This window comes from Archocentrus centrarchus, chromosome 3 (genome assembly GCF_007364275.1).
Source record: "Archocentrus centrarchus isolate MPI-CPG fArcCen1 chromosome 3, fArcCen1, whole genome shotgun sequence".
NCBI classification, from domain to species: Eukaryota; Metazoa; Chordata; class Actinopteri; order Cichliformes; family Cichlidae; genus Archocentrus; species Archocentrus centrarchus.
In genome coordinates, this window is record NC_044348.1 from 19110818 (window position 1) to 19254996 (window position 144179).

A 144179-nucleotide genomic window follows, 5' to 3' on the forward strand; every position below is an offset into this window, starting at 1 on the left:
TTTTTGTCTATGCAAAAATATGCACACATGCATTCACATGCACCTATATGCATGCATACATACTGCAAATACAAGCACACACATACACAAATCTTGGGGTTTGTGCTTCCAGGAAAGCAAAAAATGTAAAAAGGATCTTTGTATACCTCTGCACGCTCCTGCTGTGCCAGTGAATAGGTGGGGAAGTACCTGTTTACACACTCAGTAACCCAATCACTGTGTCACACAGGCACAGAAGGGCCAAAAGGGCTGCATGTCCCTCACTGGGCATTAAAATAACTAGAGAGAGTTCCCTTTGTGATTACAGAGCAGACAAATTGCACTCTCTGAGTAAGAAGGTCAGCATGCAAACCAGACAAAAGCAACTTCCCACATTCACTATATTGAATTACTTTTGGAGTGAGAGTGAGAACTTGCAGTGCACATCTAACTACACCAGCAAGTAAAGATAAGTTGCAGACAGAGTTTAAGAGAGTTTGCCTCTGTTAGCTCACTCACAGAGCAGTTCAGAGTGGGAATAAAGGTCTGTTCACTGACTCGTTCCACATGGGTGCCTGTGGTTTGGGCCTGTCGTGACCACAGTGCCTCGGTGCATGCGTGTGTGTGTGTGTGGGTGTAGGTGTTTGTGTGTGTATGTTGTCTAACCCTTCCTCAAACCATCACTCAACATAGCGAGCCAAAGATCATGGAAACCAAAAGCTGAATGATATCATTTTACAAGACCCGACAGCACTTCAGTGAGTGAAGTCGTGGCGCTGAGAAAGACAGTGGTGACTAATTTCTTTACATTCCTTTCGTGGGTGTACCTTGACCACCTGAACTCTGAACCTGCCATGTTGAGTTGATTTTGTGTGATTTTCATTTAAGTAAGAGGCGAATGCGTAAACGTATACATACTCAATCCTCTGTGCATGAATAGTGTAAAACAGCATCATAAAGGGGTTATGTTAAGTACCATAACATACAACAATTTCTCAGCTGAGCAGCTCAATTTTAAATCACAATTTACAGGCTGTTAATGACTAATGAGCATGCTCCTAACTGAAGCAAGGTTTTAGCTTCCTGTCTTTTTTATAATCTACAGGCTGCTCTTTGTGAAAAAATAAAGTACAGAACCTTCGGGCACAATTTGTGTGCAGAAACCAAAGCTTTTGAGATGTTTTAGAGAAGCGGTGCCTGTTGGATTTGCTGACTGACAAGTGAAATCAACATTATTTGAAACATCCGAGTATTACTAGATTCCAGTGGCCAGTACTGGTCTGGGTTTCATTTATACACTATTTCTAAATCCAAGTAAAACAACCATTTGCGTGAAAGTCTGTAAAATAAAAGACTTAAAGATCTTAACCCTTTCATGCATAGTGGTCACTAGAGTGGACAGCTATTCAAAAGCTCTTCCCTTGTATATGCATGTGTTTCATTGATATAGTTGCATATCAGCCAACACAATGGATGCTTGTGCATCATTTTTTTGGAGATCAGTTCACAGTATTTCTCTAGGTGATAAAAGTAAAATTAATTGATATGTGATAATTTTCAGGAAATCTCCTCTGTTCCCTCAATTTAACTTTGACAACACAAAATTATTTAATAAACAGAACATTCAGCTTGCTATTTACACATAAGGCCTAATCTTTATGTTCTCCCAATAGCTTAAGAGATGTTAACGATGGTCATGCATAATTAATCTCCCTTATTCACCCCCAGTGAAAACATCTCCACACTCCCACACACACACACACACACACACACACACACACACACACACACACACACACACACACACACACACACACACACACACACACACACACCACTGCCTGGTCGTTGTCTAGCACATTATTCATCCTCCCCTCACAGTTTGTGTCTCTGTCAGGTTGGCTGATCTGTTGCTGGCCTGCAGATTGGCAGTTCTATTGTTTTAATTTCCCTTCCATTAAGCACAGCCCTGGGAGAAAATAGAGGGAAAGTAGGAGACGACAGTGGAGAGGAGGGGGTAGGGAACCATCTTGGGAGGATCTGTTGCTACTAGACAGCGTGTTTATCATAACAGCTGCTGTCCACAGGGGAAACTTGGCAGGCAACATCAAAGGCTCATTCATAGCCCACCTCTACCATCTGACACACAAACACAACCATGCGTGCAGGCATACACGCACTCGCATGCTATCCTGCCATCCACTGTACACAATACACTGAAAGAAAAGAAAAGAAAAAAAAAACACTAATGAAAAGTTTAATTCTCAGGTTAAAGGAAGTTATGTTCCAGCGTTGATTACCTAAGCTGTTAGCTCTCGGCAGTGAGGTCTGTTTTTACGATTGTTCTGGTTTTCGTGTAAATGAATTAAAGTTCCATTTGAGTGGCGCCCCTTGTATATGCCAACACATTCTTCAGATTGAGAGCTGAGCTGGCCTCGCTTCAACACATCTCTCTCACAGACTCCCTTTAATAGGCAGCAGCCTCTAGAATCCCTCCGCAAAACACAGAGAGCGCGGGGAGGGGGGGTGCGGGTGGTGGTGGTGGTGGTGGGGAGTGGTGGAGCCAATAAGAGCATTTTTATGCATCACTTTTACCAGACTCCTCAAAGGCTCTCACAGACTGAGGTTACAATTTATTTCCTTGTTAAGTCCCCCGCCCCCAGCCCCACTCCCCCCCATCCCCCGTTCACCGGTCTGTAAGAACCCAATCATGCCACTCTGCTGCCATCGTGAGGATAAAAGCACTAACTGCAAAATTACAGTCAGACAAACTCTTGGTCAAACAAGTACGTTGCCCCCCCCCCCAACCCATATTTCCATTTCCTCTTTTAAATTCGTGTGTTACGGTGAAAACTGGAAAGGTGGGTAAATTAATAAAAAGACATATGTTGATATACACATACCACTACCTTGGACTCCCTTTTATTGTCCAGAATGATGGAACCCTGCATCTCTTTATGACACAGTACTTAATCAGTAGTGCTAAAATTAACGAAGACAAGCTGATTGCTGATTGAGTTGTCTGTCTGTAACAGTCGTCATTTTAAGATTGGAGAGCTATTAAAGACAATTATTCACATAACTCACACAACTGAACATGCTTATAGACACTATTTATGAACACAAGTCATTCAAAGAACAACAACCTCCTTATTAAATTTTGTGATTGCAGATGTAATATAGCAGGCATTTTGACTTGTCATAGAAGAGAATGGCATAGGCGTTACTTATATATTGACTCTTACTGTTCACTGAATCCACAGAGATCTGAATAATCAAGATGCCTATTCATGTATAAATGGTACCACTGACAGAAAAGCGCACAACCACGCAGTTTCCATCAATTTTGAGGCCATTATACTGACAGTCATTTCCTAGAGATCTATGCTACCCATAACCATAACCACCGCCATATCATGCTTCCACTGACACTGTTAAAGAAAATATTGTATGTCATTACAACATAAATAACGAAACCACAGTCACACATATTGTGCTGTTCTTATCTAAATGTTAATTATTATTATTATTATGCAGTTACCATATCAACAGTGTTGTTTCCAGTGTGTTGTAATATTTTATGTCTGGAGAGAAAAAAATACACAATATCAATTTACCCTAATAGTTGTATCACTGTACAGTTGTCTGTCTGCCTGTCTATGTTTATGGTGTCCAAACAAATTCTACAACTTATTTTGCTTCCACTTAACAAATTTGTGATTAACTTAAAGTTGAGGTGGTTTTGGCATCTGACTAGGATGGCTCCTAGGCAAGGTGTTTTGGGCACGTTGAAACATCTTACCTAAGAGGCCTTCCAGCTGGTAGGAGGCCTTGTGGTAGACCTAGGATACCCTGGAGATATTATGTCTTTAACTGGCTTGGGAATGCCTCGCTGACTCATCGGAAGAGCTGGAAGAGGTGGCTGGGTAGAGGGAGGTCTGGACAACTCTGCTTAGACTGGTGCCCCTGCAATCCAGAACCAGATATGTGGCAGAAAATAGATGGATGGATGGATGTGCCCGTACCATAAACTGTATAAAAGACAGATGCAGCTTCTGGGTCTGAAATACAATAGGAAAGTGCCTTAAACCTGCAGTCATGATGGCCACCAGGGGTGATAGACTTCCTATCCTACAGACGTCTGTGGGAAAACTGCCCTCAGACTTGACCTTGTTAAACACTTTCCTGATTAGTTCATATGCTCAGTCACTCATTTCAGTTCATATTAAGTCCATAAAACATTAAGTCCACTTTGTAAATTTTGTTAAGTCCATTATTAACCATAAGCGTGCGGTTTCACAGTCAGCTCCACCTCTGCACATCCGATTTCAAAACACCAAGTGGGTGATGACTCATCTTGAGGCTTTAAAAACAGGATTTCACCAAATAATGAGTGATGTCACTGTAGCTACAGCCATCTCTTATGTCTCTCTCTATGGCCAATACTAAGTCAGAGCTTCCGGGGTTTTTACTTGTAGGTGTGTATGTGCAAATTTACCTGTTATCATATGCTGAGATGTCAACCTATATATCACCCTCATAAAGACACACAAACACATACATACACAGAGCAATAAAAGAATAGCTGCTATTGTTTTTACCTTGTGTGTCTGTGTCTTGTGAGTCTATGGAGAAACCTACTGCAGTGGGAGCTACCACAAATGAATCTTGTAATGGGATCACACAATGAATACTACATAGCTGTGGCGTGCTCCCATCACAGGCTGTTTCACCTCTGTTTTACAGTGAAACGTCCACACTGCCTTTTGTGTTTGTGTTTGTGTCTCTTAATGAGTGCTTCAAAGGAAGGACATGCATTTTTATTTAAAGCCTACAGCAATTAATGGTTTACTCTGTGGGATTTTCTTGAAGAGCCTGTGTCATTAGGGATGTAGGATTGTTCATCTGTCTGTCTGACTGTCTGTCTTTCTACCTGTCTGCAGTGTGTTTTGCTGTTATCCTCCCTTCTGGATCCCTCCCTTCTTTCCCTGAGGTTATCCAGCTAAAACAACACAGAGCAGAGGACACTTAAGAGCCCTGCTCTATCCTCTCTCACACTGGGCTGCCAAAAACCTGAGCCCTCCACTCATCTCCTGCCAAAACCTTTTTCCTCATGGCACAAAATGTCAGCTGCATTTGACAGCTGCTGCTGTGAATTAGCCGAGAACGTCATTGTTTAAATTAGTATTTGCACTCTACAGAGAAAAGAGATAGCAACACACCTGTTGACACATGTATGAATGACTATCCACCTCATCAGAATGGCATCTCACCTTTGATGCAGTAGCGAGTCACCATGGCAACCATGGAGTCTTTGAAGGGGGTGAAAGCAAAAGAGAGAGGTGGGAGGATGTGAAGTGACAGATAAGTAAATAACAGAGCATCACTGCGCCGTTGGGCCTGTGGACATGTCGGAATGAAAATGTTAATTAGAAAATTACAGCATGCTTCTGTAGAGAAGAGATCCATTAGTTTAAATGTAGCTCTCACGGACTGAATGCGCTCAGGCTTCACACTTTGTGGTGATAATGGACAGGCAACACACATACACACAAACAGTCACACTAACATGAAAATAGTACAGAAACAAACAAGCAAAAAAAAGCAGATGATGTGGAGTGGGGTGTGAGATACAGTCATTCAGACAGATGGAGGCAGTGATGCTGTTTCTGATGACTGGGCCCACAGAGACCCACAGACAGGGGCAGTCACCTGGGCTGCCAGCAGCCTCATATTCTGGGCTTTGTTCTCTTTAATCTTCTAACCTGCAGCTCATCTGGACAGATGAGACACATTCAGTGGTTGTAAGCAAGAACAGAAGCCTTTGGATGTCCCACCAACAAAGCCTTGCTCATTAACCTGACTTGCAGTGAGGATTTACATCATTTTAAAAGGATTTGGCAGTGTGCATGACTGGCAGGTTTTGCTGTGCAGCAAATGTGGCTTTTGCAATATGGATTAAAGACACAAATTAACCATGAGGCTTTAAGTCGTCAATACTGAAAGCTTTGAATGGGAGCAGATTATGATTTGCTTGGGTAAGTGTCATGTATTCTTAGCCTGAATGATCCTGGAGCAATTGAAATAACACTAATTAGAGACAAACACATTTGTTTTTAACACATTTGCACAACAGAGGGCAGCAGAGTGTGTGTGTGTGTGTCAGTCCTCAGAAAAAGTCACCATATGCAGGATCAGTGCACACATGCAGAAGAGATTGTTTTGGTTCATCACACGGAAGAACTTTCTTCTACACGTGTGCACATGCTTATCAAAATTCATCTTTAGCATATGTATGCAGCCTTCTTTTATGATAATTCTATTTTTTATCAAATGTATTAAATCTACAAAGTTTACATGATACATTAAAATGAACTTCACTGTCAAATCCAGTACATGCAAGAAGTATATTTAAAGGTGCAGAAACAGGTGGAAGTGACACAGTGCACAAAATAAACTGATTATGTATCGGATGGAACTAGTTTGCACTGCAATGGCACATAACTTACCCACACTTCACATATGAGTGAGTACAGTGTGCAGTTTGTATCAGCAGTAAATCCTAAAGATGGGGAGCGAAAGAAGACTACAGCACATCCAGTCACACATTTGCACCATGTGACCTGTCAGTGTCTGTAGACTCAAAGAGACATAAAAGAGTGCTTTGGGATAGAAGCCAGACACACAGAGAGGTGTGTGAGAGTGCACCAACATAATTATTTCATGAGACCTGTTGTGAGTGTGCTGCACCCAAAGGCAACAGGGCTTACAGGGATCTAGCCACTAGGGTGAAAATGATATGATTCAGGTTACCATAGGGTGGACATACAGAGAAAGGGCAACCTAAATATAAACACAGTAATGAGCTATGTATGCATGCGCAGACCCACTGTATTTTCATGTTCATGCATGGCTGCTGCTTCATTCTTAATAAGTCTCTACTCTGCAGGACCCATCTGTAGAAAGAGATGCACGCAAACACGCTAACAAATACTTCTACAGACATCAGTCACGTTTTGCTGAATCACGCGCGCACACACGCCCAGTCCAGCCCCTAAACAGCAGACAGTGTTTCTATTTGGAAATAAGGGTGGGGGTGGCAGTCAGTGACATCATTCCCTGTGACAAAGTGCCCATGGCATCTCTACAAGGTTGACATTGGTGTGGAGAGAGAGATGAGCTGAAGTCACCCTGCTGGGCATATACAGCAACACACAAATGTACACAGACTGACATCTTTGGCTCCTGTTCCAAACACACTGAAGGGACACAATAGGCATCCTTTTTTTTTTATTATTTTTTTTTTTAGTCCTATTGAGTATTGTTAAGGGTGACCTTCTCCATATGCTGCTAAATATATTCTCTCTTTCTTTCTACCCAGTTCACAAAGACTCACACAATTTATGCTTTTAAGCCAATTAAATGGTTATACACACAAAACTGCAGGGGACCAAAGTCGGTCTCAGCATGTACTGAATGCCAGCCAAACCAGCTTGACCGCCTGGCTCATTCAAGACTATCTCACTCAAGATTTATTCCTACATTCACGACACATCTCAGTCACCCCTCTTGGCTCCTCTCCATTTATTCTTCAGATCTGTTCCATCACCCTTTAATCAATATATCCTCCCCACATTCCCTTTACTCAATCAAGTATGCCAAACCTATACTGGTCTCTTGATATATCAACCACCATGTGCCCAATTGTGTTTGTGGGCTGTGGTCTAGTCTTGTATAATATTTTAGCCCATTAATTACAGTGGAAAGCTACAGAACAGAACAATCTTTTAGATGACACAGTGAGTTGCAAGATCGCTAGACCTTTTGGTGTGGCAGGATGTAGTGGCCATCACCCAGCCCTGACCTCAACACCTTTGGGATCTGACAGTGATGGACCTTGACCTTGGAGTTCACCTCTAATCTCTTTGGTTACCATTTGTATTATCCATCTCTTCAGTCTGTCATCAGTGTTCTTCTTGAGGCCATGGTCCAGGGAGGTTAGCTACAGTCCTGTGGACCTTAAACTTCTGAATAATATGTGAAACTGTAGTCACAGAAACATCAAGCTGCTTGGAGATGTCTTGTAGACTTTATCTTTAACATGCGTGTCAACACTTGGCAGCTCTCTCCTTAGCTTTCTATGGTACATGCTCAGTGCTGTACACACCATGATACCAAACAGCACAGCAAAGTGATTACTTTTCACCCTATAAATAGGCAGACTGACTGATTAGAAGTCAGAAGACACCTGTGATGCTAATTACAGGACACACCTTAGTTTAAGAAGTCCCTATGGACAACTTATTTTCAATCATTTCTAGAGGTAGCATCATTTTTATCCAGGCCAGTTTCATTGGTTTGTTTTTAAAACCATAATTCAAAAGCAACATCTTTCATTATTTAATTTTCAGTAAATTTGTATTTATTATTACTTATGTCAGTTTCAAGTTTTATCAGTGATCTTTGTATTACTTCTTTCTTTAACAGAAGGGTACCAACAATTATGTCCACGTTTGTATGTGGCTGCATGCACAAACAGCTACTATGGTAATTATTATAGACACAATGACTCAGTGTCAAACAGATCACTTGTGAACTTGCATTTGTTGCCACTAACGTCTGAAGAGAAAATCCTTCACGTGTCTTTAGTAAGTGATGATAGGAAGACATTTTAAAAGTGGCTGCGGCAGACCTGTCAGCTGAAAATTGATGGTGTTCTCTTGATTATCTCCTCCCAGCACATGGTCCTTCAATGCAGATGCACAGGCACCTCAAAGTATGCTTTCATTTAAGCACCTCGCAAGTTATTCTTTTTACTTTGTCGGTGTGGTGCTTTCTGTTTGCTTGTCTAAGGTCAGAAGTGCTACAAAGAAGGAGGAAGCAGTTTGGATCTGTGGATTATTTATGTGTTCTCCTTTGGCCCATAGTTCTCCTCTGGTGCCAGTGCAAGAAATTTACTGTGTCTGCAGTAGTCTAAACACTCGTTGCACTATTTGAATACAGAGCCCAGAAGGACAGCGCAGAGGGTAAAACTGAAGAAGCACAGTAAAAAAGGAGGAAAGAGTGAAAACAAAAGGCCAATCTGAGCATTTACATTACATAGCATAGTAACACATAAATAACTAAACTGCACATATAATAAAATTACATTAGTATAGTGATAAAAAAAATATATATCTATAAAAAAATTAATAACAGTATGGGGTGAAAGAAAAACAAAGGAAAATGTTTTATTGATGAAGGGAATAAAGCTCTACCTTTTGTTTTATTCAGAGTAATATCCTCTGGTGCAATAACTCCAGCTGCACTCATAAGAAAAAGAACTTACAGCCAAGTCCACCCATTCTATAGCATGCTATCGCCATTTGGAGAGGCAATACCAAAATAGTAACATTTAATCTTAACATTTGAATCCACAATAGCTTCATTTAGCAGGGAAAGCTAACTAACTACAGCTACTAGCTACTTGTTATTGTCCAACTTTTTTAGATGAATTGCAAGCTCGGAGAAACTATTTATCCTGTGAAGCCAGCTAATAATTTTCATTTCAAAATGTTATGTAATCATACAATGAGGGCCTTTGTCCTGCACCATCACATTATACTCCTCCAGTCACAACCACACTAAATAGATCAGAACAGATTAAACAATCCTGCATCCACAGAAAGAATGGTTGTTATCCTTTGCTAGATAACGCAACACACTTCTCACACCTGAACTGTACCAGCCATGGGGAGGGTGGAAAATGTTGCTTTTGCCTCCCCCATAGATAGATAGACAGACAGACAGACAGACAGACAGATAGATAGATAGATAGACAGATAGATAGATCAAAATGTATAAGGTATAGAGGAAAATAAAGTAGGTAAGACATTTCAAAACAACATGATGAATTTTCCACAGATTTTCAAAAGCTCATTTATCCAATTAATTATTCAGGTCCAGGGTTCACTGAGACAAGGTTATGGCTGCATTGTAGCCTTGGCTGGTGCTGACTCATCAGTGCATTTCTCTGAATTCTTCACATAAATTATTAAACTGGACTTGTGAAACCTCTTTGTGAGCATCGGTGGACCCCATTATGAGAGCCAAAGGACACACTTTAGTGTAGGTGAAAGAAGCTTCACAGGTGGAATAAAAGTGTAACTGGACCTGTGGTTAGACCTCTGGGTCTAATAATCCCAGAGGCCTTAGGGAGACAACAATCAGAGCATTATCACATGACACAGCAGTTATGCAAAACAGCTGTTTTTACACAGCACGACAATGAGATCTGATTACCACTACTTGCTAATTACGCAGATCCACGCATGCTGTTATTGTTTTTTTTTGGGTTTTTTTTCCTGCAATTGACTGGATATAAATTCATGCCAAAAAAGAACTTTGTCATGAAATGATTGATGCCATATGACATATCTAATGTATCTTTGAAGTAGTTAAATAAAATCCAGAGAAGACAAATGTGCGGCACTGCAATCAAATCAAACGGTGCATGTGTTAATTTCCCGGTTCACCACTTGCTGCTACTGAATATTTGAATCTCCTTTCATCTGCACCCTTATTCTCCCACTTGGAGCAAACTGCTGAGTATGCCTATTAACAGAATTAAATTGGAATCTCACAGGAGGTTTTCACTGACTGGCCATATGGATTCCCACTGATTGGTTGCTGAAAGTATTAATCTGGTAAGCAGAACAGCTCCAAGCTGTCAGGAAGCCTTCAGCACTTCTAAAAGTAAGCAAAGTATGACTCAACTTCCTTTGACTGTGGGTCAGTGCTGATCAGTTATCACTATGAGGTCACAATGAAGAATAAGTATGTTCTTAATCTGACACAATCTCCCAAAACACAACCCATGCAGCATTCACTTGTAGCCTATATATAATCACACACAAAGGTTTAACTTAGTACACTGACCTTTAGCATTAGTGTTCATATAAAATGCATCCACTCTTGGGCTTTACTGTCCTATAATAAAAGATACTTTACAAAATAAATAATACAGCAAGTGTCTGATTGAAACAGGACTCAGGTGTGGTGATGTTTTTGTAGTGATCATAAAATTTTAAAGACATTTTTCCTCTTCATACCAGTCTTCTAACTAGCTTTGGAACAGCAGAAACCTAAATAATCACACTGGTGTTTTTAATGCTGTAACTAATTAAAAAAAAAAAGAAAAGACAAAATCAAAAATCAAACATACATTTTATTAGCTTTTTGTCATGAGTTTTTTAGGCATTTCTCCAGGTCTTGCTGCACCTTTTCCTGCTTCATGCTGCAACCCCCTGCCTTTCATAAAGGGCGAGGGTAAGGTGTCAGCAGCAATCGATTCAGAGGACATGTCCTCAGCTTTGTCTACAATGGCGATGGCCGCAGCCCACTGCAGTGTGCTCCTTTATGAATGGGGAGCAACAGCAGCTCCTTGAAAATGAGATGCTCAGTCAACCAACAAAACAGGTATCTTGGGAATGCACACATGCACAGCTCTGCAGCCACACACTGCACAAATGACACAGTGTTATTAATCCCAGTTATTAGAGATTATGTTGAATATGAGCTACAGGAACTCACAGAATGGTTGTTTTCCATCATTTTTTTTATTAACCATTGTTTTCGAAACAAAACATGAGTTACATTAAAACCTGAACATGAAATTAAGGTACGTTTCAGTTGTACATGCGAACATGGTTACGTTCCACGGCAGAAAATAGCTCAGGGTGTAGATGTTACAACAAAAACTGGCTGCACAGGAATTACAGAAAACAAAAATATCACTGACAAAGACAGCAAACCGAGGAAAACGCTTTTTGTAAAATGGTTACAGACAGAAGTGAGTTAGGCTTTCGGTGGTGACAGAAACAAGCGAAACACGACAAACAATGGCAAACATTTTTGTTTAGTAACTATTCACAAGAAAAGCTTTAAAACATCCCATTTCCTTCCTCTTACTGCATTAGCCTGCTTAAACGAAATCTGCTACAATCATAAGTCGCTCATGCCAAAAGCTATCAAACACTAAAGTGTATCTCGTGTTGCCTTAATAGATCTTTCCTCACTATTAGAGTTCACAAGTTCTATAGTCACTTACACTCACCATCTTCCACTTCTCTTACACATCTCCAAGTGAGCTCACAGCTTAGTAAGGCAAAGTACACCTGTAGTTGTGCACATAGCATATCCAATATATTCATTATTTTTATATTTTCTGTATTTTGATACATATATTGGGTAAAATCTGTCATATCTTATTGTTAAAACATTCTAATTCTAGGAATAGACTTAATTTAAATGGTCCTAGAGACGAATTTGATTAGAATTTGCTTTAAGGCGTTTTTTTTTTTGCTTTTTTAACATATTACTTTCATAAAACTTTACGGTACCACAGGATAACAAGCTTGTTCTAATTTCTCAATTCTGCTTTAAAATGATTCAAAATACACACAAGATAGAACATTAGGAAGACATTCAATATGGAACATTAACACATTTATGTACATACTTATATATCAGTGAGTTATGACTTGATTGAGGTGAAAATGTAAGACCAGAGACCTATCACCTTTGCAGTAGAGATGCACCAATAGCAATAGCAGTGTGGGAGATACCAGAATAAAAATGGTATCCAGAGTTGTCTCTTGCAAATGACATTTATATATTGAAAAACTACTATAACAATTACAGGGCTGTTTCATATTACATAGGAAAACTGTTGGTCATATGTAATAGAAAACAGCCATAAAACCCAACACTTTATTGTCATCCAGTGAGCATATTTGACCACTTATCAGCCAAAAGTTAAATCCAAAAATCACAGTATGTATTCACAGTGATCAGTAGGTTATTGATGCATCTCTCTAAACCCACACCAGTCACCTCAGCCGGGATCATTAATGCTTTCTGGTATTGCACAGCATGAACAAAGTTTACACAGACCAAAGCAGACAATATGCAAATACCCACTAGTGTAACAGTATAATACAATAAGTTCTGCTATGACAAGACATTTTATATTCACAATGTTTTTAAATAAATAATGAGAAATGCAGCTCCGTACATGATAAAGCTAAGTTGCATGATAGGAAATATTGTCTAAAATGTCACTCATCTCATTAAGACTAATCTAATATCATCAGGTACAGCACTGTAGCCCCGACACAAATTATGTCATATTTGGAGACAAATGGTACTGATGGATTCACAGTGGAACTGCTCCAAAAACTAAGTGGTTACAGGAATAGTCTCTGTCCACATACCAGCGCAATGGCCTCATTAAATGGAGAGCTTTCCTTTGAGGCCATGATGATGTAAACAAAGGCCAAAGTGATGTTCAGATTACAGTCTGAGCACTGGAATTAAAAGCACCCCGTCTGTTGTTCCGCTAGCTGCTAGGGTCTAAACTTTGCACATGCTCACTTTGCTATTAGCATTCAGATTTTAAAAAGCATGATGGATATCTGCATTTAACTGAATTGATTTACAACACACGAGCTTCTTCAGCCACAAAAGCTGAAAACATAAAATGAAGGCGAGAGGCTTAGGAAGGCCACTCACCACTGATCTAAAGTAAAAACATTTTAGATGTAAGACAAGCTTTTGTGCAGAAACGGCAATAACATTTATCAAGGTGTACTGTATGAAAAAAGCGAGCAGAAAGTCTGCAATTTGAGAATGAAAGACGGTGAAATAGTTCACCTAATTTTGGTAATGTGTAAGAAGTGTGAGGAGCAGCACTATTCTTGCACTGATCACTGTCGTGTACCTTTAAAGTGACACAAGCTGGTTAAACACAGCCACCTGTGTAATAGCTACTTGGACTATAGACAGACCTGCTCTGTGAAAAATACAGTTAAGCGGTGTAATCAAGAGTCTTAGATATTTTTGAGTCTGTACATGTACAATAAAATGCTTTTCTTTGAATATATTAGTTAAAAAATAATTGTTGTGAAAATAACATCTGTTCTTTAGCAGTCAACCTGAAGAAGAGAAGAAAAAAAGGTCCACAGGTAATCAGAGGTAAACTTAACCTTTCAAAAGCCACTTCAGATACGTTCCGTGTGAGAGAAGCTATGCTGGAGGATTTCATTCAGATAAAACAAGAAATTAATAAAAATGGTAATAGTCTTTAGAAACATATCCTTTATGGTTATTTTTATAAATTAATTTTTAAGTCATATAAATATATTTTTAGTTTAATGTCATTTCATCATCTTTGAACTTTGTCAGACCTTATTTTTTCATAATTTAAATATGCAAAACATAAAATAATTTTTGCTGAATAGGCTGCAAATGTATTGCTAAGAGGCAGATTTTTGTATGGTTAAGTATGATGTCCCTGGATTGTTCTAAAAATGTAAGTTTAATGACGATAACCATCTAATGCATTTAACTCTATTCAAGCCTAATGAAGAAAACACTGTAAAGCAGCAAATCAACAACTCCCTACATCATGGCTTAGAATAAGGCATTTTAATGGCATGACGGTAGGAAATTATAAATTGAATAGATAAATTAAATAACCACTGCATATTTCCATCTACTATCAAGGGGATAAGACATGATTGCCCGTGTCTGCAGGTGACCACAGGGGGCGTATGCTACCATCAGCTAAAATGCTTTCTTTTTGCTATTAAGTCGACGTTTGCGCACACGCAAACTGACAGGTACAGCATCTTGAAATGGGTAATGATGCCTTAAGTTGGCATTAGCCGGCACGTTCTCCGTGGCGCATGTTTTTATATTACATAACGGGAACATGCCCTCCCAAAGGGCACCAAGCTGTACAGAGCCCTGACATCAAGGCAGCATATCGAACGGCATCCCACACCAGGAAGCCTATCAGGCTCACACAGCAGGCCATTTCAACCCTCGGTGCGTTATCACCACAGGGTCACTGTTTGAAATATTGTGGGAAAATATTTTCTGTTACGGAATGTGTATAGCTGACAACAGAAATAGTCTTTTTTTTTTTCTTTTTTTTTTAAACAGGTACGGTTATAAGGTCATCGGGGAGCAATTACGCGCAAATGGCGCCAAGTGTGCCACTTTATTTGTCAAAACTCAGATAAAATGAATCCATCCGTTTTCCCATTCCCGAGGTGGCGACATCTTGAACCGGTGACGTCGGACTTTGTAGTTATTGCCGTTATTATTATCCCAAAATTCTTGCCCGCCGACACAGTATTTAATTGCAAATTGCAATGTTCCTCCGCTGTCTAGGTAGGTGGGCATAATTATCTTGAAACAGAACTTATCGGTGACACCGTCGCTCGAGTTAGGAACATAGGACGCCAAACTGTCCATAAATGTTATCCAGTTGTTTAGAGAATACCGCAAAGAGACACTCTTTTCGAAAGCCAGATTCAACACGCGCACGAAGCCTGAGAGGCTGAATTCATCCGTCTCGACGGTTTCCAGCAGGACTTTTACCTCCCTCACTTTCTGCTCGAAGTCGGGTAATGTGCCTGGGTTGGTGAACTGCAATTCCATGAACACGGACTGCGCAGGAGCCCGGGGGAATTTTGTGTCCAAATGATGAAGGTTAAAGGGTCCTTTAGGTAATTTTGCCATTATGCGCTCCGGAACCTCGGGAACATCTGTATCATCGAAGTGCTTTACTGAAATGAGCTCCAGCCCCAAGGAGTCAGCGAAGCGGACTTTTTTCTTAATGGTTGGGCTTCTGCTGCGGGAGATCTCTAACTTTGCTCTCTCTGTAGGTGTAGGCAAAGACTTGCACCTCCGACGCAGATTAGGGCTCTGTGGAGGTTTCAGGGAAATCTCTCTTCCTCTTGGCCTCTCATCCACCACTGTGCTCTCAATAGGCTCACAAGTACCGTTCACCATGTCACAATCCTCCCCATCTTCAAGCCTCGGATTTGCCGCTGCAAGGCTCCCGAATAGCCCAGCTATGCAGCTGTAGTTCCTCGGCAGGCAGTTCTTTGGGGGAAGCATGACTACGACAGGATGCGGAGACTCCGCTTCCATAAAACGCTACAGTACCCAAACTGCGGAGCCGGAGTAGTCGTGATGGAGAAAGCCGGCGATGCAAGAGATGGAGGCGTCAGGTGTTAGTGTGCCCCTCGCGGATAGGTGTTCTGCCTGCGTCAGAAGATGACACTTTGCAGCCCTGGACCAATAAACCAAACTGTTGTTGCTTTATGGTTCTTGTTGCCGCAATTAGTGCGAGTCTCCTCCTGCAGATGGGTCACTTTAAAATTTCCACGAGAGAAAGAAGTATAAAGAACTGTCCGCTCACTGCCATTAAAACAAACCCTACAAGAAAAAAAAAGTGTTCCTCTTCACTGCAAACGCCTCCTTGTTTCCACTTAAATGTGGGAAAATTCATGCGTGTTCTCTCACGGCTGACTCTCCCGGGGAAGAAGTTGAGGTCTACTGTAGTTTTACGTGACGAAATGAGCGTTTAACTAACCACAATTGTTTCCTCCTTCACAAGTTGTGAACTGGTTTACTTCCCTATTTGAACGCTGCGACATTACAGAGAACATAAAAGAAATATTTTTGGCGCCGCCAAAGTCTCTTTTCTCTTTCCACCCAATTACTGTGTGCATCACTGGGTTATTATGCAGTCCCGTGTAATTGTTATTAATACTGTCCTGTATCTGTGATATATAAAAAGCATGTCGGTAGTAGTCTGCTGCGGGAGCGCAAGAAGCCCAACCCCCTTCTCTCTACGTCATACCTTGACGGTGCAGGCTGTAAGGGTTACCATGGCGACGGCGTTGCAGCTTGGTCTAAAGGCATTCACCACGTCCTCTATCCCAGAAAACGTTGTAAACCTGGGGGAAAAAAAATCGCCATCACGACAGGTAGCAGCAGTTTCTTTTTTGTGAATGGCAACAGAAATAATAGTGAGACTAATATTAATATGCATCAAGAGTTCAGTTTGCTTTATTTTGGTTGGTAAAATCAGCGATAGGTTTGCTGTGTTTGCCATATTTACAGCAAAAGTTTTTTTGATGACTTGACCCAATGTGCTAATTAGCATACATTTTTAAGTAATTTAGGTACATTTACTTTTTCCATCTCCTTTTCTAGATCTCACCATGAGTTAAACGACCTAACTGCATCATGGTAACCTTACAAGAAGAGACTCACACAGCTGTGAATGGAGCAGACGGGGAGCTTTCAGCACCGGAGGACGCAGCTGGGGAGCACACGATGCAAGAAAGGAGACTTGTTGATACCCTTTTAGATATCAGCGAGGAGAACTTCTTGAATGAGACAGAGCCGGATGAGTACCATTGTTACTCTGGTTGGGAGGATGCTGTAAGTGAACTATATTCTATTACTGCACCTCTCTTCATTTAATGTTACCTGCATGTAGTTGTGCATGTAGGTAAGTGACCTCTATGTCACAAGTTGGAGTCAGTGATGAAGTGTAGGCTATATTTCCATATTATTCTGTGTGTGTGTGTGTGTATGTATGTGTATATATATATATATATATATATATATATATATATATATATATATATATATATATATATATATATATATAATGTTTAGTCATACAGATGTTGGTGAGGCACTTTTCATGACAGTCTCACACTTTGTCAGGTTCAAAAATCCCTTTCCATAGACACTGATGTCAGTGATTCCAACTTTGAGGACAGAATTTTTTTAGATTAGCAAACCTACACTATATTGTCAAAAGTATTCACTCACCCATCCAAATCACTGAATTCAGGTGTTCCAATCACTTCCATGGCCACAGGTGCATAAAACCAAGCACCTAGGCATGCAGACTGCTTCTATCAACATTTGTGAAAGAGGAATGGATCGCTCTCAGGAACCCAGTGAATTCCACCATGATAGGATGTCACCTGTGCAACAAGTCCAGTCAGAAATTTCCTCAGTACTAAATATTACACAGTCAACTGTTAGTGGTAATTATAACAAAGTGGAAGCAATTGATAATGACAGCAACTCAGCTATGAAGTGGTAGGCCACGTAAAATCACAGAATGGAACCAGTAGATGCTGAGCCACATAGTGGGTAGAGGTCACCAGCTTTCTGTAGAGTCAGTCACTACAGACCTCCAAACTTCATGTGACCTTCAGATTAGTTCAAGAACAGACACAAGAACACAAGAACAGTGTGTAGAGTGCTTCATGGAATAGGTTTGCATGACAAAGCAGCTGCGTCCAAGCCTCACCAAGCACAATGCAAAGCGATGGATGCAGTGGTGTAAAGCACGCCACCACTGGACTCTAGAGCAGTGGAGACGTGTTCTCTGGAGTGATGAATCACTTGGATGAGTCTGGGTTAGGTGGTTGCCAGGAGAACGGTACTTGTCTGACTGCATTGTGCCAAGTTTGGTGGTGGTGGTGGGGGGGTATGGCGCGGGGTTGTTTTTCAGGAGTTGGGCTCAGCTCCTTAGTTCCAATGATAGGAACTCTTGATACTTCTGCATACTAAGACATTTTGGACAATTTCCTGCTCCTAACTTTGCGGAAACAGTTTGGTGATGGCCCCTTCCTGTTCCAACATGACTGTGGACCAGAGCACAGAGCAAGGTCCATAAAGACATGGATGAGTTAGTTTGGTGGGGAAGAACTTGACTGGCCTGGCCTGGTCAAACTCATAAAATGTCTTTTATCTCTAAAATTATGCTTAAAATTTTACTTTCTTTGTTTGTATTGGCAACATTTAGGAAATGACACTTGTATTTGGGTATACATATAGTTTTCATCCAAATATGATGTCACATTTGACCTCTGATCTCACTTTTATATTTCACGTCTGCCTTTCTTTCAAGTTGACCCCAAAATGCATTATATCTTTAGAGAAAGTACTGTCAGGAGAAAGAGAATAAATCCATGTAAATAAAAAAACAATAAAAAATAAGTAAACTCAAAATGATGTCAAATATATTAAAATGGGTTTCAACATGGCAAATAACAAAAGCCTGCAATTTGCACTTTTTACTGCACTGCAAACTTCCCAAAGTACATTTAAAAAGAGCAACAAAATTAATATATACAGAATACAATACTATTCCCTTAAAAGTAAATACTACCAAGAGAGTGAACTGCCTTGGTCGAGGTTTGTGCTCTCGGAGTGCTTCTTGTTACTTTATGTGTTTCAGTTTTAAACATATCATAACTTGTGTTTTATGTAACTTGGTTTTGCAACAGGTTTGTGGTTGGGCCAGAGTTGCTCCACTGAGCTGCATACTTGTGACTTCAAACACATACAAGAGACCAAAGCACGCTGACAATGGAACCCCTTCATCTGATAACCCAACACCCTCTAATGCAGACAGCTCAGCCAGCATTGCAGAGCAGCGCTGTGAGTCTCATGTTGGCCTGGACAACTTTAAGAAGTTTGTGTCAGTAAATCAGCAAATGGAATCTTCGAGTCAATGTGCTATGGCAGCTCAACAAACAGATGCTGCAGAATGGTCTGTCCTTAATGGCATGCAGAGAAAGAAGACGCATCTCTTACTGGAAGAAAAGATAGACGAGAGAGGGATGCACAGAGAGACTCTTCCTCAGTTTCACCATCTGTCTTCAAAATATTCCGTGTCAGAGAACAGGCCTGCTAAGCCTCAGAAATATAATTACAGGCCCAATAACAGAGTGGTTCCCATTCAAAACTTCACATTTTTACCACCTATCAAATCACCACACCTGATTTCCAAGGAGAGTGGCTATCTCTACAGAGGCAAAAAGACTCCAGAGGGCCAAACCTCAGAAAAAAACTGTTTCATTTTAGAAAAGAGGCGTGGAACAAGAGTGGACACCGTTGCTCATTCAGGCCTTTCCGCTTTCTCTACAGCCCTGACCTCCAAGTACCAAACATATTGGCAAAACCCTCACAATGTTTCAATACCAAGACGTACTGAATACGATATCTCCCAAACCTGACACAATGTACTGTTGTAGCTACTCAATGGGCAAAAGACTCACAGGGAATTTGCTGCCTCTTCACAAACAAGACTGAACTTTTAAGCTGCATGAGGCATGTGAAATAAATGTTTGGCTTGATGACATTCAAGCATGCAATCATTTTATATTCTCAGGTGTAACTAAGATCACGTCCTTAATATTAATAGTTAGGTAAACATAATATTAAAATGTTAGGCTGTATATCAGGGATCCTCAAATCCAGGCCTCGAGGTCCAGTGTCCTGCAGGTTTTAGATGTGTCCCCGATCCAACACACCTGATCCAAATCACTGAATTACCTCCTCAGTATGCAGTCAAGTTCTCCAGAGTCCTGCTAATGACTTCTATATTTGACTCAGGTGTGTTGGATCGGGGACACATCTAAAACCTGCAGGACACTGGACCTTGAGGCCTGGATTTGAGGATCCCTGCTGTATATTATTTGGACTGACCTCTATTTTGATATAACCATTGATTTTGCGGGTGTTCTTTTTCTTTTGTGATGGTGCAACTACCCTGCAAGCAGTGTGGCTGCGTGCCTGAATCACACACTCTGCTTTTTTAAAAGACTACAACTCGGTCAGAACCTTAGCATTGCACTGCAGCTCATGTTTGCACGATATAAACTGTGGCCAAACTACTGCATCAACATAGTACAGTTTCAATTTTATATCATTTGGGATGGTTGTAGGTGAAGTCAGGGTTATGCAGTGCACAAGGTTTATGAGGATTCCTTCTAAACATGCCATGGGTCATGTTGGTCTCCAGGGCCAATATGACCCATGGCATGTAGAGTCAGTTGCTATAATACTGTTTAAACTGCAGTGATCTTATTACTTTATTCTGTTTTTCCCATGGTTCTAACGCAGCACTTTTTTCCCCTACCTGAATGTGCATGTAAAATTAAATAGCTTGAAATTATTTAGTAAAGAGCTGCTATTCTCTTGCACAGACCTGAATTTAGTTTATACTGCACAGGATGTAAATGCATCATGAGAAGAGGAAAGATACAATATTATAAAGTTACAAATTAACCTAAAAAATGTATTAAATAATGCTAAATTGGCTTTGCACAACCAAATCTTACTGCAAATGCAGTGCTGAACTCAAGACCACTTAAATAAAAGAAACAATCTAATTTGGTTGTATGAACCACTTGCTTTATTTATTTTAACACTGACCATGTTTACCCAACTTTCATCAATTACTTTGTCTACCTTTATTTTGAAAAAAGAAGCAAAATTAACACAATAGACACTTCCCAGCAGTTTATTAACATCTATAGTGTAGCTTGAACAATAATTAAAGGCAGCCATTAATTTGACACATGTAGGCAACAGAAAAACTTTGCTGAAAACAAATATTTTGTGCTGGAAAATATCTGCATGCACTCCCTACAAGGAGAAAGTAAAGCACTGTAACTGACACCTGAAACTGACATAACTTCAACACATTTAAAACAAGGCGATCCCCCATTCCACTAAACCTGCAGGGAAACAGCTACGCTGTATTTGAATTTAAGAATCAAAAGCTAGAAGTACTGCTGTAAAAACAGAATGTGTTCAAATCTAATAGGTGTAAGAAACCTTATTAAGATACAGAAATGATCCTTAAACCAGTTAGCCATGTTTTTTTTTTTTGTTTTTGTTTGGGGGGGCAAAAACAAAAAACAAAAAAAAACAGAGCATGTTATGTTTGGGCACAGTGTCATGTTGTGTACATTCTGCAGTTTCAACAAACATCCATTAAGTGTAACAACATTAACCAGCCATCCATTTAAGTCATATAATGGAATCAAAGTAATTCTTTTCAATAAAATGCTGCAAAGGAATATTTTCATATGACAGCATAAATCTGTCCATAAACAAACATGGAATAGGAGCATTCTGACATTCCATGCAATCACAATGAAAACATCAATACTAAACAGATAAAACATGCAAAACAAAGACTGAAATGATTCTGATATTTTTCAGTGTTTATTAATCACGGCATATTCTAGTACAAATATGACTTTAAAGCAGCAAAATATCTGTAACAGAACTCAAGTTAATACTTGGGTTAAGGCACCAACACAACAAAATGAACAAATAAACAAGGCCTATAGCTCCATGTTCTCATGCAGAACACAGTCTCTACATAATACATTTCACTGTGCAATACATTTCACTGTGTATTGTACTGTGTATAACTGTGCATGTGACGAATAAACACTATCTTAATCTATGCGGTGCCTATGAGGTAACTGAGGTCACAGTATAATGAAAAATATTAAAAACAAAAAGTTAAATTTAGTGACTTGGAGATAAAAATTAATTAGTGTGGAAAATAAGATCTAAAATGTAACTCTTTTCAGTCCAAAAAAAAAAAAAAAAAAAAAATCAGGTGGCAATCACATACAATACCTCTGCTAATTCTAGCTCTAATCCACTGTTTTTCTGTATGGTAACATTACTGGATCACTTCATCAGTGTACTACTAATGTATACACTTACACCCAGCTAATGAATAAGTCAGAGACGATGACAGCCCAGCCTGCTTACTGACTCGAGTTGACTTCTTAGCTTGAGGCCAAGACACAAAAAAAAGTGTTTACACAACATCAGACTTCACAATCACATTTCAATGCAAGGTGCGCAACAACCAACAAGACAAACATTGTTTTTTAACTTGTGCCAGATTTGTATAACACTATATTTCAAAGATACATCTTCAGCTCTAGCCTTTAATTTGAAAAACAAAGCGCCAACTCACTTGTCACGGATTTCAACTGGCAGCAAAGCTTCCAGGATGTCAGGGTTTTAATTGTCTTGTTGCCACTGACAAGGTAACGTGCAGCTTTCAGATGCACAGAATGAATATTTTATATTTTTTGTGCTGCTTAAAGGTTTCATGCACACTGCAGACGTATGTAAACTAAATGTACAATATTGTATACTGTACAGCTGAGATTGTTTTACTGCAGTACATCTATAATTGAAAGCTGCAATACCAGGTAGCAATTTTACAAGCCTTTCATGACAGCCATATATAAGTAAGGATGTCATCCCTTTTAAGTGCAGAGCTAACATTTATTTACTGTTAAGTGTTTTTATAACTTCTTAAGACCAAACAGTGAAAACCAGCAACAGTGGTTATACACTGAAATATACAAGTAAGCTCGCATTTTAGACAAGACACATACAATGTTACCTTATGTGCAAATAAATATGTAAACTGTCACAGGAGCTGATAAGTCACGCCCACTGAGCTAATAAAGTGCAGCAATGCTGTCAGGCTAGACACCCAGAAGGGCTCTGGAAATGATGCCCCCAGTGGAATGGTCGAAAACATGTCTGCAGACTTCTTGCTGCTAAGACGATGGTTTGGTCTGCCGGAGGACAGAGTAAACCAATTCCTCTTATAGGAAGAGGCAAATATCAGAAACCTTTATTTCAAAGCTGTAGGAAGTTTCAGCTATTGGGCTTCTCAGAATGTTGAAACAGAGCGCAAAGCTCCTCACATGTCTGGGTTTCCACAGAGCTGAAATGGGACTCCATGTTCCACGCCAGGTCTGCTGACAAGAAGTCATCCATGACAGTTTGTGTTTCATTGCTTGTCAGGAACAGGTTTCCTAGGCCTTCTGCTTGGCTAGTCACAGTCTGTGTCTCTGTGCTGTTCAGCAGCCTTGCATTCTCACCCTGACTGACAGGAGTCTGAGCGGAGAGACCTGTGGCAAATGAAGGGAGATCTGTTTGTGTTTCTGTGTCTGATGACTCTGTGCTCATAGAAAAGCTTGAATGTCGCAGGATGCTGCTCAGGGGCATGTGGCTTCCAGCGTTCAGCAGGAAATTGAGGTCAGTCTGAGTCTGAGTATCAAATAGCTCCAGGTCGCTGGCTTGGGTTCGGCTTGGTCCCTCACTTTGGTCCAGTTCATCCATCAGGAGGAAGTCTGTCTGCGTCTGAATGTCTAGGGACTCCATTGGCGTGTCACCACCCAGTCCTCCCAGCTCACTCTCCTCTGTCTGTGTCTGGATATGCACAGCACTGAGGAACTCTTCAAAATCAAAGTCTATGCCATTGTGTTGCTCCTGAACAGAGCTTATACCTGACCCACAGCCTGCAGAGGCCTCTGTGAGCACCTGGTGGCCTGACATGCTGTCAGACAGGATGTTTTCCAAGTCATTTAACAAACTCATTGTTTGGGTCTGGTTGTCTGCCATATTGTTTGCACTGAGCTCATGTGTCTGCACTCCAAAACACATTCCACCCTCTGACTTTGAGTCCTCATATATAGTGCTTCCTGCAACACAAAGGGTGTCGTCTATGTCCACAGTTGTTTGGGTAGACACATTGAGGGAGTCATTGCCAAATAGGTCTGAGCACATGACAGCCTGGTTCTGAGCCTTCTCCTCGGATTGTGGGATGGCAAAGTATGTCTGTGTTTGCCTGGTTTTGAATGGGAGAATAGAAGAGGATGAGCACGGAATTTGGCTCAGGCACTGGCTATCTGTTTGAGCTCCAATAGACGATGTGGCTTTGGCTCGGGAGAAGAATGTTTGGGTTTCAACACTGACTGGCAAAAGGACTTGGGCACTGACACTGATGTCTGTTTGGGAGCAGGAAGACACAGAGGACTCACCCACAGAGCACAAGCCTATTCCCTCCCCAACCACTACTCCTGTGGGCATTTTTGACAAGTATGATTTGTCTGTCTGAATATTGGTAGAAGTGCTCTTTCCTCGCGGTGCTGCCACGCTGATGGCTGAATCCTCTGCACCTACAGGATCCAGACTGACTTGGACCCCTGTGCTAACAGGCCCCTGGCTAGAGCGGGATGTAGGCATGCTGTCCTTGAAACCCAAACTTTTAGCATCAAGTTGGGGTACCACGGCTCCCGAGGCTTGTGGCAGGAGCTGAAGGGCGCTCACAGAGCCTTGGCTATCTACAGCAAGCACTACAGACCTAAGAGCCCCACTTTCTGTAGATGGAAGGAGGACAGGTAAATGAGCCACCTGCATCACAGGAACACTAACTAAAGCCATCTTGGGTTTTGGTAGGAGCAACTTCTGCAGACTCCTCCTGGAGTCTGGGATAGTAACGGTTGGATCAAGAGGGAGAGAAGTGTCTTTCGGCTCTTTAGGAGCAGGTACGATCTGGAAGGTTGAATCATTAGTTTGAACCTTTTCAGAACCACTTAACAGTTTCTCCATCTTTCGCTTTTTTACTGGGGGAATTCTGCAAAAAATAAAATAAAATATATAAAACAATAAATGCATACGGAAAAAGGCACAAGTCAAAATGTAGCATTTGAATGAAACAGCATTTGGGTCATGCATGTACATGCCTGTGTTCTGTAGGAATCTCATGACCTGTCCTGTAGATATGTGAGAGTAGAGCAGCCCTGCTAGCATAGGGGCAGCCACATGTACAGTGGTAGGTCTTTCCACAGTCTTCTATGTGCCTCTTTAAGTCCCATTCTGTGCTGTAGCCATTGTTGCACTTAGAGCACTTATGTTTCTTTTCCGCATGCATCTTCATGAAGTGCTGCAATGAAAAAAATAAAAGGAAATGAATAGCTTGAAACTTTTTAAAAAACAAAATTAATGTTTTAACAAAATTGGAAAATATAAAAAGAAAGTGCATATCCTTTTTTTTTTTTTGACTAGGGCAGTTTTGTCCAGTGTTTGGCAGTGCTACATGAATCAGAGTAGACTTGCTGCTAAGATGGTAGTTTCTATTCATATGTGTTTGTTTTTAGGCAGTTCTTTTCTCATTAACCTATCGTATCAGAAGCTTTGAGTAACACAGAATGCAGGACAGCATGTCAACTTCATCATGCAGTATATTGTTTATTTACCACTGCTTGCATTTACAATACAGGGTTATTTTCTAAGTTGCACAAGTGGTTCTTAGAATTAACATTACATGCCACAGGGGCAAATGCTTACTTGCTTAACCAGGGAGAACTGGGAGAAGGGTCTGTTAGGCCCCCTGGGACAACCCTCAATAGGACAGCAGTAAAGCTTCTGAGAGCCCTTCATGTCCTTCCTGACTGTGGGATTGACAATACCGTCCTGAGGGTGACAATGACAACAAAGTATAAATACAGGAAAAAATACAGATATATGCATTATAGATATTTATATCAGAAATGTGCAAATGTATGATCTAAATATACACACAGCATAGCAACATGTGTTCAAGTATATCAAATGCCATAATATTGCATAAATAATTTAGCGGGTTCAAGAATTTTTTTAATGTTAAGCAAGGCTGACATTTACCTTTTGACTGACAATCATGATTTTTGCAGAAAGACTATAGTTCTTGATTAACCCCTTTGGTCACAATACAGGAATTTTAGTGGGAAAAAAGTTCATCTTCTGCCTACCTGTCAGAAAATGAATATTACAGCACAATATATAACTATAGAAAGTGATTTACACAATTGTGTACGTGGTGGCTGATGGGGTAAGGTAACAGCTGAAATTACAATACTGTTGCTATTCATTTGATGTTGGCTTTTCTTTCTAATATAGGGTCTTCACCTTACTAGAATCACCATGAATTAACTGTTGTCGTGCATTGGTGCTATATAAATAATACTGAATTGAATATACTTGTACATATAATAGGCTCTGCTTTATAGAACTAAAGTGACATTCATGTCCTCGGTGGCATGTGGGATTTCATGGTTTGCTCTGCAGCATCTCTCACTTGTTAAAGCCACAATATACACATTTAAACTACCATTTAATGATAACATACATGATGCTTAACACAGAAAATGGCACCTGCGCTAAATGTATTTCACATAGGACAGAGACAAAACACCATCGCACTGCATCACAGGCATTTATGCGTGGGCTTTCTGATGGTCAAGATCACATCCATCTGCCGTTACACCAGAGAGAAAAGATAAAAGATAAAGCTAACAAACACCCTCCGCTTCATCATAAGAATATGAGTAGAGCCAAATTTTGGAAATAGTGAATCCAAATTTTGTGCTTCTCTCAACTACATCATATGGTCGTAGGCTGAAGCCTGAGTCATGTCAAGACATTTGCCCATCTGTGATTGGCTATGGCCCAAAAGAGAAAGCAAGCAGATTGACTGTCTTTCCTATGTCATTGCCAGCTTACATCCATCACTAAGGTCATTTCTTCTCTCTTATAGACCGCACAATACAGGGATAAGTCAAAGTAATAGTCTCTAAACTGTTATTTCTGCCAAGGAAATTGATATAGGTTGAAAGGCAGCTAAATGCCTGATTAGAATAGTCACATTAGCCTTATAAAAGGAGTATGAACTGACCTGAGTGCACACAGTCCAATGAAATGTGTCAAGTCTCCATAGGGAAGCAACATGAACATCGACTGATTAGTGCAGTGAGGCAGTAAAAGCTATAAACAGATATGTTGTCTCGCATTATGCCTGACTAGTTCCATGAAATGCAGCAGCACTGACTGAACTGTAGCATTTTAAGCACTTTATCATTGTGTTAACCATAATATCATTACCACTGCTGACAGAAGTTTCACATAGCTATGGATTCAAAGTAACACAAGCAATCTGTGCTGCCTTTTTGTTGCTCGCTTTCATTTCTTTCTTTGTGCCTCTTAAAGGCACAGTCTGAGAGAAAAGTGTGCCAGCACCATGAAAACTCAAAACACAGACCCTGTATTTAATCTCAGAGTGACGGACATAATTGCAATGAATAGGAACCAAACCCAGGTCACCAAACTTTACTGCAGCTTAAAGTTTTGGTGTAAAAATTGATCTGTATTTAAAAACTGACTGACTTAGGCTCAAAATTTTAATTACACCTGACCATCAGATTCTAATAGTAAAACTTTAAACATTCTCCGTGCTGGGCCAAGACGAACTGCTTCTAGAAGCTAATTCAAATTCTAACATTCACCTATTTAAAACACAGAGCTTAGTCTATTGCAGGACAAAGGAAGGCTTTCCCAGGAAAGAACTTCATTCATTGGGAGACAGTGAATTACTGCGTCCCACGAAATGCCCGGTCCAGTGAGGATAGAGGAACTTGGGTTAGACTTTGTTCCAAATGCATTAAACTGCCTGCGCTGTACTAAGTGTTAAGCATTCGTAATAGACTGCACCGTGTTTGTGCGGTGGTGTTCCTCAGAGACCGTTACTAAACAACGACAAATAGATTTCTGCCTTTGCGCGCACACAGACAATTAGATGCTCCCCAATTCCCTGCCCTAGATTAGCACTTCAATAAAAGAAATGTTTAATAATAAGGGGGTATATCTATTTAAAAATGCAATACGCACCGAATTTCACGAGACCAAATTCAATAATTGATAACATACGCGGCTAGGTGCAGTGTAGCTAACTCGCTAATGGTAAACAGTCACTTACTAAATGGCAGCCACGTAAAAACTTAGTTAACTTTTACCAAAACTCAACTATGTAGTCCCAACGTTATTGGCAATACATTACTACGAGCCAACGTGTTAGCTAATATGAAGTTATGGATGACTTGCGTTTTTTTTTTTTGTTTTTTTTTAATTATAGTTTTCGTCAAACTGAATTAGCCAAGTTAGCACTGCAGTTGAGTTCTCCCGTAAACCTCGGGAATAACCTGCTTTAGTAATCACTTACCTTTATTCTGTGCGACTTAACAAGATGCATGTTCAGTGCAGGTGTGTTGGGCAGAATCTTGCCACATCCTTCCACGGTGCAGAGGATGTTCGTCCTGACTTCTTTGGTCAGCTCCATGACGGTGGGCTTTATTATTTCCCGAGACTGCGGCGGAGCTTCTCCGTCACAGTTCAGACTGCCGGTATTAGCGTTATCGTTGTTATTCGCCTTTCCCGTAGAAGAGGCAGCCATATTTCTGTGTTGACAGTGTATTCCGTGTTTGGCGGAGAGCCCCAGCAGCACTGGATGAAGGGAAGCATTACGTCCCTCGGCGCTGCCTGAAAGGCTGCATTGCCACCTTTTCACTCGGCGACGGATCGCTTGCAACAGGGAACTTTAGCTTACGTCACATCCTAGATAAGATTTGTACTTCCGTTTTGCAAAATAACCTTATTTTGTAATGAATACGGATGGATTAATAAATATTTGTACTTAGAATGTATACAGTGCAAACTCTACTCCTGAATTATTTCAGAAATGAGAAGTTCTGTTTATTATTTTTAATGAATGAGGCCCAATTAATTTAAAACAGGATATTTGACCAATTTTCAAAAATGTTGTCTGCCTCAATTTTTAATGAGTGATCCCGTTATACTGGTATGTGCCACACCAATATACCTATCAGGGTTTTGTTCTCACACCACACCCAATGCAATGTCAGTCAAAACTTTTGCACAGCCAAAGTGTATTTTCAAAAGTCTACTGGTTAACCCATTTAGAGGTTACTGTGGTTGGCAGAGCCATTTTTAACTACTAAAGCATCTTTAACTTGTGTAAATGTACTTCATTCCCACAACAGCTCTGACTGAATATCAGTTTGGTTTATTTATTTTTAGTATTTTTAAAAGGATACTTTATGGGCACAAACAAGATCTCCTGCCAGGACTAGAGAATAATTGCATTGACTAATGGTGCTTTAAATAGGCTTGTAAGTATCATTTACAATAAACTGGAAATTGTTTTAAAGCTACCCTTTAAATGTTTTGTATACAGAGAGATTAAATGCACTTTGAAATCCAGTGTATGTGAACTGCTGGTTCACATCGTTAGCTGTGTCACTTTTAGACATTGCTACATAGAAGAACATTTTGTAATAATGTGAGGTAAAATTACACATTTGTATGATGACAGAAAATGCAATAAAACTTCAAGAATATTAAAAAGTTAGTTTTTATATGCAATGTTGACATAGTACAGTGACAATTACTAATTGCCAACTACCAGCTTTAGATATATCAATACAGAAAAAAAGAAGAATAGATTCTTAATTCAAAGTAGCAATGACTCTTTGAGAGTTGTATTAACAATAACATCAGTTATAGAATAGCAAAAGCAAACTGAATGGACTGAGCATGCTACAAGTTAAAACAGGCCACACTGGGAATCCTTTCAATCAAGGGTCTGTCAGTCATTTCTGTGCTTGCTGCACTTGTGACAAGGGTCCAGGGCCATTGTCTCTGATAACGAAATAATTTTTTCCTTTTAAGGGAACAGATGAGAGCAGGGGCGTAACAGGGGTGGAAGTAACTCCTGTAAAGCAGAAAAAATATAAACGACCATTAAAGCGAGTGCAATCATAATTTATGGACATGTTGGCAAAGTTAATCGTAACTGTACATGTCACAATTTAATCTCACAAAAATACCTTATATACATTTTATTATTTTATGGGGAAAAAAAAAAAAATCATGACACAAAAAGGAAACATTTTGAGCGTCTTCATCAAAACCACCCCCCATTTTCCCATAGTACATACAGTAAAATAATATCTGTTTGAGATTTAGATGCTATGGTTTATTTTTATGATGCCATTAAAGAAAATATAAAGACAAAATGAGGATCAGGTTTTATGCTGTCTCATAGCTGAGAATAGAACTGTCTCCCATCTCCACCCACAGAAGAACTGGGAAGTTCTCAAAGGTTTGAAAAGTGAGGAGGGTTCAGAGGCACAATATTTAAAAATAAAAACAAATTTCCTTTGGGAAGTATTCCATATCCAGCAGTATTATGAATATTGTGACATAGTTTATGGTGTAAAAGTGTTACTATATGAACATTTCCTCTAGGGTTTGGGCGCCCTCTTGTGGATACTTGCAGAGTTGCAGTACTGAAATTATTCTACATTGTTCAGTGACATACCACGTTACAGTAACATAACTATTTTCCAAATGTGTGAATAATTACTTTCATAGCTGTGATTATTACATTTTCTGTACCTGAGGATGCAGAGTGTCTGAGTGACTCCAGGAGGTTGGTGCTTGCAAATTTCACAACACATCTGAATGGCTCACCCCGCTCGGTCATGGTCTTATTGGTGTGATCTCTGAATTTTGTTTCCAGCTGGGGGAAAACAAAACATACAAACAAACAAAAAACATTACACCATAGATGTTAACTTCTGAATCTTTGAAGCAGTGAAACAAGTTAGATATTCCACTTCTTTTATTTAGTCTGGGTGTCGGTCTACCTTGTAAACTGCGGACTGTAGCTGAGGTAACACCCCATCACCAAAGGCCTCACAGGCCATCTGCTGTCTGTTTGCTACAGACTCAGCTTGTTCTTTTTCTACATGAAGGTCTGTATGTATAAATAACAAACAAGCATTCAGAAATTTTAATACATTGCTCAATATACAAAAATAAAATAAATAAATAAATATAGTGGCTTCAAGAGAGCCAAATGAGTTTCAAAACATACTTGAGACAGCTTGATTTCTTTCTGCGAGAGGGCTGGGAAACCTGGTGGGAAACACCTAAATGAATTTAAGAAAAAAAAAGTCATAGCAAACTTCCACTTATTTTTTCTATTTTCTATGTTATTTTCTAAAGAAGTAATTTAAAGGTGAAAACACTGCATACAGCCACACAACATCTAAGAAACTAAGAAAAAAGGAAAATATAAGGCATACTTGTAGATATTGCTTCATCAGCAAGTCTCTGATGGCAGTGAGCTTCCTTCCATGGAGCTCAGCATCCTTAATATCCTGGTATCTGGTGGAAAGAATCAAAGCCTGCAAAGCAAATACACTCCGTTAAAGCAGAATTGAAAGACACCCAAAAACCAAAATAAAAAACCCTGGAAACTACACAAACAATGTCAATGCAGAACTCATCCTTACTTGGGATAACAGAGGCTTTTGTTTTGAAGTTAGGCTGGTCACAAAGACATACGGGGTTTGAAGATAGTGAACGACATATGTGGGTTTCAGGTGGTTGGGCCGAGAAAAGGCGTCTCCCCATGCAATTCGAATCCACACAGCCTCATCTGTGTGCTTCTTGATTTTGACTGACACCTTTATTTAAAGAGAAAACAGGCTTTTAATGTAGGGTGTTAACAGAGAAGCACATGAAGTGTAATTTGTTGGTGCAGCAATTTAAAAGTTGGATTTTTTATTTTGGTGTAAATAAGGAGGAATATACGGCTTACGTTTTTATTAGCTCACTGAGGTGGGATTTAAATTGTTCCTTGAACTGCGTCAGCTCTACAGAGTGAGCATCATCTGGAAAACAAAATAATGATGAATATACTTAAAACCAAATGCTGCAGAAATTAAAATCCATCGCAAATATTGATTAAGTTCTAAAAGCCCACATTCACGACTACCAATTATCTAATGTCGACTTTAATTTTAAGAAAAAAAAAAGAAATTGCGTCCTGTAGTGAAATTGCGATAAAGATGCGCAGAACTGAGTGAAATGGTTTAGCTACAAAAGGACAATGCTGGTTTAATAGTACGCTCAGATTTATCCTCCAGCGGGTGACTCATAAATTAAGCTTTCAACCTGCAAAAAAAAAAAAAGCCCAGAAACTCCAGCAGCTTCAATATTTGGCCAGTTCAAAATGTTACAGGATTGCTGCCCTGGATGACACGAAAGGTTACTGCTTCAGCGTACCTTCAGGGTCCATGAGTTGGAAGGTATACCACATGCCCAGGGTGGGATTCTCAATGACATCTGTATGAATCCAGAACGACACAGGCAGTGTTACTGGACTGTAAAAGCGTCATCACCACGGTAGAACTGACAAAATAACTTCGCTCGACTTACGTATCATCTCCAGTTCTGCTATGTGTTTAACCGTCAATTCATTTTCCTGTGAAGAAAATGACCGAGTTACAGAGCAGCCACAGCAACGACGCTAAATCCAAAAATATTCTTTTTTTTTTTTTTTAATGAGACGGAGCGTTGGCCATTTTACACAACGTATATTGAATACACAGAAAAAATAATAACTTATACTGCATAAAAAAACAACAACAACAAATACCTCGCAAATGGCAAGCAGTTTTTCTGTTAACGCCCCTTTTGATTCGGTATAATCCACAGACTGCCGCTGCGCCGCCGACAAACGGCTCCACTTATCCAGCGTTGTTTTTAGCATTTGACTCGGTATCCGTCTTACGAGTCGCTGTAGTAAGCGTTTAGCAATGTTATCCATGCTTCCTATAATAGTAAACGAAATGAAAAGATGGTCTGAGTTTGATTAAACTACTTAATCCGCCTAGCTTGCATTACAACACACATTGCAGCCAATTCCAAACAAACCGCCCAGAATAAAAGCACACGAATCTACCAATCAGAAGGGCTCACACGCTTCCTTTAGCGCCCTCTGCTGTGTTGGAGTGACATTACTATTTTAAGAACCATTGTGACTGCTCCTAATACCCACATACTGTAGGCTATACAGTAACAATAATGCTTATACCGAGTCTGACTCTGTATATAAAGATGACTGAATACAGTCTATTCTTCTAACCACTGTTCTGTACTGAATTATCCAAAAGTACATAACCACAAATTAAACACACAACTCCTGGATTCAAAACTCTACTTAAATGTAAGAACCCCACATGAATTATTAGTTACAGTCGCTGAGAGAAATTAATTGTGAGATACAAAAAGCGCATGCAGCACGCATTATTATGGAACTATGGAAAACTATTATAATTTTCGACATAATAACCCCAAATTAGGGTTATGGTTGGGATTAGATTAGCTATTTTACTTACAGCATGGGCACTATTTATTTATAAAAGATTATTATAATTTCCCCATTCCCCAAAATAAAAATAAGAAAATAAAAACAAACAAACAAACAAATAACAAAGCCCAAAACAATAAAGAACGCTTCAGGAAATCATTCCTACCGTTCTCTATAAAACTGTATAATAGCTCTTCTCTCTGTGACAGGTTAACACACCTGTCAGGAGGACATAAGATCCCATACACATATTTCCGTATTATATCTTCTTGCAGCTATCTTTCAGATTCCTAGTGTACATATTCATATTCATATTTCTGGTGTACATATTATTTATTAATGCAAATTATTAATGAAAAATGTCAGAATTACTATTAACCTTCTTTACCTACATTTATATATTTTATTTATTTTGTTTTTATTGTATATGTATAAGATAAGATAAGATAAGATAAGATAAAACTTTAATGATCCCACGACAGGGAAATTTGCGCATTACAGCAGCTCAGTACAGAAAACTAAAAATAGAATAGAATAAAATAAAATAGAAAAACACTATACACATATACATAAGCACTATATACAGAAAATATATAGTCAATACACACATGTACATATACACACATATACACACACATCAAAACACTATATACAGATATCAAAATATTATATACATTTGTAGCCGGTAAGGTACACAGCATACACGGTATGCATTATATGGGTGAGTGTAATAAATAAAATGTATCTGGACTGTAAGGATAAAGTGATGGCAGAGGAGGTAAAGTGTCCAAGTGACTCAAGACATTATGAAGTGTTGTACAGTCTAACTGCTGTTGGGATGAATGACCTGCGAAAGCGCTCCTTCCTGCAGTGAGGATGTTTCAGTCTCTGACTGAAGGAGCTGCTCAGCTCACCCACGGTCTCATGCAAAGGGTGATGGGGGTTGTTCATGATGGATGTCAGCTTTGCCATTGCCTTAGCTTTGCTAACATCCACCCAGGTATTTGTAGGAGACCACTGTCTCAATATGCTTTCCCTGGATGTTCACCGGTGCTGTAGGGGGTGGCTTCCTCCTGAAGTCTATGATCATCTCCTTCGTCTTGCTGGCGTTGATTTGGAGTGCGTTGTTCTCACACCAGCCGACAAAGTCACTGATGACGCCCCTGTATTCCTGGTCGTTCCCATCTGATACACATCCAATGATAGCCGTATCATCTGAGAACTTCTGTAGGTGGCAGTGGTCCGAGTTGTACCTGAAGTCTGAGGTGTACAGACTGAACAGAAAGGGTGAGAGGACCTTGCCCTGTGGCGCCCCCGTGCTGCAGACTACCACATCAGACATACAGTCATGGCACCTCACATACTGTGGTCTGTTGGTGAGGTAGTCGATGGTCCATGCCGTCAGCTGACTGTCTACTCCGGCTCCCTCCAGCTTCCCTCTCAAGAGTGCAGGCTGGATGGTGTTGAAAGCACTGGAGAAGTCAAAGAACATGACCCTCACAGTGTTTCCTGCCTGCTCTAGGTGAGAGAGGGATCTGTGCAGCAGGTAGATGATGGCATCGTCCACCCCAATGCCGGGCTGGTAGGCGAACTGCAGGGGGTCCAGCGCTGAGCTCACCAGTGGGCGGAGGTGATGAAGGATGAGCCTCTCCATGGTCTTCATCAGGTGAGAAGTCAGGGCCACAAGTCTGTAGTGGTTGGACTCCCTGGGCTGTGCGATCTTATATATAGTTTTGCACTCTGTGCCTGTGGCACTTCTACTCTCACTTTGTTATTTATTGTAGATTGTACTGTTTTCTTGCTGCTGTAGCATAATAATTTCCCTTGTGGGATCAATAAAGTATCTATCTATCTATCTATCTATCTATCTATCTATCTATCTATCTATCTATCTATCTATCTATCTATCTATCTATCTATCTATCTATCACAAAAACTTTAATTGAAAGAACAAGTGAAATAGAAAACGAGTTGAACAAGCTGGAAACAATTAGAGAGAGAAAAATCTATTGGTGAAACCCATCACTCAATTTGTTTAAATTATATAAACATAACAACAGACCCCCCTTCCCCCCTAAAAGGCACCCCTCCCCCCCAAAACAAACAACCCCCCCAAACAAACAAAAACATGCAAGTTATACAGTGGAAATTGTTTACCAAACACCTAAGTAAATAGAATATTTTCTGAATTACATATTACAAAAATAATACTATCCAAATAAACTGTTAGTTTTAATCTCAAAAGTCTTAAGACTCGACAGAACAATTGCCTCTCAATAAACGAGATTGTCCAGGTCTCACTCTCGAAAAGTCACACCCTTTCTTTTTAACAACAAAAGAATACAATAAATAAGAGAAACTGGTTAAAGTTAAGAAAATGGAACAAGGGACGGGATTTTTTTCTTTCTTTGTAATTAAATTTGGGGAAATGATTGTGAGGGCGTGGGGTCGGGGTCGGGGATAATAAAGGCGACAGGGAAAAAAAGAAATTGTCAAGGTTAGGAAAGAGAAAAGGGAGGAGTAGGGGAAATGGGATGGGGTTAGGGTTCGGGTTGGTCTGAGACTTCCAATTCAAAATGCTGAGAAAATAACTCGAAAGTGATTTTTTTTTTTTAAAGCTGAAATTTCTAATCACTAATTCGAAAGTTTGAGATAATAACTGGAAATGTTGACTTAAGGATAGCAAAAACGTGTTTTTCAGTCGCTGACTGAAACAAACGTCCACACATTACATTGGTGAAGCCAAAGAAAACCGCGGGCTCCGATTCGCCCTCGACTCTTGTCACTCAAATCGCTGTCGCGAAAAAGTGACGTAAGCTTTCCATCTTGTAACAGGGAGGCACGTCTAGATTATAATTTCTTGTAGGTTAAACCGGTGATTGCACTAGTACCGCTCAGTTAGTCCAAACTAAAAGGCGTGAGTGACTTGTAGCGTTGTTGTACAGTGGAAACAGACGCGAAAACCTCTGCAGTTGTTTAGTGGTTGTATAAGTTCACCTTTTTGTTATGCTAGCTGAGACCTAGCAGTTAGCGAGCAGTGACCATTACCCAGGTGTGCTTGGAAACCTCTCAGGTGATACAGCCTTTGCACTGGTAAGTTAAATTCAGCTGATAGTTTATGATGAGCTTTGCTAATACTGGACTATTACATACGCAGTACAAAATCTAGGCTTGATAACATAATCCCAGAGTAAATGTAGGTGGTGTACACTGTCATGGTGCTACATTGGACACAATCTTATTCTCTCTGTGCCTGCAGGTAAGTGTCCACTGGAAAAAAAAAAAACAAAACAATCTCTCTCATCACTATGACACATCAGGATGGGGAGGGATGGGGAGGCGTTAGTATCCTTTTGAGGACATGCTATTGATTGAAGTGTTAATGTACTGTATATAAAGTGAAGCATTATATCATCATAAACTGGTCTTTAAATTATAACCTCTAAGGTGTCCCACTATTCATAGACATTTTATAGATGCGAGCATATCCTCAGTTCCCCTCTTGTTTGTTGCTTTTCAGTACTTCTGCAGTGGTTCAGTACATCCTTAACTCAGAATGCACCCTGACCTGTCACCTCACCTGCACACAGATGAGTGTAATGAACTAATAAATCAGCTGAGGCACTGCCACAAAGAGGTAAGCCAGCCTCAGATTTGACTATTTCTCTGTGCTAAATATGCATAGAAATGTAAAAATCTTGCTTGCTTTTACCATCAGCACAATGTCCTTAAGTTCTTTGGCACGTGTAATGACCTGGACCGTGCCATGCGACAGTGTCTTAAGAAAGAGGTCTGTCAGGTTTTTTTTTTTTCTCCACTTGCGAATAAGGCACAACAATCTTTTTTATTAAAGATGGTTTGTTTTATTTTAAATTAATTTGTTTCCTTACCATTCAACAGAGACTGGAAAAGCGAGAGCGCAGCAAACAGCATGCAATAGAGATGAAGAGGAGGCTGAAAGAAGGACCCAAAGAGCATCTTTAAGGGACATTTTACTGCAACTGTGCCACTTGCAGTGCAAGTTAAACTTAATGAGAATTTGGCACACTGAATTGAGCATGACACTGTGTACCAGGCTTTCTCAGCTGACTTTATGTCAGGACAGATGAAGAATTGTCTCTTTTTAAGCAGTGTGGGTAATATTACCATTTACTGGTGTGCATCGCCAAGAACAAGATGGTAAAATGACCATGTTATTCCTTATTACTGTTATTTTTAAAGTTTAGAGATGTGTGTAAGCTTGGTTAAGCTTGCATGGAAACTCTGAATGCATTTGTAGCTTTATCATGCGCACAGACTAAAACTTGAAGTGTTAGCAAAACATGCAGGTCAACATAAAAACACAGTCTGCTATAGTGCTTGAAGTATTTGCCCCCTTCCTGATTTTTTTTAATTTTATTTTTTATTTTGAATGTTTGTCACACATGTTTCATATCACTCAAAATTTAATAATAGACAAAGATAACTTGAGTAAATACAAAATGCAGGTTTTAAATGATGGTTTCATTTGTTAGGAAAAAAAAAAAAGCTATCCAAACCTACCTGGCCCCATATGAAAAAAGTAATTGCCCCCCTTATTAAAGCATGAATAAACTGATTCATCACATTTTTGGGGGGAAAAAATTCACTAGCCACACCCACATCATCACTTAAATAGAACTCGTCTGACAAAGAGGCTAAAAGATCTCAAAAACAACGCATGCCACAATCTAAAGAAACAGCTAAGAAACAAAGTCAGTGACGTCTGTCAGTCTGGAAAGGGTTACAAAACCATTTTTAAGGTTTTGGGACTTGAATGATCCACAGTGAGAGCCATTATCCACAAATGGAGAAAAGTTGGATCAGTTAGTGGTGAACCATCCCAGGAGTGGCCAACCTACCAAAATCACTCCAAGAGCACATCTGCAGCTCATCCAGGAGGTCACAAAAGAAGATCGGAACATCTAAAGAACTGCAGGCCTCACTGAGTTCAGTTAAGGTCAGAGTTCGTGATTCAACAATATGAAAGGGACTGGGCAAAAATGGCATCCATGGGGGAGTTCCAAGGAGAAAATGATCTTTAAAATTTGGGAAAATATTCTGTGGACTGATGAGACAAAAGTTGGAAATTTTTTTTGGAAGGTTTCAGTCCTGTTACATCTGAAATAAAGCTAACACACCATTTCATAAAAACATCATACCAACTCAAACATGGTGGTGGTAGTGTGATGGTCTGAGGCTGCTTTGCTGCTTCAGGACCTGGATGACTTGCTGTAATTGAGGAAACTGAATTGAATTCTGCTCTACCAGAAAATCGTAAAAGAGAATATACAGCAATCAGTTTGTGCCCTGAAGCTCAAGCTCATGTGGTGTTATGCAGCAGGACAATGATCTGAAACACACCAGGAAGTCCACCTCTGAATGGCTCCAAAAAACCCAACACAATATGAAGGTTTTGGAGTGGCCTAATCACAGTCTGGATTTGAATCCCATTGAGATGCTTTGGCACAACCTTAAACAGGCCACGCTCCAATGTGGCTGAACAACAATTCTGCAAAGAAGAGTGGGCTAAAAGTCCTCAACAGCAATGTGAAAGACTCATTGCCGGCTATTACAAACACTTGATTGCAGTTCTTGCTGCCAAGAGTGGCACAACCAGTTATTAGGTTTAGAGGGCAATTACTGTTTCACACAAGGCCAGGTAGGTTTTTTTTTTTCTTCCCCTTAATAAATTATCATTTAAAAACTGCATTTTGTACTTCCTTGGGTTATCTTTGCTTAAGATAATTTTTTTTTTTTTTTGCATTTTTGGCCACAGCAGGTTTTATGGGCAGTGGAGAGAGACAGGAAATGGGGCAAAGATACAGGGGAAGACATGCAGGCAAGCTGGCGACGGGCCGGGACTCGAGCCCACGCTGCCCGCGCCGCAATGTGGTCACCGGCTTCACCACTAAGCCACCCAGGTGCCCCTGCTTAAGATGAATTTTGATAATCTGAAAATGTTAAAAAAAAACAAACAAGAAATTAGAAAGAGGGCAAATATTTTTTCACAGTACTGTACTTGAGATGGAAGATTAAAGTTTGGGTATTTTTTTTTTTTCCATCTGTTGGAGCGGAACACTGCAGAAGCCCATGGTGAGGATTACTCTGCATTAACATACAACAATAATCATTGAATGTTTGTTAGAATGAGGAATCATATTGATTCAACATTAATTCCTTTCAAATAAAGTGAAATTATGAGTTAATTTAAGAATCCATTCTTGCTTTAACATGGTGTCACAATAATGTGAGACAGTGTTGAAGGTCTTGAGAGGAGCATAAAGAAGTTGACTAATAATGCATGCAACTTCTGTGCATTTCTGTGATAAAATGATCGGTGTCAGTCATTGTTTGGTAAGTACAACCACAGCATAATTGTGTTGAGGTTCTCTTGAGTAAGGTTAGGTTAGCTGTGGAAACTACAGGCAGATGCTTTGTGTTTGTACATATTTAAAAACATGTTGTCAAAGTATTGTTTCTTTATTTGAAGCAGCTCATTCTACTCATCACAATGTATGAATCAATCTTTGACAAACATTTAAATTATAAGGCACCCCAAGGTGTGCTTTCAAACAGCATAGGGAGAAAAAAAATACATAAGTAGATATATGCATTTAAAAACAAACTCATTTTTAATAAATAATGGAGCAAGTTATAACTGATCTACTTCAAATATTTTCATCAAGCACACTTCAAACCCATGCTGAAGTGGGAATTTGGGTCTGGATTTTAAAAGAAACCCCAGTAGCTCCAAATGTTTTGAAAGCAAAGAAATTCCTTTTCTATCCAAGGGGACACCGAAATAGATTTGATATTTTACTAAATAAATAAATGAATAAATACAGTAAAACCCTCAAATGATGGGTGTGACTAACGCTCAGCAGACCTGAGTGATTTGCGTTCATTGATGCTGTACAGTAGCCACATTACATCTCTTGTGTCCAAAGCCAATCAAGCTATATAAATTGTCTACCATCAGATGAGTAATACAGTGGAAGTAAAGGCAGACTCCTTTCATCGATCTAATGAGCTTAATGAAGTTTTTGTACAGAAACCTGAGTACATGGCAATTTGGATTTTGTTAAATGAATCACTGTCCCCGCACAGTATTTATGAAATAACTTAATGCGACTACAACGGTTTTTGATTGAATTAAGTGTGACATTATTTTTGTTTAAAAACAAAAACCAACTTAAACCATTGAGTGTCCCTGCAAATCAATGACCACAAAGTCCTTTTACAATCTCATGTTGCATTAAATCTTATATAAACATCACAAATCAGTTCATACCACAGACTTTAGTTCATACTCACAAAGCTTAGCAAAACAGTGTAAAGTAAATGATCCCACACACCTTTGATCATTTATGACTTCTCGATTTGTAAATCATATATTTCAAGTGGCAATAGTGTTAACATTTTGGTCATGAAGTATGAGTCTATTTATCTCGGCCTATTTCGCTAATTCACTTTTTTCTTTTGTGCTGGGGGCAATAATCTAGGAAAAGTGGTTAAGGAAGCCGGGGTGCCTCTGGAGCAAAGTAAACCACATGGCATGGCACAACAGTTATCTAAAATAAATACAAAAATAAACAGCAACATTTCTAACAATACTTACAATGCTGGTACAAAACATACCCTGAAATACAAGAAATTCAGACAGGCAGCACATTTACAGTATATTACATGCAATTAGTTACAGAAAACAGTCTACATATATATATATATCTTATTATTATTATTATTATTATTAACTGCAAAATGGACACATTTTTAAAAAATTTACACAGACCTGGACACATTTACATTTTGGTAAAACAAAATAGATCCCTAAATATAATACAGAATATAAAACTTCTTGAACCCTTGAATCATCACATGCAGGTAAGGACAGGAAGTGGACTCCAGCGACACAAATGTTCCGTTCCTACAATATTGTTCAACATCTGAAGACGCTCGAGAATCCAGATATTTTCATCTCTTCTGTGCCCTAAAAATACACACCTAAGAAAAACCATGATCATTCTGGTTTATTTATTTTTAAGAACGTTCACACATTTCATGTAATGATGATCCACATTAATAACTGGAGCGCATACTTTACATATGAACCACTACAGTGCTGCACGTGAGGGTACCATATGTAAAACAAATTTGGATCCGATTCATCACCAAGTCTTCCGTGTGCTAATTGCGGTGAGTTACTTTTAGCATTACTATTTAGTGCTAGCATTCACACTAAATAGCCTCTGGTCTCCTCGGTTTGATTGTTTTGTTTTTTTCTTTGGATTTGCAAAAATTGAAATCCTGGCCTTTGTGAGACTATTTGTAAAAATAAAAAGGATGGAAATGACCAAAAGAATTATTTCATTTAAAAGGAACAATGACATTTTTCCTAACAGACAATTATAATAATGTAAGCAAACAGAAATGTTCTCCTTAATAAAGATCTTTATGTATGAAAATATAATCGTGAGGAAAAATTTCCACACTGCTTCATGATCTTTTATGTTTTGAGCAGTCACTAAAACTGATCCACTAATGTTTATGCGCATCTGTGTACGCCCCCCCCCCCCCCCCCCCCCCCCCCCCCCCCCCCCCACATATAGTCCATACAAATAGGAGGGAATGTGCATGATAAGGAGCAAGCAACTGTGTCCTCATGCAAGCTTTGGTTTACACTTCAATTCAAAAACAGTAAGAGACAAAAAGAAAAATCCTGCAAAATGCATCCTATGTACATAAAGCAACTTTTTCTTTTTTTTAAAACACACTTGAAATAAATATATATTAATATTTTATATATTATCATCACTCTGTCATGTGCAGTCAGAAATACATTTATTATTTCATACATCTTGATGATTAAATCTCACATATGTACAGAAATACTCTGTACCTCCCTGCGCTTAAGCAATGCACAATTGGCCCTTTGCTCTTTGGGCATTTCAAAGAGAAAGATCACAGCATAGAGAGTGGAAGTCTGGTAAACTGGGGGTCCAATTTAAAAAACAAAACAAACTCCTTTATAAAAATGATCATGGTGAAGTTTAATTTGTGTTAGAGATGCAAAAAGAAATCAAAAGGATCCACCTGCTGATGGATGGTAATAAAGGCCCTTAATGAGTTTGAGACCACAGCATTGCCAACCTGATCTCCCTCTGTAAATAAGCTTCATACCCACACCGAGCATCTTTAATTTCTGTGGTGTGATGGTTACTTTTCATATGTCTTGTTGTGCAGGTAACTGAAGAGTGCCTCTAGTCCTTTAGTTGAACACCATAGCTGCTTCAACATCTGACACTCCTTCTCATTCACTTCCTCCAGGACTGACATGAGAATACTCCTCACCAGGCATTTAGACTCTTCTAAGACCTTTCAAACACACATGAAAAGGGGAAAGTGTTACTTCATTATCCTCAAGAGACACTTTTGCTCTCTGTTTGCATAGATGAAGACTTACCACTGCACTGCAAGACGCCATTTCCTTCACACGCAGCATCACCTCTTGGTTGAATGTGGTTGGCCAGAAGACCTGCGACACAAGCCCCCGACTGCATGCTTCTTGTGCTGTGAGTTTTCTTCCACAGAAAAGCATCTCATTGGCCTGGAATGAAGGGGGGAAAAATGCTTTAGGTGGAATCACATTACATCAAGTGGAATCTGCTAAAACCTTATTTTGATGGGACCCACAAGAGCAACACCCAATATTTGGGGGAAGGTGTAAGAGGAGCATCCAGAGGGAGTGAGGTGCAGGGCTGCACATGGAGTTTGGAACCAGGCCCTCTCACTGGCCCATACCACATCACACAGTGGCAGGATGGATGCTCCTAAGCCCAGAGCAGGGCCGTTTATTGCCACCACAATGGGTTTCTTGAAGTGGATGAATGCCAACACAAAGTCCCTAAAGGGATCACAGTATGATCAGTAGCAACTCTATCAAGACTAATGGTAATACACAAAAGAGCTGCTGTCTGTAGTGGAATGACTTCCTCTTACCGTACAGCATCTGCGATGCGGCTGCTCTCTTTCCTGCGGTCAGTGGACAGACGCCCTATCAGGTAGGATGGCTCCAGGCCACTGCAGAAAACAGTCCCCACCGAACTGAGCAATAGTAATTTACTGTCATCAGCAGCGGCATTACCCAAAGCCCGACAAACTTCCTTCATGATCTGAAGAGAAAGAAGAAGAAAATATGTCTATTACATTCTCAACTAACAGAAGAGGAATGGCTGGGAAGAAAAAAGCTTAAATATAGGTTCCAAATCCTTAGAGTCAAACTGGATATCCACTAGGTACATCATTATTTTTTATTGCAATGCCCAGACCACAGAAAAAACGACTAGCACGGGGATTGCAAGAGTTCCTTTTGTATCCTTACAGTTAACGGAGCCTGAGAACTGGAGTTTCAGAGATGTGGCTCTTCAACCAGAGTAACACACCACAGCATCTAACAAAATTTTACTTTTGAGAGAAACTTTATATATTCAGCTTACATATGGTACATACATGTAACTGTATACTACATTACATAAATACTCAACCATTTAAATCCTCCCTTTAACTTTTAAAGTACTAAAAATAAAATTACAACATAAGCTGTTGGTCTCCTGTCACAATAAGATTGGTTTCTGTGTAAAAGGTGAGAGCGTAGGAGTGAAATGGCTTCTAGTTATTTGATGTTACTTCGTGAGCAGGTGTTGATGTGGGTAAGATGTTAATGTTCCAACTAGTGCTATGCAGCTTGTTTCCTTGACAGCCTGCCTGTCAGCAACAACCGGCTCAACCGTATGTTGATAATAGCTGCTCCTGCTGGCTGCATGTACGGCAAAGGAAGAGAAGCTCTGCATGTAAACTTCTAAATGAAATATAGAGACTCACTGTTCTATTTTCTGTAATTCATGAGAAACATTAAAAAGGGTATATTAAAAAGAAAAATATTGCTCAGCCTTTATTTGATTATAACTAACTTTCAATATGGTACATCAACAATTGAGCCCAATACATTTTAGCAGTCTGAAAAGACATACGCTTCATGCTACCAGTTAATATAACAAATGGATAATTCAGCATTAAGACTTTGGCTTTTGTCTCATCTGATGAAGGAGGGAGTGCGCCGACATTGTCAGACAGCCAACCTGACAAACGCCAGCCCCACACCCACACCACCACATCACTGTCTACAGTCAGTCTGCACTCTGTGTCGTTGCATTTTAATCAGATTATCACCCCTGACCCATATTAACCATTCAGCCTCAAAGTGAACTTAATTCTGTGTGTCTCACCAAGCACACACTCTATCCCCAGTTTTAACTGGATGTGCTATGTGTGTGCATACTTGTATTACTCATGTTGTGGGGACATAAGTCTTTTTACATAGTGACATTGTGGGGGGACGGCTCCTTTCTGGGGGACAAAAAGCAAGTCCTCATAATGAACTTTAACAGTGAATGTAAGGATTAGGCAAGCAGTGGTTATGATTAAAGTTAGGATAAGTCTCCAGGAAATTAATGCAAGTCAATGTAATATCCTCTACAGTGATGGAAACACAATTTTGTGTGTGCGTGTGAGAGAGTGTGTTTGCATGTGTGCACGAGAGAAAGTGTGAAATTACAAATGTCATTATTTTAGGAGGTGAATGAAACTCCTGCTCAGATACATGAAGGAGAAATGAACAGATGCTAGTTCCACTCGGTGGAACAGAGAAAGAAGAGGGCAGTCAAAGTGATATTCACGGTAAATAATGGAACTTGAAGATGTCTGTACACAAACCAGACAGTGAGCATTTAGGATTGTTTATCATTGAGACAGTTAATGAAATGTTTTGGGTTTTTTTTAAATGCTCGGGACATTCAGTTTAGAATAAATTTCTGGATACTGCGTTAAGTGCTGAGTCTTAGCTTTAATTTAAGAAGGTTTGCCTCAACATATAAAGAACTGTTAAGGAGTAACACAGTAAAAGTAGAAAAGGGCAAATGACTTGATACACTGATTAGTATGAATTATGTGGACGACAACTACTTTTTGGAGAAATCTGCTTTTGTTGAGGACGCAAGGACTAGGGTATTTCAAAATAGATCAAGATCCTTCTATATGAAAGAAATTGCTAAGTAATCTTGGTTAGTTTTTAATCTTAGTGTTCTCTTTCATTCTCTTTATTGATGAGATGGAAAAAAAAATGAAAAGAAAAAGATGGTTAAAAAAAAAATGGGATTGAAACAGAAAGCTACAGTACTGGTATACTTTCTATCACCCTTCTGTGATAGAAAGTGTACCAGTTAATAATTAGGGGGACTTTCTCACTTACAGCCAGCAACTGAGTGTTTAGAAGAAAAAGGAACTGGGATATTTTTCAAGATTTTCTCAGCCATTCAGTAAGCACATCCGTGGACCCTCTTGTTCCTGTGGCTTCAAAGACTGAGAGACAGAGAAGGAGCTATCTGAGCCGTTTGATAAGCCCACAGCTTACGAGCTTAGTGTCACACATGAAAGTACACACACACACGTGCACACATAGTTTAGGCCACTTCGGTCCTTGTGAAGTACAGACTGCCATGCTTATGATGCTGTATCAAAGCCAGAACCACCCTCTGTGGAAGATCTGAGATATATCCTACAATCTAAGAGGAGGAAAATCCTGTTTGCTTAGACTTATGAGTCAGAGGCAGATGATTTTGGGTTGCATGTAATTATTTGTGGCCAACGCCATAATATTTTAATAGACCTCTAAAAATAGACCTGTTAAAATTGAGACATTAAAAATGATTTTCATTTATTAATAAGGTTCAATTTGAAACAGATGAAATTTGCAATAAATAATACAGGACTGCAAAGTTGACTAGGCCACCTAGGCTAACAGTTTGTGTTATTAAAGGCTTTCACCATTTCAGATTTTCTCTACTTGATTAAAACAAAAACAAAAACAAAATTTCACTTGAAAAATTCAACTTTGCAGCCTGAATTGTTGTTGTTTCAGCCCACCCCTGTGTGGTCTCTAATCATACCGAAAAACATTTGTATCACTGGATATTTTTGATTAGCACATTTAAATAAATTATAGTGCTATTAGTAAGCTGTGTGTTTGTCTCTTTTTGGCAAATGAATATTAGTAAAAAGAAGTATAGAAACAGTCTGTATCCACAACTATACGAGCGATGTACAAAAAGAACATCTCAACTTTTTTTTAACTGCATTAAGTGTGTTATTAACACCATCTATTTGTTTTCTTACACTTATCCAGGTCAGGGTCAGGGGGTGGTAGTGGAGCTAGAGGCTACCCCAACTGTTATGGGACAAAAGGTGAGTACACAATGGACAAGTCACTAATCTGTTGCCAACACAGATGTTAAACCATTCACTCTCACATTCACACCTATGGCCAATTTAGAATTACCAGTTAACCTAACCCATGCATGTTTTTGGACTGTGGGAGAAAGCCAGAGTACTACAAGCATGGGAAGAACATTCAAACTCCACAAAGAAAGACCTCAGTCTGGATTTGAACCCAGGACCTTCTCGCTGTGTGGCAACCTTGCTAACCACTGCACAGCTGTGCTGCTCCTGTTATTAACACTGATTTTTTTTTTTTTTTTTTTTTTAAATACCAGTAGGTATATTATTACAGCCTTAGTCACATGCTTAGTGTGCATGTGGGTATGTCTTGTTTCTCCTTGAACTCAGCCGCCACCCATTTTCTTCTGAGGAGCCAGTACGCTACTGGCTCCACTTAGCAATTAGCCACCCAATACTATAAAAGCTGATGTGGAGGTGCTTGAGCTCAGTTTGCGTGGACCAGAGCTGAGAATGGTAAGCTGTAATGTGTGCTTTGCCTGAGTTTTGACTGTGAGATTGGTGGTGTTTTGAAGCTACTAGTGAATAGCTAGTATCTGATAATAAAAATGCAAAACTTTCAATTGTTAACAATTCTCTTCTTTTCAGGATATTTTAGTTTGTGGTTGTCCTGCATTTTGTGGATATAGTGGCTTAGCTGTCTCTTTGAGATGAGTCCATTTTAATAAAAGCTTTATTTTCATAACAATTTGACGTAACAATTTGGGGGGTCATCCAGGATGAAAACTACCTCAAGGCTAAACTTGGTTAACTTGTCTGTCTAAGATGAAAGTTATCCAGGTTACAAATATATATACAGACAAGCCTATCTGAACCTGAGTTTTCAAGGTATGCTTTCAAGGTATATACTTCAGTCACAGCAGATACAAATGTACAGAAGTACACGACATACAAAACAATCAGCCTATGTGTTTTAAACAGAATGAGGTGCAAAGTGATCTCCAACTTTAAATATCTATTGTTATAGATATTTAGATTTCTCTAGATTTCTCCAAAAATATATATTGTTATATGCTATATGTTTCTGCTCTATCGCAGAGGTTTTTTACCCTTATACTGTGTATGTGCGTATGTATACAAAGTATGAGATGATTTTTTTCCTCACTCATCCCTATATGTTTTCACTACTGTTTCTGTCTTTTTAATGGCAGCGCCTCCAGAAGAGGGGCAGCCTGTCCACAGTTCACCTGTCTCCCCATGTTTGTTCTGTTAACTGTAATTTCCCCATTGTGGGATCAATAAAGTATCATCACATTCATCACATTCACGTCACATAGTCCAGCATCAAACAAAAGTATATATATATATATATAAAAAAAAAACCAACATCTGTGCTATAAACACTGAAAATAAAGACTATGTATAAAAATGACTTTCATTCTTAAACAGTTTAAACAGTATTTGTTAAATCCTTTGAATTAAAACTGCGAAAAGAGAAATCAAACTAACTGCTGGCATGCATCTGGAGAAAGTAAGTTACTGAATACATTCATAGGAAATTTAAATAGACCAGCTTGTTGTTGATTGGAGTGTGGAAATGAGAAACCAATCACAGGCTGGAAGACTCCTGCAGGCAGCAGATCAACGGGTGAATCACCACAGTTCACAAAGCTGCAGAGAGCCATTAAATGATATCAAGTACTGCAGATGCACATGTTCCAGCCTTGTTTAATCCCTTTTAAAAAGTCGAGTCATTGAGAAAATCCTGTGCAAAATTATAGTAATACATTTTAGACTAATGAGTCCAATGCATGTTGTAACTGTGGATGCACACACAGACAGCTGCAAACACGACAGACGAGTAGTGTAGTGTATTATATCATCTTCCGGTCTACTTGGAGGACACATGAACAGTTGTTGCCCTTGCAGTGTAGCATGTGCTGACAAATCTGTGCATTCTCAATAAACTGAAGAGCCTTACGTTCACCCTTAATCATCCTTTGATTCACCCTTAAGTCACTCCTACTCATGTGGACTCTTACATACACGTGGCTGTGGAAAGTATGACACTGGTGTAAGCCAACACTTTAAACAACTGAAGCACTACAACTGGATATGCTGATTATAACCATGTCTGATGAATCAAAAGTAATGACTGAAAATGAATGCAGTGTGAGGCAAATTTTCCATTTATTTCCCTTCTCATTTCAAAGTGTCATTAAGGAAAGCAAAGCAGAAAAAAAAAATAGAGCAAGTACTGCAGCAACAAGATGCCTCAGAAGTTAAAATGGTTAAACCTTTATGGATGTAATACCTGAATATATAAAGACCGGTTCCAGCTTCTAAAACTGATCAGTGGTTTAAATGACAGACTTTGATAGTTTGTCTATCACTGTGACTAAAATGATGAACAAGCTTATTTCACTGCTAGATTTATTTTTACAGGAATTTGACTGACACGGAGTTAGCAGATGATCACCAAATTGCTGATGAGAGCATAAGAAAACTCATCAAAAGCCAGAGAACACAGCTTGGTACAGATTATGCCCTCTAAATGCCCGCAGAGAAGACTCAGCTGGTATATCAGACATAATCAAAGTGTTTCTCAAAATAGTAAGGCCCTGAATAATCTATTACTAATCAACCAACTTTTTGTTGCTTTACGCCTTAATCTTATCAAGTGATGGAGTGACTGAAAAGGAAGAATTAATTTTAAAAGCTTCTTTTGTACTGACAAATGTGCATTTTAATAATATAATTATGACAATGTACTGTAGCTGTACAAGAAGAACAAAAGTGAGTTTGTGTTTCTCATTAACTTGTCTTTATTTGAGGGTACTCTTGTTTTAGAAGTCAGGAAATATAATGAAAGACAAACTACATCTTTACAATGTTCCAGTTGCAGCAATTATATATTTGGCTTACATTTCTTTACATCAGGGATCCTCAAATCCAGGCCTCGAGGGCCGGTGTCCTGCAGGTTTTAGATGTGTCCCTGATCCAACACACCTGAATCAAATGGCTGAATTACCTCCTCAGTCTGCAGCCAAGTTCTCCAGAGTCCTGCTAATGACTCCTATATTTGACTCAGGTCAAATATACAGTGTTTGCAGGACACCGGCCCTCGAGGCCTGGAGCTGAGGATCCCTGCTTTACATGAATAAAGGTTCTAATAATAATGATAATGAAAAGAATGCAGGTGGAACCATCAATGGTCTTGTGGTGTTTGGAATATCTACCCTGTAAACCAGTACGTGTGTCTGCAGCAGCACGGGGGCTCCACAAGGAAGTGTTTCGGGCCTGTTCTTGTTCACCATCTATACCGGGGATCCTCAAATCCAGGCCTCGAGGTCTGGTGTCCTGCAGGTTTTAGATGTGTCCCTGATTCAAAACACATCTAAACCTGCAGGACACCGGACCTCGAGGCCTGGATTTGAGGATCCCCGATCTATACGGCAGACTTCCAGCACAACACTGATAATTGCTTCCTTCTGAAATTTTCTGATGATACAGCAGTTGCCGGCTTGATCAAATGAGGTGAGGAGGAGGAGTACATAGGAACATTTAAGGGCTTTGTGGATTGGAGTGAATGCAATCATCTTCATCTTAATAATGCAAAAACCAAGGAGATGGTTGCAGACTTCAGGAGCAGTAGGAGGGCAACCCAACTAACACCAATAACCATCCAGGGTACTGAGCTGGAAGTCATCTTGATCTACACACCAAAGTATCTGTGGTTGAAAAGTAAGCTGGACTACAAGAGCCATTTGGAGGCAGTGTACAGTAAGGGACAAAGATGACTATTTCTTAAGGAGGCTAAGGTCATTCAACATCTGCCAACCCTTGCTGTGCACTGTCTACCATACAGTGGTTAACAGTTTTTTGCTGCAGCCTGCTGGGAAGAAGGTGTCCACACAGCAGACAGGAATAGAGTAGAAAAACGTATCAAGAAGGGCAGCTCTGTGGTTGGGTCTAGACGAGACAGTCCAGCAGATGGCGGAGAAAAGAATTCTCTCAAGCTGAATTCAGTTATGATCAGCCCTGCACATCCACTCCATGCCCTGGAGGCTATATACAGTAACACCTTCAGTCAAAGACTGATTGCACCGAAAAGCAAGTCTGAGCATTTCAGGAGGTCCTTTATACCTGGTGCTGTAAGACTGTTTAATGCCCAATAATAATAAATAATTATATTACATAATAATATTTTATCTACAGGTCTGCACATTAGTTATTGGCTATTTATTATTTATATATTATTTATTATTATAACTTTATTAGGAATTACTATTGTTTTGCTGTTTGGGATGTGTGGTGTTATGTTTTAATATCCTGCAAAGGGGTTGATAAAGGATCTCTCTCCCTTTCTATCTTTCTTATGTTAACAATGCCTATGCATCCTGGCAAACATAGCCATCTTCAGCAGCAATGGGAGTGGTACTCCTAAAAAGCAAGCAGCTATGAAGAAACCATAGGAAATTATCTCCAGGGTCTGCAGTTCTCTCTCTAACAACAATTACATAATGGTCTCTTCTATGATCTCGCAGCATAATTTCCTCACTAATTCAACAGGCATTTTTCTGCAGTAACAACAGATGGCAAAACGCTGGATTATATGTACCCCTAATTGCTAAACTTGTAGAAGCTTTGTTTGTTAGGAGGCAGTTTTGAGGAAACTGTGTCACTTTTTCAGTAGTGTGTTAGATTTATGCAGCTAACATTTTCACACCTGGCAGCTGTCAAATAAAACCACAGTTTTCTGAAGCTGTCTCCTGAAAACCTCCCCTGGAGCAGTTGGGGAGCTACTGCATAGCTCCGGGGCATCTCTACAGCAGTTACTGGGTAAACTTTTATACTTTCTTTTTTCCCCAAACACAACTCCATGGCAACTAGGATACAATCAACCCTAATTAATACATGCCAGTGGAGCACAAAATATAAATACCCAACCAACACGAACAAATCAAAACAAAACAAAACATGTAACAAGTAACAGTGTGTGGGTACTTTTCTGTTCTCACCTCTGGCGTCAGAGCATTGTTTTCTGTCGTTTGGCTGGAGAGCAGGACATTCGTGAAGCCCTCTTCCTTCCTGACCACAATGTCTCGAAATCGACAATTGCTCTCGTTCTGTCGCACATTGTACCTGAGCCGCTTGTCAAACACGTAGCCTTTCTCCTCAGCCAACTTCCGCTTCACTGAGCTGTGCAGGTGCATCTTCCCATTGGCTAAAGGTGAGCCTGATGCATACAAGGGGTGAGAGAACAGGTCAATCTGTCTTCTTGAACATTTTAATATAACTGACAACTGATAAAAAAAAAAGGTAAAACTAGAATGCTTTGACCAAAATATAACCTGCATGTTCCATTTAAAAAAAAAAAATAAAAAATGCTTTTACAATCTTGTGTTCACAGGTTCATTGTAATAATATATTGATTACAAATCATCTATCACACTTAAAAAGCGCTTGAAAATCAAAGTTGAAGCAGAAAATACCATAACCTTTTTGAAAGAACTGTAAATACACAGACCTTTACGTGCACTTCACAAAGTGAAATTATTCTTCAAATGAAATAGTTTTTAAAAGCTGTGTGACAGAGAGATTTGTCTTTCTTTGGGACATGTTTATGATAAAGCACTTTACTATACAGAATGTGAACTGAACAGTGCAAGCAGTACATTTAAAATCTGGAGTGCACCCAACCCTTCCTTACAGCAAATTCTCTTTACTGCCACAGCATGGCCTAACTGAGTCTTTTTCATGTCATAGTGTTGAACAAATCCAGCAAAGGTACTCTATCAGAGAAACCTTGTGTTTAGCCCATCAACCCCATAGGCTCCTGAGCATTTTCTTACAACTATCAATTTCTTAATGCTTAAAAAAGTAGTACTGAAAATGGAGAACTGTCTAGAAGATATCAGTAGATATTTAACTTAGTTATCTGAACCATTAGAAAAAAGTCTGTTTAAATATGTTCACTTTAAAATCATTTGATCAACATCAAATAAAATTAAAAAGTAGTAAAATATGTGTTTTTATCCATGTAATTTTTTTTTCAGTATTTTTCCAGCCTGGCTAATTTTATGCTAACAGTGGCTTTAATTATTTTGTATTTGTTAGTCATTTCCTGAGCTATTATGTGGACAATTACAACTGCTTTTACCTATAGATGTGCCATCTGAGGTTATCCTCTCTGCATGATATCTCAATGGGATTCAACAAATTTCAACTTGATTGCATTAACATTTCAACCTTGGAAACTGCACACAGTTAAGTTTCCTTGCAATCTCATGCTCACATTTGAAAAGCAATGAATGCAATCTTCAGGCCTTGTCACACAAAGGAGTGTTAACTTATAGGAGCAGTGCAATATGTAATGCACAGACATCACTGATTCAGATGCACGGAGAAAAAGATTTCTGTGAAGGCTGAGAACCACAATCCTAGGTATAGATTTTTATGAGGTAAATGGTTAAAAGAAGAAAGAAAAGCAAGTCAGGCAATGTACATGTTCCCTATCTAAGAACATCTAGTGATGCTGTGGTAAACAATAACCAAAATAAATTGGAAATCACAGTCTTTTCACCACAACAAATGGTGTGATGCTTTTTCAGCCACTATTATGAATGATGAAATTATAGTCAGATAAAATCTGGTCTTAAACAATAAAATTCATGCTGATTTGAAAAAACAAAACAAAACAAAAAAAACAAAAAACAAAACCATTTAAAAGTAGACACAGCCAGTTCTTTAAAAAAAAATAAAATAAAAATAAATAAACAGTAAAATCTTTCAATTTAGTCGGTAACAAGTAAACACAGAAATGGAAACAAGACAGGTGTGACATTTCATTTTCTACAGTACTATAAGAACAAAATTCAGGTATTTCTTGCCTGAAGTTAAGAATAAAATTTTCAATAAACATCACACTGGGGATGTGCCACATTTATCGTGGACTTCAGCAGGAAGCAGCAGAGGGACTACCATCCACTTGTCATCAGTGGTGCTGAGGTGGAAAGAGTGGACACTTTCAAATACCTGGGAGTGACCATCTCACAGGACCTGTCCTGGACTCATCACATAAACATCACTGTGAAGAAGGCCAGACAGCGTCTCTACCTCCTCAGGCGGCTGAGAGACTTCAAGCTCCCACTCAAGGTGCTCAGGAACTTTTACAGCTGCACCATCGAGAGCATCATGCGTGGGAGCATCACCACCTGGATGGGAAACTGCACCAAGCAGGACTTCATGGCCCTAAAAGGGTGGTTCGTTCAGCTGAACGGACCATCAGAACCACCCTCCCCAACCTGCAGGACATTTACACCAAGCAGTGCCGGCTGAGGGCCATGAAGATCCTAAAACAGCCCAGCCACCCCGGACACTCTCTCTTCTCCCTGCTCCCATCAGGCCGGCGTTACCGCTGCCTGAGGGCTAAGACTGAAAGGTTGAAGAAGAGTTTTTACCCACAAGCCATCCGTCTGCTCAACTCTGAGCCCTAACTGGACCATTATTGCACAATGTAAATATTATAATTTATAAAAGTGTGTATAGTGTATAGTATATAGAGTATAGTGTATAGTGTGAATTACTTTTTTTTAATTTTTATTCTTCTTATTTATATGTGTGTGTATATATGGTTGCAGGTACAAAATACATTTCACTGTGCATTGTACTGTGTATAACTGTGCATGTGACAAATAAACACTATCTTAATCTTAAATCTTATTTTGGTTTATCAGTCTAATGATGGCCTCTTTCACTCACATCAACATCTCTTTGGACCTCATACTGAGAACTTCAGTAAAAAAAAAAAAAAAAAAAATGGAAATGGAAATTCAACACTTTGAATCAGCTTTCCTGGCTATAAAACTCTCAGTCACATCTTAGTTGTTTAAAATCCAGTGTGGTGTACAGAGAAAAAATTATATTATAAAAAAAACAAAAAAACAAATACATAAATTGTAACAAAACAAAAAAAACAACAACTTATAGACCTAACTAACCTAACTTTTGTGGCAGACTCTCAACACCATTATTTACAAGAGGAAAAAAAAAAGAAAGAAAAAAGAATACGGGCCAGTTTATCAAGAATTTTAACTCACTTAGGGTTTAAAGCAAAAACAATGGACAAATGAGTGGGGGCAAGCGTATTGACACAAAGTAATGAATAGTGATTACACAATACAGCACAAGAGACATGGCTGTGATTAATTATTAGGGTAGGTTGGATGAGAGAGAAGAGCTGATCCAGTCTAGTACCAACCACTGGGATTTTTTGCACAGAAGAAATTATGTTCTGTGCAAAAAATAAATAAATAAAATAAAAGGTGACACCTTAGAGGGACATGCTTGACTGTAAGAGGTTAATGGATAGAGCTGAAGGTTTTGGATGAGGTGAGCCGGGCTGTCTTTTGAGGATTAGGAGATTAAGATCTATAATAGCTCCCAGGGTGATGGCCATTAGGGTGGGTTGGTGCTGCAGCTCTACCATCCTCACAAATGACAGACCTAAATAAAGCATCACAATCACTAGTTAAGTTATAGTGCCTAACTGCTAAACACAAAATAAATAACATAACTTTAGGTTTATCAGAAAAATGGTATCTGCAAAAAGCAAGAGGGCTTAGATTGATTTATGCCCTGCTTAAAAAATAAAATGAAGATGGTTTATAAACAAATTCTAACCAGATGAACTATTCTATATGGGCTACATTTGGTACAAGTATGAGATTTCTGCTATGTTTTATTCTACAGTTATCTTGTTCACATGAACGTGTCTACAGAGCCACTGAATCAAATAACAATGCCCTACATAGCATGTTTCATGATGGTGGAAAATGAAAGCCAGTATATAACCAGAGTTTAACAAGCACATGATACAAGTGGCCATAAAGTTCCATTTAGTATCTTTATATTAGAACAAGAAAAAGATCAACAGACAGAAATAAAATTGACACACTCAAATATTCGACCTACCACTGACTGTGCACTAGTATGCTTTGTTATTCAGCTCTTTTCTCATTTGAATTTTGCATTAAACAGTACAAGATTACTTTTTTAAAAACATAGCTAATGATTAACTATAGTGGTTCAGGCCCTGGACTGTGACCCAGGGTGAAATTCAAAAGGTGTTATCAGCAGGAAAGAAACACAGCAGGATCAATTATGTGGTACCACAACACTCAAAGAAGAGCCCTAAACACTTTTTAAAATAACCTTTTAAGCAATGCAATATAACTTGTAACAGTAAAATATAATAAATATATTTTCTATATTGTGTTTTAAATAATCCTCATCAACCCATACGGCACTACATTGTGTTATGTTAATGTAACTAAAATTAAGCTCTAAATATGGACTAATTTAACATTTACAGTTGTGGTCAGAAATTTGCACACATATATTACATACTTGTTTGGACATGAATGACATGGTACTTTTGGGGGTTTTATTTATTTATTTTTTGAACTGTTATTTTTACAGAGTGGAATGATTATACTGCATACCTCATTAATTACTTTAAAAACAAGAATTGGGTTCACAAGTTTGAATTTATTTTGGGGATTCTCTAATCCACACGGGGTCGAAATTACAGGCTCATATATACTCATACACTTACTTAAATGCTTTAATAAGTGGTACTGAAGGTTCCAAAAGCTAAGAAAAAAATTGTAGATATACACAAGTTGGGAAGGGCTCTTGGAGCCACTTCTAAACAACTGCAGATTACAAGATCATCAGTTCAAACACAATGACAAGATACATGTTTGGAGAGGTAAAGGTGAAGCTTTCTAACATAACAGTGTGCCAACTGCCAAGCCCTGGGGCTGTTTTGCTGCCAGTAATACTGGTACCACAATGTGGATAGAATAATGAAAAAGGAGGACTACCTCAAAATTCTTCAACTTCACCTCAAATCAACAGCTAGATGGTTTAAACTTGGGAAAAGAAAAAAAAAAAAAAACGCTTAAGCTTCTGGAATAGCCTTTCCAAAGCCCTGACCTCAAGCCTATTGAAAATTTGTGGGCTACACTTAAAAGCTGGGTCTGTGCCAGGAAACCAACCAATTTAAATGATATAATGGTTTAAATGACCAATTATGCTAAGAGGGATTAATATCCAGTGAGAATTATGCCACAAGGTTGTTGATGACTACCTGGTTGAGGTGCAACTTGCTAAGGCATATTTAACCAAATATGAGTGGGGGTGTATGTAGACTTTTTATCCTATTGGATCAAAATATATTCAAACTAGTGCATCCAATTCTTGTTTTTTAAAGTAATTAATGATGTATGCAGTACCAATACAGTTAAAAATTCATGCCCATGAGGAGTGTATGTAAACACTTGACCACAATTATATATCACAGGGGTTTTGAAGGTTTCTTTACTTTCTGTAACAAATGCACTTTTATCCTTGGTTTCACAAATTTGACACTGGTTTTGTCATTTTGCTTTTGGGAGGTGTGATGAAAGAGTTTCAGAAACAGGCCCATTTAAAAAAAAAAAAAAATTCCCACTCCTAGCCTCTTAACTGGCCCCTGCCGGGACTTCCTTTTATATGACAGGCTAGACCCTCCCATTTTGCTTGACACCTCATTCGGCCAATCATGTAACTGGGCACCAAATTACTTGACAAAGCTACGTTACGACCTCTGAGTATTATTGGCTCTGGGAAACCCATTTCTTAACATGATTAGCCGAATGGGGTGTCACTCAAAATGGGAGGGTCTAGTCTGCCATATAAAATGCACTTCATATGGCCTGCGGAAGAGACGTGGTCAGTTAATAGGACATGAAATAGGTTGTTCAGTGTAGTTTTCATGTAGTTTTTTCAGGTGACTTTGGTGCTGCCAGATCACCTTCTCTGCAAACTAGAGACCCTACTGTAAGTAGTCAGGGGGCTTCCAGAGAAGCTGTATTGACATACCTAAAAAGAGTTTTGATTGTTTTGATCACATTTCAATAACAATATTTGCCTCAAAAATCCAGCATAACCTTATCATCTGCTTTCTTAACAACTTACCTAGTTCAGTAGTAAACTGTTGTCCAGTGGCATCCATATGTCCTAACTCCCCATCCACCCTGTCTGAGGGCAGTCGTGACTTTGCTGCAGTCCTGTACATGACAGAGTCCCTCTCTCCATTCTGGAGTTCATTATGAGGAACCCTCAATGGAGGGCCAAAGTGAGGTCCACCTGGTGGAGGAGCCTTGTATGTCATGGCTTTGCTCATTCTGTCCCCTAAAGGATGTTTTCCAGGTCCCACACCCACTTTCCGTTGCTTTTGAGTGGATCCTGATCCTCCACTTCCAATCCCTAGAACAGTCCCTACTCTGACCCCTACAGTTGGGCCACTAGTCCTTTTCTTTTTTCGACCTTCAGACCTAGCTCTGGAGTTATCTATTGCAGAAAGGTGGCTGGGGATAAAGGGCTCTCCATGGTTTTTGGGGACTTTGGGACGTTTGTGTGAGTGCAGTCTTGAGCTATTGAACTGATCAATAAATTCTTCACAGTGCAATAGATGGTGTTCTGGCTCCCAGGTGTCCTCCTTACTTCCATAGCCTTTCCACCGAATCAGGTACTCCCACTTACCCTTCTTATTCCGCCTTTTATCCATGATCCGTTCCACCTAAAAGGCAGCAAACAGAAGAGCAGGTCATTAGACAATATTTTAATGAAAAAACAAAAACTGGGTCATTTGTGCACATTTTTACCCCCCCCCCCCCCCCCAAAAAAAAAAAAAAAATGCTTTACCTAAAAAGTTTCAGACAGTATCCAAGATTTGTTTGGGTGTTAGTCTCAATATTTAGTCAGTCAGAAGTTGGGCATATGGGTGTTCATAATTCTCCAAATTCATGGCACAAATAATACCTCAGCACCACCTCCCAGTTTCTTCTGGGAACCCATTTGTGTTACGCAGGAGCAATTAAAACCTAAAAGCAACACACTTGGCTAAAGCTAGCAAACAGCTTACAGTATATAAAAGATGGGTGTAGGTACCGTGATGTCACACATTGGTTTGTGGTCTGTTTTGAAGCCTTCTGCTTTGATCAGATTAAATGCAAAATGCTGATTTTATATTTACAATCAAAAGGCATAAATTTGTTTTTGTTATTAATTTAGGCAGTCTGCATTTTTGCGTTACATTTTGTTTTGACTTATCAGTATTACAGCTTTATCATTAAGAGAATCTGACAGTTAACAGTTACATATTCCATTAAACAATTGTTCTGATGCGCATAAGACAATTTATTCTTTTTAGCTGCAGCCCCAGTGGTATTCTGAGAACAAGTAAAGAATTAAAGATTGCTTGTAGACAAAAAGAAAAATAACTGGGATAAAGATGATTCCAAGACTCATTTTTCTTACTGATGTTCATCAGGTTAGGCAGAGCAGGTCTGTAGCATAAGCTACCTTGGCAATGTACCTTAGTGAGAACCACCTATGTAATACTGAAAAACTAGTGGTTATAACAGTGGTTATAACAGCAAGAGGGTCCTGGGTTCCCCCTGTGCTTACACAGGTTTTGAAAGCCTGAAGCTTCAGGTTCTCCTACCATTAAAAATATGCTAAGTTGCCTAGTATACGCTTGCAAAAGAGATTCTTAATTGCAAGAGTTCACTTTCGGGTTAAATAAAATCCTGCTTCATAGTACAGGCCTCTGGTAATACTTGGTATTAAGCTGAAGTCTGGTTGATGATGAAAATAACAGACAGCAGGGAACTGTTTAAATAATTATCATCTGCATACAGATAGCAATCTGCATCAGGTAAATTTTATTTATCTTGGTCCCCTATTGTGAATTCAACTTAAAGGGTCTGAGGCCCTTAATATGATTTTGTCCTGATGAAAGGCAGGGCTTTGTGAAAGAGCATGCTTCCCTTTGGGATAGACCATAATATTTTATTACAGAGATAAGAGCATGGGGGGCTATCCCAACTCGCCAGCCTGTCGCAGGGCCAACACAGAGAGACAGACACCATCCACACTCACATTCACGTTAAATTGCCCATATCTATCTAACTACGCTGCAATAGGCCTAGATTGCTGGGGGTTCCCATGATGTACCGAGTATTTCTTCTTCACTTAACTCTTTTCACTCTGTGTGTTTATATACAACTCTGCATTTAATCATTAGTTTTTAATATCTGGCTCTCTTCCACAGTCTCTTTTGTCTTGTCTCCCTCCCGTCATCCCCAACTGGTCACGGCCGCTGGCTGCCCCTCCCTGAGCCGGGTGCTGCTGGAGGTTTTTTCCTGTTAAAAGGGAGTTTTTCCTTTCCACTGTCAGCAAGTGCCGCTCACAGGGGGCCGCTTTGATTGTTGGGTTTTTTCTGTATTATCCTTGGGTTTTTACCTTACAATATAATGCACTTTGAGGTGATTGATTGTTGTGATTTGGTGCAAAATGAATAAAATTAAATTGAACTTGATGATCATGCACCATACATTGACTGTGTTATTTAACAATTTTGCACATGACCAAAATCAAAAGCCAATGGGTCTGCTTATAAACTTTGATCCATTATATTTTAAAACATTGCCAAGAAGTGCCAGATCATTACAAAAACAAAAACAAAAAACATTTTGTGACATGTTGAGTTCAAGATAAGGGCCAACTCCCTGCAGAAGAAAGATAAGAACTAGAGTGAAGCCAAGATGAGCTACAGGCTGTGTAGAACCCTTAAACATGGGCTTTTTGAAGCTAAACGCCAGAAAAGCCTGAGCGCTTCTGAGGTTATCTTTACAAACTGAATAAATCCAGAGTAACAAGGAAGAAATTCAACTGGTACAAAACAAACACACATACATTATTTCTGTAAGTGTCACAGAGAAATAAAGTTCTCCATTTCAGTTAAAAAAACAAAACAAAACCCAACTGCGACTATAGTCAAGAGTTGTCGTACTTCTATCCATGTTTTGATTAAAAAAGAAAGTTACTGCATAAACAATACAAATTCCATGTGAAACCATGATTGTGTTATACACAATGTGTGACTCATTAATTTGCACTTCAGTTTGACTGCATTCAATTTGATTTGCAAAAGGTGCTGATTAGACTCAAGGTGAGATTATAGGTCAAAAAAAAAAAAAAAAAAAAGAATTTCATATTCCACAAAAGCCCCTGACTTAAGGAGACAAGTATTTTGGCACACTAAATTTGAACAGCATTCACTTGCTAAAGTGACAAGAGAAACTCTTCATTCAAATGAAGTGGGCCAGTGGATATGGTGAATTCTATTCCACAGCAGGAATTATGTTATATTTAAATGTTTTAAAATAATAAAAAAAATAAAATAATTTGCCTTTATGTAATTTAACATAATATCTCATTTATATAATTCGATTAATGTTTATATTACATTTGTCTATGGATTTTCAGTTTCCCATATATGGTGATGTTAAAATGTTGTCATTTTGAATTCTTTTAAAAGAAAACTCAAAACATCTTTAAACAAGAAGCACTCTGAGTGCAAACCTCCACCACAGCAGCTCACAATATGGGAAGTATTTACTTTTATATATTTGTATGTATATAAATATATATATACACATTTGTATATATTCATTTTGTTGTCTTTGTTCTTTTTAAACAGACTTTAAGACGTTTGTAGTGCAGTTAAAAAAAAAAAAAGTAGAATGACAGGTGTATACTTTGATTACACAAATAGAATAGAACAGAATAGAACAGAATGCCTTTGTCGTCATTATACAGAATGTACAATGAGATTGGACATTATGTAGGATAATAGGTATTGATTTGTAAATAACTGGACATGAATAATTTGATCTTATTAAATAATATGATACTACAGTATTTTTCTAACTAACTAGGCAGCTCATTCTCTCTCTTGACTTTAAAGATATAACACATTTTGGGGTCAACTTGAAAGAAAGGCACATGTGCAATGGAAGAGTTAGATCAGAGGTCAAATCTGACTTGATATTTGGATGCAAATTAAATGTGATATTCAGAATCCTAAATTTTGCCAATACAAAGGCAGTAGAATTTTAAGCATAGTTTTAAAGATCAGGCATTTTATTAGTTTGATCTAATGATCTAAATTTGACCTTATTTGAGCTTGAAGAAGAGGTCAGAGGTCGAAACTAATGTGATATTTGGAATCCTTATATATCATTCCTTATATGCCTACATGTTCCTGAGAGCGATCCATTCTTTCACAAATGTTTGCCTAGGTGCTTGGTTTTATACTGTGGCCATAGAAGTGATTGGAACACCTGAATTCAATGATCTGGATGGAAGAGTGAATATTTTTAGCAATAAGTGTAGTTTTAAATAGCTTTATAGCACCATCATCACTTTGACCTTCAGCTCAATATATATACCTTGAAGATAGGTCAGAGGTCAAACAGGACATGATCTTTTAAAATGTTTATTTGGTACTTTCTATATGTTGACAATTCACACCATACTTTTAAGAATCATAGTTTAAGTCATAATGCCTTTTGTCAATTGTCGACCAATAAATCATTACGTTGACCTTGCGAGACCTTGATTGATGTAAGCCAAATTCTAATGGATCATTAACGTGACCCCACTCTACACCCCTACAAAGCTTTATCAGAAACTATTGTGTTTACAGAAAGAATGACATGCAAACCCTACCAAAAACATAACCTCCTTGGTGGAGGGTAATGAAAGCCACTGAGCACAGCACATATGATAGCAAGAAAAAAGTTTGAAGGGAAGAACAGCAGACAAAACTAAGGGCCTCACTCCTGTCCTCTCCTGCCATCTGTCCATCTGACAGACATCACAGACAGCCACGTGCACATTATCACATCACAGAGAACACATAACACCCATACTTAGCACATCGCAACAAAAGCAAGTCATACATATACGTCACACTAAATCATCACAGTAAATTCTGTCACTAGCAGCGTTTTTCAAAACATACAAATAAACACAAGCACCAATGTTGACACAATCAAGGCATGTAACAGGCTAATTTTTGTGGAGCATTAAAATGTTATGGAGGTTTCACTGCCAGATGTGAAAAACATACAGAAATATAAAAACAGCACATCTTCAGGTATCATGTGAGTCTCCTCTGATTTTACAGCAGTCTCTTTAGGACAAATTTCTCTTAAAACAAAGATTGAATTCAGTTTTGGTGTCTTTTACTGCCAAAGACAAGAAAACATTTTAAAAAGAATATATGAAATAAATATAGCACTTTTTTGTCATGAGACTCATGATAATCGGTTGGAAGGTTTATCTGAGGCTTCAGTGTAGCTGCGGTAATAACTGCTCATCATGTTCTCAGATGTGCTGTGCACATTAACAGGAGTAAACAGCCTTTGATGGGTGAGCTGCAGGGGTGGCGACGAAATGAACAGATGATTAGGTTGCTTACAGTCTCAGATAATGTCAGACTTAACAGCAATGCAAAGAGATACATGCAGAGAAGAGAAGGAAAGATGAAACCTGAACACGGTATGCACTTGCATACATAGACCAGAGAGCTTTAAAAACTCTTCATGCTGAACCGTGTGCTGCAGAGAATCAATTCATGTGTGGCATCAATATGCAATGTTGACAATGTTCCTGTAGTAAAAGTGTATCTACATCAGGCTGTCACTTTTTTTAAAACACCACTTTTTTTGTGAAACATGTCAATGCTCTAATTTCCTGGTCATTTCCAAAGAGACTTATACCTGCAGTAAAAAGTTGGAATAGAACTAAATGTGTATTGCTGCCTGGGAAGAGGGATAGACAAAGAACGACCATTTGAGCTAAGATGAACTAAGACCAGATTAATAAATCCTGACTATGGTCATAATGCCAATTTATGACAACAAGTGTATATTGTGTTCAGCTACAGTATATCAGCATAAAATTAAAGATTAGTGAGAAAGTTGGAAGTTCAAACACTGCAGTCCTCACTGGATGCTTGCAAAAACATCAGGTTTTCCTGTGCAAATGGAATCATTGAGGCCAGCATTTTCCAGTTAACACATTTCAGAAATCAATACAGAAAAATGTTTCAGAGTTGAACTAGATAAAAATTTTATTTTCAAATCTAAATGGGTTTTCCTAAACACCAAACCCAACCTGCCAAGGCATGAAAGATGAGCACAGCAAGACAATTCAACCTACTGAAATGTCTTGCTACTAAGCTACACTAACAACCTACAGTGTAAACAACATCCCCTGAAGGCATTTCCAGAACAACTTGAGTTGAAATATATGATCCTGATCTCATTTAGGAAAAGTAGAAATTGGAGCTGCCTCTGAGCAAAGGTCCTTAGTTGACAAGTAGTCTAAGCAGTAGTTTAAGCAGTTTTTTACTGCATTACATATAATAAAATTTTAATTATAGGTTTGGGAGGCATCATAAAATGTTAGTATCACAGCTGGGAAAGAATACTGTATCATTGTTTACACTGTGCCACAGGAAACAGACATAAAAGTACCCTAATAAAACTCAGTCCAGTTCTTTTCAAATGTGACACAGCAATCACACAAGTCAAAAGGTGAGCCCAGTTTTGGTTCAGTGGGATTAATTGGACTAATTGACAAATATGTGAGATGTGGTGTGTCACCGCTCTGTGTGTATTTTATATATATATAAAAAAAAGAAATCCAAAACCTGTGCTCTGCAGGAGTGCGTGTGCGTGAAGGAAAGAGAGAAAGAGTGAGAGGAGCTGTGATGCTGAGCCAAACTAACTCTGGTTTGGATTGTTACGGGTAATGTGAGCACTGCAGCCACCAAGAGGGGGACAATCATGCTCAAGCTTGGTACGAGGCAACCATGCCTAGTGTGAGTGCGCACTACAATATACATTTCAAAGATGCACAGACAAAGCAAGCTGGCTGCTAAAGACACAGGCAAAAGACGGAAAGATTCTGAACGTGCTACAACAACCACCAAGGAGACGGACTGTTCACCACAAGCATTTGTAACCTTAAGTTGGCCACTTAGCATGGATGCAAAGTGTTTCAATTGATAAGCCACGTTTAAGGTTGGGTGACTGATCAAGATGGTCCAACATTTCCTCACACGTGTAATTCATAACCTAATTTTAAACGGTCACTGAAAAAGTGTCTGCCCATCCTGTGGAGTTTAGTTTTTCTTGCAACCAATGGCTCAATAAAAACACTTAGTTGACTATTAGGGAGCAGCCCTCTAAATATGATTACGCACAATCCCCAATGCACAAGTGCATATCTTAAACTGATACCTTCTGGTTTGTGATGTGATAGAAATTTGTGAATCCATTTTTGGTTTCAAGTTATCCAAAATAAATATTTTGTACAACTTGGTTACATAACTTACTTAAAACCTGTTTAGGTAATACAGACTGGGTAACTTAATATTTGTTTGTGAGAATAGCAATCAAAACAAAGTTTCTTCTGGCTGTAAAACACAGATAAAGTTATTTTCAGCCAATGCAAACAGTGCGGCTGTCAGCATAGAAGGCCCATTAAGTGACTGCATTCTACATGTTTAGCACCAAATGACAGAATGAGTTAGCAGCTTGCTGGTTCATGAATGATTGTGGAGAATTTAGAAGCTTAAAAGCCATTTCACCCCAGGAAAAAGTGAATGCCAAAAAGAAGTCTTTACACAGATATAATAGATACAATAATTAGCAATTTCTGCATGAGCATATTCTAGGGTATCTTCTGTTGGAATTTGCCCACAGCCTACAGTGAAATGTAACATAAAGGGTAATATAAATCACGAATCATGATGTCTATGTAAGATCAAAATCTTTAGAATCATCTCCCACCTCAAACAAAGTGACATCCATTGTCTCACAAACCGAAGTGTGCGTAGAACTCCAATGGTTGACCTTGAAAACTAACATTTCCATAAACTGAGCATGTGTACAGTGTACATGCAGAGGTTGCCACTGAGCTTAGAGCTGCTTTTGGTGAACAATTTTTCTCTACAAACAAACAACAAAACCAACATAGGGGGAGGAAACAAATTGGTGTTCGATGTAATGTAACACAAAGTTGCATTACACAGGGATTTTAACACCTCTACCTGAACTTCACCCATGGATTCCACAGAGTAACCAGAGGTTATTGTAACTGATGGCTCATGATATCTGTTCAACAGACAAGAATCAAATTCCAGATTGCTCTATGTTTTGCCTACCACCAGCAAAAGAACACCCAGCCTGCACAGAAGAACCAAGGGAATTTGTTTTCTTGCCTTGGCAATGTCAACATTTAGCAAAAGGATAATGTGGTTTTGTTCTAGTACTTAGTTACAGCTGTTCAATCACCAAGCCATACACTTGATTTAAAAGAATGAAAGATTTACTAAGTTTTCTTTTATTTCACCATGACTATGACTCTCCATTCATAGCTGCACACACTGACCTGATAAGAGACCCAGAACCAGACCTATCGGACATCTGCACACACAGCCACACCACTGGGTCAACTGGATGTAAGACAGAGCTCATTAACAAGTGAAGCTGATATCTGGGCCTTTTCTAAAGGACTGTTTTCAAAGATGAAAATGTAATTGCATTTTCATGCTGATGCTTACTCTGTTTACAGACTGTTGTTGAATTTCAAACCAACACTTGAGAAAGTTTTCTGTTATCTTCCTCTCTCTCTCATACATATCCTCACTTCTGAATTTCAGCCCGTGTTAGAGGAAAGCTAGCCCAAATTTACATCTCAGAAACTCAGGGAATTCAAAGATCCCACTGAGCTTTAAAAATCCTTTGTCTGCTTACCTCTACAGATACACCGACCCCCCCACATCCACAGGTCTGTGCACCACCGTTCCTACTCCCCTTTGACTTGCATGCATAAACACATACCAACGTGTACACGCTTCGCTATCTAATAACAGCATTTAAGTGCCAATATTTTCACTTGATTCTCCATTTAGTTTGATAAATTTCAATCATTATTAATCACTTACAAGATGGATTTAAGTATAATTTTTCTAGAGGTACCACCTATTAGGATGGTTCAACTATTAATAAAAATGCATGGTTAATCATTAAAAGGACTGTTACATGGCTTATCAATATTTCCGTCAACTGAAGGTGGTGCCCCTAGTTTTTATTCTCATTCTGGTCAGAATATCCCAGTAGCACCTGTAATGTCAAAATACAAAAGAAAAACTTTACTTTATGGCTATATTCATTATTTTCTCTTTGTTTAAATGTAAAAGAATATTTATAGATCTATAGTAAATATTTGAAACAATAAGTAACTTGATGCATTACTCTCTCATTTCTCATCCATTGATCCATCTTGTCCAATTCAGGGTTATGGTTGGGCTGGAGTCTATCCCAGCTGTCATAAGGTGAGAGGCAGGGTACACCCTGGACAGGCTGCCAGTCTGAAGCATAGCTAATGCATAGAGACAGACAACCATTCATGCTCACATTCATACCTACAGTCAATTTAGAATCACTGATTAAATTAACATGCATGTGGAAGCCAGAAAGAACCCACGCAGGCACAGGGAGAACATGCAGACTCCACAGAGAGAGGCCCTAGCCGGCTGGTGTCGAATCCAGGACATTCTTGCTGTGAAGCCACAGCGCATATGACATACACACATCTTGTGCTGCTATTGCACCATGCCTTGTGAAACATACTGTATTGAAACTAGAACCATATAACTGTATGCAAAAAAACTTGTCAAATTTTATAGTTTGTTGATTTCTAAAAAGAAAAAGTAGTGGATACAATCTCTACAGTTCAGATTTTAAAAAATGTCTTTAAATACATAAAACAAATAGATGCACGGTTATGAGAAATGTTTACGAGTTTATGCACCCTGTCTTAAGTTTTGAAATACTGAGGCTGCCTTAGATGCAAAATCACCAAATTTTCAATAAACTTACAGGCAACTGACAGTGAGGGTCATTTTTAAAGCTCTGGATCACTGTCGTAAAAGCCTCTTTTCAGTTTTCTTGTCTTGACTGACTACATGAAATTTACATGTAGTATTTGCTAATATTTAGTGGAATCTATTTTCCTCTGTAGATTCACAGTTTCCTTTGCCACTAGCTGCCATACAGCATTAAAGCACAATTTCAACCCCGTGCTAACAGTTAGCAAGGTGTTCTTTTTAATAACTGCTGCTACAGTTTTCTCAAAACAAAGAGTTAAGATTCAACAGTTGCTAGTCTTTCTAATCCACCTCTCCAGGGCACTTGATTCCAAAATTATTTTGGCTTATCCAGCTGTTGCGTTGAATATTTCAGACAATGACTTCTATGTCAAGGCCTTCTGATGTCTTTTCCATATAAACCCTGTTTCTGCTTTAATGTGACACACCTCCATTGTATCAAATAAACCTTGTTAGAGCCTCATGTGCCCCCCCCCCCCCCCCACCTTTTTTTTTTTTTTGTTTTCCTCCAAGCAGGCATACAGGTTTATCTGAACTTTCTTTGCTCTCTAGATCTTGTCTTGATATCCACAGTTCTCCTTAGCTCCCCTTTCTGAATTACATGGCAGACAGTAGAAATTGCAAGCTAGAGACACATCTTTTTATAGCTTCCCCCTGATTTGTAAGCATCATTGAGCTTCAATTTCAGATTCTCAGTTTTTTTCTCTGAGAAGCCAGTGGTCAGTGGCTATTACCACACATTTTGAAGGGTTAGATGATCGAGCTCTAGAAATGGCTTTAACAATTTGCAATGACATTTCTTTTAAACTTACCTAACAAATCCTAACCAGTTACTAAAGCTTAATAAGGTGATAAAGACTACAACTCAACCAGAAAAGCAGACTGTTTTGCACTGCTACAGTTACGATACTGCTGTGCCTGAATTTAACTATTTTTAGATAATTGTTCAAGTTCATCTTTGGCTTTCAAATTTGGGAAATTTAGATTACGCAAATATATACCATCTCAAGCTTACATGCCAGGAGTGATCACCACACTTCAGCCCTTCTTAACATTGCCAGCTTAGTGACATTGTCACTACATTTAGTGACTTTTCATATTCTTTTATTGAGACTTTTTTTTTCTAAAATAGCACCAATCCCCCCCACAAAAGAAAAAATAGATTGATAGACAGCACTGCTTTGTGAAGTCTTGCTTGCACACCCCATACACAGCTCTCTTCCCCTTCTACTCTCTTCAGCAAGAGATAGAAGGCTGCACCCAGATGGAGTCTGTGCATCATATGAGAAAATAAAAAAAGAAGATATTCAGTTGCTTCTAATTCTCCCTTTAAGTGATCATCTATCTTCTTGACTGCTTTATCCAACCCAAGGTTGCAACCCACAATCTTCTTGCTCTCACTGCCACCCTCTAAGTGATCATTTTACATGTAACAACCAAAAATATAATAGCTGTCACAGGCATTATCCTGTACACCATGATGTAAGACAATGTCACAGTCACTGGCCAGCAGAGGGCAACTCCTCTACCAAAAAAAAAAAAAAAGTCCATTTGAATAGAAGTCTATAGAAAAATGAACTTTGGCCTCAGCAGACACTTTGCTAATGAGTTCTATCACTGATCCAAGCATCAGAATGAGAATGAAAGGTGATTTAAGTGACTTTGAATGTAGCACAGTTGCTGGTGCCAACTGTTTACAGACAATGATCCAAAAAAAGAAAATATCCAGCGAATAGCAGTTCTCTCTGGGTGAAAATGCTTTGTTGATGGCAGAGAATGGCCAGACTAGTTTGTTCTGTCAGCTAAAAACTGTAAACTGTCCTGAGGCTACAGTTTACAGGCTCTCCAAAACTGGACAACAGAAGATTGGAAATAGCATTGCCTGATCTGCTGAGTCTCAATTTCTGCTGTAGCATTTGGATGGTAGAGTCAGAATTTGGCATAAACCATATGGTGGTTGTGCTGGTGGTGGGGGGTATTTTCTTGGTACACTTTGTGCCCCAACTGAGCATCACTTAAATGTCATGTCAATAACACAGAGAGAGAACCGTTCTCACTCACATTCACACCTATGAACAATTTAGAATCTCCAATTAAACAGATCCCACTAACAGAAAGGCCCCAGTGGTGGATTTGAACCCAGGGCCTTCTTGCTGTGAAAAAGCTGTGCTGCCCATAACATTCCTACAGTTCTTTTCAAATTAAAAAAAAAAAAAAGGAAAAAAAGAACTAAAACTAAATTGGAGGCCTTGTAGCATGGTGGTGTAGTGGTTAGCACTATTGCCTCACAGCAAGAACCCACCTGTTGGCTGGGCCTCCCTGCTCTCCCTGTGTTTGTGTGGGTTCTTTCTGGGTCCTCCAGCTTCCTCCGACAGTCCAAAGACATGCACGGGATTAGGTTACCCGGTGATTCCAATAGGTGTGAATGTATCTCTGCGTTAGACTGGCAACCTGTCCAGGGTGTACCCTGCCTTTCACCCTGTGACAGCTGGGATAGACTCCAAGAAGAAAATGGATTGATAAAAATAAAATATGCAGTTTGCCTGGGTTGTGCTTCTACAATTGTATGCACAACCTCTTGCCTCTATTCTAAATTCAGCTTTCGGTGAAAATGACAGTACTTAATATAAAATGAAAACTTTCACTGTGTTCCATCAGAAGCTTGATTGTTAATATGAAGATACAGAGACATAAAATTCACAAGAAAAAGCATAATGTGTGCCATTTCACACAGTCAATTTGTCAATATTCACTTTCCCAGCTAAACAGAAATTAAAGGGGACCTGACATCAGTTACTGTTTGCTTACCTAGGAACCAATGACTTGAAAGTTTTGACAAAGGGTTTACTGCAGCTGTGACCATAACCACTCACCATGTTCTGAAATTAACATTAACAGGAATAAACAGGCTTTGATAGGTGAGCTCTACAGTGGTTGCCAAAACATGCAAGTGATTTAAATGCTTACAGCCCAACACAATGTCACACTTAAGATAAAAGTCACATGCAGAGAAAAGAATGAAAGTGGAGGAGGTAGATAGAAGGGCCAAGTAGCATACACCAGAGAGGTTTTGTAACAATTAGTATTTAAATATGAGCTGGGAGAGTGGAGGTGGGTATGTCCTCCCTCAGCTGCCAGATTCATTTTCAGCATTATCGCAGACTAAACAAGAGGGGAAAAAAAAAAAAAAAAATCATATACAAAAGGTCTGTTAAAGATGTCAAGACAGGTATATAATGTACAAACTCTGTATGGTTACAGGTGTAAGAGTATTTCTAACCACTGCCATGGTGCAGCGCGTGAGCCATGACATGACACAGCTTTAACCAATATTGAGAAATGTATTAACTAAAAGAGGCAGAAAACATAATTAACTTTATGAGGTGTGCCAGCAATTGGAGGAGTGCTGAATGTCAGGTGTATGGTGTTGTGTAATGTAAAACCTATGACAAGCTGAAGCCAACTAAACAAATATCACGATGCTGGGTTGATGGAGAGAGAACAAAAGACAGACAGTTCTTAAATGCTCAACTGAGACTGGCTGGGTACTCCCAGTTGAACTGAATAACTCCATCGACAAGGAACCTACAAGGAAATACAGAGGGAAAAACAGGGAAGCATACAGCAGGCCCAGCCAAGGCAGCAAACTGTCACAGCCCCCTCAATAAGAATGGGGTCACAACAACAGGACATACACCTACATTAAAAACATTCCAACATTACTTTTGACTTTCCAGCTAATGTAAATAAGAAATTACCTGAATATCCAGTGAACCATTTACAAAACAACAAAACTAACTTGATGCTTGACACCCAGCATTGTTTCAACCCTGCCACCACACCCTCTGCAACATGGTACCAAAATGAAGCAAATTAAACAAGACAAGGACGGGAGCAAGAAGGTAACGTGCATATACATTTGCCAATAGTAGCTGTAAAGAGCTCTAGATAATATGTCCACCACCATGGGACACTTGAGAACTGGTTGCAAATTTTCCAAAGCATCGTTATCGTGTGTGTCTGAGCTTATCAATTCCTTTTATCAATGCCTGCAGGCGCTGGCAATACACACTGATTGCAGATCAACAATGTCATGGAGCGGTCCAAAGCATTTCTTCATGAAAATGATTACAGTGCTCATAGTAATATCCATAACAACATTTCCAGTGGGGTTGAAACACCAGCAACATGCTGAAACATCTTTCTACACAATATGCGATTCACTTCCACTGTTACCGCTACCGTTTCCCAACAGAGCAGCTCGTCTGTACAGATACTTAAAAATTTGTTTGACTAAGAAAGCCTGAAAGAAAATGAACGCCAAATATTCTCCCATTTCCTTCATTTTAGATATTGACTATGTGACTGAGGCTACATCTAGCATTAGCCAGTTTAGTCTGTTTGGGATTTTAGATAATAAAGCAGTTGTACTGATACTGAAAATCTGTAGTTATACATGTTTCCTCATATAGAAGTGGGTCAAGAATCAATAAGAGACTCAATAAAGAACTGGATCAGTAAGCCGATTCAATAATGGCACTGGTATCAATAAAACCTTATCAATTCCCATCGCTACCTGCGCCACAATGTCTGAACTTTAGATTAGACAACGTGGTATCTCACCAATACAGTTTCAACAGCAAGCATCTCACACATCACTCGCTGGGACACTGCAGAGAGCTGATAAATGTCAAGGCATTGTGGTCAGTGTAAGCCACCACTGGCACAACCCCAAAACTTACATAAAACATCAGAAAGATTTAGCATCCATGTCACTGCAAAGGCTTCTTTTTTCTGTAGATGAGTAATTGAACTAAAAAGAGTTAAAATTTCTTGGAAAAAAAGCTTGCAGGATTATTAAATCCATGTCATCAGCTTGCTGAAAGACAGCCCAAACTCCAACATGGCAAGGACCCACCTGAAACAAACACTGGAGTACTACAAAAAACAGAAATCTCAACCTTACTATCTGCTATTTTTAATAGCGGTTCTTTAGTACACCAATTTAAAACCTCTTTCAATGGGGCCTTAATAAAATTTGCTATTTCAACCATTTTCTGTAGCACAAAGCAGACAATGAACTCAACTCTTCTACATGAACCAAAACAAGTGCAACAGGGTGCTTCCAGGGGTCCAAATAACCCACAAAATAGTACAAATTCCCTCTAAACCCGCTTATAAAGTCTAGCCTGACACTAACTCTACCCAGTCTTCTGAAAAGGAAAGCCTCAAATCAGAAGTGCCTAACTCCGTGGTATAATTCACAAATGTGCAGCTTAAAGCAGATAACCTGTAAGTTGGAGAGGGAATGCGTCTCACAAAATTAGAAGATGCTCATTTAGCCTGGAAAGAGTTTGTTGCTCTATTAAAAAAAAAAAAAAAAAGCCCTCTGTAAAGCTAGGACATCTTACTATTCATCATTAACTGAAGAAAATAAGAACAACCCCAGGGTTCTTTTCAGCACTGTAGCCAGGTTGACAAAGAGTCAGAGCTCTGTAGAGCCGAGTATTCCTTTCACGTTAACTAGTAGTGACTTCATGGATTTCTTTACAAATAAAATTTTAGACATTAGAGAAAAAATTATTCAAAACCATCTCAAAGACTTATCTTCACATTCAGCTGCTTTCAGCACTGCTGGTATTTGTTTAGACTCTTTTGCTCCAGTTGATCTTTTGGAGTTACAGTAACTTCAATAGTTACTTCCTCCAAACCAGCAACATGTTTATTAGATCTCATTCCTACTAGACTGTTCAAAGAAGTCTTTCCAATTATTGATGCTTCAATCTTAAAAATGACCGGTCTGTCTTTATTAGGTGGCTATGTACCACAGGCCTTCAAGGTGGCTGTAATTAAACCTCTACTTAAAAAGCCATCACTTGACCCAGCTGTCTTAGCTAATTATAGGCCAATCTCCAACCTTCCTTTTCTCTCAAAAATTCTTGAAAGTGTAGTTGTAAAACATCTAACTGATCATCTGCAGAGGAACGATTTACATTAAGAGTTTCAGTCAGGTTTCAGAATTCATCACAGTACAGAAACAGCATTAGTGAAGGTTACAAATGGTCTTCTTACAGCCTCTGACAGTGGACTCATCTCTGTTCTTGTCCTGTTGGACCTCAGTGCAACTTTTGATACTGTTGACCATAACATTCTATTACAGAGATTATAGCATGCCATAGGTATTAAAGGTACTGCACTGCAGTGGTTTGAATCATATTTATCTAATAGACTCCAAATTGTACATGTAAATGGGGAGTCTTCTTCACACACTAAGGTTAATTATAGAGTTTCACAGGGTTATGTGCTAGGACCAATTTTATTTACACTATACGTGCTTCCCTTAGGCAGTATTATTAGAAAGCATTGCATCAATTTTCATTGTTATGCAGATGATACCCAGCTTTATCTATCGATGAAGCCAGATGACACACCAAATTAGTTAAACAGCAGGAATGTCTTAAAGATATTAAGGCCTGGATGACCTAATTTCCTGCTTCTAAATTCAGATAAAACTCAAGTTCTTGTACTCAGCCCCACAAATCTTAGAAACATGGTGTCAAACCAGATACTTACTCTGGATGGCATTACTTTGGCATCCAGTAACACTGAGAAATCTTGGAGTCATGTTTGACCAGGATATGTCCTTCAATGTGCATATTAAACAAATATGTAGGACCGCTTTTTTGCATTTGCGCAATATTTATAAAATTAGAAACATCCTTTCTCAGAGTGATGCTGAAAAGCAAATTCATGCATTTATTACTTCTAGGCTGGACTATTGTAATTCATTATTATCGGGATGTACTAAAAGCTCCCTGAAAAGCCTTCAGCTAATTCAAAATGCTGCAGCTAGAGTACTGACAGGGACTAGAAAGAGAGCATATTTCTCCCATATTGGCTTCTCTTCACTGGCTCCCTGTTAAATCTAGAATAGAATTTAAAATCCTTCTCCTCACATACAACAAACGTAATCCCTTACGTGATTTTAGAATAACACGTCAACATTAAAATTCCATGTCGACTAATTTTTGTAGTTTACATCATCGATTATGTCGATGAATCGTTGCAGCCCTAAGTGCCAATAGCAGGCAAACCCCCAAATGGGTAGCACTGCTACACCTACCAGGGGATTTTATACTCAAACTCTAAAACACCTGGTGACACTTATCTGAAATCCACTAACACTGTGTCAAAACCACAAGGATACAAATTATTACTAAGCTAGCAAAACAAATTACTCTGTAATTTGTTTTGCTAGCCAAATAAGCCATGATCCAGCAAATGAGCCCTGACAAATAACAAGAGAAAAAGCTTTAACCAAAATTTACCAAATGATACACAAAAAAGACAAAATATAATTAACTTTGAGGTGTTATTGCGTTCAGTGTATCTGCAGTTGGATGACTGCTGAATATTAGGTATGTTATTGTGTAGTCAAAGGCTTAAAATAATCAGGCTGAGGCCAGCTGAACAAATAGCATGATGCTGGCTGGATTGAGAGGAAGCAAAGACTGAGACAGTCAGTTCTTCAATACTCCAGAGGAGTATTGAAGAACTGAACCTACCAAGAACCTGCATGGTAACACAGAGGGGCAGATAGTGGGAAACATACAGCAGACCCAGGCAAGGCAGAGGGCTGTCACACCACACACACATCAGTTATGATGGGTCTGCAGCAGTAGCATCTATACCACTGCACAATTTGCAATATTCAAGCTCAGATTCTTAAAAGGAAGTAAGTAATGTTAAAGCCAACAATGAAACATGTATTGGTACTGCCCCAATACAAAACAATGACTCAAAAATCCTTCAGTATTTTTAGAAAAATAAAATGTTTACATTTGATGGCATAATAATCTGAGTTATTCAGGTGCTGAATCAGATAGACTGTCTACAGTCTATTACAGCACATATATGAACAATGCCATTTTCTTGGTAAATCTGGCTCCAAGAGTCTAAAGATCTTCTAGCAGCTCTGTAAGCCTGTATTTTTTTTATACTAGCCTTTGAACTACATGCTAATGTTAACCCCTCTTTAATACAGTACTTATGTAGAGAGATGATACGCATCAACATAGCCATGATGAATGTTTTTATTTTTGAATTTTTTATTCATCAAAATGATCAACAAATGTAATATTCTTGTAGACAAAGTAAGTAACCCCCCTGGCCTTATTAGCAATACAACATTTTAGGAGTGAAAAAGCAAACAAAACAAACAAAAATAAAACAAATGTCCATGACTCTGATGTCAGAGGTTTCCATATAAAATGAATTTGTTTGAAATATGTTTGAAAGTGTTCTTTCATGCACTACTCATGCTCCAAGTGTTGAAGGGCATCCACTTCACGAAGGGCATCCACTGTCTGGAACTGATGTCCATTTTTATAAACTTCTCTTGCCATCCATCCCCAAATGTTCTCAATTGGATTTAGATCAGGGGAACATGCAGGATGGTCCAAAAGAGTGATGTTATTCTCCTTTGTCAGGCAGGCATTGTGAACTGCAGCATTGTCCTGTTGAAAAACCCAGTCATTACCACAGATGAGGGCCCTCCGCATAGCCAGCTGCTGTTTGACGCCCCTGCACAACCTGAAGCTCCATTGTTCCATTGAAGGTAAACGCACCCCAAATCATGATGGCGGCCCCCCCACTGCGCCGTGTAGAAAACATCTCAGGTGGGATCTCCTTGTCATGCCAGTAACATTGGAAGCCATCAGGACCATCAAGGTGAAATTTTTTCTCATCAGAGAAGACAACTTTCTTCCACCTTTCAATGTCCCATGTTTGGTGGACCCTTGCAAAGTCCAAAAGGGCAATTTTGTGGCATTGAAGAAGACGTGGCCTTTGAAGACGTTTTTTGTTTCTGAAGCCCTTCCCTCGCAGATACGTCTGATGGTTATTGGGTTGCAGTCAGCACCAGTAATGGCCTTAATTTGGGTAGAGGATTGTCCCGTGTTTTGATAGATAGCCAATCGGATCCTGTGGCTCAGCGCTGGTGAAATTTTTTGGGTCTACCACTTGACTTTTTTGATCCATAACCCTCAGGATCATTTAAAAAAATGCAAAATGACTGTCTTACTGCGTCCAACCTCAGCAGCGATGGCACGCTGTGAGAGGCCTTGCTTATGCAGCTCAACAATCCTACCATGTTCAAAGTCAGTGAGCTTTTTTGCTTTTGCCATCAGGAGGTCTTGACAGAGTAAAGACTTGACAGAAAATGACATGGAATCCAAATTTTTGCACAGCTTTTGGCTTTTAAAGGCTATGGCCTTAAACTTTTGATCAGCTGAAAAAAAAAATCATGTTTGAGTATAAATGCAGTTTTCAGAAAATTCCCTGCTCAAAAGTTTTTGTCTCTTGCGCCGATTTCTTTTTTTAGAACCTTCTTAAGATCCAATAGTGCAGAATGCAAATTCTTGCAATTTTTTAACTGGTCTTAAGATTTTGATCAGGAGTGTATATTAAGATTTATGTATATAGAAGTTTATTTAAAAAGGTGAAATGAAACTAAATGTCACGTTCTGCTGCGGCAGATAAGGCAGAGGACCCGTATGCAAGAATCAAGGCTTGAAATATGTTAAACTTAGGATTTATTAAATAACTCTGGATAAAACTGGCCAGGTGCCAGCTACACAAGTAAACACAAAACTTGAAATACAGAACTCACAGCAGTAGTCAACATTCGTGGGTAGGCAGACAAGGATGTGACAAAGGGCTAAGAAAAAAGCAGACAAATACACAAGGGCTAATGAGGGGAGTGACAACAGGTGGGTAGCACAGCTGAGCATAATCACAGAGATGAGACAAGGGAAAGCAAAACTAAATACTAAAAACAGGGAGCACGAGACTATCAAAATTAAACAGGAAGTAACTTAACATGGCACACGCAGACTTGACACAGAGGAAATCTAAACACAAGGCTAAACAGAAACCTACTAGAACCCACAGGCTGACACAGGGAAGCAACTAAACAGAGAAGAGAGACACAAGAGCCTTCACAACACAGGGCAGGGAAACTAAGGAAAACACAGGGAGAACTAAACTCTAAAGCTAAACACAAATCATGTAACCAAGGCCAAGACACAGGGAGACAAATACACAAAGGAAAAAAACAGAATGAAATACAGATAACCAAAAACAGCATATAAAACTACAACAAACTGAAAACCCAAACAGTGAGAAAAACTAAGAAACACAACCCAAAAAAATACAACAAAACAGAACTACACAAAAAAGGAACTCAAAACACTGGGCCACCGGCCCAGGACCATGACACTAAACCTGATTTTAAACAGCTGTTGTCATTTAGCTAGCATTATCAATATGCATCTCAATCTACCCCCATTTTCAAAAACTTTAAGAAAATTGTAACATAAACTGATTGAAAGCTTAACCACAAAAAACAAACAAACAAACAAACAAACAGTTACCGAGGAATATAATAATGGCACAGTGAAACTGACCTGTGACCTTTAAATTTTTTTCCTTTTCATTTACAGGAAAATCCCTGATCCATTATTTTTTTGTTTCATCCTATTAAAGATTTGCGCGTTATGGACATAAATGTGTTTTGTGAAGTCACATTGATCTTTGACTAGTGATGGGAACCAAGAACAAGTTTGTGTTGAGAACAGGCTTATCAAGTCCTTTTATCAATGATGGCATACCTGTTCTGTGCATTGCAGTGACGTCAAACCCACAGTAGTAATAGCTTACATACACCTGAATCACGTGCTTGCCTTCTTTCTGTTTCTAGACTGTGTTCCTATTCAGAGACAATACAAACTTCTGTTTCCAAAACTTATGATTGACTAAGAGTTTTTACACAGACACACACACACACACACACACACACACACACACACACACACACACACACACACACAGCTGGCCCTTCAGTTGATCCTGCTGCTAAAGCTTCACCAAAGCCACATTAGAAAATGATCTCAGTGGAAGAAGAGTGGCTGTCAAGAAGCCATTCTTAAGGAAGGTAAACAGAGAAAAGGCTGAGGTATATCAAATTACACACTGGAAAAAAAAGAAAAAAAAAATACTATATATACACACTAGCAATTTTCTACCAGTACATTATCAATGTTTTTTTTTTTTTTTTATACTTTAAACAGAAGTTTCTGTAAATGGTAAAATTCAATGTGTGGTTTAAAAAAAAAAAAAAAAAAAAAAAAAAAAACATCCATAGGGGAAAAGTAAAATGGAAAATTTACTTTGTTTTAAAATGGTATATTCTGTAATTTTACAGAATATTTTTTTTTTAGAGTGTACAAGAACTGGAATTACAATGAGTGGCAACATGTCTTACTGTAACATCTTAATCTTCATAAATATGTACAAAGGAGGTCAGGAGAGTGCGTTTACATTCATCTGTAAAACTATGGTGGAATGGCAGTCATGGTTTGGGGCTGCAAATCAGCCAGAGGTGTTGGAGATCATGTACAAAGTTATGGAATAATGAACACAGATAATACCATCAGATGCTCATCTACCATGCAACACGATCTAGAAAGTGTCTGATTGGCAGTGGTTTTATTTTTCAGCAAGATAATAATTCCAAACACACTGCCAATGCAATAAAAGTATACCTGGATAGACAACGGAACACTGTCAGTCATGGATTGGCCTCCCCAGAGCCCAGACCTCAACATTACTGAAGGAATGTGGGATCATCTTGATAGAAAACAAAAGGCAGCCAATATCCAAAGAAGAGCTTTGAATGTCTGTCTGGTCAACTGAACATAGTCAGCTCATTCAACCAGGTAAATATTCATAGATTTTACTGGATAAATGAAAGGTTTGACCTGGCTAGATGTAAGGTCATGGGATCACCAAAGCCATTACGATTTAGCCTTTTGGCACTGTGACTATCAGAAATCGATGTCTGTTTAGCTAAGGAAGATGCAACTACAACCTGAAGTTCACTGTCTGCACCTGAAGAACATGTTACATTTCATACATCATCCATAAGAACAATGAAGAAATGGAAAAGCATGTTTTGGTTGGTGCGTCACTTTAAATAAAAGTTCATCTCAGATGTCAGATATTGTCTATTAACCTTATTTTCTCTCATGCGATAGATTTTTACTTTAAGAGAAATTTTATATCTTTGTAGAGTTATGTTCATATAATGTGTACAGTTATAAGCGTTACACATGTTGCGCAGTGAGTAGCATAAACAGCAATGGCCCCAAATTTATTTTCTCAACCAAGTTGCAGATTTCACATCATGTTCTTTTACAGTTTTTGCGCTACCGTACTGCATTTTACAAAGTTGGCAGACAGCCTTTAACAGCCATAGTTAGCATGTCATTTTATGTTTATATACAGTATTTACAATCACTGGATTAGGAAAACCTTGTTAATACCAGTTTCAACCCCCTTTTTCCCTTCAGAATTGTCTTAATTCTTTGTGGCATAGATTCAACAAGGTGTTGGGAGCATTCCTCTGAGATGTTGGTCCATATTGACATAACATTACACAGTTGCTGCAGATTTGTCAGCTGCACATCCATGACGAGAATCTCCGGTTCCACCAAATCCCAAAGGGGTTCTCTTGGATTGAGACTGTAGAGGCCATTTGAGTACAGTGAACTCACTGTCATGTTCAAGAAATCATTTTCTGATGATCTGAGCTTTGTGACATTTCACATTATCTTGCTGGAAACAGCCATCAATACACTCTGGTCATAAAGGAATGGACATGGTCAGCAAATACTCAGCGAGTCTGTGGCATTTAAGCAATGTTTAGTTGGTAATAAAGGCCCCAAAGTGTGCCAAGAAAATATCTGCCACACCATTACACCACCAGACTGAATCATTGATACAAGGCAGAATGCAGCCAAGAGTTCATGCAGTTTAGGCTTGTTGACCCTACCATATGAATGTCACAGCAGAAAGTGAATCATCAGACCAGACAAAGTTTTTCCAATCTTCTATTGTCCAATTTGGTGAGTCAGTTCAAAATGTAGCCCAGTTTCCTGTTCTTCACCCAGTGCACTCTTCTGCAGCTGCAGCCGCTCTGCTTCAAGGTTCTATGTGCTGTGCATTCCGAGATGCTCTTCTGCATTACTTTGGTTGTAATGAGGGATTATTTGAGTTACTGTTGCCTTGATTATCAACTCGAAGCAGTCTGGCCATTCTCTTCTGACCTCTGACATCAACAATGCATTTTCACCCAGAAAACTGCCACTGGATATTTTCTCTTTTTTTGAACCATTCCCTGTAAACACTAGAGATGGTTGTGTGGGAAAATCCCAGCAGATTAGCAGTTTCTGAAATACTCGCACCAGCCTGTCTGGCACCATCAATCAAAGTCGCTTAAATCAACTTTCATCCACATTTTGATGTTTGGTTTGAAATTCAGCAGACTTGATCATGCCTACATTTTTAAATGCATTGAGTTGCTGCTCTGTGATTGTTAATGTAAAAATGTAAATATCCAAACAGTTTAACAGGTGTATCTACGTGTGTGTATGTACACTCAACAAAACTCACCAGTAACTATTTTCAACTAAGTAGTAAAATGGTGACACAGTTTACTGATAGCTCAAGAAAGGATGCAATAGATAAGAATGATGTTTAACACCCTCTAGTGTAGCATTACAGACTAGATTGAATCCGGCCACATAATTACAGGTCAAATATTTAACCCTTTCCCACTGTCCAATAAAACCAGTAAAGTACTGAATTTTAATAAGCAGCTCTGGTCTCAGCCTCTCTCACTAATTCTTGGAAATCACTACACATTTACTCCAAAGCCTGTCGGCCCAGATTCCATCTCCTTGACTCATCAGCACCTGTTTTTAAATATATATTGTCCATCTAGAGAACTTTGCACAGCAAAACACCAACGCGTGGGCTTCCAATCATCCTATTAGAAACTTTTGAACAATTTCAAAATGTTTTTCCCTCAATGAAAAAGATCAAGACTTAGCGCACTCCATCCTGTATGATTGTGAAACACAGTGCTGCCTGTGACCACCTTGGTTTTGTTATACCGTATAAAACTAAATACTAATGGATGGGTCTGACAGAATGCAGTAAACAGTCCATACATTTTGGACAATTTTTTTTTTTTTTTTGGTAATTTTGCCCCTCTACACTACCACAGTGGATTTTAAAGTCACACACTCAATATGTGATTGTAGTACAGCCTTTTTTTTTTTTTTTTAATTTAAAGGCTTTGACAAAAATATTGCATTAACTGTTTCAAAATTACAGTAATTTTTATAAATACTCCCCCATTTTCAAAGTGTCAAAATTAACTGGACAAACATTTTATATATCAGGATTGTTTTTAATACTCGGTGGAAAAATCTTTTGCAGCCAATGCCTGCTTGAAGTTTTAGAAACCATGGACATCACCAAATGCTCCATTTCCTCCCATGCGATGCTCTATTAGGCCTTCACTGCAGCCACCTGCAGCTGCTGCTTGCTTGTGGGTATCTGCCTTCAGTTTTGTCTTCAGTGACTGAAAGGTTTGAGATCAGGTGACTGACTTTGTCAGCAGCCCATTTCTTGAGTTGCTTTTGCAGTATGTTTTGGGTCATTATCCATTTGCACCGTGAAGCACTAGATTGAATCTGGCCACATAACTACAGGTAAAATTTTCAGTTTTGGAGCATTTGGCTGAATCAGAGCAGAGAGTATAGCCACTTCAGAATTCATCTTCCTGCTTCTATCAGCAGTCACATGATCACTAAACACTGCCAGCCATACATGTCTATGCCACAATATTGCCTCCACTATGTTTAACAGATGATGTGGTATGCTTCAGATCATGACCTTTTCCCTTTCCTTCTTTATTCTCTGGAGCTTGAAAAAGGCGACTGGACTTCTTTTTGTTTCTTGAAGACGTTTCACCTCTCATCCGAAAGGCTTCTTCAGTTCTCAACCAAATGGTGGAGAGACCCAGATATTTAAACCCCTGTGGGCGTAGTCCCCTGGAGGTGGTTATGACCCTCTATTGATCATGTGCGTGAACACAAGAAGTCCAGTCGCCTTTTTCAAGCTCCAGAGACTACTATGACCTGGATGACTGAGAATCTACACAGACATATTCCTTCTTTATGTTTTACTCTCCCCATCATTCTGGTACAAATTGGTTTCATCTGTCCAAAGAGTTTTTCTTTTTAGAACCACACAGGCTCTTTTAGATGTTTTCTGCCAAAGTGTAATCTGGCCTTCTTGTTCTTGAATGTAATCAGTGCGTTGCACCTTGTTGTATACCCTCCAAATTCATGAAGGAGCCTCTTGATTGTAGACTGTGACAATCATACACGTACCTCCACTTGGCTAGATGTTGTGAAAGGGGTTTTCTTAACCTAGGAAAGAATGCCTTTAGTTGTCTTCTGTGGGCTTTCAGAGCGGTGTAGTACTTCTTTTTGAGAATACTCTAGATTATTGACTTAAAAACTCCAGATCTGTTTAATTTGTCATGGAATGATCAGGGAACACATCTCACCTGGCCATAAAACAGTTTGAGTAATATTCAGTCTGATGAGGGTCTATGTATAAAAATGGTTGCAATTCCTAAACATTTAATACAATACTTTTCTTAAAACACATCGAATTAAGTCTTAAAGTCTACACTTCAATCACATCTTGATTGATTTAAAATCCACTGTGATGGCACACTGAGGCGAGATTACAAAAAAAGTCCTATTGTCCAAAAACTTATGGCCCTAACTGTATATTACATAGGACATTATGTAATAGAGTGAGAGATGTCCTATGTAATTCTAATTCCAAAAAGCAATGAATTGAAATAATCTCCTTTAGCAAAATCAAACAAACCCTCTTTTCCACGACCATATCAGCAACAATAAGAGTCATTGTTTGCCACATTTCAAATGTTTATTTGGTCATTTTTTAAACAAAAAGCTACAAAGCACCAGCAAACACTGGTCAGCTTCTCCAGTTTAGTCACTCTAAATAGAGCTCCCACCCATGGTGCTGTTGTCATGTTAGTGGAGAAACAACTCAAAGACTGATTGATTAGTGCTGAGCAGGTTTTGTTAACAATCAGTTTGGCTCCACTCAAAATAAATCAGCCTGGAGGGTTATAGTACAGGCTGCCATGTGAGGTGGGTTTCACGTAAAGACGTCAGTCCACTTAGAGGAAGATGAGGTGTCAAGACAAAACAAAAGTACAAAATTGCTCAGTATAACTTCACCAATGTAACGGTGCACTCACACAACACAGAGTTACAAGTGAACGGTATGCGGATGGATTTCCCCCCCACAGTAATTACTGCACAATGTGTCTTGAAAGCAGCTTTCAGTGGTCAGTAGTAGTCCATGAATGCATGGCATGCATTCATTTTGACTTCTTCCACATTGGTGCCATGAATGCATGGCACCAATGTGGAAGAAGTCAAAATGAATGCAATATATCCTCAAAAAAAAAGAAGCAATTAAATAAATAAAGCTAAAAAAACCTGACAAAATCCACAACTTAGAAACATGGTGGCAGTGGTGGGAGTGTGGAGGGGTGATGGTGTAACGATCAAGTGTAAACTGTAGCCCTGTGTATCCTCTTTTTGGCAACCTTGTGTTATCATACTCTGGTTTTAATGTGTTTCCGGGACAAAGAGCGCTCATTTAATGAATATTACAGTCAGTGGTGCCAAATATTTGGGAAAAGACAATTAATGCTGCTCACTTACTCAATCTATTGTACTTAAGCAGTTCTACAGCTTCACTCATCATGCATTATTTGCTGGTGCTGTGAGCTGATAATGTTATCTACAGTATGCCCAAGTTTCTTCTTTGACAAGACTTTTTTGTGACTTATTTAAACTGCATACATTACAAAAGCATACTTTTAAAATACATTAAAAAGTATACGTGTTTGTCCTTGGGGAGACATTCAAAAATCAACCCATCTGTGTGTCTGCCATAAACTCAAACATATGACACCATACCAGCATGACAAAAGCTAATGACAGCATGTGCCGGATCTGACAAAGCTGATGTGGGAGCCAGCCTTCGTGCAATTTCTGCCCCCCCCCCTACTTCCAGAGTGATGTTGCGCACGAGGGCAGCGTGACCTTCCTGCCACCCATTCGGGCAACTTTTACGCCCAACACCGTGAGAGTCATAATTTCACGAAAAACACGCATCAGCCTTAAGAGAAGCTCGCACCGACTTGTGTACGCCGCTCGATAAAAATAAACTGATGCCTCGTCTCGTCTGCCAAACAGCCCGTGAAAGACTAACACCGCTGTAAAGGCTGTGATGACAAAATATCTTTTGGCACGTATGTGCACCTTCAGAACCATCACTCCGTCTGTAGCTATTCACCATGCCCGTCCGCTCAGCGCTGCTGTCACTTTACCACGACTTTCAACTCGGCGACAGACTGAGGAGTTCAGCCCGTAAATTACATCTTATCTATTTACTACAGTCGTGAAGAATTATGTCAAAGTATATCAGAAGCGACATAAAGTATAAGCTTAAATTGGGCAATCTTGTCTTCGCAAAGCTTGAAAGGGGTTAGTTTCGCCTGTTAAAGGGCTTAGGACACCGCTTTTTGCATACGCGACGCCCTTCCCTTTACTTCCTAATTCCATTATTCGTCAATATTACAGAGCATTATCCTTAGACATGGTTTTATCCTACCTCGTAAAGGTCTCCTGAAGCCATTCTTGGGTGCAGACAGCGGCAGCGCGGCGTTCTTGCCTGCCTTGTTGGCTTTTTTTGGACCCTACTCTCTCGGCGTTTCGGCGAAAGCCCCGATAGACGGGAATTAGCGAGCAGCCTTGTTATTCTGAGCAATCCGCAGTAGCAGATCAGCAGACAGTGTCAATCGAGCCCGGCGCTCTGCGATGGATCGTTCCACACTTAAAACAAGCAACCATCGGGGCGGTGCTGTTTACCCATACCCAAGTGGAGGACTAAAAAAATTAGTCCCGGGCTAAGAATGTAGCCTGATGGTCTGCATGCGCCCAGCTCATCTGAGCTCTGTTGTAAACCACTCAGCGGGAGATGGTATGTGTCCTGTGTTTACACACCAGCTGGGTCAGATCCCTGTCTATGATCCACTTTACCTGTCCACTGTGGCGTTATAGAAAGAACTGACCCAACCTTATTTGGATTCACTGGGAAATATCTGGAGCAAGTTAAAAGGGAACTATTTACAATGGCTGAACACCAGCAAAAGTACTGATGTTAGTACACCCTTTTACTGAACTTTGCATCATTATCAAATACTCATGACTTTTAAAATATTTTTTAATTGTTTAAAGAAAAAAAATATTATATTATATTATATATATATATATATATATATATATATATATATATATATTTTTTTTTTTTTTTAAGTTTATGCATCTTTTGGAATCATTCTTCCCATGCCTGCCTGGGTTCTGGTGGGTTTCCTGCCGGGTTCTTCCCACAGCCCAAAGACATGCATGGTCAGGTTAACTGGCAATTCTAAACTGGCCATAGGGCCTTAGACCGTGAATGGTTGTCTCTCTGTTTGTCCTGCACAGACTGGCGACCTGTGCAGGGTGTACCCACCTTTTGTCCTATAACAGCTGAGTAGGCAAAGTCTTCTCAAGAAAGACTGGTTGGCGCAGACCAGGTCTTGACCACATCTTTTCCAGGACCTTGGAGGAATTACTTTAGAGATGTGCAAATATGAAAATGCTGTTAAAGCATTTATAAAGACCTGGCTGTTCTGTCCACCAGTTCACAATAAGACAAACTGCCTGCAAACAGAAGAATTCCAGGATTGTTGCTTTTCTCCCGAACAAGATCACATCAAGATCACAACCTACAATCTTGAAAGAAATGTAGTCATTATGTGAAAAATAAATTAAAAATTGTATCAAGAATCTTTAAACAATATTTATTTATTCTTAAATAAAAGCAAAAGAACAAACGAAGGAGCAAATGAACAAAAAATTGCTCCTGTCAACTGAAATGTGCAAGTCCAAATCCTAGCAAAATTAATGCAAGTACATGAAAGTAAAATGAAAATTAGCATAAAAATATTATTTGTGTCAGTTAAAAAAAGAACAAACCAAACACTGCATGGTTTAAAGCAAGCAATTATTCTGTCTGACTTTGTGTCAGATTCTGATCTTTTATTAAGTTAGGGTTTCAGAGGTTTTGTCTGTCTTTAAATGCATTTTATTCTTTCTAGCAAAAGGTTTGACATGTGTCTGATCCGGAGTGTAGCGGCTGGTCTCGGAGTTTTCCTTCAAAATGATGCTATTAGCTTTTTGGCGCTTCCAAAACTGACATTCATTAATGTTTGTTCATTTCTGTTATAACTCTGTGTTCTTTACACACCAAGTACAAATACTTTTGGGTCCAGTGAAAATGCTTTTGAAATATTTTCACGTCATTCTGCCCTCTTCCCAAAAGTTTTCTAATTTTTCTGCGCTGATCCTGCATCAATTAATTTTACAGTAGCATGACAGGCCAGAAATTTTAAATCCTTCATCACATATATTTTTGCACATGTTCATTACCACTGTGTAATCTTGGGCTAAAACAATCTAACAAGCCATACTTTTCAGAAAACATGCAAAATATCAATATATTTTAATGTTCAATGTCGAGAAGTGTGAATTTAACATATTTCCCATTTCATGTTATTAATACTTTAATACTCTAATACTTTAACACTTGATTTGGAACATAACTCTTCCTGTGTGTGCTACAAAGCAAAGATATCCGCATATATAAAAGCAAATACATTATAACACATTTGCACAAAACACAAAGAGGCCCATGCACATATAACAGATGGAATCTGCCCCCTTATTTTGTCCTTCATTTATTACACAACGTACTGCATATACATTGCAATTCAATTATCTTAGAATTATTTAAAAATACTGCACAAAAATGACTTAGGATAATACCAGATTAGGGCTGCAACGATTCATCGATTAACTCGATTAAATCGATTCTAAAAATTTATCGACACAAATTTACTGTGTCGATGCTTCGTTTAAACTCTGCAGCGCTCAGCTGTCTCGGTGTAAGCGGCGCTCCTCACTAGCATTAGCAGCATTTGTGCTGACGTTTTTTTGTGGGTTTATTGGGGGCTGGCAAACCAACATAGAACTGCATTACCGCCACCTACTGGACTGGAGTGTGAATCACTCACGTATACACAAGCACACATTCTAAAAAGCTCTCCGTCGCTGCGATGGATTTCATTTAACACAGAGTGGATCATCACTAGAGTTGCCACCTGTCTCGTAAAATACAGAACCCCGTATGTTACGGGACTCCGTGGAATACGGCTCCGTAACATGCCGTGTTCCGTACTTTACGGGACGGGTGGCAACTGTCGCTGACATGCATTTCCACGCCTCCACTGCTCTCTGTGTGTCTGTGTGTGTTGTGCTCGCTGAGAATTTCAGCTGCTATTTTTGTCTTTACTTCAGCTGTAGCTACCAGAACTGGTTTGCTAGCGAGCGCGGGCCATTAGCACTAGCGATGGTTTGTTACCGGAAGGCCCGCCCCCCAGGACCGAGGGGCTCCTTCAAAATATTTTTTATACTTTAATCCCTTATTAGTGACTAAATATAGAACTGCAGTAGAAACGTATTTTCGAGAATGCTTGTGAATACAAAGCATTACACCATTACTCACACATGCGCCATGGCTCCCGCAGCCACTAGTTTTTCAAAACACTCATAGCAGGCAGCGGTTTTAACTGCGCAAGCGCAAAGAGGCGAAGCTGTGACGGTGAGCTCAAGTAGTGAAAAAGGAAACGTCCAAAACAGCTGCTTTTTCTTTTAGTAACCACCATTAAATCTGTGAAACAGCTGGAGGTCCTTCATCAAGCACCTGATCAGCAAGTGTTAAGGTGAAGAAAAGAGAACTTTGTAGCTGCTCCATTCACCGCTGTTTGTTCACATGGCGAGAAACTGCATTACGGAAGTTAAAATATTGTAACGTTGTAAACACACTTCCACAGTCGGCGATGTTCACAACAAAGGTCGTCTTTATTACCAGAAAAACGGCTGCTGTAGGCCACAGCCACGCCAACCACAACTACAACAACGGAACAGCAACACACACACACAGGCAAGCTCTCGGTCTTTTTTCTCTCTCCATGCTGCCTTCACGAACCTCCCGAACAGTCCGAAATCCCACAACATCAACACGCTCTCTAACTAAGAGAATCGCTACATTGCCCCCCCTCACTAAATCCCTCGCCCCGAGGGATCCCGTACAAAGTCTCTGAGGTGACCTGGGGGTCTTCTCTGCCTCTGCAGCCCCCTTGTAGACGACACTTGGGGCTGTGTCTGCTGTCCTGCAGCACCCTGCTTTTGATCTGGGATGGGGTGCAAAAGTGGAGGAAGCTGTGGGGCAGTAGAAGGGGGCACAGTCAGTGAGTCTGGGGCTGTGGCTGTTTCATTTCTCAGGGGGGTCGACTGGACCGGGCGCACATCACCCTTATATGGAGCCAGCCTGTCTCTATGAAGGGCCACTCGTCTCCCCCTAGTCGGCAGCTGAACCCTGTACACCACTTCCCCCAGCTTCTCTACCACTATACAAGGCCCCACCCAGTGGCAGTCCAGCTTAGGGCACCGGCCTTTCTTCCTCCTCGGGCTGTACACCCACACAAGGTCACCGGCCCTGAAGTCTTTCCCTTTTACCCTCAAGTCATAATTCCTTTTCTGTCTCATTCCCGCTTTCTCCAGCTGATCACGGGCAAAAGCATGGGCCGACTCCAGCCGGTCCTGCAGTCTCCTGGCGTATTCCGGACCCGGTACGACTACCGGAGCGTCCGGAGGCCTCCCCAGTGCCATCTCCGCTGGCGTCCGTAGCTCTCGCCCCAGCATGAGCAGGGCAGGCGTACACAAGGTGGAATCCTGCACAGCGGACCTATACGCCAACAAAACAAGGGGGAGATGCATGTCCCAATCACGCTGGTGCTCTGCAGTGAGGATGGCCAGCTGTTTCGCCAGGGTCCTGTTGAAGCGCTCGACGAGCCCATCACTCTGCGGGTGTAACGGTGTCGTCCGGGTCTTTCGCATCCCTAAGCGCTCACACATGACAGAGAAAACAGCCGACTCAAAGTTCCTTCCCTGGTCACTGTGAATGGTTTCTGCCATCCCGAACCTGGCAAACATGCCCTCCACCAGCCTGTCGACCACCGTCTCCGCCTCCTGGTCGGGTATGGCATATGCCTCCGGCCGTTTTGTGAAGTAGTCCATGGCAACTAAGACATAACGATTTCCTCTGTCTGTGCGTGGAAAAGGCCCCATCACGTCCACTGCTACTCTCTCCATCGGGGCTCCCACTGCTAACTGCTGTAGCTGGGCCCGGGACTGGTCTGAGGGACCCTTGTGCGCTGCACAGAGGTCACACCGGCGGCAAAAGTCCTCAACATCCCTCCTGAGCTGCCCCCAGTAGAAACTCTGCCGGAGCCGCCGAAGGGTTTTGGAAACTCCAAAATGCCCCACCCCGGCGGTTCCGTGGGAGGCCTTCAAAACTGCCTCCCTCAGGGCCCTGGGGACCACCACCTGCCACCTCTCCTCCCCCGTAGCTGGCTCCTTCCAGGCTCTCTGCAGCACTCCGTCCTTTACTCGGAGAGCTGAAAATTTCACAAACAGTCCTTTAGTTGCAGGTGAGTATCCAGCCACTCCGCTCCACTGCGGTCTTTGACCAGACTCCACCCATTGTAGCACTGGCCGGAGGTCAACATCCTGCTCCTGTTGCGCTCTCCACTCGAGCGGGTCAATCACCTGTGCCACTCTGCAGGCCAGCTCACCTCCGCTACACCCGGAATCATGCTCTCCCCCAGCCCGGAGCTCCTCCTCCCGGGCTTCCCGCTTTTCGCAGTACCGGCAACCAGCTGGAGCACAGGGGCGGCGGGACATGGCATCTGCGTTGGCGTGGTGAGCCCCCGCTCGGTACTTCACTTCGAAGACGTATGGCGCTAATTCCTCCAGCCAGCGTGCAATCCGCCCCTCTGGCTCCTTAAACGCCATTAGCCACTGCAAGGCTGAATGGTCTGACCGGACAGTGAAGGGCAGGCCACAAAGGTAGTACCTGAAGTGACTTATTGCCCGTACTATGGCCAGGAGCTCCCTTCGCGTCACACAGTAGCGTCGTTCAGCCTTATTAAAGGTTCTGCTGAAGTACGCCACCACTCTCTCCCCCGCTGGCCCCACCTGGCTCAACACTGCCCCCATTCCGACATCGCTGGCATCTGTGTCTAGAATAAACGGCAGACTGGGGTCCGGGGTGGCGAGGGTGGGAGATTCTGTTAGGGCGTTTTTCAGCCGCTCAAAAGCCTGTTCACATCCTGCTGACCAGTCAAAGTCACTATCCTTTTTCTGCAGGCGGAACAGGGGCGCAGCTATACAGGAGAACCCCCTTACAAACCGCCTGTAGTAGGACGCCAGACCAAGGAAGCTCTTTAAGTCCTTCAAGTTTGTGGGGGTTGGCCAGTCCTTCACCGCCTGCACTTTCTCCTCCAGCATACTGATACCCTCACCCCCGATTTTGTGTCCCAGGAACTCCAGCTCTTTCCTCATAAAGCAGCACTTATCAGGGTGGAGTTTCAGGCCCGCTGCCGCTATCCGCTGTAGAATCTGCCGCAGGGATGCCAGAGCTGCCTCGAAGGAACTTCCGTGGACCAGGATGTCGTCCAAGTAGACCAAACATTCCTGTCGGGGAATATCGGCCAGCACCTTTTCCATCAACCTTTCAAACGTGGCCGGCGCATTGCATAGGCCGAAGCAGAGAACACGGAATTGCCACAGCCCCCTGCCTGTGCTGAAAGCAGTCTTTGGTCTGGCTGCGGGGCTGAGGGGCACTTGCCAATACCCGCTACGCAGGTCCAGCGAGGAGAACCAGGAAGAGCCGGAAACCAAATCCAGGCACTCATCGATGCGGGGCAGCGGGTATGAGTCTTTCTTAGTCACACTGTTCAACGGCCTAAAATCGACACAGAATCTCATTTTGAGGCTCTTCTTCTTTTTAACCATCACAACCCCCGAGGCCCAGGGGCTGTCGGAGGGTTCAATGACGCCAGCCCTGAGCATCTCCCCGATCGCACTATCAGCCGCAGCCTGATGCGCCAGGGGGAGGCGGCGAGGGCGTGACTTCACAGGCCGTGCATCTCCCGTGTCAATGTCGTGCTGCAGGAGGTGAGTTAAGCCTACCTCGTCTTCTGACAGAGCAAAAATGTCCTTGAACTCCAGCAGCACCTGCCACAGCTCCTCCCGCTGTGGATGATCTAAATCTTGGCAGCTACGTGTCCATATGTCCCTCACTACTGCCAGTCTATCCCCCTCCCCCATTACAGTGTGCTGGTCTGAGGCAGGAGAACCCACCACGGTGGCTAAATCAGGGTCAGGGGACAGGGGTGCAGGGGGGTAGATCGGGGGCGGAAGGTGTGCCTCATGGTGCACCCCCGCTGCTCTCGACTTTGGCGGGTGTAGGTTCGGGGCCTGTGCGGGGCGCACCAGGTCAACCATGGGGCCCCCTGGAAAGGTCAGCGTGTTATTCCCCAGGTCTAAGACACTCTGTGAGGCCCGCAGAAAGTCCAGGCCTAATATGCAAACATCCTGCACCGCTGCCACCCACACCTCCAAGTTCACTCCCAGGCCCCCCACCTGAATAGGGACCAGTCCTTTTCCCAACATCGGGGCTAACTCACCAGTCACTGTACGCAGTTTTACTGTAGTTGGTTCCAACTGGGTTCCCACCGGCACCACGTCAGGTCTCATCAAGGTCGCAGTGGAGCCAGTGTCGACCAGAGCTGTGCACGGAGCCCCTGCCAGGGTGATGGGGATGTGACAAAAATCCCCTGCACGCGTCCAGCCCACCACCCTCGCGGACTCTGTGCTGTCGTCTGCTTCTGGGGGGAGCTGAGCCCCGCACCCCCAGCTGTACCGTTGGGCTCTGTCCACCGGCGCCCCGGCGGATTGGGACACAGAAGAAGGGGCCTGCGCCGTCCCGCCTACGCAGGCCCTGAGGCGTTTCCCTGAACACCGGCACGGTCTGGGCATCGCAGGCTGATGTGGCCCAGCTGTCCGCACGTCCAGCAAACAGGAGGGTCTCGGCGAGGACGAGCACCGCGGCGTGAAGATTGTAGAGACACGCCTCGAACCAGTTCGGTCAATTCGGCCGCCCAAGCTGGCACCCCCTGGCCCGGGGCCTCCGGCACCGCAGCCCTCACCACCGGGTCATACTCGCTATGGTTGCACCCCGCAGAAGCCACCACGGCCTCCCTCTCCAAGGCCATCTCCAGGGCCTCGTGCAGATTGCGGGGGTGGGAAAGCTGAGTCTGGATGCGCAGCTCACCAGGGATAATGGCGCGGATGAACTGGTCTCTGGCCAGCTCGTTCTGCACGTCGATGGGCATGTGGGCATATGCTTTCTTTGCTAGCATCTCAATGTCATTAGCCAAAGCGCGAAGCGGCTCACCCGGTTGTCTCCGTCTACTCGTCAGTTCGGACCGCAGGACAGCAGGCTGGCCACACTGCCCAAACCGCCGCTGCAGAGCACCAACCAGAGCCCTGTAGTCACCCCTCTCCGCTGGGCTAAGCAGCAGCAGGCATGCCAAAGCGTCGTCAGTGAGGCACAAGGCTAGCTGGAGTGCTTTAGTGTCTGTGGACCAGGCCGCAGCATGCGCTAACAGTTCAAATTGAGCATGGAAGGCCTCCCAGTCAGCCTTACCGGAGTACTTGGGGGTTTTCATATTTGCCTGGCAGGGCCGGGCGCCACTATCGCCAAGCACGGGCCCCGCGCTGTTCGGGGCGGGCGTCACCGCGCCCGCGTATATTCCTGCAGTCGATGGGCTAAAGCCAGCGGCGGCCGCCAGGCCTCCGGCAGTCCGTCTGAGGCGGGCCAAACGCTCTCCGGCACTGTCCGCTCCCTCAGGACCCAGCGTGCCCCCAAAGTCACTGTCCATAGCCTCTCTCTTGATCTTCGGGCAGGCCCCGGCCACATCTCGCTGCGCTGCCATAGTTAGCGCAGGCTGTCAACTGAGGTAGCCGAAGCAGGGCTAGCCGACGGTTAGCAGTTTGACTTCTGACACCAATGTAACGTTGTAAACACACTTCCACAGTCGGCGATGTTCACAACAAAGGTCGTCTTTATTACCAGAAAAACGGCTGCTGTAGGCCACAGCCACGCCAACCACAACTACAACAACGTAACAGCAACACACACACACAGGCAAGCTCTCGGTCTTTTTTCTCTCTCCATGCTGCCTTCACGAACCTCCCGAACAGTCCGAAATCCCGCAACATCAACACGCTCTCTAACTAAGAGAATCGCTACAATATGCAGATAAACTGTTAATAAAAAAAAGTATTTCTTATCCGATTACTCGATTAATCGCTGGAATAATCGATAGAATACTCGATTACTAAAATAATCGTTTTATGCAGCCCTATACCAGATAATACCAAGGCTTATGGGCCTTCATTAGTACCATATGAGAATGTGAATAGCATGGTCTTGTCTGGTATGTTAACAATTATATTCCACTTTCTTTAAACAGTGCATCATATAAGATAACATAAGATTATAACTCACTTTAAGAAATTCTTTAATGAAGGAATGATCCTAAATTCATCCTGAATACTGGACAGAATCAACAAATTATTAAATCTAAGTTCATTTACTTTCTCTGCTATACTTGGGGATGTGTTTTTTAATTGGTACATTCTATTAAAAAAACATAGCAGTATATTTAAAGTTTGAACACAAATAACAGAAGGTAATCTCAATGGGTATACAAAAATAAATAAATGAAACAAAGAAGGCGTGAATAGAACAGAGTGTGTTTTATAAAAGGAAATCCCTTACAATGGCCTAAATAAACCCTTTGAAGGAGCAATAAATGACCATTACTTGGGTTGTAGTGTGATTTCTGAGTGTTGTCTTCAGTGTCATGTGTGTTTTAAATTATTTAAATCAATCAGTCATTCAGGCAATTTAAAGTACTGTGTAAGTGTCTTGAGTCACCTCTCAGTTATGTTTTTTCCGTCAATATAAATCAAAAGGTTTTGAACCAAAATTGATGAAACCTTGTGGAAATAGGGGCTGAAGAACATATCTGTTCATTTTCAAGGTCAAAGGTCAAGGTCACCAAAAAAAAAAAAAAAAAAAAAATCCCTGTTATTGTCGGTGAAATTTTAAAATTCCTATCTCAGTCAAGTTTTTTTTCTCTTTTTTTTTAGAGGATGCTATTAGGGTACATAAACTAAATAAAATATATCCACACACACACACACACACACACACACACACACACACACACACACACACACACACCCCATTATCTGTTCATGTGGATCTAATTTTTTAAAATAAAAATATAAAATATTTTCGTTTTTAAAACCCAATAAAATACATTTCTAGTCTTTGTGATTTAGTAATTTATGATGGAGTATGACAATATTGGCTGGTATTTTTTGCAGCGCAATACTGACACAATAAATTTGGGGTCAGGGGAGGTATGCGTTCTACTGAGTACCCCTTCTAGTTTTTTTATATTTTGCTGGGAAAATGGGAAATAGGTACAACGATTTATGGAAATATATGCAAGCATTCATGGAAATACAGCATATCAGGCAAAACAAACAGTCTGTACAGTTCTAATGAGCTTGAAAGTCAGTTTTTGGTACCATCACCTTTATTCTTCAACGCAGTCTGAACTTTTACGTAGGTTTTCTTGTAATTTCTTTAAATAGTCTAAAGTGTCATGGTGGAGGGAGGACTCAAAAGGCAGATGGTGAGTAATAACTTCAAAGGCTTTATTAATTGTGCAACAGATCACAGAAGTTTCTCAGTGATGGGTGGAAGGCGGAACTCTTCTGGGGATGCTTTACCAAGCTTAATGCCTCGCACGAGTTGATCCTTGGCCACACTCCACCGGGCAGTGCCTCTAACTCTGTCTATCTCACTAGAGGCTGGGACACCAAAGAATGAGTTTGACACTCTTGCTGGGAGTAATGCACTTACAATAACCTGCTTCTCACTGACTGGGCGTGAGCAACAATCCAGCGTTGAGTGTAGGACCTCCTCCCCTTAAATAGGCTGGGTGACGATTGAATTGCCAGCAGCTGCGGAACCAGTTGGGGGTAACAGGCAGCTGAGGAGGAGAAGGTCCGCCTCTACAACACAAGGATTGGTTAGTGGGAAGGTCAGAGTACCAGACAAAGCAAGGCAGAAGGATCCATGACATAAAGGAATAGTTCTCCAGGCTTCTTGAACATTCAAAGCTCTTCTTCTGAGGTTGGCTGTCTTTTGTTCAGTTCTGTCACAATGGTCCCATGCTTTTAGAGCATTGGCAGTGTGTTTGGCATCATCGTCATGCTGAAAAATACAGCCACTGTCAATCAGACACTTTCCAGATGATATTGCATGGTGGATCAAAATTTGATGGTATTTTTCTGTGCTCATGATTCCATCAATTTTGACAAGATCTCCAAAACCACTGGCTAAAATGCAGCCCTAAACCATGACAGCACCTACACCATGTTTTACAGATGGCTGTAGGCAATCTCTCTGACCTCCTCTACAGATGATGACTTGAACCAAAAATTTCACATTTGGATTCACCACTCCTGTTGCAACTGATTTTCAGTTCAGTTCCTGTGTAATTTGGCATACCTCAGCTTTCCCCATTTTACTTCCTTAAGAATGGCTTCTTGACAGCCACCTTCCACTAAGACCATTTCTGATGAGTCTTCAGCAAAAAGTAGACTGAAGGGCCAGATGCATCTCTCAGGTCTCTTTTAGGTGTGCACTTTCTTCTTTTGTCTTCCACTTTACAGCTAATAACACTTTAGGAATCACCTTGTTGGTGCAAAATGCCTCTCAAGCTGTCATCTATGGCATTTTTCACAGACCCCCCCCCAAAAAAAAGATAATGTGTTTTGTGACAGCCTGCTGGCAACAAAGTGCCTAAAAACGGGTTCTTTGCTAAGTTGTCTGCTATGTGTAAACAACACTGGTTCATCCCTTGAATTGGATGCCTTCTTTAGGTACAAGAACTAGACTGAATGGAGTGACAAAGCAGCCAATGTCCAAAGGAAAACTCTGAAAAATATTCAGAAATTCTGGAGAACTATTACTCAAGACCACTTCAAAAATTACAAGAAAGTCTGGCCCCTTAGAAGCTAAATATGCAGAAATGAAGGGTGGTTCAAAACCTTTGCACAGTACTGTAGATAGAGAAAAATGCCAATTGTTTGAACAATATGGACAACAAAAAGAGCCAAAAAGAGTTGCTTGAGGAAATAAAAATGAAAATAACTGCCAACCATGGTAAATGTAAAGGCTAAGAACATTTCCAAGAAACAATATTCTTTTTAGTTACTATAGAGAGAAAGGCCTTAAGCCAACTTGACCCAGACTAAACAGCATGGAAAGAGAAAATGTGCAAGGGGAAATGCCAAAACACCTACAAGCTGACCTCCAATATAAAGCATACAACAATGTTTGTTGGCAACCTTCAAAGGAACTCTAAAGGTTCCACAAAAACATAATTATGCAATGATTCTGCTTTGCTTGTCTGGCACAGGGTACCTTTAATCTATGCAGGGCACAATAAAATTAGATTAGAGCTTTCTGTATTGAAACATTCAGCCCAGTGTCAGGCAGTTCGGAGTCTCACACAATGGCTCGTCCAACATCATAACTCAAAATATACATCTGATCATCCCAAGATTGCATGACTAAGAAACAAACTCTTCTGTGGTGTTCTGTTATGATCATTTGGCTTAAAACATTTAAACATCTACAAAAATAGATGGAACTTGCAACTGGAAAAAGGAATCTCAAACCTATGAGGACTGGAGGAATTTGCTGCAAAGAGGATTTGATTGTATGACTGCCTCAAAAAGCTATATTATCAATTATTTTTAAGCTCCTCATACTTTTACCAGATATCACAGCAAGGAGGGTAAAAGCCTTGTTTTGTGTGTTTGTGCGTGGTTGTCATGGCAAAATGTGGTCTTAGAATCACTCGGTTTAGTGAGAACTGCCACAGAAGTAGTTTTGAGTACAGGTGTATTTTTGTCACAAGCACACAATACAGAGTAATTAAATTTACGAGTAAGCATGTCTTAGGTATGAAAGGGATGTGTTTGTGTTGTGTTTAGAGATATAACATGAGTGAAGATCACACTACATTTTATGGGTAAGTCCTGTTAAACAAAGGCTGTGTGGCAGGCAGAGTAGGACCCACAGAGGCAGACAAACGTAAACTCAAAAAGGCCCCTTCAATGTGGATGTCTCTTCAAAAACACAAAACCAAGGCAGGACTGGAGCCAGAAATACAAAAACTCAAAAGCAAAAAAAAGTGAATGGAAAGCACACAGCATGAAGGGAGAACAGATCGGAAAACTGAGGACTTAAATACACACTCGAAGTAATTAGTGGGAGTGGTGACAGCTGGGAAGAACAGGTGAACTGAATCTAACAAGACAAGAGGAAGCAATAAACAGTGAACACGAGACAAGAGACTAGCAAAATAAAACAGGAAGTAACTAACAGCAAACAGAGATGGAGCCTTGACAAAACACGGGAAGGCAGGGAAAACTGAAACTTAAGAACCTGAGCTTTCAGAACACAGAAACTCCAGCATAATCTAAAATATAATTATAAAAACATAGAAAATCATTACTATTAACTCTGAATAATGACAACAAACTCAGAATAGCCAAAACTAAGAATAAACTAAATGGAGAAATACAGATATGATGAATCTACACCATAAGCAAACTACAAAACAAACTGAAGAAATTTAATGACAGAACTTCAAAAGACCCCAAAACACTGGGCAAAAGACCCAGGGCCATCACAGTTGCAAAGTATTCATAATTTTTTTCCCCCCAACTGTGCATAAGTTAATGCTCAGCAACAACCATGCCACCTTGGCCCCTTTCAAGTAGGGGTGCCAAGGTCACATTAACAATTCAACTTTTGCAATTTTGGCCCATTTGTTTGTTTCTGGGTGACAACTATATCTGCACTGGCAACACTTTACTAAATTTCAAATCATGCAGGTACAGCATTTTTGAATGAGATAAATTACTGCTTTTTTCATCAGAGAGATGCCAGTTCCTCTGTCATTAGTACTGTTGTAAATGCTAAGATGAGAAAGAGATACAGTCTTTACTACTGATCTGCTTAGCTTTGAAAGTTTCATGTGTTTGCGTTTCATTAATTTAGCATTCAAATATATAAACATTCCAACAGAGCTAGATACATCCAAAGACAAGACTACTGGAGCATTGTCCATCCATCCATCCATCCATCCATTCGCTTCCGCACATCCTGTTAAGGGTCGCGGGGGGGCTGGAGCCTATCCCAGCTGTCATAGGGCGAGAGGCAGGGTACACCTTGAACAGGTCGCCAGCCTGTTGCAGGGCCAACACAGAGGGACAGACGACCTTTCACACTCACATTCATGCTCTCATTCACACCTATGGTCAATTTAGATTAGCCAATTAACCTAACCCCAGTAAGTGCATGTCTTTGGAATGTGGGAGGAAACCGGAGTACCTGGAGGAAACCCACGCAAGCACGGGGAGAACATGCAAACTCCACACAGAGAGAGGGAGAGGCCTGGGCCAAGGTGGAATCAAACCCAGGCCTTCCAGATGGTATTCTAACTGTGAGGCAGCAGTGCTAACCACTACGCCACCGTGCTGGAGCATTGTGAATGGCAAAATAGAGTAATTAACTTTACAGGTAAGCATGTATCAGGTGTGAAGGGAACAAATGCTTGAGCATGGTGAATAGCAAATGTAACATGTCACATTTTAGATCTAAATCAGGACTCTCCACAGGACTGAAACCAAATTAATTACAAATATGAAATCTTCCAAGGCATGTTGATCCCAAGGATCATTAGTTTTTGGAATCCTTAGTTAATATATCTGAGTTTGAATTTATTGTTATTTATATTTATAGTTTAGATTACTGGACTAGACATATTAGCAATATATTTTCTGAACAAGTTTGCATTTATAGCATGAACACAAATTAGACACACAAAATATGCCAACTGTCCATGCAGTCTGGGAGGCCTGAAGTCTTCCAAAACCCTATTTTTGTCAAGGGGTGGTCATGTTTAGCTTATTTGGTTGAGTTTAGACAAAGTCTGTGCATTTTAATATGGTAAAAGTATTTAGTTAAGGTCAATTAACCATCTGGTTTTGGTTTAAACCTTCATGGGCCTGATGAAAAGAAGACTAAAATTGACTGTCAGGAATTGAACAGCTGCCTCCAGTGGCATCCATCCCACCCTACTCCCTCTGCCAACTTTGTGACTCTACAGTTCATCACCCAACTTCCTCCTTTACTTGCAATGAACTATAGTCAGAATTAATATTGCTGCTAAAGGGCTTTGCCTCTTGAACAATTATCTCATGCTTACTCATCCAGCTTCGGATCAAATACCCTTGTGGTTAAGGAGTTGTCAGCCAAAATGTAATGTGTTTGCTAAATTGCCAAAGGAGGGCACTTGCTGCACCAAAAACTAATTACTTGCTCTTTGGCCCACAGTCTGTTTTTCCCCAAAAGTGGATTTGAATCTGCTGAGGAGAAACAAATATAGCAATATGAAGAGGGAGAAAAAGGAGAATGATGGTTAATACATAAATAATTTAATGGGTATTAGTTTTAAATAATCCATTGACAAGTTCAGTCAAGTTGCCCAGAGAGGAATTTTTTTTTAAAGTAGATGCCAAAGTTTTTGTATTTCACCCAATTTATCAGTAAATACCCCACTTTATCATGACTTGCATCTTATGAGATAAACATCTTGAGTGCATATGAATAGTTGAAAATTTGGTTCACCCTCAAATGGTATAGTTCACACTGCAGACCCCCGCCCCCACCGGTTAACCATTCTCTTAATGCACCTGTTGCACTGTGCTGAAACCTTTTTAGATGTGTCCACTTTGCATTTGCTTTTGTTTGCATCCACTGTTGATTTCGTAACAACCCAGTTATAACCAATAAAAATATAATCCTGCACACTTCCCCTCACAAACATGAACCAAAATCAGTTTGACTGATTCGGATTGATTGTGACCATCTTCACTGTATCGAAACTCTGCTCCTGGTTTTCTTTGGCATCTTTACATTTTTCCAGTGTATGTCACGATAGAAGCTTAAACATACCTCAGTTTCAATAAACATCTCTGTATACTAAGACTCTTTGTAGCACACATTCCTATGTGAATGTGATTGAATTTGATTAGATCATGAACGTGCCTTATATGGAAAAGATATTTTTGCACTGTTGTACCTTTAAACTGCTGCCATTCACATCCATGTTGCAGCTTCATTCTTTAAATAATTCTAGCAAACTTCTTCCTCTGATCTATGTAGCCATAAACAAGATTTTCAGTTGACAACAGCTGACTAATGTCAAACCTGCATAAAGTCATGGGTTGACAACCAGTTTTTCTTTCACAGTGAGAATATTTGTCACGTAAATGTTTAAATATGTAAAAATTTATTAACTCTGATGTTCCACTTTGCAGTTTCACTTTGACAACACTAACTCACTGGTTCTCGAACTTTTCCCCACTTTGCGGGACAAAATATTTTCACACCCCACCTCAGTAACTTCTGTTGTGCTGGTGGCTGTCTCAAAAGTACTAATGTATCCAAGCTGAATTTCTTTGTTCCGGTGTGAAAATTATTCCAATGTTAAACATTAGTTTCATATGACTTTTCTCCCAGTTTGCTTGCGCCTCACCTGTCATGACCTTGTGCCCCACCAATGGGGTGCGCCACACACTTTAAGAATCACTGCACTAACTGCAGGTCAAAGTAGCTGCCCACCAACAGATTTCAAGGCAGTAAACAAAGTTTGTGACAGTCCCATGTTCCACAGTGGACTACTGACCATGTACAGTGTGGAAAAGGTGAGGACCTAAATGTAGGACGCGTGGAGGGAAACAGGGTAAGCTGAAAAACAAGTCTTTATTTGATTGCTGGCCAGAAAATGAAGACTAAACACAAATAGAAGCACACTGAAAACCAAGGCAAGAAACTGGGAACGTAAACAATCCAATAAAGGACAAGGAGACTGAGACAAATACACAGAGGGATGATTAGGGGTGGGAACAGCTGGGGAGAACAAAACAAGGCTGAACTGAATCACATGAGACCAGACAAAGGAAGCAAAACTAAAAGTCAGGCACAAGGACTATTGCCTCTTAAAATAAAACAGGAAGTGTGAAACTCAACAGGGAAGACACAGACAGATGAACAACATAGGAGACTTGACACATGAGGAGGGAACACTGAAGGTGAAACACAAAGGATAACTAAAATCTAACACCACTGGGAACTAAGAACAAACTAAGTATACCAAAAAGAGAACACATGAAACAATATTGTTTATTTATCCTGTGATTCTTGAGTTATGTTTATAAAAGTAAAAAAAAAAAACCCAAAACAAAACTCAAGAATGCTGAGAAACTATCCCAGAACTGGGACAACTTTTGATTAAGAAAGAAAATGCAGTCAGTTACTATATCCACTGTTTTCACAGTCCTGTTAGAGGTAGGCTACACTACTAGCTTCCAACACAAAAACTTTTAAAGTTGCTCTTAAACCTGCATAGGTGGCTGTAGCAGAGTGGGGCATCTGTTAACTGGAAAGGTGGTTTGATTCCCAACTCCTCCAGTCCACATGTCTAAGTGTCCTTGGATAAAATACTAAACCCCTGAATTGCCCCAATGCATCTATCAGAGTGTGTGTGTGTGTGTGTGTGTGTGTGTGTGGTAGTAGTAAAGGATTAGTACACAAGTCCATTTACCATTCAAACCGACAACATGTAAAATGCAGTTTCTATCCCATTTTTGACACTTTATGCCACAACCTAACCCTGTCCGTTGTGCACAAGTAAATGCACTTGCGCATACCTCCCAAACTCCCTTCTGAAAACATATACCTACTGTTACAGACGAAGGTATAATAAACCATTTTCATAGCAGAAATTTTGACTGGTCTTGATAGCACAGGTGTAAATCATGGCTTGAATGATGGATCTGTTCCATTTAAGTGTCTCCATAAGCCATTTTTATACCTCTGATATTTCCTGCAGTGACATGTTAAAATGTCTTCTGTGAAACAAATCCTATTTGTCCAAGTTTAAAAGTGAGAGTTGCAGAAAGGTCAAATGCAGCCTGCACATGCCCACATCATCCTGAGGTTGCATGAGTTAATTAAATTGAACCTATGTGGGTATACACAGGGTCTTTAAATATCAAGCAAATGCTTTAAGTTACAGTGGTTTAAGATAAGTTTGAATTATGACTCATTGTGGTTTCTTCTTTATGGTATGGATGCTTATGGAAAACAAGTCTACATTAAGTGCCAGTGTATATCTAACTCGTAACTGCATCCAGTGTTTTAAAACTACATAGCTTAGTGCTATCAATGTGTTTTATGGCACTTCTATGAGATATAGTTAACAAATTATAAAGTACCCACAGTTAGTATTCTCTACTGAGTCTTTATCTAGTCAATCTCCTAATCAAGAGCCACAGCATACTAGTAATTAAGAGAAACAGGAACTAAGTATGTGGACCTAAAGCCCGAATGTAGAAATACACAGTAAAGTAGCTTAGCAAGGTTTTCTGTAATTTGTAAATACATTTGTATTTTGTAGAGCTGGGGCTGTGGGCAGAGTGTGTGGTAGGTGAACAAAGAGCTGGCAGTGTGAAGGTAAAGTTAGGTAAAGTATTTGGACAATGAAAATTTCTGTAATTTTGCTACAGTGGAACTGAAATCAAACAGTCAAGATGTGATTGAAATACAGAACTTAAGCTTTAATTCATGGGCTTTGATAAAAGATAGCATTAACTGTTCAGGAATTACAGACATTTTTATACATAGTGCCACATTGTTCAAAAGTAATTTGACAAACAACCGAAAAAAACAAAACAAAACAACCCACCCAAAACACTAGTATAGAATAAAGTCAATTGAACTTCTGGGATGTTGTTCAGGTCATTTAAGTAGCAGAGGGGGTTGTTAATCAGTTTTAGCTGCTTTGGTGTTAATGAAATTAACAGGTGCACTAGAGGGGCAACAATGAGACAACTCCCCAACTAGGAATTGTTTTACAGGTGGGGGCCACTGACATTTTTCCCTCCTCATCTTTTTTTGACTGTTTTTTCCCTAGTTTTGCATTTTATCCTCCTGTCCACTATCCAGTCCAGTAAGTGGTGGTAATACACCTGAAAGGTGTCTGTCAACCGCCATTATGCTCTTAAGAAGAAGAAATAGTTTTGCATTTGGCTAGGGTCTGTGTCACCACTGGTAGCATGAGGCAATGCCTGGACACAACAGTAGTTGCACAGGTAGTCCAACTACTCCAGGATGGCACATCAATATGTGCTGTTTCCTGAAGGTTTGCTCCCAACAGTCTCAAGAGCATGGAGGAGATTCCAGGAGACAGGCAGTTACTCTAGAACAGGGATCCTCAAATCCAGGCCTCGAGGTCCAGTGATCCACATCTAATGGATCAGGGACACATTAGATGTGTCCCTGATCCAAGACACCTGATTCAAATGGCTGAATTACCTCCTCGGTATGCAATCAAGTTCTCCAGAGTCCTGCTAATGACTTTTATATTTGACTCAGGTGTGTTGGATCAGGGACACATCTAAATCCTCTGGATTTGAGGATCACTGCTCTAGAAGAGCTGGACAGGGCTGTAGAAGGTCCTTTACCCATCAGCAGAGCCAACATCTGCTCTTTTCTGCAAGGAGGAACAGGGTGAGTGCTGCCAGAGCTACAAAATGACCTCCAGCAGACCAGTGGTGTGAATGTCTGACCCAACAATCAGAAACAGACTTCATGAAGGCAGTCTGAGGGCCTGACATCTTCTAGTGCAGGGGTATTCAACTGCACGCCTCAGGGACCGGTGTCCTGCAGGTTTTAGATGTGTCCCTGATCCAACACACCTGAATCAAATGGCTGAATTACCTCCTCAGTATGCAGTCAAATTCATGAGGTCTAGCATTGTCCTGCATTAGGAGGAACCCAGGGCCAACCGCACCAGCATATGGTCTCACAAGGGGTCTGAGGACCTCACCTCGGTACCTAATGGCAGTCATGCTACCTCTGGCGAGCACATGGAGGGCTGTGCGGCACTCTAAAGAAATGCCACCCCACACCATTACTGACCCACTGCCAAACCGGTCATGCTAAAGGATGTTGCAGGCAGCAGATCGCTCTTCACGGCGTCTCCAGACTCTGTCACGTCTGTCACATGTGCTCAGTGTGAACCTGCTTTCATCTGTGAAAAGCACAGGGCACCAGTGGCGAATTTGCCAATCCTGGTGTTCTCTGGCAAATGCCAAGCGTCCTGCACGGTGTTGGGCTGTGAGCACAACCCCCATCTGTGGATGTCGGGCCCTCATACCATCCTCATGGAGTCGGTTTCTAACTGTTTGTGCAGACACATGCACATTTGTGGCCTGCTGGAGGTCATTTTGCAGGGCTCTGGCAGTGCTCCTCCTGTTCCTCCTTGCACAAGGGCGGAGGTAGCGGTCCTGCTGCTGGGTTGTTGCCCTCCTACGGCCTCCTCCACGTCTCCTGGTGTACTGGCCTGTCTCCTGGTAGCGCCTCCAGCCTCTGGACACTACGCTGACAGACACAGCCAACCTTCTTGCCACAGCTTGCATTGACGTGCCATCCTGGATGAGCTGCACTACCTGAGCCACTTGTGTGGGTTGTAGAGTCCGTCTCATGCTACCACGAGTGTGAAAGCACCACCAACATTCAAAAGTGACCAAAACATCAGCCAGAAAGCATAGGTACTGACAATTGGTCTGTGGTCCCCACCTGCAGAACCACTCCTTTACTGAGTGTGTCTTGCTAATTGCCAATAATTTCCACCTGTTGTCTATTCCATTTGCACAACAGCGTGTGAAATTGATTGTCAATCAGTGTTGCTTCCCAAGTGGACAGTTTGATTTCACAGAGGTTTGATTTACTTGGAGTTATATTGTGTTGTTTAAGTGTTCCCTTTATTTTTTTGAGCAGTGTATATGATTAGTATAGCTAGTAGGCTATAGCTATGTAGACTCAAATTGCATTTTTATTTACAAATGGCTCTCTTCAGGTCCAGTGCTTGGTGTATTCAACTGAACTGAAGTATCATGGGAATGTTTCCTCCATGATTAGGCACTTCACTGCCAACCATGGAGCTGCAGTGAACCAAGGGAACATAAATCAAGGTAGGATGTATTTCTTCTTACAGTTATTAACTAAACACACTAACACAATAGGACATGACTGTGTTTCACGACTCATGGGCCTGCTTTATTTAAATACAATTTCACATAAATCCTTATTTCTTGTCTTCCTTTTCTTTTTATTTCTTTGTGTCTTTGTCTTAGGAGTGGAAGTGAGAGCTAGATGAGGCTCTTGTGAATATGGTGGTAGAAGACTTGCAACCTTTTCCCATTGTGGATGACTGTGGGTTCAAGGATTTTATGGCTTTGCTTGAGCCCGCATACACTCTTCCATCCAGACGGGCTCTAAAGAACATGGTGGGTCAGAGATATGAGGAGGAGAACACCAAGAACAAGGCTGCCATACAGATAGCAGAGCATGTGAGCCTGACTGCTGATATGTGGACCTCCATTAATATGGATGTGGATCTAGCAGTGACCTGCTATTATGTGGCTAACTCTGAAGCTGGCCACAGTGCTTTTGGGAGTGCTGCCTTTCTCTGAAGCTCATACAGCTGGTAACATCACTGCTACAATGAGACAATGGTGGTGAAGAAGTCTCTTGATGCAACTCTTGGCCTAGATGACTTATGCACAGGGGCAAGAAAAGTAGCAACATCCTTCCAAACTAGCACAACAGCAAAAGAGAAGCTCAGCCAAGTGTAGGAGCAGATGAATTGTCTGGTGAAGAAGCTTTTTTTTTTTTTTTTTTTTAAAGGAGGTGGACACACACTGGAACACCACCTTCCCCATGCTACAATGCCTTTTTGAAGAGAGTCAGTGGGGGTAGCTCTTGCAATGCTGAGAACAGATGTGAAACCTCTGAATTCTGAGGACTATGAAACAGATGCTGTATGCCTGCAGTTGCTTGCCCCCTTTTACCAGGCAACAGTAGAGCTGTCAAAGTAGAGAGTTTCTGGGATAAAAGTTATCCCTATGAGAAAAACGCTTGTTTTATACTTGTATGACAATTGGAAAAATAAGCCACAACACAGTTAAACATCTGGGACAGAAAACAAGTTTGATACTAAACACTTTTGGATCCTAGATTCAAACCCCTTGGATTCTACAATCATGTACGGGCACAGGCATCAGTGACATGACCGACAGTACAATGCGCACAACAGATATGATACACACCACCTGACATATTTCAGCTCAATCACCACCAACAAATGTTGACAATACATTATCCATGGGTAAGGTTATAAACTGATTAATGGTTAGGTAATGATTTAATAGATTAATGGTTAATTGATAAAATACTGGACAAATAAAAAAAGGATACATGTATTGAGAACTTTCAGTACTGATAATTACTGTCATGTTTGTCTTTCAGATATCAACCTCCAGAAAACACTGTAACAGAGATGCTTCAGTAGCAAGAAGGGCAAGAAATGCCACAGCAGATGCTACAGTGGAGATGTAGAAGTACATGACTGACCAACTGCTGAAAAGATCAGATAACCCACCCTCTTACTGGTTAAACCATCAAAATGTGTACTTTGATCTGTTTAAATTAGCAAAACAATTTTTATGCACGCCAGCATCCTCTGCTCCTTGTGAGCGAGTATTTTCCAAATGTGGAGAAGTTGTGAAAAAAAAAAAAAGGAAAATGGTGCAATCCAAAAACAGTTCAATAAAAATTAATGTACTTTAATGTAATTTGAGTGTTCCCCATCCTCCAAAATCACCACTTGTTATGCCATGTTTTCCCAAATAACAAAGTATTTTCTACAAATGTAGCTCATTGAGGTAATTGAAAGTCTTCTCTCCACCATCTGCCTACTTTGACGGCAGCCTTGTACTTCTCCAGGAGAGGGCGCTGTAACAAGTAAAACCCATTTTCGAAACAATTGGCTCAAGTGATTCAGTGCTTTACAAAAGCTTCATTTGCCCATTACTAGTAAAGAGCCTACAATAAAACAGAAAACCCCAACAATCAAAAAGCACACAGCATGAGGGAGGCCATGACAGAACTGAGGAAAACTGAGGGCTTAATACACATGAGGTAATTAGGGAGAGAGGAAACAGCTTGGGAAAACGAGATGTCCCAAGATCAAGTAGAGGAGGACTGTAGAGATGCAATTGAAAGGGATGGGTCACACCTGGGCCCATGTACAATGAGTGGCCAAAGATTGCCAAAGATGGAGAAGTCAGTTGCTGCCCTACGCACCACCAGGTGATACCAGGAAAGATGGATGGATTAGAAAAAAGTTTTTTTTTTTAATAAATTTCAAGAATGCATGCAGAATCTAGTGGCAATGTGAAGCACAGTTTGCACTGCTGTAACTTTACAGCTGGGCATCATTTGGTGTTTTCAGTAAGGTATGGCTAAACAAGTAGCATGCATAAAACATTTTTACAGCAGAACTGTAGGAGCTTGATTAATCGTTACATTTAGGTGAGGAATGGAGTTGATTGGATGAGCTGGAGTGGAGCTTAACTACCTTGAAGACACATGCACATAGACAATTTAAGTGAGGACAATCTATAAATATGACAGAAACAAGAATAGAGTTAATTTAAATTATACTGAGTAATGCTTTAGTCATGATTCCCTATGTAAGAAATAATGCAGGAAATCATGCTCATGTCAAGTCTGAACATCTGTCCTTATCCCAGTGAAAGTGATGTTTCTTCACTGAAGTTAGAAACTAGAAACAAAAACATGTGACTTCACAGCTTTGCTTCTTGACCCCCCCCCCCCAGTGACATGGACAGAAAAACTAATTTGCCACAATGTGATCATTTTCTTGTGTCTACATGAGTTCTCTCCAGGTACTCTGTACTTCCTCCCACAGTCCAGACATACACTTAAGTTAGATTAACTGGTGATTCTAAATTGCTCAGGTCTGAATGTCAATGGTTGTCTCTGTGTTAGCCCTGCAACCTGTCCAGGGTGTACATTGCCTCTTGCCCTATAGCAGCTGGGATAGGCTCCAGACCCCTGCGACCCTGAATTGAAAAAGAAGAAAATTGATGGATGGATTTTTTTTTTTGAGCCAGCCAATTTAATTTAATGTGACAGTGGTCTGCCATGGTGTATTTCCTGTTCATGGTGTTTGAAATAAGACTCACTGCAGGTCACAACACCCCATCATTATGGGGACATGTTCTTACTGTGATGACTGTAGCTCTGCTGAATACAGGGAGAAAACCACATCTGACCAAGGAAGCCCACTTCATGTTAGACACCCTGGCTACAAATGGTTGTATTTCCCCTAATGACGTGGCTTAGACTCCACCCACTACTCAGAGGAACGATGAAATGCCACACATTAAGAACAAACGAAAAAAAAAAAAATATATATATATAAACACTGGATAAAAACAGACGATGTCAAGTTATCTTACACAAAACAATTTTTTTTTTGTAACTAAAGTTGACGCATCCTGCCATTGTTAAGCCTCCTAGCGGTCCTCTGGAAACAAGCTAACTTACAAACAATTGTGGCAATGTGAGCCACTTGCACTGGCGTTAAGGTAAGAAGAGTCACTCTGATAGTATTATTGACCGGTTTAGTGACTATATTGCAAAGTTTTTTGGGATTTATGATGGATGCTTTGACAAATGAAAAACAAACCCCTGAGCTACTATTCATTGCCGTTTAGTCTAAACAGTTACCTTGATTTTTTTTTTCTTTTAAGCCTCTGTGCAGACTGAGGAAGGCAAAGTACAACAAAGGGCTGTTTAAGGTAAGATAGGTTGCTATAGTAATGTTTAGTGCTGATTTAATGATTACTACAGTGTTTTGGGGGCTATATGATTAATATTTTACCAAGTGGTAAAATAATCCTGGGCATAGTCATCTGTGAGTTAGTAGTTGTATTTCTTTGACAGAGGCAGTGTATGGTTCACTGGTGTGATATGACTGTCATATTCATGGGCTAATCTATTGACATCCAGTATTTACATTTATTGGGCAAGCATAATTGAATGTTTTATTCCTGTCAGTGTTTCAGGTTTTGTTGGTCCATGCATTGGTAAACAGATTTCTAACTTTGTTATAGCACTACTGCTATAGAGAACAGCAGTTTGTGTATAAATGTTCTCCTAATTCTTAGAGTTGTGTGTACAATAAGACTTTAGATTTTTCTTCTCTTAAAAGTTAGTCTGAGGTATTTGAACATCAGTATCACTATCTAAAATATGCTGATTAAATTAATTTAAAATTTTTTTTAGGGTAAAGAACAATTGAATCTGAATGATGAACTATGCAATTTTTTTTCCTTCATGAAAGAGAAAAAATACATTAAATTGCTGTCAAAGCTACATTCATTAAAACTTTAATTATCCCTTAAACCAGAATTTTGTTTATCCAGGTCCTTGTGGAAGTCTGGCAAAACTGCAGACCAGCAAAAACATGTTTCATTAAGCTGAAAGAAATACTGCTATTTATTAATAGTATATATTTTGTAGCAAACATTCCTTCTTGCAAGACCCAGTCTCTCATCTTTGTTGCTGATGCATGGAAATAAAAAAAATAAAAAAACAAGACAAAAAACAACACTTTTATCAACACATCTGCTGACGATTACATAAACACCCTCCCCAGACCAACACACCAACTTCGCTGAACTTGTAAAAGAATCCTATTCTCTCCACTTCAACAGTCTGTCCATACTAAATGAAAACACACACTACTAGTGTCATGGGATGGTATGTTGTGGGGATGAGGACCAAAATGCAGACAGGCTAGGGTGAACAAAAAGTGAGCTGTTTATTTGGGTGAAGGGAACCATGCAGAACATTAACATAAATTACAAAATAAGAAACCTGTTACCCTAAACTTTAACATACACACACTGGGCACCATGAGGGGACAGTGAACTGCTTCTCTGACAAAGAACAAGACAACATATATGCAGGAGGGTGATTAGGGGAAGTGGAGACAGCTGGGGAAACGACACAAAGCTGAACTGAATCAGAGACGAGACACAGGAAACAAAACACAATCAACACAAACTCATCGAACTAAAGCAGGAAAGTGATAACTAAATGGGGAAAACGCAGACTAATGAATGAACTTAATACCGGAGACTTGACACAGGGGGAAGAACACTGAAGAAGTGATTAACTTAAGCACTAGAAACAAAACTAAACACAAAGAATACACAAAGTAAATATAAACATAAAAAACTAGAGCCCTATACTACAAAGCAAAATTTTGGTTTACCCTGTATTTTCTGTACCATGAAGGTGGTTGACTTCTTAGCAGGGGGAAGAACACTGGTAACTTATCCTGTGAAACTAACCTGCTCCAGAGCACATTATCTTCCAGATTTTAATCAACAGGTATGAAATCTTCGCCTACTGACCAATTAGTTCTCCAGAAAAAGATCCTCAGATCTCTGCGGGGAGAGTAGAATAGCCTAAAGTTTTTCAGCATGTAAAATCTTTGGTTTCCTTGATGGGCATCAATACATTAATAATATAAAAAAAACAGGACACCTACACTGTACCTGTACACCTCATATCAAATTTCTATGTAGACTAAGCTTATGTTTGAATTCTGTTTTATATTTAATCTTTACTCTCAAACAAACAGCATCGAGTCTGCAGCTGAGGAAAATAAAATAATTGTATAATCTTTTGTTCACAGCATGATTTAAGTATATTATAGGTTCTCTGCTGGGGGAATATGATTTATATGTGCAGCTCATTAAGCCATACCTTACTAAAACCACTGAATGAAGCACAAACAGTGTGTCACAAAGTGCAAGTATTAATTTGGTGATTTTTGAAAATGTATAAAACGTTGTTGTACTCAATTCTAATCTGTGGCTTAGTCTCTTTTAGACTGCTGGAATTACAGCTACTAGAACACAGAACACACACCATGAATACGCGTTGAATCAAATTAATTTTACTTTGATCTGCGACAAACTGAAGCGATTTCCATGTCTCCTTTATTAGACTGTGGGACAGTAAGCTTTAATGTTTAAATGTATCCAGTTTAAAGTTTCAGTGTTTTAATGTGCAGCCATCACCTTAGTTCTTTATTTAAAATGGCTCATCCTCCCCAAACTGTAATGAAATATGTAAAACCTATAAAGGCTGAGACATTTCTGATAACATGTTTGCCATTGTTGATTAACCTTTACATTTACTACAGGCTTGGGAAGCTCCCCTGCATGTTTTCAGTTAAATATGAAACTCTGAACTCTGACCTTTTAACAATAACTCAGTGAAACATCTCTGCGGTGGTTGTAAGAGAGCCGTCATCTATCAGTGAAGCTGACATTAGATTAGATTAGAAATGGTTAAACTGGGAACATTAAAGCAGTTCTCTAAATCTCATTATGCATTTTTATCCAGGGTCACTAATATCACAGGTTCATCAGTAAGCTGTCTGATTTCACCAGATTTTTATCTTCAGTTTCTGTCTCCAGCATTTTGTCCTGTCAGTTTAGAGCCAAATAATTAGATAAAAATAAAAAAGAATGAAATGTAAAATTAGGTTTCAGCTGGTGAAAATTCAAGTTGAGTAAATGATGACAGCAGATACTATAAAAAAATTCAAACTTTTATTGAATAATGAATAATAATACATTTTATTTGTGGGCACCTTTCAAGACACTCAGTGTCACCTTACAGAGTAAAAATAGCAAGAAAACAGTACCATAGGAACAATGAAACAGAATAAAACAAGTAAAACAATAAAGCAGCAGCACAGGAGCAATAAAAATAATTTGTTAAGATTAAGATTAAAGATTAAGATTAAGATTAAGATTAAGATAGTGTTTATTTGTCACATGCACAGTTATACACAGTACAATGCACAGTGAAATGTATTTTGTACCTGCAACCATATATACACACACATATAAATAAGAAGAATAAAAATAAAAAAAAGTAATTCACACTATACACTATACTCTATATACTATACACTATACACACTTTTATAAATTATAATATTTACATTGTGCAATAATGGTCCAGTTAGGGCTCAGAGTTGAGCAGACGGATGGCTTGTGGGTAAAAACTCTTCTTCAACCTTTCAGTCTTAGCCCTCAGGCAGCGGTAACGCCGGCCTGATGGGAGCAGGGAGAAGAGAGAGTGTCCAGGGTGGCTGGGCTGTTTTAGGATCTTCATGGCCCTCAGCCTGCACTGCTTGGCGTAAATGTCCTGCAGGTTGGGGAGGGTGGTTCTGATGGTCCGTTCAGCTGAACGAACCACCCTTTTTAGGGCCATGAAGTCCTGCTTGGTGCAGTTTCCCATCCAGGTGGTGATGCTCCCACGCATGATGCTCTCGATGGTGCAGGTGTAAAAGTTCCTGAGCACCTTGAGTGGGAGCTTGAAGTCTCTCAGCCGCCTGAGGAGGTAGAGACGCTGTCTGGCCTTCTTCACAGTGATGTTTATGTGATGAGTCCAGGACAGGTCCTGTGAGATGGTCACTCCCAGGTATTTGAAAGTGTCCACTCTTTCCACCTCAGCACCACTGATGACAAGTGGATGGTAGTCCCTCTGCTGCTTCCTGCTGAAGTCCACAATCAGTTCCTTCGTTTTGCTGACGTTGAGCAGGAGGTGGTTCTCCTGGCACCAGTTCTCCAGGCGGGAGACCTCTCTCCTGTAGGCTGTCTCCTCATTGTGAGAGATTAGTCCCACAACAGCAGTGCCGTCAGCAAACTTGATGATGACGTTGGACTCTGACGTGGCCTCGCAGTCATGGGTGTACAGTGAGTACAGCAGAGGGCTGAGCACACAGCCTTGGGGGGATCCAGTGTTGAGGGTGAGGGAGGATGAGGTGAGGTGACCCACTCGTACCACCTGTGGTCTGCTGGTCAGGAAGCTGTGAACCCACCTGCACAGGGATGGGCCCAGGCCCAGGTCCAGCAGCTTAGAGACCAGCCTGGAGGGAACTATGGTGTTGAATGCTGAGCTGTAATCTACAAACAGCACTCTCACATAGTTCCCCTTACCAGTGTCTATGTGTGAAAGGGTCTTGTGGAGGAGGAAGGATATGGCGTCATCTGTGGATCTGTCTGGCCGGTATGCAAACTGTAGTGGGTCGAGGGTGGTGGGCAGTGAGGAGGTGATGAATGTCTTGATGAGTCTCTCAAAACACTTCATCACCACAGAGGTGAGCGCTATGGGCCTGAAGTCATTGGGGCTGCTGGGGTGTGGTTTCTTTGGGACAGGGACTATGATGGACTTTTTAAAGCAGGTGGGAATCACACACAGTTTCAGTGAGAGGTTGAATATCAGTGTAAACACAGGTGCCAGCTGGTCAGCGCAGGTCTTAAGGTTAAACAGAATGTAAAGAAATCCCTAAAAACCATCGTAATTAGATTCCAAATGCTTGTTTAAACAGGTGAGACGGACAGGAGGTGTAGTGAGAAGCATGGAAGAAGAGGAACAAAGTGTACGTGAGGGAGTGTAAAAATGAAAGAGCAGTGATATATGGGGGTGCAAGGTTATGAAGAGATTTGTAGGTGAGTAGTAGAATCTTAGGCCTATTGCATCACACAGAAATGAAATAGGTCTACTGTGATTGGATCAGCTGTTATTGGTATTGCATCATCATTCACTGGTAGAAACAAAAGGTCCTCATTTAGCAAAATTGATGCAGATTCAGCACCCAATGTTTGAAGGGCCATATCTCAGAAACCCTTTGGAGCTGAGGCCTATAATTTTGCATGTGTTCATTATGCACATAGAGGTACTTTCAAAATAATTTTCACTCAAATCTGAGTCGATGACCTGGGAAGGATTTTGGCTTTTTGGTTGAGTTCATATGGAATGACCCCATACTGAGTAAGGTGGGCCTCAAAGGAGAGTGTGCTATCCAGGGTGACACCCAGGCTCTTGACTTGGGAAGAGATAAGGACAATGGAGTTATCGATAGTGAGCATAAAATGATTTGATTTGGCAGGAGTGGACTCTGTGCCAACAAGCAGAATTTCTGTATTGTCACTGTTTAGTTTAAGAAAATTGTGAGAACCAGGTTTTTATTTCCAGGAGACTGTCAGAGAGGGAGGGGGAAGGAGTGCAGTTGGCTTAGATGAAATGTAGAGCTGGGTGTCATCTGCATAGCAATGAAACTGAGTACTGTATTTTCTAAAAATATGTCCAAGCAGTAGGAGGTAAATGATAAAAAGAACCAAAGGACCAAGAACAGAACCCCGAGGAACACCAGAAGAGACTGGTATGACACGATTTGGAGGTTTTAAGCTGAACAAAGTGGGTGTGGCCGGAGAGATATGACTGGAACCAGGAAAGTGTGGTACCTGTGAAACCTATAGAAGCTAATTTATGAAGGCGGATCCATTTTCTATCCACTTAGAGGTGCTGATTCTCATGCCAGCCGCTTCACACTCAGCTGCGAACTGTTTCACTGTGTGTAAGAGGCTAGACAAAGAGCAATTCAGAAGACCCCGAGGGAGGCATCAGCAAGGAAGCGGTTTACCCTGCCCGGGATAGGGTTACTGGGGCCCCAACCTGGAGCCAGGCCTGGGGAGGGAGCTCGAGGTAGAACATCTGGTGACCGGGCATTAGCCTGTGGTGCCCAGCCTGGTGCAGCCCAAAGAGACAACATGGGCTCACCCTCCTGTAGGCCCACCATCTGCAGGAGGCGACGTAGGGGTTGGGTGCAGTGTGTGTTGGGCGATGGCCAAGCTATCGAGACTGGCTGTGAAAGAGGATATAATGTGAAATAGTGTCAAAAGCTGCACTGAGATGAAGATGACAGAGCAGACCAAGCTGATTAAAACAACTCTTTTATTCTGTCTTGTTTTTTTAAGATAACCATCATGCTCCACACTCACACATATGATCCTCAGTCCACTGGATTAAGATGGTGGCTTTGTTCTTTATTTACCTGTTGTCATGGTGAATCCTTGTATCATAGCCCCGTTGATGATAGCTTTCTTTCCTTACTCACGCACATGCTAACTCAGGGTGAACATACTCAGAGTTGATTGAACTAACTGTGATCAGCTGTTCTGGAACAGGAAACTCAGAGTTTGTTAAACCTGCTTCCTGGAATAGGGCCATGATCACCAATGTTAGGGTAAGTGAATCTAGGTAGAAATCAGTTACACTGATGAAAAAATTTCTGTCACAGTTGGATCTTCGAGATGATGTGAACATTTGAGTGAAGATGAGGCTGAAAGGATTTTAAGACTTGAAAACTGTACTAAATGTATTATAAAATGCAGCTTGCAGACAGTCTGTGTTCTGAACATTTTATGTTCAAATTTGTTCATAGATTGCCATTAAATAATGTCAACATTTTGAAATGTATAGTGTCTGAAAATTCACAGTATGAATTTTGACATACTTTCTCCTGGAATCACCTAAATCAGTCTCAGTGGGTTGACCCAGAACCAGATCCACCTGATATATGCTTTGTAACAGCTCAGCAAACCATGCCCGGGTTGACTTGCATGGCAGGACGGATCCCGGAAAATAGATGAGTATCACGGATTCATATGAAATAAGACCCAGATCCAGTTCAGGCTAAAGTTATTTCCCAGCTCATCCTGTCCAGATATGCTTACAATTACAAAAATATAATTTTTCCTGACACGATCTACATTCTTTATTTAAAATGGCTCATCTTCTCAAAACTATACTGAAATATTTAAAATCTATAAAAGCTGAGGCATTTCTTGTAACTTTTGCCTTTACTGATAAAATTTTACATTCATTAAAGATTTGGAAAGCTGCTCTACATTTTTTCAGCTAAATGTCACACTATCACTGAACTCTATTAATAGTTACTAGGAGAAACATCCCTGCTATGAATGTAAGAGAGCCACCATGTATTAGAGAAGCTGAGATTAGATCAGATTAGAAATGTTTAAACAGGGGAACGTTAAAGCAACGTGTTTCTGTCAATCTCATTACTCATTTTTATCCAGCAATGACAGAAATAATGAAATGGGGGGGGGGGGTTACATTCCATCAGTACATTCAGTTTTTAACTGTAGAATTATTGAAAAAAAATGAAACACAAACTGCAGCAAACAATTTATTAGCTCAACTGTCGAGGTGTTCCATCCCCACGATGAGGTCTGGGGGGTAATGTGGGGAGCAACAATAAATAAAATTGGTAAAAAAAGACCAAACTGGCAGTGAATGTCAAATTCTAATTTTTATTAAATAAAACAAAAACAAAAGGAAGGATCTCAACTCAAAAAGCTGGCAATGCCGCCATTAACCAAAAAAACTCAACAAGGAGACGACAACGCCACTATATCAATAAGAAAACTCAAACAAAGAACGGGGGAAAGAAGCCCCAACACAAACTAACCTGCCCACAGTGAGCCAAGGGATATACTTCTACGGCCCACAAGCCCACGCTACTCACTAGGAGAAAATAACTAAGAATCCCTTGTCCACATGCCACTTGCAATGTCCACACTGATCTCAGACACCACTGGAGCTCTCCTTTCACAATTCCCTCCACCAGGTCGTGCACACACTGGCTTTTATAATGTCTGGGGACGAAGGACACCTGGGTCCAGGAGAGAGAGAGAGAGTGTGAGAGAGGGAAATGGGAAAGTGAGAGTCAGCGCCTTCTTATACTTGATCACAAGATTGTAAGCCTGTGCCAGCAAGGCCTAACGCATCAGTCGCTAGTTATGGTTGTACATCCGATTAAGAAAAACCATAGATTGTGGTCCGTGAATACTGTGACTGGGGAAGAACTGGAGCCAACATGTACAGCAAAATGCTGCAGGGCCAGAAGTAGGGCCAATATCTCCTTCTCTATAGTGGAGTAGTTCAGCAGATGGTGTTTAAACTTGGTGGAAAATTAGCAAACAAGGTGGCACACATCCTCTTCTCCATCTTGTAGCCTTGGCTACAGGTCCACACTGTCCATAGCCTTGGCGTTGGTGTTGGCAGCATCTGTTTCACAAAAACTTTAATGTTGGCCATAACTCATGAATGATGTGACCAAGGATGTTCAAATTCACACCATAGATTCCTCTACTAAAAATCTGAGATGAGTTTGAATCTCAGTGACCTTGACCTAAGGATCAGGTCAGAGGTCAAGTTCCACAAAAGCTTTTAACGTGTTCACATTCACACCATAGTTAGTAAGTAAGTAAGTAAGGGGTCATTCACAATTATCAACATTTTCCAAAGTGTACAAAGTGTCCTCTTTTTCAGACCCCCCTCTCCCCTTCACAAAAGTGTACAAAGATAAATATTGATCTTTTTTCATGATATTTAATTTCACCTGGTTCTTTGGTATTTTACTGCAACAGGAAGTATTAAAAACACATCCGGGTGTTGAAAAATTCTGTAAATCTTGGTATCAAATATACTCTTTCCTATCTATTAAAACATTGTATTGTTGCACTAATAAAAATTCATCCATCCATTGTGTTTCGCAGGTAGGGCTGCAAATAAAGATTATTTTGGTAGTCAAATAATCTGTCAATTATTTAATCGATTAGTTGATTAGTCAATGATTACCTCATCTGTTAAAGCCTGCCCACTTGTTAACATCACCATGTTGTCTCTTCTCACAATTAAAATAATGACCCATAAAAATATGAGTTTGAAACTAATCAAATGTATTTTTAACATTATTGTGACCATCACAATAAATATCAAATAAACAATGCATATTAAAGTGAATGCAATTTTTATTTTTAAATTAAAATATAATGTACAAATAGATAAAAATGGTCTCTGTCCAAAAGTTCAAATAAGGCTTCAAATTAAATCAAAAGGATTTTTTCATGCAACACAACTGAAAAGTTTACAGATGATTCAGTTCATGAAGAGGTTTACTATTCAGAATGAATGCTAATATTCATGCAAGAAAAAAAAATATGAGACAGCTTAGCTGTCTTCATCCATTTTCTTCCTTCTATAAACAGAAGAAAATGGATGGATGGGTTTTAAAATATGATGCTTCGACGTTAAAATTCCATGTCGACTAATTTTTGTAGTCAATGTCATCGATTCGAAACGTTGCAGCCCTAGTCACGGGAGGGCTAGAGCCTATCCCAGCTGTCATAGGGCTTGAAGCAGGGTACACCCTGTAATGAACAAATGTACCTATATATTAGAATTTACAGGGTGCAATAAACTGATTTGAATTTTAATGTATGTAAAATGGACATGCTGCCACACTGTACACAGTGGCAGTGGAGCAATTTGTCATCTTGTGCCAAAAAGTGATTTTGGGTATTTACCAAAAAAAATTATTGCTGGTATTTATAATGTTGCAAATGACTTGTGGACCTATAATCTGCCAAGCATATCTCAAACGTTATGAATGATATCAATTCTTTTTGAGTTATAAAGAACATTTCTGTCACATGGTAGAAGCCGCAATCAGTTTTTGGCAACACCGGCTGCCAGTGTTGCCAACTTAGTGACTTTGTCACTAGGCCTTTTCAGATCCCACCTAGCAATTTTTTTTTTTTTTTCAAAAAGCGACTAGCAACAAATTTAGCGACTTTTTCCAGTGACATCAGCGACTTTTGGAGAGTTTTGGAGATATGCCAGTGTTGTGCCAAAAAGTGATTTCTGGTATTTGAAGAGTTTTAGTCAGGTTTCAGAATTCATCACAGTACAGAAACAGCATTAGTGAAGGTTTCAAATGATCTTCTCATGGCCTCTGACAGCGGACACATCTCTGTGCTTGTCCTGTTAGAACTCAGTGCAGCTTTTGAGACCATAATATTTTATTACAGAGATTAGAGCATGAAATAGGTATTAAAGGTACTGCATTGCAGTGGTTTGAATTGTATTTATCTTATAAAGTCCAATTTGTTCATGTAAATGGGGAGTCTTCTTCACACGCTAAGGTTAATTATGGAGCTCCACAGGGTTCTGTGCTAGGTCCAGTTTTATTTACAAAAGCTAATTCATGTATTTATTATTTCTAGGCTGGATTATTGTAATAAATTATTATCAGGCTGTCCTAAAAGCTCCCTGAAAAGCCTTCAGCTGATACAAAATGCTGCATCTAGAGTACTGACAGGGACTAGAAAGAGAGAGCATATTTCTCTTCATTGGCTCCCTGTTAAATCCAGAATTGAATTTAAAATTCTTCTTCTCACATACAAGGTCTTGAATAATCAGGCCCTAGCTTACCTTAGAGACCTCATACTACCGTATCACCCCAATAGAGCACTTCGCTCTAGACCGCTGGCTTACTCGTGGTTTCTAGGATACTTAAGAGTAGAATGGGAGGCAGAGGCTTCAGCTTTCAGGCCCTTCTTCTGTGGAACCAGCTTCCAGCTTGGATTCAGGAGACAGACACCCTCTCTATTTTTAAGATTAGGCTTAAAACTTTCCTTTACGATAAAGATCTAGATCTATAGCTCTGGATAGATAGACAGATAGATGCTGTTCAAGCTAGACCGATCAAACTTCATACACTGACTACTATAACAGCATGTTGACCCCCTCTTTATGAATCCAGGCATTGGCACCCGCTTGGCGGTGCTGTTGTTTAATAAAAAACTGACTTGTGGGCAAATCCACTCTGGAGCGTATCACGGGTCCATCAGTAAACCACGTCTGACCTGTTTGTCTAGATTTTTATCTTCAGTTTTTGTCATCTACATTTTGCCCCTGTCAGGTTAAAACTGAATATCCATCCATCCATTTTCTTCCGCTTATCCTTTTCAGGACTGGAGCCAATTCCAGCTGTCATAGGGTGAGAGGTGATGTACACCCTGGACAGGTCACCAGCCTGTTGCAGGGCTAACTGAATAGATAGATTTAAATATCAAATGTAAAATTAGGATTCCAATTTGTAATCAAAATTCAAGTTGGGTACATAATAATGGTAAATTATACATTTTATATCAAACTTTTATTTTGTCTTTAATGATGAGAGTCACCCAAGTTGATTAAAGTGGGTCTTTTCTTCCTATGATGCTCAGCACTGACACATGTTTGTATTTCTCTGTCCACTGGATTAAATAGTGGCTCTACTCTTCATTTACCCATTGCCATGGTGAATCCTGGTACTGTATCAGAGCTCCGTTGAGGATAGCTTTCTTTCACTACTCATGCACTCGCATAACTCAAGGTGAACATACTCAGAGTTGATTAAACTAACTCATCAGCTGTTCTGTAACAGGAAACTCAGAGTTGCCTATCTCAGAGTTAATTAACTCAGTTTATTTTTAAACTCAGAGATTGTTGAACAGGCTTCGTGTAATAGGAAGAGTTGGCCACAGCATAAATGAGTAAATAAATAGCTAGATATAACAAATGTTAGGGAAATAGATTACGTTTCATGTGTGAGATAGCTGTTCACTTGGATGAATTAACGATTAGCCACGCAGTTTGTTCACAGCTGCTAGCAAGGGATAGTGTATGGTGCTGCTTAAGGGGAAGGAGTTCTCCAAAATACATGACTGTATTTAATGGCTTTCCTGAATATTTATTTATTTATTTATTTTCAGCTTAATTGCTTCAGTAGTAATCAACAGCAGATTATCGAAACTCTGCCTTGAGTGTTTTTATTATTATATCCCAAAATCACCACGCACCTCAGTTATATATAATATACGAATATGCATATACAGTAGTGAGTTGCCAAGGAGTTGTCATATGGTAACCATACCCTCATGTGAACCATGCTGTATATTCTGTTTTGCTCTAAAAGTGATTTATAATGATGACTTTAATTTCTGGTATTGCTTATATTTTAATTGATCTGACACTTACAATGTGGGAAAATCCTGTATACACTTATAATGATCTGATAATGTTCAGCGCAACGTTTGCACTGGCGTGGAATGACTGGACTGAAGTGCTGTGTTTACTGACGTGTTTCGTACCGTGGTTTTGGTTGGAAAAAAATGTTATTGCTTCTGTTAAATTTGATGCATGTTATGATCGTGCACTTTTACAGTGGTACTGCATTGAATAAACAACCTAACAATTAACAGTATTTAAAATTACTTGCTAAATATAGTTAAAAAACAGAATAGCAAGTATTAGATTAAGTGGCACAGTGTGACATTGTTAAATGTAATGGACAGTGCAGTGCAGTAAATGTCTTGATAAATGGTAAATGGACTGGTACTTATATAGTGCTTTTCTACTCTGAGCACTCAAAGCACTTTTTTACTACAATCTCCATTCACCCAATCACACATAAGTTCATACACACCCTTTTTTCTATACATAAGCGCCTTGTTTAACATTTGATGCATCGAGGGCAACTTGAGGTTCAGTATCTTGCCCAAGGCTATTTTGACATGCAGACTGGAGAAAACTGGGTGTGAATCACTGACCTTCCTGAGCCACAGTTGCTGTGGTGTTAAATCTTGTGAGAGTGCAGAGTTTAAATTAACTGTTAATAGATAATTCCTGCTAGACAGATATGTTGCATTGTAAAGTGTTATAGCTAGAGGAATGAAAGTTTTCCTGTATCTGTTCTTGTGGCAGCAGAGCAAAATCAGTCTATTAGAGAAGGTGCTCAACTGCCTGTCCAGTAAGTGGTCATGATTATTTATGATGGAGAACAATGATTTCACATGCCTCATTGCCGTAACAGCTTGTCATTTGAGCAGTAATTTTTGCAACTAGATGAGTCACCCCCTATTTGCCAGTTTAAGGCAGTGATAAAATTACTTTTCATACTTGAAGACTAATTACATTTTTTATATAAAGTCTATGATTAAAAAGTGGGGAACCTGAAAATGTCTATCATTCAGTTGCATGACTTTTTTTTTTTTTTACCATTCCTGGCTCGGTTTGTCAAAACATGTTGATTGCACACTTTTATATTGTAGCTTCAACAGATAATGAACAGATAATGAACAGATAATGCATAGATAGTCTGAATATTTTTTTATTGAATTTATGATTGATTTATGAATTTATTTCTTTATGAATAAAGAAAAACAAACATTTGCTCACCTATGATTTTTTTTTTTTTGTATAGGGTTTGTAGTTTACTTAGCAGTATTGTGAGTATTTCAATTTAAACTAAAGGCAATGAATTATCAATAGTAATTGTACCTGAGTACCAAATTTCATTGCGACAGATGAAAAATTCAGTGAGATATGAATTAAAAATTTTGCCAGTGATGAGATTGGTATTTTGTAAATTTGTGATCATTCTTGGTCACCTTGACCTTTGACCTTGAAAATGAAATCCAATGTTTTTGGGCCCTTAAGGAATTTTTCAACAAAGTTTCATCAATTTTGGTTCAAAACTTTTTGAGTTAGGGATTTTATTTATTTTTTGAAAATTTTTGGTGACCTTGATCTTTGACTTCAAAGATGAAATCATATGTTTTTGGGCACCTAAGGAATATTTCCACAAAGTTTCATTAATTTTGGTTCTAAACCTTTTGAGTTATATTGCTAACAGACAAACAAACAAGTGAAAAGATAACCTCCCTCCACCCACTGGTGGGTAAGGTAACAATAAAACATTGCCTGTAGCTGTGAAACACTGTATGTTGTTCTTTAGAATCAGCTATAATATATATATATTTTTTTCACTAATTTTTACATCTCACAAGTGCTTGTTAGATTTTGTTCAAACACTGAAAGCAATTCTAATTTTACCATAATAGGCATGAGGGCATAATTTAAACAGTTTAATCTTATGAAATACTGTCGCCTGTAAAGTTTATAAGATGGACAGTATTAGCAGGGTTTTTCCCCTGGCTCAGAATGGGTCTTTGAGTGGTGTCTATGGATGACTGTACATGTGATCTGTGTTAATGTCTGCAACATAGTGTGATAGCTTCAGTGATACCATGATTGTGATAGCTATAATATCCATAAAACATGAAGGATGGATAATTTGTGTGGCTAGCCAGTGTACCCCGCCACATGAATCACCACTCTATTGTGGTAGAGATGTTTGTGTGCCCCAGTGATCCCACGGGTTATGTTTTTTTTGACCCCTGGTAGGGTTTCCCAGGGCAAATTGGTCCTTGGTGAGGCACAAGATGAAGAGCAATTCAGACGACCCCATGGAAGAACAATCAAGGGAACAGTTTACCCCACCCAGGATAGGGTTACCAGGGCCCCCACCCTGGAGCCAGGGGCCTGAAGAGGAGGCCTTCCCTCTGTAGGGCCACCACACACAGGAGACATCTTATGGATCAGGTGCAGTGTGTGTTGGGCCCCATCCAAGGGCGGAAGCCCTGGTGGACCAATTCTCCACTATCGAGACTGGCTGCTGGGACATAGAACGTCCCAGCAGGCATAACAGTGGGGAGAAAGAACTCCCTTTTAACAGGAAGAGGCCTCCAGCACTACTGTGAAGAAAAGCAGTAAATGGAGAAGAATGCTCAGTTCATCAGGGCAAGTTTCCCAGCAGCATGAGCATAGCAGCACAACAAAGACATGGTTCAAGATCACATGATCAAGCCCTAATTATAAGCTTGATCAAAAAGGAAAGTTTTAAGCCATTTCTTAAAAGTAGAGAGGAGGTCTGGTTTCCCTGGTCCAAACTGGGAGCTAGTTGCACAGAGGGAGGGGTCTGATAGCTTTAGATTCTACTTCCTCTTCGAGATATGGAAATTCAAGGAAACTTCTAGAAATCAAAAGTAAACCTGCACTCTGAGAGCGAAGACCTCTGTCAGGAAGATATGATATAAAAAAGTCTTTAAGACATATTTAAGACTGTATGTAAGGTGAACGATTTTAAATTAAATTCTGGCTTCAACAAGAGAAGAGAAGCTAATATGGGAAAAATATCTCATTGTAGTACGTTTCTAGTATGCTAAAGGATAATCACTTCAAATACTCTTCTTATTGTGAGTGCATAAATCGTAACACATCATGTGACATAATCTGTCAAACATGGTGCAGGCAATGTTAGGGTCAGGATACATGCTCATGCATGCAGTAGTGACCCAATGAAACTGGGTCACTATTGAAAATTGAATTTAAGCTCAAAGTCTGTGCTTCAATTAGATTTTGATTATTTAAAATTAACTGTGGTGGTGTACAGAGGCAAAATAATATATAAAACTACTGACAGTGTCAAAATACTTACAGAACCTAATTCTATAATTTGACATTAAAAAAACACAATAAATGATCAAATCCTAAAATTGAAACCACAATATTTAGCCAAGGAATGAACAGATGAGTTATCAAATATTGGGGTTAAGCCTGACTAACTTTCTCTCACAAACATAGACCATTATTTTATAATGCAGATGTACTGGAGCATCACAGATGAGATTAATATATAGATCAGCTGTGTTCTTCATACTGTCGAGTTTTGCACAAAATAATCTAATTTTAAGTTTTGGACTGTTTAGTTTTCTTGGTGATTAAAATATATAGAGAAAATAAACAAATGCTGTATGACTTTTCATTGACAGACTTCTGCTGTCTACATTGTGCAAAAATGTATATTTAAAAACAAAGCAGTATAAGAAACTACTAGAAAAATAAAATACTTTGAAATAAGTAGCTGGGAACAAATTTCAGTGAAGCTGAAATAATGAAAACTCTCTATAGAATGGAAATTGATCTTGAATGAACTATAAGAATTCTTGTTGCTCACTAGATGGCATCATTGTCTTACTCTAAAGTGAATGCCCCGTTCTCCCAGTTGTGTAACACTGGAGAAATACTGTGCTATGTTGGCCAAGTCGAACTTTAAATCTTTGTGTTGTTTCTAAAAAAGTTCTTTTAATGTGGAAGAAAAAAAAGGAGTTGTATTTGTCACTTATGAACAAAGGCTGCCTGTTATGTAAAGGGGTGACTCATAAGGAAACACCGCACTGAGTCATAATGAAATCCTTTAGTAGGTTGTACCATCTGGGGTTAGTGTAAGATAAACCATTAACAACAAAGATGTCAGAAGTTTCAAACTACATTAGCCTTTTTATCCTTACATGGCCTTTTTCAGAGAAAAAGAATGACTTAATTAATGTTGGAGGTCATATTTAACCTTTACAAAGGCTTAATGCTGACACCCGTACTTAAAATGTCATTTTCTCCCCTTCATTTATGAATGAGAAAGGAGTACCTTAGAATAGTTTTGAAAATATTATATTGAATATAAATAGCGATTAAGTATAACACTTTTGACCACTGACTAGTGAAGTGAATAGCTAATTATTTCTTCATCACTGCACCTGTTAGTGGGTGGGATGTATTAGGGACCAAGTGTGCATTTTGTCCTCAGTGTTGATGTGTTAGAAGCATGTAAAATGGGAAGGATTTGAGCGAGTTTTTGACAAGAGCCAAATTGTGATGGCTGGATGACTGGGTCAGAGCATCTCCAAAACCGCAGCTCTTGTGGGGTGTTCCCAGTCTGCAGTGGTCAGTGTCTATCAAAAGTGGTCCAAGGATGGTACAGTGGTGAACCAGCAACAGGGTCATGGGCAGCCAAGGCTCACTGATGGCAATCGAAGGCTGGCCCATGTTGTCCGATCCAACAGACAAGCTACTGTTACTCAGATTGCTGAAAAGTTAATACTAGTTCTGATAGAAAGGTGTTTGAATACACAGTGCATTACAGTTTTTTGCATATGGGACTGCATCACTGCAGACCAGTCAGGGTGCCTATCGCTTTGGCGCTTTGGGCTGTCCACCGCCCAAAGCGCCAACAATGGGCACACAAGCATCAAAACTGGACCACGGAGCAATGGAAGAAGGTGGCCTGGTCTGATGAATTACTTTTTCTTTTACATCACATGGATGGCCAGGTGTGCGTCACTTTCCTGGGGACACCTTGCACCAGGATGCACTCCCTGAAATGTCTTCAGCTGATCCAAAATGCTGCAGCTAGAGTACTGACAGGGACTAGTTAGGGCTGGATCAGGTGACCCTGAACCATCCCTTAGTTATGCTGCTATAGGCCTAGGCTGCTGGGGGGGTTCCCACAATAGACTGTTTCTTTTCATTCACCTTATTTACTTTGTTTATACTCCACTCTGCATTTAATCATTAATTGATATTAATCTCTGGCTCTCTTCCACAGCATGTCTTTTCTCTCCCCTCAGCCCAACCGTTTGCGGCAGATGACTGCCCCTCCCTGAGCCTGGTTCTGCTGGAGGTTTCTTCCTGTTAAAAGGGAGTTTTTCCTTTCCACTGTCGCCAAGTGCTTGCTCATAGGGGGTCGTTTTTGACTATTGGGCTTTCTCTGTATTATTGTAGGGTCTTTACCCGCAATACAAAGCGCCTTGAGGCGACTGTTTGTTGTGATTTGGCGCTATATAAATAAAATTGAATTGAATTGAATTGAACTATGGTTTCATGAAATGGTATTCCCTGATGGCTGTGGCCTCTTTCAGCAGGATAGCAAAGCAAAGCAAAGCAACAAAGCCACAAAGCAAAAATGCTTTAGGAATGGTTTGAGGAGCACAGTGAGTTTGAGGTGTTGACTTGGCCTCCAAAGTCCACAGATTTCAATCCAATTGAGCATCTGTGGGATGTACTGATCCATGGTAGCCTCACCTAGCAACTTACAGGAGCTAAAGGATCTGTTGCTAACATTTTGCCAGATACCACAGGACACCTTCAGGAGTCTAGTGGAGTCCATGCCTTGACACATCAAGGCTGTATTCGCATCAGAAGGGGGACCAACACAATATTACGCAATATCATAATGCTATCCTTGATCTGTGTATTATTTTCAAACTGTATACAGGAATTTGGTTGTGAAATTATTTTTTTGTGCAGTTGTGAAGTTTGCTGGTAAAGTCATCATCTGTTGCACTTTTAAGCTGCATTGAGTTTTTAATAGAAGTTCATGAGAGAACACAGTATAAATTATTGTTCTGTATTCATAATTAACTATTTTTGAGCATTTCTGTAAACAAAATGAATTTGTTTTAGAATAAAAAGTTGCATTTTGTCCTTCAGAAGTTTATCATGTGTACAGTCATGGTAAGAGAAAGTACAGAAGTAATTTTACAAATCAAGACATACTAAAAAATTATCTTGTTCTTACCAGGTCTTAAAATTAGATAAATACAACCTCAAATGAACAACAACACATATTATACCATGTCATTATTTATTTAACAAAAACTAAGTCAAAATGCCGAAGCAGTGTGTGAAAAACTTAGTACACCCCAGCTTGTAGAACCAGCTTTAGCTTGAAATAATCATTTTCTTTGTGACTTTATCAGTCTCGCATATCATAGTGGAAGAATTCTGGCCCAATCTTTACATCTTTGCTTCAGTTCATTGAGTGTTGTGGAGATTCGTTTTTGCATAGCTGTTGCTACTGCAACACCTTGACTTTTATTCTTCTGTTGTGGATTTGCTGGTGATTTTGGGGTCACTGTCCTGTAGCATTAGCCAATTTTGGCCAAGTTTTAGCTGTCACACAGATGGCCTCACATTTGACTCTAGAATACTTTAGTATAGAGAGGAGTTCATGATTAACTTAAGAACTGCAAGGTGCCCAGGTCCTGCGGCTGCAAAACAAGTCCAAATTATCACCACTCTACCACAGGTTGACAGTTGGTATGAGGTGTTTTTGCTCATATGATGTATTTGGTTTTTGCCAAAAGTGGCACTGTACATTATGGCCAGCCGTCTCCACTTTGGTCCCGTCAGTCCAAAGAGCATTGTTCTCAGAAGTGGCGTGTTGCAGTTTTGCAAACCTAAGCCATGCTGCCATATTCTTTTTACAGAGAAAAGGCTTTCTTCTGGCATCAAACAAGCCATACTTGTGCAGTCCTTTCCTAACTGTACTGAATTTAACATGCTAATGGAGGCCTGTTGGGTGAATTTGCTAAGGACTAGATTATTTTTATTAAGTCCTGATAACTGAAGCCTTAATGATGAAAGGTGCACTTGAGGCGACAGTTTATTGTGATTTAGCGCTATATATATATATAGCGCTAAATCACAATAAACTGTCGCAATATATATATATATATATATATATACATAAAATTGAATTGAATTACTTTATTTTTACATTGACTGTATGTCTGTAGGCACACCAGCATTCATAGAAATTTCACCTTTAAGTATAAATAAAGGTACTAAGCATAGACTGCATTACACTTTGTTCTTTTAGAATGATATAGTTGGGATGTAATAATTGTTTTTATATAAAACTACCAGATTTTACTGTAATGAAATTGTAACCAATATCATATTGCTTTGAGTCCTTGGAAGATGAACTGCACCTTTAAAGGTAGTGTCCAACAGAGGGCAGGCAAGTGCTGCAAATTTCATGAGTAGCGTTCAGTGAGTTTCGCTTATCTGTACACGTATATACAGCATAAATATCTATATTACATTATGTGCACTCAGCTTTGCATGTCTAGTACTTTAAAAAAAATAGGTTTAGTTTGAAGACCACTGTGTGGGAGTATTCTAAATCATATTGTAGTTGCTATTAATAATTGCTACTGGGTCACTTTAAATGTGACCTAAAAATAATCTATAATATTATAATTGCCTACTAAATAAAGTGATCCTCATTTCTAATTAGTCACCATTCTACTCTGAGTTTGGCTTTATGACATCCAGTTCACCTTTTGAGGTCCCCTTACCGATTGTTAAGGATGAATTATTCGACTACAGTTAGCGTGATGTCAGTTGTACTTCCCGCCCAGTGCAGTGCTCTTCTGACAAGAGCAAGCTTACACTTCTCTCATGTTAAAATTTCCTATTTTAATCAAGTCACTTTGTGTTCATGCGCTTGTGTACCCAAACATAGGAAATGACACTTTCTCACATCCACCCAAGAGCAGCCATGCGTGACTGCACTTAGATAACCCGCACTAATGCAAGCATAGAAACTCACACAGAATAAACACTCGAGTACTTTCAGTCAAATGATAAATATGAATTATTTTTTCCTTTTATAGTTTTAATGTTTTTAATGCTTATTGAGAAATATTGACCGTGGACATTTTTAACAACAAATGCTGAATCCCTAAATTGAATGTTTTATTTTCCTCAGAGGAGAAAAAGTATTTTAATTATAAACTGCATTTCAATAAAGCAGTATCTGTTAGTGGTGTTTGTAAGGACTAATTTTACCTAAACTGAAAAAAAAGTTAAGTTACAGTGTAATTTGTGACTACCAGCCTTTGGTCAGGAATCAAACATTTTAATATATTCTCTTTGAATTGTCCACTACTTTATATACATATATTTAAAGTTATGTTAGTTAACGGCTTAACTTAGAGGGATAATCTAGGCTGCAGTTGTCTGTTGTGTTGATGAATGCAATAGAAACAATGATCACTAAAGAGTGTCTTTGTTGAGGATGGAGAAATTTGCTGTCTTTGACTGTTTCATGCCAAAGTGTTTGTTTAGAATGAGATTTGTTTTCAGCACCAATTGTTCCATCTTTAACTTTTGCTCTGAAAACTGTTTCATCTCTGAGTGTAAATTTAGTTTAAATACCCTGATTTTGATTTACAAGAGGGCCCTAGTGTAATGAGTTTATGTAGATCAAAGGGGGATGAGGAAGGAGCTGTGGACAATCAAAAATAGCATTTAAAAAAAAAAAACATGAAGAAAACGGTGTTCTTACAACAACAATAATGTTCTCACAACATGACGTATAAAATATTAGACATAATACAGCACAACTACACGATCAAACTGCTGCCATGTTTCCAGTAAAGTTCTAACTGATTTAATATTTTGTTAGGAATCTCATAAATTGTGCACAAGCTTGTTCAGTCAAACTAGTAAACCTTTGCTACAATAGTGCAACTTGTACAGCCTGACTAAAAAAGTAATTAAAAAATAAACAGAGTACTGAGCAGATAGGTTTATATAAGTTACTTTTTGATATATAATTGAATTGTGATAATGCAAAATTTATAAAACATTGATTTATTTCTGTCATTTCAGGTTTCTTTTCAACCAAAACTATTACATGGTTTGCTATAATACAGTATGTGTTAAAGACTTGTGAGCTGGGCTTACAGAGCCTGTGCCTGTTCTAAACTGGGTGTTGACACATCTCACTATGGGGCTAGGAGTATTGATGGTTGTGATAAAGACATGTAATAATGTCATAAAGCAATAGAAGACAAGGAGCTGTAAGTGGAGAATGGCTTAAACAGGGTAACCGGTAATCATTCAGCAGGGTGAAAAATGACAAGGCCAATGTTAGCGGACAGAAATGGGGAATAAAACATGGGGCTCATGCAGGCTGAACAGACCAGAACAGGAGCAGGGCAGGGGGAGTAGAGGTGACCTGCTCTCAGAGGGGACAGGCCTGTCGCATTTTGTTATTACAACCAATAGGTCTCAATTTCACATGACAACCCCAAGTACTCATTTGGGGCAGTGTCTGTATTATAAAGGTTGTAGGAGAGAGGGGAGGTGGGGTTCACGTCCCACTGGCTTTATCATACTTCCTAACTGAGTAACCTCTGTGATGAAGAATACTTTATGTGCATCTACTTTTCCTGACCTGCAGCAGAACCTGGTGTCTGTCATCCACTCATTTAAAGCTGGCTACAATAAATTTTAAATTTAGACATGCTTTTTTAATTTATTTTTTATTGAAACTTAGTACTTAATCATTGTTTAATTATGAAAGTTGTACTTAAATTAAATTGAGTTCACTTCATGGAATACATATAGTTTCATACTATTGTGGCAGTGTGGCCTGTAGTTTGAGGGAGTGAAACCATTAAGTTTATCAGTAATAAAAAATGTCTGCACTTATGGATGAAGAAGTTTAGCTGGTGCTAATGAACCACAGATGTGGGTCTGATTAAAGATTACTGCCTACAATAGGTTGTCTGTGTACCAGCTTGTGGGCTATAGGATACTGATGTACACACGCAGAATTTCAGATCTGCTTTTAAACACATAATGATGTGATAACCTTTGAGACTCAGAAGCTTGAAAATTACATTCAGTTAAAATAAAATCTTTTTGTCCCCTCTGCTCTTGAGTCAGTGTGGTTTAGATTATAAATATATAATCTAAATGGGAAAAACAAGAATTGTCTTATAACTTGCCTTTACATTTATGTTGTCTTTAATCCAGTGGTAATTGACTGTGAGTGTAGTGCAAACAGGAACTCACAATAGCTAATTCACCATAATTTTAATGATGCCAATTGGCTAAAAATGTAAAAACAAATACCAGTTAAGGAAAAACATGGACTGAAGTTGTGGTCCATGGTGTAACTTCAGGGTGTTTGTTGCACCTTTGTGCAAATGATGTATGGTGTGCACCCTCAGAGTTTATGATTTGGGTGAATTGACTGAACTGATTGTCTTGTTTATTTTTTTTTAAAGTTATACCTCATCAACACGTGTTATGCCTACTACATTTGCAAGGTATAACAAATATGTGTAGTGCAATGCATTCCGCTCCAGCTGCGATCCTTGGGTGCTTTGTTTTGACACATTGTTGGTATGTAAGAGTACCAACAAGGCAGTTATCACACATGATGGTTTTATCATCATTTTCTTTTTAGCCTGTATCTAATATTATAATCAGGATTGCTCTTTTTTCCTTGACTTGTATTGTTGTTTTGATTTGCAGTTTTGTACTCTTGAAACAACAGTGACTAAGGTTGTACTTTGTTCTTTTTTTTCTTTATTTTTTTTTTCTTGATTTAAATAGAGAATTTAAAGTTGGATTATTAGTGGACATCATGTGCAGTTTCACTTAAACCACTCTTGTGCCTTCAACCTGTATGCAGATAAAAATGAAGGCATTCCCCTTCCAGAGCTGGGCGGGTGCCCAGTATGCAGGAGTTTATCTGGCACATGTGTCCCTCCCTCCGTATTTCACTTCTGCTTCCACTCTCTCCTTCTGATAGCTTTATCACTGCGGAGGGGTCAGATGCTGACACCAGCATAAGGGCCGCTTAAATCGCTCTAAACAACATCTATCATGGACCCTATAAAATAAGCTTCATGGCACACAATACCCTGGCCTTGCGCTTGGAAACGGTCGTCTATCATATGGCTACTTGACTCCAGGAAGCTATTTTTTGATGATATGTAGAGGATTCAGGAGAGGAAGGTTCTGATTTGGCCCTAATCAGTCTTTATGAGTAATTTTAGATACCAACTGTATGGGAGATCTATCACTTGTCAGGAGTGAGGTTTTGGAGGTGATAAATGGCACTTGCCTACAGTTCTGTTTATTGATCAGCAAGAAGCTTGATATCAGTAAAACCTGTTTGGATAGCTAAAAAAATATTATAGAAAAGAAGCATCATTTTTTTTTCTTTTTTCAAATTTCAAAGGCATAACATAGTGAAGAATTAGGTGCTTAAAGGGAGGGAAGGGGGATGCTAATTAACTTTGATTATTGGCTTAATATTATGACATGCAGACATGTTGCTGATACGGCTTAGAAAAACAGAAACAAATGGTATGCAGGTGCTTGAAAACAGAGAGTATGCTGTTGTGGCCACTATATCAGAACAGTCCTGCAGGCTGTTCTGTAACCACTTGATTAATAGCTGAATGCTAACAGATTGCAGCAAATTGTTAGTTCAGTGAGGTCAGAAAAAAAGGAAAAGAAAGATAAACTGCTGGCTGTGATCTGACACAACTTCCTGGATTTCACAGTCTCAGTGTATTAAACAAATGCTCTTATTATCTATGAATAGTGTATTAAGGTCTCTACATTCTAGTGGCAGTTGTGTTTAAGCGTTCTAGATGAGCCTTTCATTTTAAAGGTTAAACATTGCTATTAGCAGGGTGCTTGGGAGAGATATATCATTCAAATTAAGAGTGAAAATGAGCAGAATTTGATTGATAGGCATATTCATATATTCAGACTACGATTTATGGTGAACGTTATCATCCTCATAGATTCAGACATAAAATTCTTGTAATTTATAAGCTCCTTTAATTAAATTGTGTCCGATGTTAGATAATGTCATCATAATATTGCTACTAATTTTTTATCCTTGTACAATACAAAATTGTTGTAACTGACAAGCCCATTTAGTTTCTGCCCGCTCTTAACTAATGATATATCCTTGTACACTGCATAGTAAATATTTGGTGAGCAAGTGAAGATAATTAAAAACTAGTCTACACTTTATCTGTAGATATTGTGCTCCCCCCCTTTTTGTAGTTTTTGTGGCTTCTTGCTATTACAGTATGGCAAATAGCAGCGTGTACAGAAATGGATATCTTGAATCCCCCCCCCTCCAAAAAAAACAATTATTGTGCTTGAGTGAATAAGTTGCTTCTGAAAAAAAATGTAAGAAGTCCACTGACATTTATGCTCAGGATAAATATTTTAATTACCACATTTCAAAATTAACTACGCAGGCTCAGGCTCTTGACTGAGGTTATAGACATAAGGACAAGGATCCCTGAATATAATCTTAAGTAGAAGAGCAAAATGTGCCTGGAAGAGCCAAAAAAGAGAACAATCAATGACCCAGAAAAGAGGAATTATTGTCAAAGTCCATCACTTAATTTCTTTAAAAGCCTTTTTGAGAAGTCAGAACCGCTCAATGTGCATCCACTAAAGTTAACACTCTTGGTATGCCATACAATTTAATTATTAGGACATGATTCATTCAGTGAGTGGTCACCCATTCAGTGAGATCTTTTATGGGCCCAGTGTATTCTTTACAGCTCAAGAATCCTCCTTTTGGTCAGTAATCACTGAACTGTACAAATGTAATTTAGATACTTGATTGAGGAGGAGATTTCGCTAATTAAGAGTTTTTGTAGAGAGTATAATCATTCTGACTGGTTATTCATCAGGAACAATGTGATAATTAGTCCTCATGCAGTCTAAGTAAGAAAAGTAAAGTCTCTTAGAGGATGCTTTAGCATATATAATAACTAATCAGCATTTGCAAGCCTAGTGAGAGTGTGCATTTCTTTTCAAACTGCATATTAAAATTATATTAAAGATATAATGCACAGTGTTTTACTCATCACATGTATTTACATATACATGCCTATGCCACTCCCATGCATAAATTGGTTATATTTAAAAAGACTATTAGATAAATGTGTGCAAATAATTTGCAAGTAAACTGACTAGAAGATGTTTTAGATTATGTGAAATGCAAGACCAACTGTCTCAAATTGTGCTTTGCGCCTTAAAACTGTTGAACCTGTATGATTTGTATAGCACTTTAAACATATGGTCTGTGTGTAATTGTGTATGATTGTGAGTGTAATACTGTATAATTTTGAATTTATTCAGGATCTATTTATGAACTGGGACTCTTTTACACATTTGGTTTTCCATCTTTTTACAGTGTTATTCTCTTAATAATCCTTACCGTGTACAGACCACAGACCACTATGGGCTTTTTGTCATAGGTTTATGTTTAATTCATGTACTAATAGCCTGAAATAACAGTGTGTGCTTTCAGTTTCCATTTTATTGGTGTTGACTTCCATATTTATGGTACTGAAACTTCCATAGGCTATATCAGGTTAGTATAGAAATGGGTTTATTAGTATCTTTAAGTACACTGTGTTCTCTTTAATTGTTGACTTTCAAGGAGGAAAAAGAAAATTCAGGAATTTTCATTTTCATTATTAGTTTTCATTCATTTACTTGAGGTGAAAAGGTTTAGTACTTCTATTGACAGTACCAATATTAACATATTAACATTCAGCAATAGATGCATGAAAATAAAGTAAGACAAAAGTGTGAGTGCACTCACTAAATGACCTGTTCTAAGCCCTGTTAAACTGAAACTATACATTTCTGAATGGCATTTCAAATGAAGCCTGACCACTTCACAACTTCACATTGGATTTATGAACATCCATCCATCCATCCATCCATCCATCCATCCATCCATCCATCCATCCATCTTCTTCTGCTTATCTGGTTCAGGTCGCAGGGGCAACAGAGAAGTCCAGATTTTCCACACTCCAGTCACCACCTCCAGCTCATCTGGGGGACACCCGATTCATTCCCAAGCCAGCCGAGAGATATAATCTCTCCGGTGAGTCCTGGGTCTGCCCCGGGACCTCCTCCCAGTGGGACATGCCCGGAACACCTCCTCCAGGAGGCGTTCAGGAGTCATCCTAGTCAGATGCCTGCACTACCTCAACTGGCTTCTTTCGATTTGGAGGAGTAGCGGCCCTACTCCTAGTCCCTCTCGAATGACCGAGCTCCTCACCCTATCTCTAAGGGAGATCACAGCCACCCTTCGAAGGAAACTAATTTCCGCCGCTTGTATCTGTGATCTCATTCTTTTGGCCACTATCCAAAGCTTGTGACCACTGTTGAGGGTGGGAACTTAGATTGACCGGTAAATCAACAGTTTTGCTTTTATGCTCAGCTGTCCACCACAACAGACCGGTACAGTACAGCGCTCCACTCTCCCCACACTCGTGAACATGACCCCGAGACAGTTAAACTCCTCCACCTCCCAGACCCAGAGTGGGTGCTCCAGTCTCTCTATTGCAAAACAATTAGCCATTACAATATATTTTTCCATGGATAGTTCATATGAAAATTTTAATTATGCACATTGATATAGAGTAGTGAATGATCATTTAGTATTTAACAAAACATTCAAGAATGGATGGCTTAATCATTAGGTTTGCAAGACAGTGTTCTTTTTTTGCACGATTTCGGACATTTTAGTTGATAAAATTTTTCTTGAGAATTATACCATATTTAAAGCGCAATTAAAAATGTGCTAATACTGGCAGTTGAATTTAGGACACATTAAAGCTAGTATATTTGGTTGTACTGCATTGCTGATTTGTGCCACAAAGTGGTGCCTCTTTCCTTTTTGTTGTTCTGAGGTAAAGAGTTGTACACAGACACTGATGGAGATTCTCATCATGTATGACTTTGAATGTAGTGCTGTAGAGACCCGGCATTAGACGGCTGATCGGCTAATCCTAAGTAGTGCTGTAGAGACCCGGCATTAGACGGCTGATCCTAAGTACTGTAGAACAAGGCACCACTGTGGAAGTCTCACTTCATGTACTCAGCAATGCTTGCCATGCTTATTTACTCTAGCTCTTTACTGACGTTACCACACAGTACTGGTTGTCCACTCAGATATCAAGCATCAAGATTTCTAATTTAATAGCGTTTGCCATCCCCACCAGTTCATGTAGAGCAGGGGTTCTCAAAAGTTTTGATGAGTGGCAAATTAGGAAGCTGACATGTGGTTGAGGGCTGCACATATCAAAGACTTTCATTGTTTGTTAATGTTACAAAGATTTAGTCTGCTATAATGGCTAAAAAAAGAGAGTTGAAGCTGAAGAAAATGCTCCTTTGATCTCAGCCTGCCCTGCTTTATACATACAGTACTGTGCAAAAGTCTTAAGCCACCCCTCATTTTGCAAGGAAAATGGGAAATAAGTGCAGCAACTTATTGAAATGTTCAAACATACATGGAAATACAGTATATAAGGCAAAATGTGTCTATATATATGTCTATATTTAGGATGACCACCTTTATTCCTCATCACAGCCTGAAATCTCTTAGGCAACTTTCTCGTAATTTCTTTAAGCAGGCTACAGGAATAGTACTCCAGGTTTCCTGGAGGATATTCAAAGCTTTTCTTTGGATGTTGGCTGCTTTTTGTTCTGTTCTCTATCAAGATGATCCCACACTGTTTCAATAATGTTGAGGTCTGGGCTCTGGGGAGGCCAAAAAATGACTGATAGTGTTCCACTGTGTGTGTGTGTGTGTGTGTGTGTGTGTGTTTTAAATCCACATATACTTTTAATGCACTGGCAGTGTGTTTGGGATCACTGTGATGCTGAAAAATAAAACAGCTGCCATTCAGATGTTGTCCTGATGGTATTGCACTGTGGATCGAAATCTGATGGTATTTTTCTGTGTTAATAATTTCATCAGTTTTGACAAAATCTCCAACACCACTGACTGAAATGCAGCCCCAAACCATAACAGAGCCTCCACTGTGTTTTACAGATGGCTGCAGACACTCACGGTTTCACCTCTCTCCTGACACACACCATGCCAAGATATGCCAAGTTTTCAACCGGTAGCTGTTTATAAATCATGCTAATACGTTTAAAAAACTAAATTGTGAGATTGATAAAGATGATGCGGCAAAAACTAAGAGGACTTTCTTTGGTGATTACTTCCATATGTCGGCTATGAACAAATTGTTAATTGTGTAAAAAAAAAAATTAGCACAATCCACAGTTGCTTATAAAAATGACTGGGCAACAGACACAGGATCAAGCGGTACATCTCTTTACTGCTTTGAGATAATTTACCTGCTTGTGAGCAAAATAAAGAATGAAGTAGCATCATTTTATATATACATATATATGTATGTATGATAAACTTTAATAGTCACTGCAGCATTTTAAAGAAAACTGCAGCATTCATTGAACGCCACAGCACTCTTCAACAGTTTCTCATTCTATGTGATCACCAGGAGATTTATCCTTTAAATATCTGCAAGGCAGATTGATGAAGGAGGTCACAGGTCACAGGGCCAAATACCGTGAAGCTCTAGCCAACTTCTTTTCATGTTGCCTTTCATAAGTCAATATTTTAAGAATCAACAGTGATGTTCAGGTCAGGACCCACAGTGATATAAATTGGAACAATATTTTCTTTTAGTCTTCTTAGTTTGTGCTTTGACTTCACGGAAAACCACCACTTTAAGGTCAACGCAAAGAGAGAATTTAAAGAGAAATTTCTTTCTGTTCTTTTTAAAAAATATTTCTGAACCAAGAAATATCTGTCATAAACTATGAGGACTTTGGTGATTATTTCAACATGTCAGCTATGAACAAATTGAACATACAAAATACCACAAAAGACACTCCTTAGGAGTGTCTTGTACTTGTACTTGTGCAATGGGGCCTGACTGATAGAGTTTTAAGACTGATACCGATTAGGGCTGCAACGATTCATCGAGTAACTCGAATAACTCGGTTATAAAAAAAATCCTCAACGCAATTTTTTGGCTTTGATGCTTTGTTTAATCCCTGAATCTGTAGTGCTCAGGCACCATCTAAGCACAAGCGTTTCACCCACATCTGGGACTAAAAACAGACATGCATGTATTTAGGAGCGTGTGTGAGTGAATAAAAAGTATTACACCGTTAGGCCCGTGTAGGCCCCAGTTTTTCAACAAAGGACTGATAACGTAACAGCAGCAGTGAAGTTGATGGTGTCACAGTTTAACATGGAGCCATTACCGAGACGATGAGCTTAGGTGTAGTGAAAGAAAACATTTTTCCAGCACCCAAAACAGCAGCGCTTGTTACTGTAATCACCATTAAAACCTTTACTGGGAAACAGCTGGCGGGAGTCCTTCATCACACCACCTGTTTAACAAGCTCCAATGTGAAGAAAAGCAAACTTTGTAGCTGCTCCCATCCACCGCCGTTTGTTTTACACACTGAAAATCTACAGTAAAGCTACAGAAGTGAAAATAAAATATGCGAAACAGTTAGCTTAGTCTGGTACCATGTTTAAATTGGGCAGCTTGCTGAATGCTGTCGGCAGCCATCTGCTTTATATAGGAGTGATACCTGCGACGAGCAGGATGAGTCTAAAGGGGGCATGGGGGTGTACTAGCTTATATTTATTTCAAGGCTTTAGAGACATTATTTTGCAGATTTATATTCATATAAAATAGAAATAAAATATTATTATGTAAAAATAGATAAATAAGCCAGTAAAAATGTACACAGGGCCCGTAAAACTCTGAGCCACTGACCTGGTACTATTGGGTTGAATTATTATTAACATTAATTAACCCTGGGCATATTCTAGGTGAGGTGTTCCAGGCATGTTCTACCAGGGCAGACCCAGGACACTCTCGGCTGGCCTGGGAATGCCTTGGTGTTCCTCCAGATAAGCTGGAGGTGGTGGCTGGGGAGAGGGAGGTCTGGGTTTCGCTGCTTAGGCTGCTGCCCCCACAACCCGGCCCTGGCTAAGCTGAAGAAAATGGATGGATGGACAGATGGATTAATTATTAACATTAATTTTTAACATGTACATCATCAGAATGTCTGTTTTCTGCAGCAGGAAACAAAGCACAGGGCAAACTCCAGTTCTGAGAATGTTGATACGCTCGCTTTTCTTCATGCTCCTTTAAAGGCTTACAGACACACATACTGGCTCATTCACTACCAGACTTAAACATGCAGACACACATGCACAAAAAACACACACATGTATGCACAGCAAATTTACCAGGAGATAGAACACTGTCAGTATTTTTCACCTGATTACTCGATTAACCAATGGAATAATCAATAAAATACTTGATTACTAAAATCATAAATAGCTGCAGCCCTAATACTGAAATTTGCTGATTTAAAAATCCAGTGCATCAGATATGTTTTTTTCTTTCAGACACATAAAACACAGCGTTCAACAATGCTCTGGCTGACTCTGCTTGAATCAGCTGGTTGTTGTATTTGTCTTATTCAAAACAAATGTGGTGCCAACATGGGCAAACTGTGCAACACTCATAACATGGTTAAAGGGTGCTTTTCCTGTCTCTTTACTTTTTTAAATTTTCATTTGTCGGTTGTTATAAATGTTGATACTATTCAAATGGCTAATATTGGCCAATGCATCAGCTCTGCTGATAGATCAATTGAGCTCTTTTAATCAAATCAGTACAAAACTGTAAATATCTATCTATCTATCATCTGTAGTCACAATTCTCTAATCCTGATTACTAGAATTATGTGAAGAGGGTCACAGAGGGTCACATAAAACACATTAGATTTCCTTATTGTTGGCAATATTTTGTTGTATTTCAGTAAGATAAGTTCCTGCTGTTTTTTTTTTTTTCTCTTTCCTTTGTGTTTTGAAACGTGTGCTTACGTGTGAATATGAGTGGCCGTCTGTTAACTTGTATTTCAGAATGTAAGCCAACCAGATTCACGAGTTGGAAAATTGTAGAAAAAGAGAGGCAGTGCAAAAACCAGAGTGAAGCAGTCTGTCTTGGCACCAGAGCTCTGATTCTATTTACGGCTTTTAACAGAAATCTGATTAACGGAGGCATTTTAAGCAGAGTGACCTGGAGGAGGAGTGAGGAATGGGGGAAGAGGAACAGACGCTTTCATTAAATCAGCAATCGATGCCAGCACTCCTCAGAGACCAGTGTACAGGAATAAAGGAATAAAATAAAATGAAATAAAGGAGCCATTTCTTATGTTTATCTAAACTGTTGGGGTTTGAAGTACAATGTGGTTTCAGCATTGCTTTATAGTAGGGACATGTTCTGCCTCTTACCCTTACCTTTGTATGCTTACACCATTTCTGCTATGTCGTTGTGTACTGTAGTAGGAGTAAGACTGTACAATATTTTTACGATTACAAACAGGAATCATTTAAATAATGAATAAAACTGATTATCTGGTTTGTCAAACAGCCAGCTAACTGCAAAAAGACACAGTAATATAGCTTAGTGATCACAACAACCATTTGAGTGGAAATTATGAAACGCTTAAGATTATTCTCTGAAATTGACCTGAGGCAATGGCCTGAGGGGGTGCTGAGAAAGCGGTCTCTCTCTTCAGCAGACAGAGCCATTCAACCCTACGTTACTATAACCCATTAGACATGGCTGCTGCAAAGAACGCTTTGCCTACCACACATAGTGTTTCTTATCATGACTTTATAAAAGAAAGCTCTATCAGTTTACAGAACAAGAGCTCAAAAAAACAAAGCAAACTGTTTTTATTGTTTTGGACCAAGCTTTCAAGTATAATGGACAAAATCACTTGAGCGTCGTGAAATCATGAAGTTTCATGGTGTAATTCACCTGCTTCAGCACTTTAGTGCAGCAGAGCGGAGGAGAAAGAGTGCTAATGATAACAATGCTTATTAAACAATACATGTGAGGGTCCAAAATTACCAAACCTCTGAGGCTGCAGCTCTAAGGAGTCTGTGTAATGCATCATAATGAGACAATTTTATCTGTTTCAAAATGTCCCATTATGCTAGTTCTTAACTTTTCCCTGAATTCTCCTTTCATTGCGATATAGGAGTAATAGTAAAGAAGGGAGGCAATTACTAGCACACACCACGATCATTCAGTTACTTTAACATATCATGCATAATTACTGGTATTTTAAAACCACTTTGGTAAAGGAGCCACACTCTGCAAAATACAGCAGAGCAAAGTAGCTTTATCCATAAGACTAACGCTACTGTAACACAGACAGATAGCCCCCTGGAGAGTGCAAAACTGGTGAACATAATCTGTCTCCCACTTTGTGTGTGTGTGTGTGTGTGTGTGTGCGCGCGCGCGGGGAAACCTGCTGCAGGGTAGCAGTGCCAGTAATACACAGTAGCAGCAGGAATCACTCCTTCAATTATGACAAGTATTTAGCTCTTGGCTGCTCACGTGACAAATTGAGCATGGAAATCGCCTAATGCAAATGGAAGGCATGGAGATGGACATGAAGAGGCAGAGCGGTTAACACTGACCAAAACCTTAAATGGTTTTTAAACTGTATTTTTTTTTTTTTTGATGGTCTGTTTTGATCTAGAGTAAAACCCAGGGACTTTCCTATGAAAGCAACAGGGATTCGGATAATAATGTGGTCGCCTGGTCAGTCTTTCAATGGGAATATTCTTCACAAAAAGCAACAACAAGGCATGGCTTTTAAAGTTTGTGCTGTTCAACATAAAGTGCCATGAAAGTCAAATGGCACCCCCCCCCCAAAAAAAAAAAAAAAAGCGGTGTCCAACTCTCTTTATTAATTTGTCCTCTTTGACAGCTGGGGAAGTAATTTTTGGCTACTTCATCCATACGGCTTGTCTTGATTTGCTTTGTGTGGGCTGATAGTGCTGCCATGAATAAGTGGTTGAATGGAGAGGAGGCAGGGGGAAGAGTGACAAGTCAGGTGGCTGCCACACTGATAAATAGCCTTGGTTTTGTTTTTTTTTCTTAGCTTCATCTGTTTAAGAGCGGCTCAGTGCTCTCCTGTTAGCTTAAGAGTCCCAGGGAGATTCTTATCCCTGGAAAGGTAGGATTGGTACACAGCTCTCCTCTTTGGGTAAGTAACTCTCCTTTAGCCACATGCCTAATGAAGCTAGCCAGCAGCTGGCACAGGTGGCCTGAGTGATTCTTTATATTGGAAGAGGAACTGACAGCAGGATGATGCTAATTCGCTCTCCTTTCCCATAGATCCATTTTTAGGCTCTGTCTCACTTCACTTTCAGAGCACTTTTTTCTCAGGTGATTATTATTGCTGGCTTACAAAACCATCTTGTTCAGTATTAGATTGTAAATACCCAGCCAGGATCAGTTTCTCCTCTGCTATTGCTGGCAGGGTCTATATTCCAGAGTTTTGCCTCTTCTTGATTTTGAAGTTACACTGATGGACCTAGCAATGCTGCAGTAGTTGAACTATTATTTGATTATGAAAGGCCTTTGAGTGCTGTTACTGCTCAGCTTCTTAGGATTTGTACAGAAGATGGGCACATCGGTTCAAAAATATTTCTCCTTTTCCACCCATCTTCTGACCCTCCATCTCTGTCCCTTTTCCCCCGATTCCTGTGTTAAGCAGCAGTTTAGTGCACATGGGTTTCAAGAGTTCAAACGGAAAATATAGTACTTCCATCTTCAGTTTGTTTTATTTTGCGACTGTCGTTTCTTTTGCTTGCTTGAATCACAGGTGCAGCTCTGGGCTGTTCTGAGACCAGACTAAACTCTGGAGCATTCAAGCAGCAGATGTGTTCCTAAGGGAGAGTGAGCATTAGCACGGCAGTTTGAAGCCGTCATGGGGTGTGGGTTGAGAAGAAAGCACATATAAGAGGTGGACCTACCTGGGTGTCAAGAGCACACCTGTGCATGTGATGTATTAACCCCCCTCCCCAACCCTTGTTTCAAGAAAAGGCAAGAATCATCTTAAATGTCTTTGATGGAACTGGGATGTGTATCCACGTACAAAAGAAAATTCACTGCACCCAAATGCCCGTTGATTACCCAGCATATTTATTAAAAAGTTGAATAATTTGGTCCCTTGTCACCTGTCAGAGAAGAACGGACAGGATTCCTCAGAGAGTTGTTCTTGCTCACAGTTTACACTGAGCTGTGTGAGATAATTGTAATTGCATCTGTAAAATAGGTTTATAGGATACTCCCACAGCACCCAATACCCTATATTTTTAGGCAATTAGTATAAATACAATGTGCTACACCAGCAATATATTTTTTTTTTTTTTTTAAAGAGGAAGACTCAGTGATGCTGCCATCTTATATATTTACACCATCACTAACCCAGATAATGTTGCCAGGTATTATCCTTTCCCTCACTGTCAAAGAGCTTTCCTTAGTCAGAGATCTTGGGATAATAGTGCAGGTGTCATGTATGCTTACCTATAAAAGATATGCTCTAGCTGATATTTGTGTTAGGCTCCTAATATTGCTTCATGTTTTCTGAGTGTAA

General features: G+C 39.8%; 6 protein-coding genes across 6 annotated transcripts; 2 read left to right on the plus strand and 4 right to left on the minus strand.

Moving 5' to 3' along the window:
- Positions 1-11557: 11557 nt before the first annotated feature.
- LOC115778309 (protein phosphatase 1 regulatory subunit 3E) lies at positions 11558-16573 on the minus strand. Its single transcript, XM_030726378.1, has one exon. It carries the CDS (start codon positions 15958-15960, stop codon positions 15037-15039), a length of 924 nt encoding a protein of 307 aa, XP_030582238.1. The 5' UTR covers positions 15961-16573; the 3' UTR covers positions 11558-15036.
- A 107-nt stretch (positions 16574-16680) lies between these two features.
- Positions 16681-19978, plus strand: LOC115778327 (uncharacterized). Its single transcript, XM_030726410.1, has 3 exons — positions 16681-16802; positions 17032-17262; positions 19134-19978. The coding sequence occupies exons 2-3, from the start codon at positions 17065-17067 to the stop codon at positions 19863-19865; spliced, it is 930 nt and encodes a 309-aa protein (XP_030582270.1). The 5' UTR covers positions 16681-16802; positions 17032-17064; the 3' UTR covers positions 19866-19978.
- A 1102-nt stretch (positions 19979-21080) lies between these two features.
- atmin (ATM interactor) lies at positions 21081-28803 on the minus strand. Its single transcript, XM_030758204.1, has 4 exons — positions 28502-28803; positions 25816-25941; positions 25212-25411; positions 21081-25102 (listed from the first exon to the last, which is right to left on the minus strand). Exons 1-4 carry the CDS (start codon positions 28730-28732, stop codon positions 23338-23340), a joined length of 2322 nt encoding a protein of 773 aa, XP_030614064.1. The 5' UTR covers positions 28733-28803; the 3' UTR covers positions 21081-23337.
- Positions 28804-29706: 903 nt separating this feature from the next.
- On the minus strand, positions 29707-33096 carry cenpn (centromere protein N). The gene is given in 10 exon segments (XM_030726083.1): positions 29707-30070; positions 30757-30880; positions 31008-31117; positions 31238-31292; positions 31449-31550; positions 31659-31832; positions 31960-32039; positions 32434-32493; positions 32587-32632; positions 32807-33096. Coding segments are annotated over 10 exon segments (1044 nt in total). The 5' UTR covers positions 32978-33096; the 3' UTR covers positions 29707-29948.
- A 3231-nt stretch (positions 33097-36327) lies between these two features.
- On the plus strand, positions 36328-39837 carry cmc2 (C-x(9)-C motif containing 2). Its single transcript, XM_030722927.1, has 4 exons — positions 36328-36613; positions 37041-37157; positions 37239-37310; positions 37421-39837. Exons 2-4 carry the CDS (start codon positions 37077-37079, stop codon positions 37502-37504), a joined length of 237 nt encoding a protein of 78 aa, XP_030578787.1. The 5' UTR covers positions 36328-36613; positions 37041-37076; the 3' UTR covers positions 37505-39837.
- Positions 39838-42153: 2316 nt separating this feature from the next.
- LOC115776194 (chromodomain Y-like protein 2) lies at positions 42154-85581 on the minus strand. Its single transcript, XM_030723789.1, has 7 exons — positions 85335-85581; positions 57857-58460; positions 51853-52070; positions 43541-43713; positions 43235-43445; positions 43005-43148; positions 42154-42916 (listed from the first exon to the last, which is right to left on the minus strand). The coding sequence occupies exons 1-7, from the start codon at positions 85356-85358 to the stop codon at positions 42758-42760; spliced, it is 1533 nt and encodes a 510-aa protein (XP_030579649.1). The 5' UTR covers positions 85359-85581; the 3' UTR covers positions 42154-42757.
- Between the last annotated feature and the right edge of the window lie 58598 nt (positions 85582-144179).

Coding starts and splice junctions, on each gene's coding strand:
- LOC115778327 (XM_030726410.1), top strand. CDS start 17,065: ATGGTAACCTTACAAGAAGAGACTCACACAGCTGTGAATGGAGCAGAC. Junction 17,263..19,133: donor ACTCTGGTTGGGAGGATGCT/GTAAGTGAACTA, acceptor GTTTTGCAACAG/GTTTGTGGTTGGGCCAGAGT.
- cmc2 (XM_030722927.1), top strand. CDS start 37,077: ATGCACCCTGACCTGTCACCTCACCTGCACACAGATGAGTGTAATGAA. Junction 37,158..37,238: donor TGAGGCACTGCCACAAAGAG/GTAAGCCAGCCT, acceptor TTTTACCATCAG/CACAATGTCCTTAAGTTCTT. Junction 37,311..37,420: donor GACAGTGTCTTAAGAAAGAG/GTCTGTCAGGTT, acceptor ACCATTCAACAG/AGACTGGAAAAGCGAGAGCG.
- LOC115778309 (XM_030726378.1), bottom strand. CDS start 15,960: ATGGAAGCGGAGTCTCCGCATCCTGTCGTAGTCATGCTTCCCCCAAAG.
- atmin (XM_030758204.1), bottom strand. CDS start 28,732: ATGGCTGCCTCTTCTACGGGAAAGGCGAATAACAACGATAACGCTAAT. Junction 25,412..25,815: donor AGTTCTCCCTGGTTAAGCAA/GTAAGCATTTGC, acceptor TTTTCATTGCAG/CACTTCATGAAGATGCATGC. Junction 25,103..25,211: donor GAGATTCCTACAGAACACAG/GCATGTACATGC, acceptor TATTTTTTGCAG/AATTCCCCCAGTAAAAAAGC.
- LOC115776194 (XM_030723789.1), bottom strand. CDS start 85,358: ATGGCTTCAGGAGACCTTTACGAG. Junction 43,446..43,540: donor CGCATCGCAGATGCTGTACG/GTAAGAGGAAGT, acceptor TGATCCCTTTAG/GGACTTTGTGTTGGCATTCA. Junction 42,917..43,004: donor TGGCGTCTTGCAGTGCAGTG/GTAAGTCTTCAT, acceptor TGTGTTTGAAAG/GTCTTAGAAGAGTCTAAATG.